This window comes from Gambusia affinis, linkage group LG12 (genome assembly GCF_019740435.1).
Source record: "Gambusia affinis linkage group LG12, SWU_Gaff_1.0, whole genome shotgun sequence".
NCBI classification, from domain to species: domain Eukaryota; kingdom Metazoa; phylum Chordata; class Actinopteri; order Cyprinodontiformes; family Poeciliidae; genus Gambusia; species Gambusia affinis.
The window spans coordinates 4,397,904-4,539,478 of record NC_057879.1 but is presented as its reverse complement, the minus strand read 5'-3'; the positions used below and the strand labels follow the sequence as shown (position 1 = coordinate 4,539,478).

Genomic DNA, 141,575 nt, shown 5'->3' with positions numbered 1-141,575 from the left:
CTGCTAATGGCCAAGTTCCAGGAAAAGCGTTTATCCGCCATCATCTGTGGCCACGCTAACTAGCAGTACTAGCTGTAGTGTAGCAGAGAGCAAGGTGGAGGTTGTGAGCATACACCAGGGTGATTGACTGTGCCAGGACCCTTTCCCCTGGCTCTGATTGGTTGTTAATGATGGAACTATGTATTTTTGTAGACGATTGCAGGACCATGTGGAGAAGTCAAAGGAGCTCAATTTTCTTCCACAGATTATCTGTCTCATATTACACTGTCACAACATAGAGATAGTTTCAGCAAATCTGAAAAAAAAACAACTTTAAAAAAATAAATAAATATATATATAAATATGTTTTTTTATAAACGTTACATACACTACCTTTAAATCTCTCTTTGTAATTACGAATGAACAGGCAGCTTCCTCTAATAGGTCTACTTTGGTGCTCCGTTTGCGATGGGGCCGCTATGTGGCTTGCTCCATAACCACTGGAGCTGTCGGTCCATTTTTCCACTAACTTCGCCCAGCACACAGGCGGAGCCTTTGCATTTTAAACGACATGTAAATGCGCGGGTAGCCCACGAAAACCAAGCCCCTGCACCACAGCCCAGGTCCTGGAACAGTGAAGGTGACATCCTTGGCTCTCCTGAAAGGACCACACTCACCACCTCCGATCGCTGGCCGACAGACGGAGGATGGCCGGCCGCCGCCGCGGTGTGGTCCTCCGAGAGAGGCTGTAGGTTTCTGAGCTGAAAGCCCTTCTTGTCGCCGAGAGGAGCTTCCCGTCTCCAGAGTTTTACCGCAGGGCTCGGAAGACGTTGGGACGGTTCACTGCCAGAAAAAGATCTGCTGTTGTAGCGAATAAATGTGAGAGCAACTCATTACCCCTCCGAAGTGCAGTGGAGAGTCTAACGGCAAAATCAACAGGCAGGATGTGGAAGATGTTTTCTTTAAAAATTTCTACCCTGATGGGCATGGTGAAAAAAAAAAAAAAAAGCAAATCTGTGAAAGTGAGTCCTGCCTCAGAGTTAAGACATTGCCAGAAACCTATACAAGAAAGGACAATTATGTGGAGGGTTTGGAAAAGGCTCACTTTAGAGCCAAGAGGTTCAGTTATCACTGAATATGATGGAGTGCTAGTCATTTATCTGTGAATAAGAGTTTAAGGCAAAGTATTCACATCCTTTGAAGGTTTTTTTTTAACTCTACCTCACAGTCTTTATTGTCTTTTATGGGGATTTTACCTGATAGACCTGCACAAAGTAGTTCACCACGGGGAGGTTTTCACCATGTTGTGTGAATTAAAGTCACACAATCAGATCTAGCCAATACAACACAGAACCAGCCATCACTGCAACTGCAACCGCAGGTCTTTTGAGGCATGTGTCACTCTCTACCAGCTTTGAAAGCTGGTAGAGAGTGACAATGGGCAAAACAATGGGACAGTTTTGGCCATTGTTTTTTTTTTGTTTTGTTTTTTTTTAAAAAGCTCAAGCTTGGTTAGATTGAATGGAAAGCATGTGGAAAAAAACTTTTAAAGTCTCACCACAGATGCATCAACGGTCCACTCTAACAAACAAATATGCTTTGATCCAGCCTGATGTAGCTGTGGCTGGACGGTGGACCTCCACCCCCAGTCTCAAGTCTTCTTCCCATCGACCCTGACCAGCTTCCTTCATTTCTACTGAAGAAAAGTTTGCATTTTGGTCTCGTCTGACCAGATGAGTTTTGTCCATGGTTTTGCTGTGTCCCGGGGCCGTGGAGCGGCTCGTGGCATCCTGTGGCTTTCAATGTCCTCATCTGTTGACGGATTCTCCCACCTAAGTTGTTGATCTCTGCAGCTCCTCAAGAGTTACTACCAGGAACGTCTTTGATATATCTCTGATCATTTATCTTCTTGTCTGATCTGTAAACATATGGCTTGGAGAGATCTAGTAAGTCTTGGTAGGTTTATAGTTGTGTCAAACTACTTGCTACTCTGTGAGATTTTTCAAGCTTGGGAAAATATTGCTTTATAACCTAATTCTTGTGTTAGCTCCTCGCCACTTTATTCTTTATCCTGTTTGAGGCTCTGGTAAAGAAAGTCAAATTTTATTTCCATAACAACTTTCACAGATATATAAATCACAAAGCAAAACAATTAAAACACAAAAAAGACATTAGGCAAAAGCCAACAACATTGGATTCAAAGACATCAGAGTCGTGTGCGAAGCCAGAGAATCCAAAACTATTACTGAAGTCTAAGAGGAGCGAAATGAGATCACAAGTAACCATTGAAAAGATCAATACAATTGTATGTAATAAGCGTAGCATTTTAGGCTATACCCCAAAGGATGTAAATACAATAAAAATAGGAAAGTGCCCAACGCTGAACCTTGAGGTACCTCACAAGACAGCGGTGCACTATGTGAGTAAAACTGGTTCATAAGAACAGACGTGAACCAGCTTAACACAATGTCAGAGATGAAAAACAAATCTCTCAGTCTGTCACTAACTAGGTAACTTTGAAAGTATTTGGTTCCACTAGGTATTATTTGGGGATATCTGATTATTGGGGCGGGGAGACATAATTGCACATTCAACTTTTTCATATTTTCTGAAGTTATTTTCATGGATGTATGCTTTTTGCCAGGATAAGTTAAGTCACCGAGGCTAAAATTAGAGCCCTGCCGTGAGCGTGCTCCCTGCTTGCTCATTAACAGATGTTTTGAGCGGAAACACATCCACTAATGACCCAAGAAGTCAGATGGTTCTCGTTGTTAACGTGCTCGGATCGGCATGGCTGTTTATTCTATACTCCAAACTTGAAACCCTCCACACGATCAAAGGGATCTCCTCTGTCAAGAACTTCGACCTCAAAACACTGTGGAGTCAGCACTTGCCCACTGAAGTGAGAAACCCACAAGCAGTCCACAGTAAGACCATTAACTGTATGTGTTCTGGCTGTATGATCCCACTTATTGTGATGAATGGCGTGAGTCACGGGGCTCTGTTTAAGACTTCATGACCGCCTGTGGATGCAGAGCCAGAGAAGCCATCACCCTGACTACTCGACTGTTTTTGTACCATGGCTAAAACAGAGTAAAAACAAGTGGGCCTCCCAACCAGGCCTAAGCTGCCTGAGAGGGGTACGAACCTTAGGGGCCGTGGAGGACCACGAAGGAACCACAGAAATACTTTACATCCAGTACAGAGGAGCAACGGGATTCCAAATATAGACCACGCTAGAAGAAAAATAGCACTTAATCTCTTTTTAAAGAAGTATATTTTTGCTGCCGCATTCCACATTAGCAGCAGATGAGAATGGCTATTGAGCGGGGCAGGAATGTGGAGTGGTTAGCAAGGGACGTTGTTCAAATATTCCAACAGACAGCTACTTTAATTCCATTAAAATTGCTGACAGATGCTTGGATTTTATGTAGTAGGAAAGCTATGAAATCAGAAAAGAAAAATATCCTCAGGGGACTGAAAAGGCATATTTCCTATTTGATTAAGTTTAGCAGCAAAAACATTGTGGAAGGTGAAAGATTTGGGAAAGTCAAGCATTAAATGCCTTTGCATTCACAGAAGTCAGATTAAGTGTTAATCAGGTTCAGGGAACAGTCGGGAATTATCTCTTTTTGGGAACAGAGAGGCCTCTAAGCATTGTACACCAATGTGTACAATGTGTTTTATTTGTGAGTCCAATGTTTATTTGTGTGCAATTTACATCAGAGTTTTGTGACTAAATCTGGACGTCCTTTCATTGTTATTGCTTTTAGAATGTATTCCACTTGGTATTTTACAACAGTGCGTAGTAGGCAACCAATCAACCAGACATGGTTCTCCTGTCCACTTATGTGTTTTGCATTTCGACAAAACTTGACGACAGAGTACCTTGGGATACTTTAGAAGGTTATCCTTGTTTAATCCAAGCAAGAACTCCAGTACAAAGTCAAACTTGTTCCCAGAGCTCAGAGGAGTTCAGCAGGCCTGCACATTGTCTCTCTCATTCTGGGACTTAAAGTAGAGCTGCCACAGCTGAGGTGGTTCGGACATCTGACCAGGATACTGTCCACACTCTAGAGGAGTGTGGACAGTATCCTGTTACTCCTAGACCCAACTCCCTTGTGATGACATGGATCCATCCACTTATCCTGTACTGGATGAGCAGACGGACCCCACCAACAGGTAGATAGACTCCCACATTTGGGCAAGGATGACTGCCAAACACCCGTGCCAACGGAAAGGAAATACCGCCATCTGGTGGATGAGAAGTTGTATTACAAATGCAAATGTGGTCATCGCACATAGAATTAATTACGATAAAAATTGGAATGCCTCGGAAAATTCCCCGTAAATCATCTTCAATATTTGAATCCATACATTTGTTTATATAAGAATATAATTTTTTAAAATGTATATTCTTATATAATTTTATGTAGATTTCAGTAAAAAGCCTACCTGATTCATGGCAAAAGGATAAGGTTATTTGAAAAATTCTTACTATAATCATCAATCAGTGAAGCGGAATATAGCTATTTGGTTTCATATTTTGGGGGTCAGAAAACAGAAGATAATTACAATATTACATGTTGGGCAGAAATCTTCAGATAATTCAAATATCTCCACAGATTTAAAGGTAGGCCAAATATTTTCTTTTTCTTTTCTGGACACATAGATAATTGTAAGTACGTGTTGTAAGCTTTACAAACCTCTTGATAAATTTCAAACTGTGCTTGTGTTTCCTATTCAACTATTTCTCAATTAAATTCTGTGTAGTAGTTCATTTATTTACTTAACTTTTTATATTTATTTATTTTTATTTACTTGACACTGTAGTGTCATATTCTGCCACAAGATGGAACTAATGATTCGGTAATCCTTCATACTTTTTAAGGCGCAACTGTAAACACCAGTTACTTTCTTTTTCTTCGGAAAACAACTTAAAAAACAAAACAACTGTCACCTATCAGTTGGCTAGTAATTATGTATCGGCTGGAAAATAGGTGGGAGATTAAGATTAAAATCTGATCTTTTTTCTTTCATTTTCGAAAGTATGGCTAAACAGATTTGTACAGTTATTTTGTTGATACTATTTTTAAAAAAGACAACATTCTTTGGAAATCAGTTATACAGTTGACTTTCTGGTTAAACACACCCCGGATTTATTCCATGTTCTCTGCGTACACTGATGATAATAGAACTTTCATTTCTAATAAAGTTTGTAAAAACCTTGGCGTCGCTTGGTGATGACGTATCTTTGACGTTATGGCGGCTCACGCTGGCGAGCTGGAGATTGCGAAGAAGAATTTAACGAATGCCATCGGCGATAACGTGAAGCAGTAAGATGAACAGGCTGCTAATGCATTTCCTCTATGTGGAGGTTGCTTTGCACTCTATTCATATGTCGGAGAAAAACCATGTAGTTAATTTGAGGCATCTCGGCATGTTAGCTCCTGGCTAGCACTTGGCTATTAGCATTAGCTAGCTAATGTTTTTAGCGGTTCACTCCTCACTGAATATCCGTTTGACTTTTTTGAGGATTTTTGTGCCGTCCGTGTAGTGCTAGGAATGATAAACCTCTGCCTTTTCTGTTTTATTTTAGTTTAAATGTGTAATTAACTTGTTTAACGCTAAAAACGTTCATTGTAGCTATTTAAAGTTCTCTCATTCCTAATATGTTTTGTCCTTGCAGTTATTGGGCTAACCTAAAGCTGTGGTTCAAACAGAAGATTAGCAAAGAAGAGTTTGATGTCGAGGCACGTCGCCTGTTGCCTCAAGAGAATGGTTGGTGTGCAGAAGAAGCTGCTTTCCTTTTCTAAAAGCAACGTGGCTTATCAAAGATGTTCTCTTTTCTATCCCAGTCCACTTTCACAACGACTTCCTGTTGGCCATCCTCACACGATGTCAGATTATTGTTTCTACACCAGGTGAGTTGGATGCATCCGGATTCGTGCAAACTTTAGAGCACTTCTTCCAACATGTCTGACAATTTTACTTGCGTGCTTCAAATGAGTATTTATTTACTAATGGGTATTGTAGATAAGGTGCAAATGTGACCTCATATAACTTAATGTAATAATACCTACAGTAGAAACAAGACACATAATACACAGATTTTTCTCTCATTGCCTCAAGTTAAATCTGACGAAATGTCTCTTGTCTTTGGTCAGATACTATTTCCCAAATTATCTCTATGTCCTAAACACCAGAAAACTTAAAAAAATTCCTAGTTTCATAATGTTTGGACAGTCGCTTCCATCAGAAAACTGCCAGAATTGTTCCGAAAATTATTAGGGGTTGTAATAAAGTGATTAGAAATTATCATGAAACATCGGAAAACCTCCGAACACATTAAGAAATTCGCCAGGACACACAATTATAGAAATTTGGGCTGTTATTTAATATTTGTACGGCTACTGTTCAATCATTTACCGACATCATTAATATTGCACACACCAAAAAAAATCTCTTCACTTTTGACACTGTGTGAAACAGAAACAAACGTCTTGGTTGAATGAAAGTAGTTTTACTTTCATTCAGTAGAGGTTTGTGAATAAGTTTGAGCTTAACGGCATGTACACAACACAAACGAAATAAATCAAAGTGCTTAAATTGAGAAACAAATGATTTATATCTGGTTTTTAAAAAAATAAACTTTTTTTGGGATAATCATTTAAGATCAAGTGCTTAGTTTGCTTTTATCATCAGTGTACGCAGAGAACATGGAATAAATCCGGGGTGTGTTTAACCAGAAAATCAACTGCATAACTGATTTCCAAAGGATGTTGTCGTTTTTTAATAGCATCAACAAAATCACTGTACAAATCTTCTTGGCCATGCTTTCTGCTTCTCACAGAAGGAATTAATGTACTTTTTTTTTTTTTTTTTAGATTTTGTTGGCTCTAGTGGCGTTTATTTGAAAGTAGTTTGACAGGAAACAGGGTAACATGAGGGGAAAGACATGCGGCAACTTTTAGTTTTTCGCAGATAATAAAATAATATCCAAGTTCAGTTTAGACTGCAGATGTGCGTCATGACTTGTGTGTCGCCACTACAGTCATAACCCGTTTTAAGAGAGTGTTCTGCCGACTTGTTATTAACGCTTCTTGTGTTTCCTTGTCTGTCCTCTAGAGGGCCCAGGCTCCTTGCAGTGGCAAAGCTGCGCCTCAAAGTCTGACAAGTCAAAAGGAAAGAAGAAGTGTTCCTCCAGGCAGAAATTTGATGTAAATCCTCTTTCTTATTTTATTTTTTTCTAAATTCCCTTCAGAGGAAGTTCCAGTTCAGATAAGCCAATTGTTTGTATCGTGAGCGGTTGTTTTTAATGTCTGGGAGAGGGCAATGAATGATTCACTGCACGTATAGTAGTTGATTCACCGTCTCGTTGCGATGCTGCGTTCGGTGCGCCGCAGCATCGCTTCCAGCCGCAGAACCCTCTGTGCGGCGCGCAGCCGTTCAGCCCGCGGGAGGCGGGCGGCGAGGAGGAGGAGCTGCGGCTGAGCGCCCACACGCTGCTGCTGCCGACCCGGGGCCAGCTGGAGGCCCGCATGATGGTCACCGCCTTCGAGATGGGGCTGGACAACGTCACAGAAGACGCCATCAGCACCGTGGTCTGTGCTGTGGAGGTGGGCCGTCGTCATCCATATGCCTGCTCACAAACATTATATCATAACTGCGTTCTCCATCACATACGGCGGCGAAAATGAGTATCGGACCGAGTTTGTCATATTATTATAGACGGTGGTTTTGATGTAAAATGTTCACTGAAGCGTTGGTAGTTCGTACATAGAAAGAAAGAAACAAAAAAAGAAATGAAAGCAAAGTGTAATAATGTAAAATAATAGAGTATTCAGGTAGTCGTCAACTAGTTTAGTAACCGATTAATCGTTAACCGGAATGTTAAGACTCAACAAATGTCATTTGCTAAAAGAATAACGTATTCATAGCAGTGTTTAAACCAAAATGGTACCAAAAATATTAACATTTAGCATTTAAGATAAAGAAGAACAAAAAAAAAAAACCTGTCTGTAAATTTGTTCTACCCAGATTTTCTCAGTTTTATTGAGACCTGGTTCAAAACCTATAAAAATCTTCTTTTGGTATATAAGTATCAAATCAATCAATCAATCCAAAAAGCAATCAACAGATTAGCTCTGTCAGTGATGTGAAGTCGAGCAGAACGGGCTCACATGTTGACGTTGGAAGGATTCCTCAGTTGCGGATGAATGCGTTGCTACAAATGTGGTTGTTGACTTTAAGGCAATAAAATGTTTTCCTTATCTAAATAAAGGAATTTAATTGGCTATTGTTGTTTTATGTATTTCTAGTATGGAATAAAATAATCTTAAGTGATTCAATGAAAAATCTGCCACATGTGCCAATTTATAATTTTTTTAAATTGGATTTATCGATTAATCACCAGAATAATTGATTACTAAAATATTGGCAGCAGCAGGATGGCTTTCTAACCGGTGTCTTTCCTTTGCGATCCTCCTTCCTCCTCCTGTTCAACGTGTTCAACCCCCCCCCACCCGTATCATGTCACACTGTTATCCATAACTTCAATTCTGAACTTATTTGTTTCGTTGTCTTTCTGTGTACGGACTGCTTGAGTCCTTTACCGGCACCTGTTGAAAATTTCACGTCACCAGCACCTTTGCAAATACGTGTACCACTAAACGTTGGACTTCTTCTGCCAATGTCGCATCCTGTTTCTTCAACAAGCTTGGCGTAAATCGCTGAGCGGAAACCGCTCCCCTCCTGCTCGTGCGTTGACGCCGAACTCTCATTTCAGCACCACTTGAAAGACGTCCTGACCGCCGTGGTCACTCGGAGGAAGGCGTACCGGCTACGCGACGGACACTTCCCTTACGCCTTCGGCACCGACGTCACACCTCGGCCTTTTCTCAAGAACAGCCTGTCTGCGTACCACGGCATCAGCAAAGGGTAGAGAGCGTCAATGTTTTCTAGTTAGCTCAGCACTCATGTCACGCTCATTTTTTTGGTTTTGAGCCACATCAGGATCAGGTGTGCGTTGCTAGGGACAACGCACATTAGTCGATATTTCTGTAAAGGAGCCAGATTTAGCCAAAACGCTACTTTCTATTTGTTGTAATGTTGTATCTTTTTGCACATTGATGCAATTTAGCAGAATACAGACTAAAACTGCTCTGATTTGATGGATAAAAACATGTTTTAACAGCTCTTGATTCCACTGCTTAATGATGATAGAGAACCAGCTGATGGATCACACAAAGCTGTAATAACAAAAGCAGATTTTTCCTTCTTTGTTATGGAATAATTGCATTAATTTCCACAACAAACTGCCATCACCATCCACAGAAGCTCTTTGGAGAATTTGAATTGATATGAGTTACAGCAACATTTTTATTTCCCTTTGGGATCAGTAAAGTATTTTTGAATTGAATTTAAATTTGAACTAATTGTTGATTTTTAGGTTTTAAATTTTCAAGGGTTCTTTCATGTCATTTTCTAAAAATGTCATCAGCCCACAGAACAAAGATGTGTCCTACTTTTGCAAAGTTTTAGGGTCTGTTTTTTTTTAATTATTATTTTAAAACCCAAACATTGAAATAAAGCAGTGTTTCTTTAAAAACGACAACAAAGTTTGTACAGTGGATATTCACCTCATAACATTTGTGCCTCTGAACAAGATGTATTTAACTGGAATAACGGGCAAAATTTGCAGATCCCTTCTCTAGACTTTAGACGGCCACATAAAACCTCCTGGCGGGCCAGATTCGGTCCCCAGGCCTTGAGTTTGACGCATGCTACTTAAGAGAAAACGCATAAATGTTTCTGCAGATCCAGATAAATCTCTACCCCTGCTGTTATTTTATGTGTGTGTGGTTTTTTTTTTTCTTTCTTTCTTATTAAGTCCTCCTCCAAGCGCGTCTCTTGCTGCGTGCCCACCGCCTCAGGTGTCGCCCGACGACGCCGAGCAAAAAGCCGTCCACTTGCTCGCTTGCTCCTCTGACACGCTGCCTGCACCGCTTCCTCCAATCAACATGTTTGACCTCCTGGAAGCGCTAAAGGTACGAAGATCGGCAAAAATGCGTCTGCATGTATTAGCAGAAAGGTTTCTTTTATCTATCTTTACTTAACCAGGGCCGGCCCAAGATAGTATGGGGCCTTGAGTAGAATATGATTTAGGCTCTTGGGGGGGGGGGGGCTGCTTAGTTTGCTTATTTTTTGGGTCGACTCTGAATGTAATCAGTGTTGCACAACTTTTTTCAAGACTAAGACTATAACTGACTACTTAATTGGGATTTACATGAAGTTTAAAAAAAAAGTGTCTTCCAATAACATATAATTATCAGGTCATAGTTTTAATTTCCTGTCCACTTTTAATATTTTTATCACAAAGCATAGTTGGACTATAGTGGCCTGACCTGGCACCCCTACGACGGCCATTTTAAAGTTTTCTGAACCGATTATCATGAATCCCCTCTGCTCTGTCCTCTCACACTGACAGAGTAAACCTAAAGTTTCCTAGAGTGACGAGGAAAGGGCTGTTTTAGCACGCTTTCCGATGCTTTAACGCCTTCGTGTAACGTCTGTGTGGCGCAGGTTCATCGCGGCGTGATGCCCTCCCACACCATGTACGCCCTCAACATGGAGCGCATCCTGGTCCAGCTCTGGCACCCCAGCCACGAGGAACTGGAGCAGGACCGCATACACAGGCAGAGGCTGGCCGGTAAGGAGGGCATGCCTGTCAGCTGAGAGGCTCGATCTGACTCTCTTCTCACCAGACTGTAGGACTGAGCCCGTCTCTGGAAACCAGTCCAGCTCCAGAACAGCCACATGGGGGAGGGAGTGTTTTCCAGGAAGTGAAAGACTTGGATAATACCTGTGGCTTACAGAAGACGGAGCAAGAGGAAAACCAGGAAGACGGAACGCTGTTGTCGTCTGTGTGACGTAAAAACTTTACCTGTCCAGCTTTAATTACATGTTGACTGCACAACAAGTAATTGTTGTAATTTAAACTATAGGAGCGAATGAAACACAACAGTCTAGTTCTGGAAAAACCACAAAGTCTCACCAAATGTTTTTGGTCTAGTTTCTTGTGGAAATATTGTAGTTTTGTCTTATTTCAGGTGCACTAACACACACACACACACACACACACACGAAATGTTTCAGCAAGAAACAGGAGCCTGTTTTAAGTCAATAAAGAGAAAAACGTACTATTTTCAAAAGGCAGATTATCTCACTTATAATATGGGAAAAAAGGTATCGTTATAAATAAAATAATCTGCCTGTGGAACTAATACTTTTGTTTTATTAATATTCATAAATTATTGGCTTGGAACAAGCTCCTTTTCTTGATGAAAAGTTACTTAGGTTTTTATTTTGTCTTATTTCAAGTATTATAAGATATTTGCACCAGAAATTAGACCAAAAATACTTTTATGCTTCTGGTGGATTTCTTGCGGGAATTTCTTCTTCAGGTCTAACCTGCTGCTTTAAGGGATAACCAGTTGCATCCTGGATGTCCAAACAAGGGCCACCACCTTTACGAAGCTGCAAGTAATGTTAATTATTAGAAATTGGATAAAATTACTAAAGAAAAATCTTTAAAACAGATTCAATTTGTCAACTGTACCAGGTTTGATTGTGTACGGTTTTACAGTCGGTACACTATACTTAGTACTTCTTCCTAAATAGCATAAGGTTCCTTTGTTTCCTGTTTTACTTTACAAATTTAAGTAAGTTTTTTTTTTTTTTTAGTACCTAGTAATTGTGAAGTGTGGCAAACACTCCCCCCCCCACCACCTTTACAAATAATTTAATCTCACCTTAAACCGGTGAAACATATTGGCACCATTATACCTCTGTATAATGGTGCCAATTCTGCAGTAAAAAGCTATTCCTCAAAAAATGGACATAGAAGACAAGGGTTTAAGCAAATTTACACCACACTTTTCAGATTTTTAGTTGTAAAAATAAGAGGTCTTCTGTTGACAAATTAGGATTAAATCAGAACTTTCTAGCAAAGTACTATAAGGTTTTAGGTTGCAATGTTGATGTGAAAATTGTTAAATGAATAAACAAAAAAATAAAAAAAATACTTCAGTAAAGTGCTGTATATGAGAAAATGCTTAAATAATTTCAGCATCTGCGATGTTCAGAGTAAATGCTGGAATCTGGTCTGGAGAAGAGCTGAAGTTTACAGTGTGCATTGAACTCATCTTGAAACATAATATCCAGAATGTCTCCTAATATTTACTGGTTTCTAGTGGCAGTGTTGGTGATCCTCAGTGTTTCTACATGTTATATATGGTTACACTTTATATATATATATATTATATATATATATTTCACATAGTTATAAATAAAAGTAATTTTGTTTAAGCTAAATTATACATTGCGTGTTTACTACGCACTTAAGTGTGTAAACAGAGCTGCATTTGCTCCAGTGGTTACTTGTAGGAGTCACCAGCAGCAGAGTAGGGAGAGGGTGCGGGAGGAGGCCAGTGATTCAGCCACGCGCAGCCTTCCCGGTGCGCACTTCGAGTCACCTTCCCATATTTGGGCTCCCTGCGGTTTACTTCCGGAAGTCGGGCTCTGTCCAATGAGCGCTCGCGCCTCACACGCCACAGAATGACTCAGGGTCCCCGTCTGTTCCCGAGTCTGGAATAACAAAAGCCGCTTTTGCTTCTCGCTCCTTGTAAATTAGACAAAAATGCTAGCATGTATGTTCAACTTTTCTTTTATTCATTTAGCCTTATTTACATTTAAGTGCTCAAAAATGCAGCGTACAAATATTACAAAGAGTTATGGGTTTTTTTTAGGGCTAACAAGTTACACACGTATTAAAAAGTCGTATGAAGAAGAGTGTTCTGAAAGTAAGGCAGCTGTCAGTAAGCTACACACACCTACAAGATGATAAGAATAAAAACCGTCTGGAAGGTGCGAAAGCTGTTAGTGTTTCTTTTTTTTTTTCTTTAAATGGTGCGCGAGCTCCAGAGCTAAACTCGAGCTGTCATTGTGTTTCACCGTGTGCAGCTGTGTCACCACGCCACCTCAGTTCCTGTGACGAGGTGCATATTTTCCACACGTGACCTACAAGTTCTTGTAGAAATAATAATAAAAAAAATGCAGTGAAATTCATAAGTGGGCAGACTATAGGAGCAAAAGTTTCACTCAGTTCTGTGCGTCTGCAACATGACAAGTGTTGGCTTCCTTTTACACCGACCAAGCCAAAACAGTTCGTGTCCGTGTGCTGTCGGGAGTGGGGAAAAAGTTGGTGGAAGGTCTCAAGCAGCCATCTGAAGTTGCATTTGGTCCCTTATTGGCTCCGTCAGTCACCGCAGCCTAGTAGGCTTGGAGCTGCTGCGTCAGGATGAGCTGACAGCCGCTGTTGACGTGATCCATGACCTTCTGCTTGAGCAGAGCCAGCTCGTCTCTTAGGACGTTGGCGGAGGAAACCAGCTCCGTGTTCTGGGTTTTCAGGTTCTTGACCCTGTCCTCCAGCCGGGAGATCCTCTCCAACTTCCTTTTCCGGCACTTGGACGCGGCCACTCTGTTCCTCATGCGCTTCCTCTCCGCCTTGATGCGCTCCTGGTTCTCCATGTCGATCGGGGAGAGCGGAGGCGTCTCACCGGACATCTCGGGCACCGTTTGCGGCTCCTCCTTGAGCGCCTGCAACCGCGGGTGCTGCTGCTGTTGCGCCGATGCCGCCAGCTGGTGGTCCGTGTGGTTGTGTGGCGGCTGCGGGGCTCCAGGGTAACTTGTAGGCGGGTGCCTCTCCGCGACAGGTGCGGACGCGGAGCCCACGGTTCGGCTAAAACCGGCCAGGTTGGTGTATTCGGGCGGCTCCGTGCGCACCGTGCAGCTGTAGGGAATCCCGCCGCCTTCGCACGGAGCCGAGCCGGGTGCCACCCCGCTGGTCCCGCCGGTCTGAGCGTCAGGGTGGGCGGCGGGGATCTGCTGGTAGTGGAGCTCAGCAAGGGCCCTCACGAACCCTTCGGCGAAGCCCTCCTGCTCGTCGCTGACGTTCTTGGGGCAGATGAACTGGGTCGGGGTGGGGGTCGTCAGCCCGCTGCAGGACTGGATGATGAGTCTCTCCAACTCCGGCGACGCCAGCTTCAGTAAACCGACGTCAGGCGAAGTGAGAATGTCCAGGGCCTTCGCCCCCAGCTGGGGCTTGAAGTTTTTCGGGTCGTTTAGGTTCAGGGTCATGGTTTGTTTCAGTGTTTTGGGGTTGAACCCGTACACAGCCGCCCCGTCATGCTGGGAGTTGGAGGCATTTACAGCTTCGTCGTAGAACGTCGCTTCCATTTTACGGATTTTTCTAGACATAAACTTTTCTTCTAAATCCCGTCCAAATAGTAGAGTTTGAACAAAGAGTCAGATTTCTATTGTTTTTACGGTATGTTCTGTGACGATCTGTCCACGCGTCCCGAGGCGGATGCTGCCTATTGTTGGGAGTTCAACTCACTTGACAACTTTGCGTCCCGAGAAAAGTTTTCCTTTGTGAACCGTGCGGTCATCGACAAATAAAAACGTTTCTTCCGCCGCCGAGCTTCTGCGCGTCTACCCCCCGTCAAGCCTCCTGTTTTGGATTGTCCTCCCGTTCTAATAACTAAAATGATAATAATAATAACACTCCGAAAACGGGTAATACTTTCAATCACTTCCAACGTGGAGACGAACTTTATCCACCTCTAAGCTGCAGCCCCACTGAAAATAACAATGATGTCATTTCTACGCCCCGTCATTGGCTGGAGACGAGAGAGCGGGCGGGGATCGTCTAATGACATGTGTGTTGCTCCGACAACCGGCCCTGTCCCCGCCTCTCCTCGCGAGGGTTTATGGGATTAGGTAATGCAAGGCGCAGCAGCAATGTACTCTGGGATTACGTAGTGTTTTTGAATATTTAGTTGCCCGCTCAACTTCTATTTGTCCGTCCCGATCACGACACTTTTTATACGATTATTGTCGCCACGACTCGGGTTTTACGGGATCAAATTTAAGTGTCAAAGCGCAAAAGTCTCGGGAGTGAATTTTTCTTTTCTTTTTCTTTGCGTACGGATAGGCATAGAAAGATGAAGCGGTTCAGGAAGTGAGCGGTGCTCGGCCGTGAAAGTCTGTTTAAAGATAGACTACAGATGACGAGCCTGACCCAGATCAAGAGTGCTTTTGTTCTAGGGAAGACGCTCTTAAAGTCGCAGTTTTGCAGATTGTGTCAAACCCGCAGATGGAAATGTTATCCCAAGTCCTGTAGACACTTTGAAGTGCTTTGCATGAAAAGTACATTCAAAAGTACAGTGCGTGCTTAAGAATCAGTGTATCATAGTTTAGGTTTTGCATAAAAAGAAGCTGTAAAATGCAAATAAAAACAAATGAGTATAGACTGATTTATTTATTTTTTTAATTAATGAAAAGCTTATGTGTTTCCAGTCCTGATTTAAAGGAGCCAACACAGCTGAGGGGCTCAGAAACTAAATGATGCCTCCCGCTTAATTAGTTCTGGCTCTGGGAATTCATGGAAAGAGGTCCCTGCTGACCAGAGATCCAGGTGGGTTTTAGCTGGCGAACAACTGAAATAAATTTGGTTCATTTATTGATATTAGAAGATTTTTTTTTTTTAAATCTCTCTTTCTGAGAAAGAGAGAGAGTGCCACAAAGACTGTTGAGGGATGTTTCATTTCCTAATACCGGTCAAAACTTTGGTAGCAACATTTTGGATGAGATGTAATTTCCTTCTTGATATAATTTTAGGCACCTGTAGAAACAACATAATATACTGAAAATAAATCCCTACTGTCTTTTCTTCATTAAATCGTATTTCTTCTACTAACAAAATGTACGCAGACAGTAAAAGTACAGCTGATGGATAAATTGTAGATTTCCACCGAGGGATTTCATAAGATATGTTTCCTATTTTATTAGTATTTGGGTCGGTGACATCACACAAAGTCCAATAATTGAGTTGACCAACTATTGGGGAAAGTGAAGGACTTCTCTCACATTCCCAAAAAAAAAAGACGAAAAAAAAGATTTTGAACCAGTGAAGTTGCATTAATGAAATAAATAGAGTTTGAATAAAAGTGGCACCGGGATGGAGCTTTGAGGAACCTCACATTTAATCTTTGCCCAATCATGTTTACCAAATGATGAAACGTAGTTATGCTCCACCAAGTAAAATCTGAATTAATTTAGCAAAGCAACAGAAAATCCGACATCCTTTTCTTGTCCAATCAATAAATCACGTTTAGATGTCTCAACGACAACAAAAAAAAAACACAAATTTGAGTGTATTGATGTAAACTGGTTTCCCTTAAAAATACTTACAATGGGGTGTACTGTGGTGGCGTAGGGGATAGCACAACCCACATTTTGAGGCCCTGAGTCCTCGATGCAGCCGTCGCGGGTTCGATTCCCGGACCCGGCCGACATTTGCCACATGTCTTCCTCCCTCTCCTTCCCCCCTTCCTGTCAGCCTACTGTCATATAAGGAACACTAGAGCCCTGGGGGGGGGAAAAAAAAATACTTACAACTTATGATTTCAGAAACAATCATTTATATGAACAGCAGGTTGTTTATATAAAATAGATTTAAAAAAAATCTTGTATAGGTTTTTATTTATGGATTTACACAAAATATCGTAGAACAAGCAACTTCAGTACATTTATATAGGATTAATTCACAACAAATTTGATTTAATGGCACTTTACAAAAAAATAAAAACAAGTTCAATCTGTTCATACTGAATTTGATTTTTTGATTTTTTTTTTTTTGTTCGAATGAATTGCTTATCCAGTCAATGTTTTGGCAAGCATGAGTGCGGTGCGTATTCTACGTAGAGGAACTTCTGATATCTTTGTGTTTGTTTTGCAAACAACCAACGGCCTCAATGCTTAGGAAAACGCAGAGTTCGCCCGTACATCCGAGGTATTCAGACTTATAAAAAAAATGTGAAGCATGCCAGTTTTTGTGACTCCCACATGCAAGGCCCTCTGGGTCTGCACTGCTGCCTGAAGCCTCTGTGTAGCTGCAGTCCAGTCCGGCTGGTTTCCCTCACTCTATTATTCAACATGTTCTTCTCCAGCCAACTAAATAAGTCAGCGAGCCCCGATGGGATAACCAGAGGCGCTTCAAGTCAACACTGCTAGTGTTGTCGCAAAACCTGTTGTTTAGAAGTAGTTCAAAACGTTAAAGCTGCAGTATGAAACTTTTATGTTAAAAAAAGTGTTTTCTTTTTTTTACACATTTGTTAGAATTACGAGTTTGTTGTCACAATATAGTGTACAAGACAAATAATCTGTAAAAATCAAAACAAAAACTAACTGCTGAAATACACCACTCAGTCAGAAACAACCAATTAGAGTCATGAGGGGAGGGTCTTAGCGCTGTCCATCACACTTTGTGCTCTCTACTAAGCTATAAAGCTGGCTCATCACAACATAGCCTGCCACGAATGCCGAAGGTAGTTAGCATAGCCACGGATTACGGCGGATAAACTGTTTTCCCGTGACGGTAACTTGTTTTTCCACCTTGAGCAGCGTACCGGAGGTTGATTGGCAGCGCTAAGACTCTCCTTCTGGCTCTGATTGGTTGTCCGACTGGGAGCGGTGCGTTTCTGTAGACTTCTGTAGTAGCACCGGGAGAAGATGGATGTTTGTTTTTCTTCATGACATATTATCTGTCTCGTACCAAAACTGTCATGACATGGTGACAGTTTTAATAAATGTCAAACAACATATTTTTGTAAAAGTTACACTGCAGCTTTAAGGACCCCCCAGTGGTTGTTTCCTCAGAAATGTCTTTTGCCTCCTTTGTAGTAGAAAACACATCCATCTCTGCATTTGTTCTACTCAGACTCTCATGTCTCTTCACAGGTTAGAGATTTCTAAGACACCATGTCTGAATTTGTCTCCGTGCACCTGTGTCAGGTCCAAAGAATACTCATTTCCCATATAAGTACCACACTGGCCCCGGCCATGCTTCCTGTTTCTCTGTTGGCTTTTCCCTCCAGCTGTTTCCTCCGCACAGTTTTCCAGTCGGAAGCTGAAAGCCATCGGCCTCCCGGCAGCGGCGGAATGGTCTGGGATTCCTCCACCCGAGCAAAACACACACACACACAGAGAGAGAGAGAGAGAGAGAGAGAGAGAGAGAGAGGTTATGGTGCGTGTGTTGGATGTATAAACAGAGCAAAGTTTTGCTTACCTTCACGCGTGGACTCGAGAGGAGATCCAACCCGAGGCTCCGAGAGAGAGACAGACGGATGAGATCAAACACTGTCTGCGCTGTTTGTTGAAGAGCAGCTGTTTCTTCCTGCCCTGCTGCTTCGGCTTTCCTCTGTGCCTCCGCGTCTGCTGACCATTAATGGCCCAAACACAGGGCTCTCAGCCCACGCCGCCTCCTTTAGACAGCCGCTTCAAGTAAAGAACACAACTGCAGAGGGAAGAAAGATAAAGTTAGGTAGTTTTAATTGACTGACTATGTTTCTGTCCTTTTCAACAGTCTGTTTTGTTGAAAAGTTGTTTCCTTGTGAACAAAGGCGGAGAAATCAATTCGGCTGAGCGAGGTTATGTTTTTGTAACTCTGAGCGATTCGATAACACACTTTCATACGTTTTGACCTTTCATCCGCACAAGAACTCTGTTTAATACCACTACACGGTTATTTAGAAGAAAAAAAAAGACCGCATGGAGGATTTGAGAAAACTTCATTTGTGTTTGCGTGTGTACGAGAGAAAGCAGAGATTCACGGTCCCTACGCATCACAGCGTGTAACAAATAATCACCGATATTTCCGCGTACTTGCTTTGACATGATTCCCGATCAATATTGTCAATTATTTTACCAAGCCAGTGGCATACAGTTCTGGGCAGACTTTGAAAATTAATAAATTATGTTCATTCATTATCTTCTTTTATTATTATAACACAACAACTCCAATGCTTTATAAATTTATTATTAAAAAAAAAAAAAAAAAAAAACAAGAATTGGATTCAGAAAGATTTTCTTACATAGTCATTACTAAACAACAAACTTAATGTTTGTCTTGTTTTTTACTTCAGTATGGGTGTCAAAATCAAATCAATAAAGAAGTAATATGTAATATTATCAATATCACACTATCTAATGGCTGCAGTCGCAAACATTTGACAGATCTAAAGAAAAGTCTAAAAGAACGTCATGAAACCTGAACGATCAATACTTAGAGACCAGCTTAAAGTTATTACAAGAAGGGAAGCTGAAGCATAATTTGGAGATATTTAAAATAAACGTCCGTATTTCGCTGAATATTTAGTTCTCATGCTGGTTTTGTTGAACCTGTGACGTGGCGTGGACCATAAGGTAAGTGATTATTTTGAATCTTTGCCTCCACTGTCTGAAAAAGCCCAGTCTTCTGAAATGTAATCGTAATAGCTATGTAATCAATGGTCAACGTGTGTTTGTAGAGCTGACATTTTATTTTATCAGTTAGTAAAAATGATATAACAGGGACACCGACATTTGTAAAAGATGTGATACATAAGTAAATAAATAACTTATTATTACGCCAATGTACGTTTTTTTTATTATTATTATTTTTTTAGGTAACCTATCATAAGAATTAAAATGGCTTATTACAATGTTATGGTTTTCTTTATAATCATAACAGCGTGGTTAGGGTCTCCAGGGTTTGTTTTGCTTCGACAAGAAAAATGCGAATGTTATCCTTTTTGGCCGCTTTCGCGTTCCGTCTCATCCTACCGTCTTGTACATATCAAAGTTCATGGTAAGAAACTTGTATGTGATTAAACGTTTTTCTCTCTCTCTACCGTGAAATAAGATTTTCGGGTAAACACTCCGTGTATTTGAGTTTGATAGCAAACGCGATATTGGTTGGGGGAGGTTTTCTGCACGCGGTATTCAAAATACACTCTGCGCTTTTGATTGGTGTAAATCTGCAGCTCTGTTATTCAAACTGAGGACAACAAGTGTCCGTAAGGATAACGGCGTATAAGGCTGCGAGCTACAGTTTTAGTCTTTCTGTATTCATTAATGAATAAAGGAATCAAAATAATAATGAGATGACTCATTCATTCACTCTGGCGTCAACATTTTATTTATTCTTCAACAGTGCACCCAGGTCGATTCTTGACCGGAGGATCCTCGGCGGCTGCTCCACATGGCGGAGGTCTTTTATGTTGGGGTTGATGTGGGTACTGCCAGTGTGAGGGCTGCACTGGTGACCAGAGAGGGGCTCCTGAAGACCACCGCAGAGGAACCCATCACCATCTGGAAGCCCCAGCCGGAGCACTACGTCCAGTCCTCCACAGAGATATGGCAGAAATGCTGCTCAGTGGTCAAGGTAGGAAGATCTCCGTGCAAGAGATGGTAAAATGAAAAACAGAATTGGTATCAAAGGACTCAATCCTACATGAGTTCTTTGATAATCGCTTTATCAAACTGCCCAAATCCCAGAGGTGTACGTAGCATTATAAAAGTAAGTTATTTCAAAACCTTTTCCATCTTTAACGTGACATACATCCTGTACACCTGAAATATAAATATGTCCCTCCTGCTCACATCTGTTATAATTTGCAGAGGTTCCAAAGATTAAAACTTACCCATTGTTTGAAGGTGTCAGTCAGGATAAGGCTGTACAATCCAATTTAACCCATTAGAATGAGGCTCGTTTGTCAGATTAAAAGTACTTTTTGGAAAACAATCTTTTAGCAGATAAGGATATGTTTCATTAAGTCCACATTTTTGTATGTGAAGTGTTATTTTTATTTCAAACCTAAATGTATTCAGGTTTCAGAAATCACAGGCCTCACAGCATGCGTTTAATTAATCTATATGATGGGATTTACTGAATAAATTGGGTTACTGAAATAAATAATCAACAATGCTGTAATTACTTGAAAATAATTTTATATACAGCTGGTAAAGTAAGCATTGAACATGTCTACCTTTTTCTTTTTTCTTTTTTTTAATTTATTTTTCTTTTTTTTCAAAAAGTATATTTCTAATATTTACATTGACAAAACCTTTAGACCAGATGTTGGGGGCGGGGTATAGAGGGACACTCAAGTAAAACACAAAGAAATCAATGAGAATAAGTATCGAACACATGTAGAAACAGATTCGCAAAAAGACAAAGAAAGCCAAGAAACCAGCTGAAATCTGTCTAGAAAACATTCCCACTGCTATGTGTTGTTGTTTTTTTTTTTTTAGCTAACATCATTTGCCTGCTTAGGCATCCTCCTTTACATTTTGCTAAATGTTTCCCTCATTTTATTCTAGTCTTATTTTACTGCTCATGCTTAGGTTGTGTCTTACCAAATTTCCTGTATTAAAAATTCTTCACATGCAGCATTTTTTGTGTGATTTAATCTAACATTTACCTCATTTTAGCTAGCGGTTCAGCTAGCTGAAATGAGGTAAATTAGGTTGTCAATTATTTTTGTCAAAGCAGTTTAGCTACAGCTTATTTGCTTAAATTTATTAGCAATTTAAGCAAGTTTTTACATTTTAATATCTTTATTATGAGACGACACCAGGTGTATAAAGGGAAGACAAGCATCGTGGATCATGTGGTGTAAAATACTGTGTTAGCTAGCTGTACAGATTCTATAGTTAAAATTCACCCGGTTAAGAGTACAAAAATATTATCTGAATATCCTTTAGTGTTGCTAATTGTTTGAGAAATGTAATAGATTATTTTATGGTGGAACATTCTGTGATAATCCAACACTTGATCAAACATTTGTTCCTTACTTTACAGATACACGGTGACCAGTGGTGTGGTTATATGCCGTTTTGGCTCTGTTTTATCGCAGGAAGTGACCAGTGGGGTGCAGAGCGACCAGATCCGGGGCGTCGGCTTCGACGCCACCTGCTCTCTCGTAGTTTTGGACGAAAGCTTCCAGCCTGTGCCAGTCACTCATGAGGGTGAGCGGCGTGTTAGCTAGCTTCCTGTCATCTTCAGCCTTTAGTCTGGTGATTGTCTTGAACGCATTCAGCAACTAAAATTTATGCTTCTTCCCTCCTAGCTGACTTCAGATGAACAAAATGCAGTGTCCGCAAAAACCTAATGCTCTCTCCTGATTTATTTATTTTTCTTTATTTATTTTGGTCCCTGTAATTTAGGCGACCCGCAGAAGAACGTGGTGATGTGGATGGACCATCGCGCTGCGGAGCAGGCGGATCGCATAACAGACACCGAACACAGGGTCCTGAGCAGGGTGGGCGGGATCATGTCGCAGGAGATGCAACCTCCGAAGCTCCTCTGGCTGAAAGAGGTGAGGAAGGTCACCACCTCTTCCTCTGCGCTCTGTGTGTGTGTGTTGTTGTTTTTTTTAACTAGCTGGTTATCTTACATACTTTTGAACAGTCCACCAGCTTCCATCTGTTTGGTGGCGATGTTAAAGTCTGCATGACGCACGCTCATCTACAGTGTGAGTCAGCCGTCAGCAGCTGCTGATTCTCGTTGCCTCTTTGTCAGAATCTAAAGGACAGCTGCTGGGACAAAGCCGCTCACTTTTTTGACCTGCCAGACTTCCTGTCCTGGAAAGCTACAGGCTCCACAACGAGGTCAGCTCCCTCTGCTTTATGTTATACACACACAAACGTACGCAAACCTCTTGAACTTTTGTCACGTTACAGTCACACGTTTTGCTTTGTTTTACTGGGGTTTCACATGAAAAGATCAACAGGAAGTAGTGCGTAATCGAAAAGTGGAAGGCGTTTCATGAGTTTGGCGTTTCTGCCCGTTCTTCTTTGACATTTGTACAGCTTATGTTTAACTTAACCCCTGACCTGTCATGATGACATAGGTGTCCTGATGGACCCGTTTGACCTACATGTAAATATTTTGAGGGCTTTAAAGTCTTTCCACACATTCTCAATTGGTTTCGAGTATTTACTTATTTCTTTCGAGATTCGACGGATAAGTTCTGTCCCCGCTGAAGCAAAGTAGCGCCCACTGCATGATTCTGCCAGGACCGTGCTTCGCTACGTGAGTTTATTGCAAACAGGTCAGGAAGTTCAGATCAGGTCTCATGAGACGAGGGAGCTGTGTCCGCTGCACGGCTGGTGGCAAGCGTTTCTCTGAACGGTTACTTTCAGTCTCGACGCTCCCTGAAGAGGTTCAGATTTGTGGAGTGCTTGAGTAGTAATTCATTTATCCACTGAACTCCAGCCTGTGGATGTCTGCAGTTCCTCCGGTTTGCCCTTTTTCAGAAAATCTGAAGTATTTTTAGTCTAGTTTTAGTGCAAATGTCTTAGTACACTTGGAGTGAGACGGCTGTTCAGCAAGATAAAGGGTTATTTCACTTATAACAAGACATTTTTCTCATAAGTGAAATAATCTGCCAACAGAGGAATTAATTTTTCATCAATATTGAGGAGTAAGTGTATTGTCTTATTTTAAGATGTTTGCACTGGAAACTGGACCACAAAATGGTAAAGAGTTTGAGATTTTGCAGTGAAACTGAAATACACATGGGGCTCGTCGTTATAAAGTAGCAAAATACGCAAAGTTTCAGGAGGAATTAATACTTTCGCTGTTTTTAATCTCCCTGTGTGGATACCAAACTGCGTGTTTTGGTTTTTTGTTTTGGGAACAACGACCTCATTTCTTGGAGTAAAAACAGAGCAGCAGGACAGATTTAAAAAGTTGTCTGTGTTTTTTTTTTGTTGTTGTTGTTGTCAAAATGTTTCGGATCTTGTGTCCTCAGCAGTCGATAACCGGATAGATATCAAAATTCACCCAATGTGTGATGTAATCTGGTGTTATTCTCCCCCGCTGTCCCTCAGGTCTTTATGTACTCTAGTGTGTAAGTGGACATATTGTCCTCCATCTGGCTGGGATCCCAGCTTTTGGATTAGCATTGGACTGGCGGATCTTCTGGAAAATAATTTCTCCAAAATAGGCAAGAACATATAAACAAATCTCATATCTCTCACAAATATTGGCTTCATTTTGGTTGTCGTCTTCCAACGTTGCAATGCTTTTCCATCCAGGCAGTGCGACGTGTTCTCCAGGAAGTCCTCTGGCAGGAGGCCTGACCCCGCAGGCCGCAGCAGATCTGGGTCTGACCCCAGGAACAGCAGTCGGTGCTTCGCTCATTGACGCTCATGCCGGAGGCTTAGGTAGCACACCCACTGGAGACAAAAGGGAAACAAAAGTCGTGTCCAGACTGAAGCCACTTATTTTAACTGTACCAGCTCACTGAGGCGTCTCAAAAAAAACAAAACAAACAAACAAACAAAAAAAAAAAAACCTCATCCTCCACGAAGCAAGAATCCAACTCTGGAAAAATACTTGTTTCTCGTTGTAAACGTCCAGGACAGGTTTCTGCCAGCAGCGTTTGGTTATTATCCGAATCCCTGCAGGAGCAGAAAGTGGGAAAAAACCCCTTTACTGAGGGGCGTTTCTGCAGAGCGAGCGCAAAGAGAACGCAAACAGGAGCGTACGTTGGGACAGGCGTCGTTCAAGCCTCACTGAGCCTCACTGAGACTCACTGAGCCTCACTGAGCCTCACTGAGCTGCAGACATGTTCATGGATTTGCAGCCTCAAAAGTCGTATCAAGTGAAATCAGTGCTTTATCAATCAGTCAATCAAGTTTATTTGTGTAGGACATCTCAGCATCACGGAAATACACAAAACAATCAGAAACAGAGGCGGGTCGAGTACCAGAAATTGTACTCAAGTAAGAGTAGCAGTACTTCGACATATTTTTACTGAAATAAAAGTAAAAGTAGCCGTCCAAGAACTTACTCAAGGAGAGTAAAAGGTATTTGTTAAAATCTGCTCATGTAATGAGTAACTGTCAAATGATTAATTGTTTAATATTTACATTATGTCTTCTATATTTCTAAATCATAAAAAGTAAGTGGAAATTTAGATATTTTAAGGGACAAGAATGACAATAATTTCTATAAGTAACAAAAAAAATAAATCGGGCAAATTAAAAATTTTCCAAAAAGGTTTCTTTCAGTAAAAAAACAAAAAAACCCAAAAAACTTTAACAAAGGCTGCAGGTGAGGTTTTGGTTAAGACTTGTTCGTTTTTCATCCAGCGGGGAGAAAATCCAGACATTTTACGCAAGTAACAGTGGAGATCCTCCATAGTAAAATGACTGAAGTAAAAGCAAAATGTACAACCTTTGGTGTGGGAGGGGGAAGCGCCGGAATCCCAACCATCTGCTTTGGCTCCGCGAGCTACACCCGCTGCTGAACCCTGACCTCTGACCCGCGGTCGGGACCTCTGCCAGCCGCGTATTGTTGCGTCGGTCAGGGGTCGAATCGCTCCGAACCGAAGGTCGCCACGCAGCGAGGACTCTTCCCATAAAACACAAACCAGCTTCTGCAAAACATTATTGCAGCAGCCGGTGTCGTCGCTGAGTCCCACCTGGAGGCTGGGGAGCTGATTTCCTGCTCCACTTCTGCATGTAGTTTGGTGATATTCGTTGATTAAAACTACTGTACGATGGCGTGTTAGGCACGTTCCAGATAGAATTCAAAAGGAGGAGTGAATTTCTGCCAAAAATCTCTAGAAAATGTCTTTTTTTTTTTTCTTTTCTCCCAGTTTCGGAAAAATGAAGAGCCCACTACACCAAACCCTGTTGGAAACCTCCTGGTTATTCCACCAAATGTTGATTTCTGAGCTCTTCCTGAGTTAAAACATTAATGTTGTTGTGTCTAGATGAATATGAACTTGTTTTCTTTGCATTATATGAGGTCTTTTTCAGTATTTTGACCATTTCACATATTCTTCAAATAAAGGTTTGCTTGGAATTTCAGAGGCACGTTGTCCGTAGTTCATAGAAAAAAAAAGAGCAATGTTCATTTTATTAGAAAGGTAAGACCAGAGAAAGTGATCATTTTGCGGTGATCTCTTAAGTTTTTTCCAGAGTTGCATATGTATTCTTGTTTTGTTTTTTATAAATTATATATTTTTTTGTTTGTTCGAAATCAACATTTTCCTATTCAATATTAAATTTGACACGGAAGCCGTGTCACCTGCCACGAACGTCGGAAGCTGCCGCTCCTGAGCCGTGGCAGCTGACACTTTTCCAACTCAGAAATTTTTGTTGTTGAAATTTTCTAACATCAATCTCCAAATTTGAGGTTTTTTACCTAGAAAATTTCCGACTTTTGGAACTCTGAAATTTCCAAGTTTTCTCTAAAACAAAAAAAAAAAAGATTTTCTACTGAAATTTACTCCGTTTATATATATATATATATATATATATATATATAGATATATATATCTATATATATATATATATGTTTCCCATCTAAAATGAGCCCCATACGCCGTCTTACTCCTTCCAGGTGTCATAGGCGCTGATGTGCAAGGCTTCGATTTACCCTGCGAGGGCTGGCCAATCACGTCGCGCATGGCGATGATCTGTGGGACGTCCACTTGTCACATGGCGGTCAGTGGATTTTAGGGATGCATGACTTCCTGTGATCAATTGCTTTGTTTTTTAACTGTCTCTTTTATTTATTTTTTATTTTTTTAAACATAATCACTCATGTATGTGGTTTATGAGCAGATCAGTGAGAAGCCTCGGTTTGTGCCCGGGGTGTGGGGACCCTACCTGTCCGCCATGGTGCCAGACCTGTGGCTTAACGAGGGAGGACAGAGTGCCACAGGAAGCCTGGTCAGACGCCCTGCCATGGTCACCTTTTCACAGATGTGGACATATTCATATATATATATATATATATATAACATCAAATTTAACCATGCTGAGGAGATTGAAACAGTATGGTTCCTGTTTTTGAAACTGAAAAGCAGGCCCTTTCTAGTAGAATTATGCGATATGGCTTAAGAATAAAATCCAGGGTTTCCCTTCAACGTTTTATAGGCCTCGTTGCTTTTGTTTAAAAAAAAACAAAAACATTCATCTTAAATCCAATCCCCTTTCTTGAGGTAAATAACACAATAGCAATTCATATGTTCATGTTTCCCCCGAAAGAATTAAATATATTTCTGAATGTCCGTTGTTTTTCATAGGATGTCCCGACATTCAGTCTTAAGTAGCGACCTAAAACGAAAAGCAAACACCGCAACCTATTGACTTCCTGCACTCATTCACTAGAAAAACCCCCCCATCCTTGTTTGTTGTAACTCATTCATTACTCAGCTAACCTGTTTCTCACGTCCTTGTTATCAGCTGCTCCTCCGTTGTCCCTCTCCTCCCTGCAGATCGACCACATTGTGAAGGGCCACGCTGCTTACGCCCAGCTACAGGAACAGCTTAACCAGAGGTCAGCTCATGGCGAGTCGCTTGGTTTTTCTTGCTTCTGCACACAGCTGACTGAAGGAGGCGCTGTCCTGCTGACTGCTAATGTGGTGCTAATGTTAGCCTGTTAACAGGTTCACCCAGGTGTTGACCTGAGTCCGTCCCTTTCTGCTTCCACAAGTTGTAAGAAGAAAAGTTGGCTGTGTGTCTGCCTCTTTAAAATTTGCCTTTGTTTTTGTTAAAGAGACAAAACAACAGAACAGCTAAGGTGTGCATCTGATATTGGACAAAGAAAGTTATTTTTTTTGCATGTCCTTCAGTTTTTTAATTTAACCATTGGAGCCATTGTTATACAACATATACACAATAAAAGATGCAAATACAAATGTTATCATCACAGTTTAATTCCTTTTTAAATGAACCAAACTGAAATGCAATAACACAACACTCCTTTAGTGAACGATTAGTCATTTGTAGCAGCGATTCATCGATTTTTAGCAGCTAAGAAACACTTCTAACATCAGAACGGATAATCTGAGAATTTATTGAAGTTACAAATTAATAATTGATAGCTTAACATGAGAATTTGAAGCAGGTAAAACTAAAGTTATGCCACTTGAGCCGCTTCTGATTAGATGTTTTACAAGCTGTTATTTTTATCTCGAATTCAGAATGTATACATTTTTGTACAATTTTGGCTTAATAGCTGTTCTGAATGTGTTGCTCTTAAAGCAAATTGCCTCCTTTTATTGTGTATGCTCAAGTTAGCGATTCATTTTTCATTAAATTAGTTAACAATTAGTTCAGTAATCAATTCATTGCGATTAATCGTTTCAGCCCTAACACTTCACACCAAGTGTCAAACATAGTGATATTGTGGACATTAAAGTTTGATCACTTCCATTTGCATGATTGTTTTTCTCACGTCTCTCTACTAAAGTCTGCTGCGTTGGTCTCAACTAGACCCTTTTTTCGAAGGACAATTTTGTTTACAAAGGCTTCAGTTTCCATTTTATTTTCTGTTTGGGTTGTTTATTTTGCACATTTAAAATGTCGTCCAGTTCCAGTGTTAAATATTTGCTAGAAATGAAACTTTATTGACCTACTATGGCATTCTCATCATATTACTTGAAAATGGTCTCAAAACGACAATGTTATCATTTATCGCGATAACTTCTTGTACAGTTTATCGTCCAGCACAATTCATCGTGACAGGCCTGATCAGGAACACTTTCTTTCCCCAGTGAACCATATATCAGGCTGACGTTAAAGTCCAGTAGTTGTCCTAAGAGTACTTTTTATTATTTCTCATTCCAGAGTTCCCTTCACAGGCGGCAACATTTACTCGTATCTGAACAGCCACCTGGCTCAGATGGCCGGCTCGCCGCCTGCTGTGGACCTGCTGGGATCCAGCCTGCACGTGTGGCCGGATTTCCACGGCAACAGGTCGCCGCTCGCTGACCCCACTCTGAAGGGAATGGTGAGGCGCCACATTCTCGGCACATGAAGCTCCTTTTATTCCTCTGAACTTTAGGGATCGATATGTTTTCTTTGAATGTGTCGTAAAACTAAACAAGCGAAATAGTTTATGAAGTAACAAGCTATTTCTCAGATCGGGGTTCAGCTGGTGATTCAGCCCTTCCTCTTCCTGTTCACTCGACTTGTGTTGCAGGTGATTGGTCTGCCTCTTTCCCAAACCGTGGATGACTTGGCCCGGCTGTATTTAGCTACGCTACAAGCTCTCGCTGTAAGCCACGTGTTTGTTATCACTCTCTCAGCGTCTACTGTGTGCAAAACCGAAAGGCTCACGAGGCGACCCTCTTCTTCTTCTTCTTCTTCTTCTTCTTGGGTCTGACTTTCAGCTCGGGACACGTCACATTCTGGACTCCGTGAAAGAAGCAGGATGTGACATCAGAACCCTCTTCCTGTGTGGCGGCTTGAGCAAAAACCTTCTGTTTGTACAGATCCAGGCTAATGCTACAGGTATGTGGTGCGTTCAGGGTGATGTGTTGCATTCAGGTTACCTCGGCAGTGGGAACGCCGAACTTTAAGAAGACGGGATTTCAATATGGTGACGCCCATTAACATTTTTAAGCTTTACCTTCCATAAACAAACACCATTTTTACTTTGTAGAGCTGTGGGCACTACATGTGTGTCTCCTAAAATAAACATGTTTCCACCACATCTGCAGATACAAAGAGCAGCCATATTGAAAGTTGGCCTTAACTTGTGGTAGTCGGAGTTGCTCCCACTTTCCCATTGGGAAATTTTATTTCAGAGGACCTTCCAGTAGATTTTTCCAGCCGGGAAGTTGGAATTTCCCAGTTCAGACCGCAACTGGAACCCAGTTTTACCCTCCTGCTAATCGGAGAATTTTATATTTAGGCCAAAAAAAATGTTAATTTGTAGCCTAATCGGAGCAGAGAACCTTCTCCCACACACTGAAGGCAACTTTCTACATGGCGTATGGGAAACTGCAACTTGGACTTGTTTTGGATTTCTCTGGACAGTATCTGTCTTCCATAAGGGCTCAGATTTGTTCAGAGCATCACTAATTCTTCTTATAGCTTCTGATCCCTGCTGCTTCAAAGTCACAAGCTTTCTTCCAGCAAGGCTCCTTGTTGCTAGGGTTTCTGTTCTCTGTTTTGTTTTGGGGGTTTTTTATTGACAGAATGTGAAACAGTTCGGATGGATTGGCTTTAGCAAGTCAATGTAGCTGACGCCCGCCTCAAAAACGACGCTCTAAGTCATTGTGAAAATTATTAGGAGACGGACCAGACTCTCAGACCTTCTGGCATAAAAGCGTGCACTGAGCAATCGAGTCGAAGTTAAAGTTCTGGATCGGACCCGAACTAGGCATTGCCATTGAACAGATCCCGAGTGAAAGATGAAACCGGAGGGGAGAGGTGTAACTGACCGAGGAACAAAGAGGACTCATCAGGAGAGAACAGGAAACAGCTGAGAGGAAGCAAGAGATGGGGAACAGCTGGGATGAGGAGCAAACTGACAGGCGGGGGAAGCCGAGACATAAACACAGCAGAGACTAATTCAAACTGTAGTTGTGGCATTTAGTAATGACTTTGTTGTGGTCATTTTATGTGTCTATAGTGATTGTGAACAGGGCATGCGTGGACATTGAATGCTGTATGACTTTATATTCTTACAGATTGAAACTCGCTTAATCTAAATCCAATGAAAAGCGTCTTTTGTCCATGTTTTTGGCGTTGTACCCAAACCCGTCACGATAACACATTCTGCTGGACGATAAATTGCCCCAGAACTGATTGCGATAAACGATAGTATTGTCGATTGGAGAACATTTTAGTAATAGTGGCATAAAAACGCAAGCACACATTCTCAAACACCAATAAACTTTAAATTCTAATTAACATTTAAACGCTGGAACTGGAAGAGATTTGGTTGGTCCAAAATAGATTAAAAGAAAAAAACAACAACAAATAAAATAAATTATGAAGTCTCTGTAAACAAAATTAGCTTTCAAAAAATGTATAGTTGAGGCCAAAACACCAGACTGAAGACTTTTATCATTCAGTTTTTGGTAAAAAGAGAGAAAAAAGAGACAATCGATAAATCAAACAAATAAAAATTATTGAGCTTCTTTTAATTTTTCATGCGATTAATTGATTTATTGTTTATTTTGACAGGCCTAGTTGTAGCTGTTAAATAAACCCAAAGAGGAAACCACCCAGAACACAGATGAATGAATTAAAACACAAAGGGATCCCCTAAAATGACAAGATCTGAGTAAATAGAATAATCTAAGTTCAAACAGCAAGAACGTCTGGAAGCAGGAAAGAGCCGTTGCTAAGCGTCGTTTCTCTTCTCAGCACTTCCTGTGGTGCTGCCGGATCAGTCCGAGGCCGTTCTACTGGGCGCAGCGGTTCTGGGCGCCTGTGCATCCCAGGACTATGAAACCATAGAGGTACAGTCACACACACACACACACACACACACACACACACACATCTGTTACACTACTACTCCATTTTGGATTGATTCATGCTCACTGACTAGCAGCAGTGTTTTGGCATTTAATAGACCTGAGCTCAGCTTTTAATCTCTTTAGAACCTGGTAAAGTCCAGTGATTTCATTTGTTATTCTAATTCTTAACGTTTTTTTAAAAATCCACATCATTAGACTTTGTTTGCCCATAAAAGTTGCGTTACAAGACATTTCTTAGTTACACTAACCTGGATTTCAGCAAATATTTAAAAATCAATAGTCTTTTTAGTAAAACATAAAGTGTGTGACTGGAGGAGCTAGATTTCAAATTCCATGCCAATTATCTAAACAGGTTTTACATTTAGTTTGTTAATAATTTAGTGTGAAAATGACTTTCATTTCCTATTGTTGATGGATTTATTTAGCTTTTTTTCCCCCACAATTCTTCAAGTTCCTTGCTTTTATAACTGGGTTACACTGAACAAGAATTAAAGCATGTCATAAAAAGTGTGTCTTTGATGCATGGGTTGGACTACTTGTATAGTTTGATAATCTTTTATCCCAGGGGGTCAATAATTCATACAGGCCTCTTTTCTCAGTAGGACTTAATGTGACACAGAGGTGCATGCTGGGTATTCATGTAAAAGAGCTTAGAAAAGGACCCAGATCTGGAAAGCATGCGTAGCACTCCGTTAAAAGGTATTGTTGAAATGTGACTCAGTGTCGCCACCTGCTGGAGGGAAACCAGCGCATGATACTCCCTCAGTTCTGCTGGCTGTGTCCACGGAGCAGAGAGCCTGTTTGGTGTGCGAGATATGGATTAAGATGTAAGGCTTTAAATCTTTTTTCGGGGCAAAGTTTCACAGCAACCTCAGAGCCACATAGACTAAAAATAAGGCGCTATTATTTGGACCAGGCGGCAGCTGTTAGCTTGTTTTCAGCCATAAATACATGGGGCAGTTGTTGTGTCTGATCCCCCACCTCAGCTCCACGGGCTCCGCTGTCTGGATTTTGTTGGTTTAGGTAGGAGTGAGAGGCCTCCGTGCATTAATCATGAGCCGACGCAATCCAGAACCACCGCAGTCGGATTGTGTTTGGGAGATAAGTAGGTCACAGGCGGACGTGAAATTAAAACGCATGTCTCTGGATGCCCGTTTATGGGGTGCTGTTTGTCTTTTGCAATTTTTGTGCCTCAGGAGGCCATGGAGAAAATGGCTAAAGTCGGGCGAGTCGTTCAGCCAGACCAGGAGCTCAAGAGGTGAGGAAAACGGCTTTCCAAGCAGTACACAACATCAACATCCTGTATTTTCTTGGAAATTTACGTGGTAGTCAAATACAAAGCAGCAGATAAACTGAAGTGGATTTATAAATGATACATTTAACTGTTTTTACAAATACAGCACATCCTTCAACATTACATTCATGCATCTAAAATAAAGGCCTTAAAATGTCTAACTGTGTATAAAAATGTAATTTGTCCCTAAATATGTTATGTTAATATTTGTTTTGTTTGGATTATTTAATATTGTGTGTGTACTTGGTTTTTTTTTTTTCTCGCGAGCAGAAGTTTGAGTCGCTCGCATACATCTCCATTGTATTCTGGCTCGAGGCAATTGAGGCTCGATGTTAACAAACTCTTGCCAACTAGCTAGCTAGCTTTTATGCTTCTTATCAGAAGTGCACATTTATCGCCGGTTGGCTGGACTACATTTGTTTTCGTCACTGTCTCCTTTCTCTTGCCAACCCCATGCGAGGCTACGTGCATTCTACCAACACGTTAAGTTTGACACCGCTTGTATCTTTTAAATATTTTATTCAGTGTGGCATTAAGAAGGTCTGCCAAGTCTTAAATTGACTTCCTGATGTCTGTAGATACTCTTTTACAGCTCCACGTCTCATGTCTTCATGAAACAATCTCAATTGGATTTGGGTCTGGGCTTTGACTGCCATTTTAACAGATGGATATCAGGGGTGACGTTGTGGAGAAGTTTCAACCACCTTTAGGGTCAAAAATGGCATCGGAAGCTAAGAAACATCCCACAGTGAACCATTTCATCCATCATCTGAAAACGAAAAGCTGCCAAGTTATGGCCAGGCAGTGAGCAGCAGCTTGGATTTTGTATCAAGCCATGTAGGGGGTACGCAGACCTACGTGCAAAACACTACTAGTAATCTATGAGTGGCTCAGTCAAAGTCCGATCCAATTAATGAGGCAGTCGTTAAAAAAGATATGTTTACAGATGATTTCCACCCAATCCAAATTTAGTAAACTATTTCCCAAAGAAAAATGGGGTTTCTTTTTACCCCTGTATTTCGGAAGTGCAAAGTTCATAGCAAGTATCATTGTTTCAAAAACATTCAGAAAACTTTATTAATTTTCTTGCCTCTTCATAATCAGTGAGAAAATTTGTGAGTCTGTCAAATAAAATCCCAATCAAAGTTGTAAAAGGTTTTGTGAGGCTCTGCATATATGATACCAAACCTTTATTTCATTATTTATTAGTAACCTACAGTATCTATGCTCATTTAAAACAGATGCACAGTGCTTTCTTTGTTGTTGTTGTTGCTGTTGGCTTTAATAAAGATGTCTTCAGTTTTGTTTTGGTTACAAAAAATCCCAATTGATCAGCAAACAAGATGCAATTTCAACTTCATAACACGGCTTTTTGTTTTCCTTCCACAGTTTCTATGACAGGAAGTACAAGGTGTTCCTGCAGCTGTTCTCCCACCAGAGGGAGTACCAGGCCCTCATGAAGCACCAATGAGACAAACACACTGGGGGAACTGCAGCAGATGTCTTATCCTCGCAGCTCTTATTAATATGAATAATTTCACCTTTTTTTTGTTGTTGTTTTTCTTTCGTTTCGCCTGAAGAAAACCCACGTGCTGAAGGTTTTTGTTCGTCCTGAGCTAGTAGTTATTGTTCAAGTCGGCATCACGTCTTATATTTTGCTTGCTTCATCTTCGCGTGCGTTCCTAATAAATATTGTCGATTTTGAGATACATCTGCGCTTATTTTTCCATTGAAGTCGCAGCTGGGTCACTGGGTTTTGTCCTTCAGTTGGAGAGCGGCGTGTCCCGCTCCAGATTCTCCTTCCTTCCTGTTCGGTTCGCCCCGGCTTGTCCTCGCGCTCCGCTGTCAGGCTGCAGCGCGCGTTCCTAAGATCAAAGCTGATAAGCCGCTCGCTGATGCCGCCGACCGACCCGGTGAGGAGGAGCGCCAAATCCTACACAGCTGACTTAATGCGTCCAGCTTAGTGCTTCGAGTAGTTACTCGACCGGGAAGTTGGCGTCTGATAGGGAATGTGACGGGCATTTCTAAGGCCAAAGTAAGAGGGGGAGGGGGAGTATTTAAAAAATAGGGAGTGGTTAATTGCTTAATTACAGCAGAATTATTCATAATTGTAGACAACAACTATGAAATTTCTGGAGCCTGTGGTATTCAACCTTTTGTCGCTCTGTGTTTGGTTTCACCCGAGTGACGATGACTTCCGTCCGTCACTGTCGTTTGTCGCGGCCCCACGAGCGAGCAAGATTATCTACCGATAACAGCCTTAAACGCCTCACATAACGTCTGAGCAAGACAGTTTTGTTTTTGTTATTGTTTTTTTGCCTGACATAAAATTCTCACTAGAAAAAAACCTACATATACGTGGTTGGTTGTTTCATAATAAAATTTAAGACCCGTGGTTAACGTATTAAATTTGAATAGCACCTTGAATTTCAAAACGAAATGATAATATTTTAAAGCCTTATTTTAGATGTATTAATTTAAAACCCACTTAGTGCTTGACAGTAAACTAGTACAAACGCCAGAAGAGTTCACAATACATTTAAAAAAAACATATATATCTGTTCATAGTTGCCTTTCAGAGGAGACCAGAAAGTCCACCCATCTCAAGTCCGAAGGATGAGTTCCAAAGTCGGGAAGCCACTGGACAAATGGCTTCTTCTATTTTCAACAAATAAAAAGTAGGGCACTACCAGTTTGAGATATAGGAAAGACTCTTTTCAATCACCCCAATGTTTAACTTCTTACACAAATTTTGACATAAGATTAAGGACTCCATAGATAGCCCAATTTAAAAAAAAAAACCCATAGTATTTATTTCCAGATTTAAAAGTTACTTTAAACCTAAATTTGCTAGAGTTATGAATAATTCGGGGATTCTTGTAAATGATTTTCACTGGTTGTTTTATTTTTTAAGGAAAAAAGGGACTTTTGTTGTGCATACAGAAAAGTAGTTCGAACCTCAAGTCGGACAGAGACTCTCTGAAAAGCAGTTTTCAAATCTTGTCACAGATTCTCAATTGAATTCCTGCCAGCTAACGTAAATTAGCCGGTAGGAATGATCTATTATGACTCCCTTGAAAAGTGAACCCCTAAAAACAAAAGCATCAGCTCCAACAGCTGAACTTGCTACTGTGTCCGCTGAAGCTAAGCCAACCTGTTACAGTGACTGAAACCAAACATAATGGATTTTACAGCAAGATCAGCATCACAAAACTTTGTCACTCAGGTTATTAATCAATATCCCCCAAGGAGAAGTGGAAGTGAATCAATGGTTAACATAAGATTAACCATAATGACTGATTAACCCCTAGTGGGTTAATCAGTCATTAACCCAGTTAGCAGTTATAAAATCTTGTCTGTTTCACCATAGAGAGAAATATTTTATTTAATTTAGAGCTGCTAGCCGCCCTTTTTATTGAGCCAACACATCACGGTCAGTTTTCTATTAGTTTGGCTATTTAGTTCTAAATCGGTATTTCATCTTACCTCCTAAAATCAAGCTTCCACAGTGTACAGCAGTTCCTCTGTTGACATCACATAAGGCAGCAAATCAGTTACATTTGGGCTCATCTATTTTTATTATTTATTCAATTACCCCCTTTTGAGGTGTTTATTTGTATCCCACTGCAAAATGTGGGAGTGTAATAGGGATTTAAGGAATGCTTAGCACCAGTAAGACACATGGATGTTGTTTATGAGGAGGACCCAGGTAGAACAGAATGGGCTGATTTTTTATTATTTTCTTATTAGCTCAGACTGGATGCAGCTCCACTGTCCTTTTAACGCACACAACAATGTGTAAGGTGAAAGCAACATTTATTTTCTTTATTTACTTCTGTCACCCCATTACAAACAAGTTATGCAAGAACAACTCTGCTTCTACGGTAAGACGTTTTGTATTCGTCGCATTGACTTGCACAAAAAGCCTGTTTTATGAGAGAGACGTGGGTAATTCGGGTTCAGCCGGTGGCGGTTCACAGCCTTTCCTATCCAGTGGATCTGGAGTGTAGCGCAGGTACTTCCTCCCAGACGGCAGCTCCTTGCTGAAGACGCCGATCGGGAACAAAGCGGCGGCCTCGTCCTCGGGCATGTTCGGAGGCACCATCACGCAGCCTCCGGGCTGGAGGGAAGAAATGCAACGCGTGGAATTAAGGTTTTTCTACTTTTTAATTTATTTACTTTTTCTACCACAACCTTTAAGTTATTTTCAGAGATTTTATGTGACGGAGCAACACAAAGTAGCGCACGCGACTCAAGTGGGAGGAAAATGAAATGGTAAAAAAAACTAAAAAAGTGTGGCATGCTTAGGTGTTTAATTCTTTTTAATCAGATATCTGTGAATAAAAATTGACAGGCGTCTTAAACAAGGTGGTAGCCAACAAGGCACCATATGAAAACAGACATGTCAGATTTTGCCCAAATTGACTATGTTTGTCTACATCACCCTGATGAAACATGCTGTGGGAGTGACCTAGTAGCTTAAAGCTACAGCAGACTCCAAATATCTGCTGTTGTAATCTAATTAAAAGCTGTTTTAAACACCTTCCACAATAAAAAATAAAAAAATAAAAAAAAAGCAGACTGTATCGAGTACAAACGCAGGCCAGATTTTCAGATTTTAACTTTTTTTCTCCTCCCTCTTTCTCGTTAATGCTGTACTTTGGTTTGGGTTATCACATAAAATCCCACTAAAATTCATAAGGTCCATTCTTATTGCTGTAGGTCGGGCTCCTGTTGAGGATTTTTGTCAAAAGGTACCACACACCTTCCACTCGGTGGGCGTGGCCACTCGTTTCTGAGCGGTAAGCTGGAGGCTGTCGAGCACGCGCAGGATCTCGTCGAAGCTGCGTCCCGTGGTGTGTGGATAGAGGATGGACAGTTTCAGCTTTTTGTCAGGCCCAATAATAAAAACCTAGACAAAACAGGGGAAATCAGAGTGGAAGGTTAAGCGGGTCTCAAATCCTCATCTCAGGTCTCAGATTCAGGATTTCCGAAGTGAACCGCAACTTCACTTCGGAAATCCTGACGTGGTTGTGACGCTCACGCAGCGAGCAGTGACCGGCATGCCGTCTTTGTCCTTCTCGACGGGGTCCAGCATGCCCAGAGTGACTGCCAGCTCCCGCTTGCTGTCTGCGATGATGGGATAGGGCAATTCACTGCCCTCAGACTTCTCATAGTTGTAAGCCAGGATGTCCTAGTCAGAGAGGAGACACGCAGGGGCTTGATGAGTTTTTTTAAAACCAAAGCAGCTGCCAAGACGACAGAGCTGACATATCCATTTATAGCCAAAACCAGTAGTAGGCACTGCTAGCTAAAAAGTTAGTTGCACTAACCATAGAGCGCTACTCATAAACATTAGTTCCATTAACACTAATGCACAACACCAAGCGGAAGCTAATGCTAAAGCACCATACCATCACAGTATTTATCGGAAGCTAATGCTAAAACACTACACCATCACAGTATTTATCGGAAGCTAATGCTAAAGCGCTACACCATCACAGTATTTATTGGAAGCTAATGCTAAAGCGCTACACCATCACAGTATTTATAAAAAGCTAATGCTAAAGCGCTACACCATCACAGTATTTATCAAAAGCTAATGCTAAAGCACTACACCATCACAGTATTTATCAAAAGCTAATGCTAAAGCACTACACCATCACAGTATTTATCAGAAGCTAATGCTAAAGCGCTACACCATCACAGTATTTATCGGAAGCTATTGCTAAAGCGCTACACCATCACAGTATTTATCGGAAGCTAATGCTAAAGCGCTACACCATCACAGTATTTCTCGGAAGCTAATGCTAAAGCGCTAACTTCAGTTCACAATCTGTCCTTCAAACTCTTAAGTACTATTTTAAATTTCCTTTGTAATTTACATCTTCTGTAATTCCATTTCAGATGTTTTATTAATGGTTATATTTTGCTCTCTATCGTCTGCGTTTTATTTTGTTCCTTTATGTTTCTTGTTTGAGATGAAGTTATTGGGGGGGAAAAAAAGAAAGAAAGCGAGTAGAGAAAACGGAACTGCTGCTACAAAGTCTCCACACACTTCAATTCTTAGACCAATAACTAAAGTTTCAACAAAGAGGTCAAACTTTATTAACCTGCCAAGTAAATTAGTGCGTTAGACTGTATCTGATAGGCACGCTAAACGTTTTCAGAGTTAGCAAAAGAGCTAAATGAACAATTAGCTCTTCAGTTGATGGAAAACTTTAAAACATGGAGAATACTGTGTACATTTTGTTGTGTTACAACCGGAAACTTTAAGAGTGATGGATCAGTACAAAGTAGGCGGTTTGCACGACCCCAGAAGGAGTTCTTTCTTCTTTGCAAAGTCGCTAAAAGTGAGTCATTTTGAAATAAACTTTGGTCTGGACTTTAACCAGGACCCACTAACAAATGAACATGTCTTGCTCTGAACCAGTGCTTCTCAAACTTTTTCAGGCTGAGAACCATCTAACTCATTTAACAAACACCACGGACCACCTGCCTTGAAGTTGTTTCGAGATCTTTCACGAGGCGCTGCATATCACCTTGCTCCAGCCGTGGTGATCCTCCAGGTTGTCGACGGACAGAGCGATCAGCTTGACGTTGCGCTTGCTGAACTCGCCACTCAGCCTGGCGACTCGACCCAGCTCCGTGGTGCACACAGGGGTGTAGTCTCTGGGATGCGAGAACAAGATACCCCACCTGTAGAGAAGATGGACATTTTAGAGACCAGTAGGGTCGGGGGCTTAAGATGAGTTCTGGAGTAGGTTGAAGTAGGAATGATAACAATCTGACATTTGAACGACAGGATGTGACCTGGTTTTTGCTGCACTGTATATGACCAAGGAGCTACTTTTGTTGAGGTCAGGAACTGATCAATGAGGTCGAGGTTTCATACTTGCTTGGCGTGTTCTTTCGTCTCACTGTTGAGCTAATTTTACATGTTGAGATAAATGATTGCTATTATTTCTGAAACACAGCCTATAATTATTTGTTACTGTCTCCACCAAGGGTCTTCTTGAGCAACCTCCACTCTTTTTGTTTCTGTGATGTTTTAGTTGTCTGCCTAAGGTTTGGCAAGGAGGAGGTGAACAGAGATGTTCAGTCCTCATCGGCCATGCTTCCAAATACTGAGAGAGGAATGTGTAAGACATTTTATTGCTGTCAAAGATTTCTTGGTCCTACTCTCCACTTAGTTTTTTATAAGCTTTATTGAGCTGACACATGAGGTATGTCATCCCAAATGTTAGCCACTAAGTATAAAATCAGACCCAATTGTTGAAAACTTAAGCAGAGCCCGCACCAATCATTTCTCAATAGCCAAAGTTCAAACCCTCTGTACGGAGCCAAACATAGAACGAGGAGCTGGTTCCGAGGCTAAAACTGTACAACCCTCAGTTAGCAGATTGAATAGTTAGTTCACGAGAGAATAGGGAAAGACTAAATAAATGTGTCAATTTTGGAGGGGCTGACATCACGAAGTCTTTTTTATGGAACATGGAAGCCGTAATAATGTTTCTACTGTGACGAGGTGACACCAAAATAGAAACTTTCAGCCACGATGTACATCTGAAATCAACTCTCAATCACAGAGGTGGAAAGGAAATGGCTTCAGTTAGGCTGCCAAAGCATCTGGAAACTTTCCACTCATTGAATTTACATGAACCCCTCGGTATACCCAAAGTTTTCTAGAATTGAAAATGAGGCCATATATCCAACAGATTTGCTTGGTCCAAATTTAGGTCTAGGACGGGTGCTAATCGATATTGCCTCAGAAATTTATAAACCTACGGTCAAAGCAAATGAGGGCAAACCCCAAACATGACACAAGAGACTGATAGGGTTACGCAAAACTGAGCAACTTAGTTGGTGAATGTGAAAGTTCTTTCAAACTTTGAAGAACTCATTGACATAATTCTTTGTAAAGAGGTTCTACCTTCTGTTTTGCTACATAATTGAATGAGAGAGTGTGCTAAATCAAAGCTTTTTGCTGATGGGCTATGTTGCTAACAGAAAAATAACAGGATGTGACCTGGTTTGCAGATAAATTTTTAATCTGATGACACAGGATTTTTCTTTCTTTCCCCGTAAGTCAGCAATGTGATTGTGTGAAGCATCTTTGATATGACTCATATAAACCTGACATATTTTAGCTTATTGTTGCTGTTCATCTGACATACAGGATCCAGTTGTATGTATAGATTTATGTCTCCACTGTTGAACAAGTATACCTCAGACGCACACAAAGCAGAAATCAGAACGCTAACAGGAATCACACACTGTAAAACTCCTCCACCCTTCCTTGTTACACTGACTGAATTATCATCAAATCACCTCAAAGATTTCACACACTCAATAATCTACAGATCTTTACTTACGAATCACCAAAATATTCGTGGAGTTTCACTGTCCCAGCAGTGGTCTCCACCTCGAAATTAGGAAGCTCGTCTCCAAGCAGCAGCCCTGGCATGTTGGATGTGGTCGTGGGTTGGCCTGCGAGAGACAGCTTTAAACAGAAAGAAGGCGGAAAGTTTTCTCTGAAACAGCGCGAACAGCGAGGGGGTGGCTGGAGGCGGTAGGACGATGTGACCACAATGATGTGTTCAAGTCACCAGAAACCACAAGCTGTTCAAAACACACTTAGTCTTGAACAGCTTAGTCTTTCTATCACTCTAAGAAACATTGAGTCTAACCAGGGCTTCATGCTGAAAAGTGAGATAACAATAAAGAACAAGATAAGCAAACTGAGCAAAGGGGATGAGGAGAGGTATTGTTCGGTTTTATAGGACGCCATTTTGAACTACCTACTACAATCTGGCCAAGTCAAGTTGTACAGCACATCTCAGCAACAAGGCAGTTCAAAGTGCTTTGCGCCATAAAACCCGGTACAATAACTAATTATGAAACAAGCATTACATTGCGTCAAATGCCATTATCAATATTATCAAACGACATTTACAACAAATATTTTGATCAATGTTCCATTTACTGGGGTGCTGTGGTGGCGCAGGGATTAAACACAACCCAGATATGGAGGCCTTACTCCTCGACGCGGCCATCGCAGGTTTGATACCCGGCCTGGTGATTTTTGCTGCATGTCCACAGCAGCAGATCATTAATGTGTTGTGGTGCTAAACCAGTCAGTGTTTTATAAACTAACGGTCTATATCCTCAGAGCTACAAGGAGCCAGTGGAAGGACTTTAGAAACGGTGTGAGGTGCTCTATCTTCCTGGTTTTAGTGAGAACAAGAGCAGCAGCATTCTGAGTCAGCTGCAGCTGTCTGACTTTTTAAGCACACCTGTGAAAACACTGTTGCGGCAATCAATGCAACAAAAGATAAACCCAGGGATGAGTTTCTCTAGATCTCACTAATCTTAGAAATGTTCTTCAGGTAATAAAAGGCTGATTTTGTAACTGTCTTTAAGTGTCTCTGGATGTTCAGGTCTGAATTCATCAACCAGATTTCAGACCTGATCACTAATTTCTGAGCTGTAATAACTGGAGCTGTGCATTGACTCTAGATCGTTCCTCTTTAGGTCCAAAAGATAATGTCGGCTAACCAGACTCTGTGGTGGCATAGTTACCTTGAAAAAGTAACTTGATTTCTGACTAATCCCTGAAAAAGCAGTTACTGTACTGATTACTTGGTTGTACAAGTAAGGAAGTTAGGCTACTCTAATAGTTACTTTCAGCAGCTCCGCTCCTTCAAAATAAACCTGATCGCCATGCTTAAGGGCAGCATTTCTTCAACTATACACTCTCTGACCAACTTCTTCAACTCTTCCCCCCACTGTTTGGTGGTTGGACTTCCTGCATTTGTCACAGCTGGTGGGACTTTCTCTTTCAGATTGACTGTGCCATGGTGCTGCGACTCCCAGTGGTTTGAGGCTTCTGGCCTGAACAAACTTGTGATTTAAAAATGCGTTTCTTATCTAGTGGAAACACCGTGATTGCAGAATTGTTTTTTCGACAAAGTTTTGCATGCATTTGTAATGGAAACACACACCGACATTAACCCATTCTTCAAGTGGTGAGGTGGGACATCTAACTTTGTGATGGATTGGTCTGTAGCTGCGTTTCCATTGACCATATTGTTATGCAACTTGTAATTACCAAAATAATTTTGCGTAATAGAAAAACTCTTCACGTCTAAAAAAAAACCCCCCCAAAAAAACGTTTTTTCGCTAGGATGAAATGGCTTTTCGGCCTCATTGAAGTTCGCAAAACTGCAATGGAAGCACTTTTTTTTTTTAGCATTGTAGTTGTGGATCAACAACCGAATGTTACTACTGGTGGAAAATGCAAAAAAACAAAACAAAAAACAAAACAAAAAGATGGCAGGAAGTGGTAAGTGGATGATGAGAATGTTTTTAATGATTCACCACATGAAGAAACTTATTCGGTTGTGATTTTTAATTGTTTCTTATTTAATGGAAACACATCAATTGCGAAATTGTGGGGTTTTTTTCTACATTAGCGGAATATTGATAATGTTTCGCACACATTTGTAATGGAAACGCAGCTCATGTTTGACCCTACACAGAGTTGGCAAAATAAAATAATGTTTTCATTTTGATAGTTTGATGTGTGGCAGAAGATAATTTAATCTGGTTTCTTTTATGAAAATCTGAACCATGGTTTTCTCAGAGTACCCTTAACTCCAATTTTTTTTTACATTTATTTATGCTTTTTTGCAGAGTTTGAGAAATCTCAAGGAAAATAAATAAAGACAAATTGTTCCCCAGACGGTTTGTAAGTAAGAACTTAGCAGTGTTGCGAGCCCACGTGATCGGAGGAGGTGGGTCCGGTTCTAAACTGGTGCCAGATTAACCAGTGTTTGGATTGGACCCGTTTGCAGGATGGTTTGCGTCTGAGCGCAGCGGGACTCAGAGAGCCGCGCGAATCAGTGCCCCACACTCTGTCAGAGGAAGCGATGTCCTCCCCAGGGAGCAGACGGAACAGCTGCCGAGGAGCCGCGGCTGGAAGCAGAGCATCGTCGGACTCGGTCCCCCCAGGGCGCCGCCGGGCCTCCTCCAGCTGCCCGTACTTCTCCCCCGGCGCGCAGGCCGAGGACTTCTCCGTCAGTCTGAGCCAGCCCATGTTCTCCATAACGCTGCGGTTCCTGCTGGCGGTGGACCTGTGGCTGTCCAAGAAGCTCGGGGTGTGCGCGTGCGAGGAGTCGCCGTGGGGAGGCATCCGGCCCCTGGTGCGACTGGTGGAGTTCTCCGGGCACGTCGTCCCGTGGCTCGTCGGCGCCGTGTACACTCTGCTCCGGGGGGGAAGCGTGGCGGAGCAGGAGCTCATGCTGAATTTGACCCTGGGTGAGGAAAGTGTTTGGAGTGGAAAAGTGTTGGTCTACGTCTGGGTTGGAATAATTCCGACCAATTTTTCTATTTCGAAACAAATAATTTGAACTCAATTCCTCACTGAGCCATTTTAGCACCTCTAACCTTTCTGTTTGATTCAACAGCTTCGTTTTACTGACCTATCTTTGTTTGTCTTTGTCACCAAATTTGACGGCGGACACTGTTACGCACAAACTTACCAATAACTCGACAAGACCTTTGGCAGTCATTGTCGCGCTCTGCTGTTGTCTGGCCTAAGCTGTGCAATGATAAAGGCTGTTGAAATAGCGCAACGAGCTAAATCAGTCTCCCCATCGGTCACCTAATGTACAGTACAAAGGGGAAAGTGGCCCCCCGACCAACAAACAAGAGGTGGGCTTCAGTTGGAACACCAGTTTCTGAGAGCCACTTTCACGTGTGTTTTTTTATTTATTGATTGATTGCTTTAAACCCTTTAACAATTGTTTTTGCGCTTTAATGAAATACCACAGCTATTCTTGGAACACATGTATGACATGTTTTATTGTTAATGTCAGACGGCAGGCATACATCAGTGGCCTGTGCACTAATAATAATAAAAACAACTCCAGGCCATAAATAGCAGTAAACACAGTAACATGAACGAGTTCCAGGTTTAGGTGAATGTTGAAAAGACAAAATATTTGTTTCAATGTACTTTAGCTAATCCCAGGTAGGTAGTCTAATGCAGCTTTTTATGTTCAGCCTTGACATTGTAAACAATAATAATAAATAATTGACCTACTGTTTGTCAAAATAAGTTAATAGCTATAAAACACATAGTTTTTTGAAATTCAAAAGTATATTTGAAATTATTTTCTGGCCCAAATTAAATTTGTAATATTTAATTTTTGTAATAGAAAGAAAAAAAATCTATATTAATCCAAAAAGTACTTAGCAAAATTATATCCAAAGTAGAAAAGAAATGATGATAATAATAATAATTAAAAAAACACTTACTTTCTCCCCACGTTCAATATTTCTCAGCTTACACCAAATGGCTTTGGTTGCCCTCTCCCTGTTAAACCCTTCAGCCAGTTACCGCCACAGCAACACCAGTTTCCTGTTGTGATGCGACACCTTACACATTTAACACAATTTTTAAACAACTGAATATGTCTTGCTTCAGCCGCTGTTATACACATAACATTACTGTAACCTTTTTTCTAAAGGCTTATTAAATGTCTCTTGATATTTCCCTCGAGTCTTACTAAAACTATTTTAGACATCCTGTTAAAATCACAAGAAATAAAGGCTTGAAATATTTCACTATGTGTAACAAATCAATGTAATGAGTGTGAAATATATTGTACTTTTTCACAATATTCATTTTTTGTTTTTAGATGCATTTTCTTCTTCCTCTGCTCCGGATCTAATTTGTGTTTATGTTTATGGGCTCTGTGTACGATGCCTTCTGATTGAGGGTTGCATGGCCGCTGCTGGCATGCACAGTCCATGCATGGGTGAAATCGGTGACTCATCTGGCTGATCTCTCTGCTGATTCTTCTCACTAAACGTCCCAAGGTCATTACATAGCCCTTCAAGGCCAGACAAATTGGTTTGTTTACCAGAAGTGGTAAGAACAATATGCATTTTTCTTTTTAAAGAACATCTCGTACTTGACAAGAACTTAATTGTAGAACTCTTGCTAAACCCACTTAATAAATATCCTATTGGATGGTTTGTATGTTGTGGTTCTGAGATGTCGCGCCAGAAAAAAAGTTCTTTCCGGATGATGTGTCAAGAACAATCCACGAGATCCCCAACCAAGAAGAGAATACATTTCTCTGTTCTTGTGTAGTAGAAAGAACAGAGTCCTCCATGGTTGTGTTGAGTTGCCAATGTTTCCGTAAAGTCATCTTTGTTTCCTTTGAGTTCTTTGTATTTTGATTTAGTCCTCCACGTTTCTGTCAAGTCCTCTTAGATTCTGTTGAGTCCTCCATGGTTCTGCCGAGTCCTTCTTGTTTCCACTGAATCAGTTGTATTTCTGTTGAGTCCGTCACATTTCTGTTGTGTCCTCTTTGTTTCCATTGAGTCCTTTGTGTTTTTGTTAAGTTCACCATATTTTCTGTTGAGTTCTCAGTGGCTCTCTTGAGTCTTCTGTTCTTCTTAAGAGTCTATGTTTCTGGTGCATCTACTAACTTGAGTAAGTAGAGAGTCAAGACTCAACAGAAGCTCCTGTGTCTACAGTTTCCAGTGAGTCCGCTTCCTCTTTGTGATTCTACTAGTTTACCTTGTGCACTTAATGTAGAAGCAGCCAAAGTTTGGACTCGTATGACTTGGGTCAGACATTCTGTACAAAGATTTGAATCACTATCCCTTACTAGTGATGTCCAAAATATCTGTGACAGGCTCACCTGTCTGGTCATAGCCTATAGTTTCAATGCAGGAAGGTGATGCGAAAGTCCTTGTTTCCTGACATGTCTACTTACACTATTGAAATGAAGAGCAGGCGCACAGTATTGGACTTTATGTAGACCTAAAAGTAATGGAAAGACTTTATGAATATCTTTCAAGTGTAATCCAAAGTTTTTTTTATGCCTCTCTCCATCTTCACAGCTCTAATTTTGGACCTGCTGCTTGTCAGAGCCGTGAAGACGCTGGTGAGACGACGAACACCCATCCAGAACCGCTCTGACATCCTCTCAGCCTTCTTCATGGAGCGCTACTCCTTTCCCTCGGGCCACGCCTCGAGGGCCACCATGTGCGCCCGCTTCTTCCTCGCCCAGGTTGCAGACACGGCCTCCATGAGGGTCCTGGTGGTGAGCTGGGCGGTCCTGGTGAGCTTATCTCGGCTGCTGCTCGCCAGGCACTATGTGACGGATGTGGGCTTTGGCTTGGCCATGGGTTACTGCCAGTACAGCGTGGTGGAGAGGTTGTGGGTGACTTGGGACTCTCTGCAGGAATTGATTTTCATTCGACTGAGGGAAAGCCTGGACAGGGCTTATGAGGGACTGTGGATGATAGAGTGGAAACATTAAGTCATATATGCGGATGTGTGTGTGTGCGCGAGTGTATGTATGTGTGTGTGTGTCCGGGTCAGCCTTTGTGTTGTGAAAATGTGTAGCCTGTTTGTATTTAAAACCAAAAATCCATGCTGAATTTTAGTTATTTTTCAATTAAAGTCACGTATGTGCTGTTCTGATCTGGTGTTCTGTTTTCTTTTCTGGTTTGAGAACCTCTAACCCACACATACTTAAAATGTTTGAAAATCATGTGTCTAAAATTAAGGCCTTAAAATATCTTCAATTCATTTAAAAATATGACTTGGCCTTAAATATATTAATCATAGGACTTAACATTTCTGTCAGGCAAAGTTTTGGCAGACATCTTTATTCCGTCTTGTGACTGGAGATGGACCAAGCTACCACTAATTAGCTGCTAATAGACCCGTTCCAGCTAGCTAGCTTTCTTGGGTCTGACATGGGTAAGTGTAAATTTATGGCCAGTTGGCTGGATGATGTACGTCTCCACTGGCTCAGTTCTAGATGCCAACCCATAGGCGGGTAGGTGGATCCTCTTGGGAGGGGAACTTTAGTTTCACTCTAGAGTTTAAGGCTGTAGAGTCAGTGTAAGAGGCACAAGGCCAAACACACACCCAAAACATCAAAGTTTTTTCTACTACAGAATCACCCAATCATCCTCTATATTTATAGTCTTTGGGTCTCAAAAAGTGTTAAATGTCACAAAGTCTTTTCTTTCACACTGAAATCCCGTCAAAATCTAGCTGCGTTTTTATCTCTGTGTGCAACACATGCACGTGCTTCCTGACAAGGTTTGTTTGTGTTTCAACGTGAGCTGTCAGATTTCACAGTGCAAACTATATTTATGTGATCCCTGCTGGCGGGGAAAGTCAGCTCCCACTCTCCCAAGTTTCCATCAGCTGCTACCGAGTCTCTTGACTGTGATTATACTGTGCGACACTTCTCTCGTGTTTCAATGTCGATGAACTGAGCCGCCTTTTAACGCGCCATCACCGAACCAAACAAAACCCCGCGTCTAATGTCACGACTTCATTCTAAGGAGGTTAAGGTGCGTCCTTAATGGCGCCGGGGATAAACTGAAACATTATAAGCATTATAAACGTCAGAGCTGTGATTTAAATGCAGTTTCCCTTTTGTCCCCCAGGGGGCGGCATGTAATACCTGCTCATCTTTTAGATATTTCTTAGAAATAATTAGTTTATATCGCAAGACGATTTTATTTTGAGGTGACCGTTTCTAAGTATAATGTTGAATTTCAAGTAATTTTCATGTATAATAACAGGGGTTGTTATTAAGGTTGACATAACAGAAAAATTGAATATATATCTTTTTTTCCCTCCATAAAATGTTCAGATATGGAATTTGTAGTGGACTGGGAAAAGTTGTAGAGGAAAAAAATTATCAAATAATGATATTTGGGGGCGGTATCCCAATTTGATACATGCACATGGCCAATTATCCCCTCCTATTTCTATGAAGTGCCTGTAAATAAACTACTTTTCTTTATAGCAAAGAATTCTCCTGAATTTATTTGCACAAATACATGTAAAATATTCATACATTATTGGAAAACCCACACACTCTGTTCCCATTTGCTTTGAGACTGGTCCGTGTTTGAGACAACGCAGGTGTTGCGAGCAAATTTTCACTGCGCAAAGTTTCAAGTGTAAATTTTCATTTGGTACAGTAAAAAAAAAGGCCTTATTGTGAAAGCTGTACTTTGACAGTTAATTGTTTGATCCACATTTTGTTTTGTCCTTGTTATTCTTTGGACTCATCATACCCTGCAAATGTATTCACACAGTTTAACTGTAAATTGTAAAGTATTTAACCATAAATCGAAGAGATAAACCAACACAAGGTATTAGTAAAAGTAATTGTGAAGTGTTTTCATCCATATATAAATATTTTATTTGGGGTTGACAGAGTCAAGAGATCTGAAGACAAATGCGAGAGAAAAAAAAAATCAGCAATTTAATAAGAGAGGCAAAATCTTTATTGAACAGTTAAAAACAGAGCACAGAAGATCCACTATGTGCCTCACAGCTCTTATTAAGACACATTAATTACAAGGGGAAAAAAACATTGAGAGAAACTCTTAAGTCTGCAGTATCTAACTTTTACAAAAATATGTTCTTTCATTTATTTACTTGTTAAAACTCTTTCTTGGGACAGCATAATACGACACCGATAATGTGTGAGAAAATCAAGCTTCTCCTACTCCATCCAGTGGTCCTATTGCCATCTGCAGAAGTGCACCGCTTCTGGCCAGAAATGACCAATCAGAGCCAGGAGGAGGTTTTCGTGTACACTTTTTCCAGGAAAACAGTTCATCCAGTATCCTCTGTGGCCATGCTAACTAGCCTTAGCGCTCATGACAGACTTCATTATCTGGAAGAAGCTGTAGTGTAGCAGAGAGCAAGGGAAAGATGTGAGCAGCGTGTACATGTGGGTGATCAACAGTGTTAAGACCCTGCTCCCGGTTCTCATTGGTTGTTTCTGACCGAGTGCTGTATTTCTGCAGATGACACAAAATGGAGTCAGTTTTAACAAACGTGGAAACAAAGACAAACAAAAAGACAGTTTTTTAAAATAAGATACATAATGCAGTTTTTATTTCTCTTTTTAAAAAAAGTGTCAAAGCTTTACAAAAATCATGCCCAATGAAACCAGTTGTATGTAGGTATGTTCTGAACACGAGTCTCTTTAAGTCCCATTTAGCTTCTTCCTTGACCAACCCATCCCAGTCTCACATCGTAGGTGACCATGTGGAAGTTGTCCCAGGCGTACAGCTTCCTCTGGGCATGGTTGTAGTCCACCATGCTGTTGTAGCGGTACTTGTTCACGAAGGGCACGGCGACGGCCTGGCCCTCACCAGTGGCGGTGTCGAACATGTAATTGATGGTGGTGTTGGGTGTCGTGTAGCTGGCCACCGTGTACAAGCGTCCACACACCATGAAGGCATTGCCAACCGCGTTCTTCCTGATCTTGGTCTCCCAGCTCCTCCTCACTTCCAGGCTCGCGGGATCCAGCTGGGAAATAACAATCGCCCCCTTCGCTTCACCTGTGCTGTAGATGACCCACAGCCCCTGCTCGTCCGCCGCCAGGTCGATGTCCGTGTAGCCGCCCCAGGAGTACGGGTGCTGTCCGTGAAAGCCGGCACGAGGCAAGTCCAGACGGGATGCAAGACTCTCTGAGGTGAGGTTGTAGCGAAGCAGGGTCCGGCTGCGTCTGCGCTGGTAGTACAGGGAACCTTGGTACACGGTGGCCCCTGTGCTTTCCACTGGCTCCGGAAGAACCAGGACCTTCATGGGAAAGCCTTTGGAAAACTGATCCATATCTTCATACACAAAGAGCTGGCGGATTTCTTTACCAACCGAATCGATTCGCCACACCGTCTTGTTGTTATAATAGGGCCCCTGAGGGTCTGGATCCTGAAGCCACACTCCATACTTCCCTGTGATGGCATCAGCTTTTCTGTGTAGCACAGGGTCTCCCACAGACAACAACTCTCCGCATTCTGAGGAAATGTTGGAACTCATCTTTGGACTACTTGCTCGTTGGTTTCCCTCAGGAAGGAGGTGGGATGCAGGGACCTCTCTCACCTCAGCCTTCATTTCCTGATAGGAGGTATTTTCAAAGTGATATCCACGGTCTGGGAAAAAAAAAAAACAGAATGAAAAACAATCAGTTTTTATTATGTCAAAGAAATAGTTTTATCTTGCGCAAGATGAAACTGTGAAACTTCTAAAGTTGTTTTCTGACAAAGCCTGAGGCCTGGAAACCTGGAATCTTCATTGCCACCACAAAAACATTACCGTAAATCTCTAATTCTAGAAACAACATACCTCTGAGAGGTCTGTTTTCATGCAGGGTTCCACCTGAGGTGTGCGTCTGCTCGCAGGATCTCTGCCGGAGCCTCTCCGTCTCCCGGTTTAGCTCGGCCACTGTGCCCTGCAGCTTCTGGACTTGTGCGTTCAGACGCTCCTGGTCCAGTTGCAGCTGGTTTCTTTCTCTTGTTACCTGGGCGTAAGCCTCCCGAAGATTCTCCTCGCTGCGCCTCAGCCCGCCAGAGGCGGTTCCCTGCTCCCCTCTTGCTGTCAGCTGACTGACCAGAGCTTCAAGCAAGGTGAGTCTGGTCAGGACTTCATCCATCTCTGATTTGGCACTTCCTCCGGGGCAACTGGACTCCTGCGGACTCACTACAGCGAAGGAGTAGACACAACGTCCGTTGGGATCATTGGAGCGGCTGAGAGAGGCTTGACCTTGGCTTTGAGAGAACACAGCAAAGCAGGATAAAGAGAGGAAAGACAAGAGGTGAAGCATTTTGGAAGTCTTGATTGCAGCTTTATCTGTTTCTGTCGTCTCTGTTTTCTGCCTGTCTGTCCCCGTCAGTGCAGCTTGATGCCTGAATCCCAGCAGAACTTTGAGTATTTATGCAGAAAAGACGAGGGGACGGACCAACCAGGGGGTGTGGAGTGTTTCTGTAAGTGCTCTGTGTGTTTCTTGTTTTGTTTTTTTCTGATGGTGAAAGGGGTGTGCCGAGACGAACAAACAACATGAAAACCAGAGTTAGGTAGTTACGTTTACTTGAGTAAATTTTGGAAGAAAAAGGAATGGTTTTATAAAGGATTGCTACTCTTACTCACTTACTGGATAGGTCACTTACTGTATAAGTAAGTGACCTATCCAGTAAGTGACGTTTCTGCATACAGTAAAAAAATAAACATATTTTAACCAGAAATTTCCTAATCTCAGTTTCACTTCCATTAGTATCTGCTGAGTATTGTGTCATTTAGAGATAAGATGAATAATGTTGTAAACACCATATTGCCTCTGGAAGCACGTTACCCTTTACCAAATGTAAGTTTTAATTTCAAATTTTATATTGAAGAAATTATTTTGGGGGGAAAAAAATAATTATTCTGCTGTTATCAAATTTCAGCATAACTTCATATTTTTGTCTGACGTTATTTTAAATGTTAAAATAATATTAAATACTTTAGTTTTTTTCTGGGTATTCAAGTTTTTACTCTAACTTGAATACCTTGAACTGCTACTTTTTACTTGAGTCAATTTGTGATGAAGTAGGGCTACTGTTACTTGAGTTCAGCTCTTGTGAACTCAACCCACCTCTGCTGAAAACCTACGAGCGGAAGAATAAACCTTTTTTTTCCCCCCTCCGTTGCTGAATTCCTGCTTTGTGCCTCAGCGTTTGGTATGCCTCTACAGGTTGTTTTGACCGGACAATCTCTTTTTCTTTTTATGTGTCTAGCCGCCGTCACCGGCAGGTAGTTTTTTGTTTACTTCCTCAACAACTAATAGTTTCCCCATTAAACCACTGCATGATTAACCGTAATGAATCCAGTTTGCGGCCACAACACAAGGGTGAAGTTACGACCGGAGGGGGAAAAGGTGGAGAAGGAATGTGTCGGCAGCGACTCCGGGGCAAGGCGGCGCTTCAGATGGCCGGAGAATGGAGCTCTACAGCCGAGCCGCATCACAGCTGGGCAGGATGTCTGGCACAGGAGGCAAGCTAAGCTAAAAGCTGATGCAACGTGACTGTTCCCTGTTTTCGTCTGGGGCTGGAGGGGAGACCTTGAAATTCAAATAAGAGAATCATTTATGCCGCTATGTGTGCATATTCGTGGAGCTTTACTGTGTAAAATGAACAATTTCAACAGAAAAATAATCCCTTTTGGCCCTCAGCAGTGTGAGACAAATGTTTTTGTTTTCCAACTCTTAAGTGGAGATGATAAGCATACGCAACAGGCATTAGCATATAAATGTGAAGTGGAAGGACTTCACATTTGGTGCATTATTATTTTACAAAGAAATATCTGAAAAGAGTGACGTATACCGGAGGCGGGTTGATCGATCCAAAAACCATCGGTAATACCAATATTAATTCTGTATCACTTTTGATTAGATACCAGCATGCTAGGATCAATACTTTAGTTTCACATTCCATCTGGAATTTTTATTTTATTTTTGTGTTTTAGTTTTTCTACTCTAGATTAAAAAAATGTTTTAGTTTTGCTCCCAAATTATATTTTGCACTTTGCTTCATTGCTAAAAATGCACATAAATCCTCTTATAATGTTATTAATGTATTTTGTTGACACTTTTAAAATGTGTCTAAATTCTGTCTTTTGTTTGAACCAAACAATTCAAAGGAAGACCACAAAAACACATAGAGGTCAGAAGTCTGATGATATGAAAATATCCATTATTTACATTAAGTAAAAGTTATCAGTATCGGCGATACTGGCCCTGTATTTATTTGGTATTGGATTGATACCAAAATATGCAGGATCGCACACCTCTGTGAAATATCTACTGCAAATAAATTTAATCCATTTCATAAATCTGGACTTAATGGTAGACTGGCAACATATTGTTGGGTTATTCTTGTGTGACCATGACCCAGTCAAAGTCTTTCCATCAGTACCTGCTTATCCTTGCAGGGTCACGAGGAGGCTGGTGCTTAAGGTGGTAAAATGTTGAAGAAGAAAAAAAAAGAAGCACTTTGTCACCTCATCTCGCTCTGCTTCTAAGAGTTACTCTCTATTTCTCGTTCGTCTTCCATGTGAACACAAAATATTTACCTCAACATACACACAAGAAATGGAGGAAAATGCCGAGGTGCTCATCTGTGTTTCCATGAGATCAGTCCGCTGCTTAATTAATCTGTCTAGTCTCCAGCCCACGGAAAGTCTCCGGGTTCCACAGTGTTTTTGCCATGGAGGTGTGTTTTTCTTGAGCAACGTAGTGTTTCAGGAATTCTGGTAAAGCCTCTGCCCCAGAGTTAAACCAGAGGGGATCATGGCGGGAAACTGGAAGCTCTTCCATAAGCTCCCCCAGAAGGCAGAGCCCAGCCGAGCTGTCCATCATGCTCGTCCTTTGTTATGAACAGAGTCGTTGGAGAAAGGTTTGATTTCACTATTTGTCACATAGAATGGTTGCTGATTTTTAGCCCTCTTCTGTTCGAGCAAGACGGCTCGTATCTCCATTTTCATGGATTTCCAGTCAGAACTTTAGAAGCACACAGTAATTTATTTTTGTTAAAAGTTTGTATTATTGTTTTTCTAAGATGGGATAATTACACAACAATTTCAGTGATTTCGGGGGGTTTTTACGAGAACTTCAGACACTTTTCTGTTGGAATGCCATCCATCCATCCATTTTCTGTTCACCCTTGTCCCTAGTGGGGTCGGGAGGGTTGCTGGTTCCAATCTCCAGCTACGTTCCGGACGAGAGGCGGGGTTCACCTGGACAGGTCGCCAGTCTGTCGCAGTCTGTTGGAATGTTTGACAATTTAATTTATTTCCTTTATGGTTGGGGTTAGCATAGCCACTGCACACAATTCCACTTTAGTTATGAACTAATCTCGCTCAACAGCTTTCGCCCATTTACTCTGATTTGTCCGGCTCAATTTCTGCCGAGCCAATCAGCAAACAGAAGGAGAAATGGTGAACTATGACGTCGAAGCCCTTCAGTCCGTGTTGGCCACGCCTCCAAATGTTGAATTAACACTAACAGCCGCCTCTTTCGGCTCTGCACTTTTCTCTCGGCAGTGGAGCGTGGTTGTTTACAGTGCAGGAAATTTCCGGTATGCCCCACAGCGTCAAACTGACGCATTACATACGTCACCGCCAAACGTTAGCTGTTGGGTAACATTTAGAACAGAGTCCAAGTAGGAAACTGTCGTTTCTCAATAGCCGAGGGTCCAGACCAGAATATGGGTCAATTAATTGGATTCCAAAAGCAGATATTTATCTGTTTTGGGGATTATTGTCCCATTGGAACGATCTCTTGTGTCTATTTTTTTCCCCCGATAGCCTAGATTAGAAGTGGGGAGATCTGGTGTTTTCCTGATTAATGACTACGTCATTGGCTGGTTCCAGTCAAACCTGGTCACAAATGGACATGAGTTGCCTGAAATGACCAGATGCGTCAGAGTACCAAGAGCTCCCGAGAACTAGAACTGCGACCTCCACTTGAGAGTTTGATCGGTTGTTTGTGTGTGCTCGACTTTGCTTTACTCCTTCAAACATCCTCCTTGTCATTGCCAACCTTTTTTTTCGTCTCTCCGACGTTTCTCCAGAACTCGTTTAGCGTGTCCATGTGGGCAGCTGAAAATTTCAGGGAATGACATAACATTTTCAACAATGTATTGTGAATGTTAACAATGCCACTGGAGTAACCTGTTTGATCTTCTGATGTAAATTATGGCATGAACAATTTACAAAAGGAGCATAGACCAACATTCTCAGATGGAGAAACAATAAATGGTTACCTTGGCAGTTCTCTCAGAAGCCCTCTGAGTTTGTCGGCAGCACATTTTTTTTCCAGGATTATTTCCAAAGGGCCATTTGTCTGAAGGTGAATTTCATAACACCGTACAACAGGGAGAAAGAGACCGGGGGCTGTATGTGGAATTCACCATCAAAGCAACCGTTGAAAATCTAGATCGCCTCCTCAGAGGTCTGCAGAAAGAGTTTGATTATTGATTTCCTGTGATGGAAAGCAGGCCCAGAGTCAAATAATACCTCAGTTCTCTCAGATATTTATGCAAATAGTGGCTGCAACATATTCCATGCTCTCAGTGAAGTAACGCTCATGGACGACAGTCATTTGCTCACCAGACTTGCTTTTACAGGCACAGGTTGTTGCGTAACATGTCTGCACCGGGGCTCATTTGACTTGTTGATGTGAAAAATTAGAATTTCAAGCCATATGAGGACTTGGAGCTAGAACACCTCCTCTGGAAAGGTCAATGGTCTGATTTTGATGATGCGCCTCAGTACTTTGGCTGAAATGGTTTTGCTACTCGGAGCTTTCTGTGAGCTTTAGAATGTCTAAACCTTCTGACCCGAGAGTGACGAAATATGAAGAAGTCCAGTGGCTTGTATAGACTGGAAGACGTCACTGGATGTCAAAGCTGAACAATGTGCATGATTCTCTCACCAGGGAATGTGTATCAAAGTGTTTCAACTGAAAAAACAACTTGTAAATCTCTGAAAACATGGCGCTAACTTGTCAGCCCAGTCCTAATATTTATGTCTCTTCTGGCATCTAAATATCTACCTGTACACTGTAATTCTAACAACTAGCCTACCTTCTTGCAGACCGTAGCCTCTCCACCATGTTGCTTGGAAGTCAAGCTCCCAGGATTCCTGGCACGCTGCCTGCATTGAAAGTCTTTTTTTTTTTTTTTTTTTTTTGCTAATTGCAGTAGCAGCTCTCGTTCCATCTGCGCTCAGACTGGATGTGTGTAAGCCGCGCGGCGCATCGCTAAGGGTGAAACGTGTTTTCTCTGGTTTTCCTCTCTCTTGCAGATGACAGAGTAAGCAAGTTTGTATTACTACTGCTGTGAAGTCAGGCAGAGAGTTAACGACAAAGCTCCAAACACAAACCTTTTCAACCACATGTGTGTCCTCATCAACACATTAACAGTTGGTTTATTTGGCGATCGGAAACATTGAAATGTGACGTGAAAGTGGAAAACAGAAGGAATGTGTTAGGGAGCACTGTTCACGAGCAGGAAAGACAAGAATATGATCAGACACCAATAAGCTACAGAGTAGTAATAATGAAAAAAACAAAAAGAATTTCATTGCATGGTCTTAACTTGTGTTTTTACTTGCAGTGCAACAATTGCAGTTTTCTGGCTGAAACCTAACCCTAGCCCAGTTCGGATTTTGGCCGATGTCGATTGTTATTTGTCTAAAAAGTTCCAAAATATATCGACAAACTCGATACGTTGGTAACAGTGGGGTGACTGTTGTTAGCCACTGGTGTGCAGACTTCACCCGGTCTACCAGAACAACGTTTTTCACAACAGAGCAAAATGGGACAGTAGCTGATTTTCAAACCATTGCAGGAGTAGATAAGATCGGTGAACATGATCGATTTCTCATGCAAGCATCAGCCAATCGCAATCACTCAAAATTAAGGAAATCAAGGCCAGTTTACTTTTTTCCTGTGTACACTGCTCAGCCATAATATTGTAGTCTCCTTCATTTGGTCTCCACAAACTGTGTAATCTGACACCTGTCTCTCAGAACCATCTGCAATTTGAGCAGCAGTATCAGATCATTATTTGCTCCCAGCATGAATAACTAGTTCACTGCTTTCTTTTGACCACTTTACATACTGACCACTGCAGACTGGGAGCATCTCACAAGAGAGGTGCAGTTTTAGAGATGCTCTGACCCAGTTGTGTGGTCGTCACTGTCCAAATCCTCTGGACATTCCCAGTTTGAGGAGACGATGTTAATGGGCAACTTATTCATAAACTCCTGAGAGTTTATGAAAACAAACGTCTTGGATGTGGAATAACTACAATTGGCTATTGTGGATAGGAGAAAAGTGGAGTCATTTTTTGCTGAAGAACTCAGAAATGTTCAGGTTAATCTCAGAAATTTCCTTGAAAAACACATGAAACTCATAAAAGTGAGTTTTGGAAGTCAAATGTTTTTTTTTAGTTTTTTTTTTACTTTTGAAACAATTTTTTTTCTAGAAAATTCTTGGCTTTTCAAACTCTGAGATTTTCTAGATTTTTCTGGACAATTTTTGAGAATAATCTAAAAAAAAATTTCTAGAAAGTTTTTATCTGTGAAATTTATCTGAATTTCCCTTGTTTTTTGTTGTTCATTTGTTTTTTTATTTTAGAAAATTTCTGAACTCATGCTTTAAATTTCTGAGTTTTGTTCTAGAAAATTTTTGACTTTTCAAACTCAGAAATGTCCAAGATTTTTCTTGAAAATTTCTGAGATTAACCTTTGGATTTTTTTCTCACAAATCTTCGATTTTTGGTGCTCATAAATTTCCTTATATTTCTAGAAAATTTCTAAGATCATTCTCAAAATTTCAGAGTTTATTTATTTATTTATTTTTTTACGCAAATTTACGCCGTCCTATATAACCAATAAGGTCGTTCGTGGCGGAGACAAACGGTAGAGTAGATCATTACCGCCATCTAGCGTTCACCACATCATGTTGCGTCGACTCCAGAGGCCTGTCCATGATGACAAGGGCAAATTCAACACTAATGACATTTTGTGGCCTAGAAATGAATGAGCGACCCTAATAGCTTTGCTTTATCTGCCCTCGGTGCATTTCAAGTCTGCTTTCAACATCACAGCCAGAAGGCCTTTAGGAGCGAATTAGACCTCTCCTTCAGATCAATGACGGATCTCATCTGTAGCCAAGAGAAGGCTGCCTCCAGCAGCGGGCGCAGATGTTGGCCTGCGAGAGGTTAAGACAGCATACATTCCGCATGACCGCCTCCACCAGCAGGAGTCTCGGACACTAGTGGCAGTCTGGGCCCAAATGTCATTCTTGTTCTATCTTGAATCTGTCGTGAATCCCGCCTGCCCTTGCGAGGCCATGTTTTCCACTTCTTTCCCAAATCTTTCTTAATTTTAAATTTTTTGCAATGTGCATAAAACAAAGCGATATGAAACGGTATATACCAGTGAATGTTTTTTTTTTAACAACTGGTACTTTCTGCACCCACTGCGGGGATCTGAAGAGGCGCATCCTCCTGTGTGTGTTGCAGCGATGCGCAGCCGTGCCGCATGACTCACGACGGGGGCAGGAGCGGCGAAGGGGATGTAAACAGGAGGCCGGCTGCGCGAGGCCTAACCTGTACCCGCTCGACCAATGGGAAGCCGCGCTCCGCCGCATCGCTCGCCGATCCCTCTTCTCTCATTGGTCCTCCGTCGCGTCGGTTGCAGCTTCTCAGTCACACCGCAGAGAAGCTGGGAGAAAGAGACGAAGGAGGTAGACATAGAGAGGGGGAGATAGGGAAAAATAATATGATTAATCTGTCAAAGGCGAATTTCTGCTCGCGCTGACGTTCGACCACAGGTGCGCGGTTTATTTTGTGGACTGTGAGCCGACGGTGTAGTGGAAGTAGGAGCGCGTGGCGCTTGTGTAACCTCGCGGAGTGTCGACGCTCGTCTTCCGCCGCCTGGTCGTTTCAGCACCGGACAGCGACACACCGGCGAGCCGAGACGCGTAGAACCAGGAGGGGGGAATCTTGAGGTTGAGCGAGCCTCCTCCTTCCGCCACCCCCACCAACGAACGACACAGCAACACAGGTGAGCTTCACGCTAATATTGTCACGCGTTCATCTGACGCTATCTTTTTAATTCATTAAATGTCGCGCGACGTTTGCGCGTGCAGAAGGGCAGGTGGCTCGGTGTTTCTTTATTTGATTTTTGCATGTTCCGGTTGGTGAATGTCCTTGACAGCAAAAAGCTTTTCTGGACGTATGTGTGTTTGTGTTGGAGAGCGAGAAAGAAAGGAAAGAGAGAGAGAGAGAGAGAGAGAGAGAAAACAAAACAAAAAAACAGGTTGTGCTCCTGCGCAGTTCGTCTCTGTCCTTTTTCTGACTCTCCCTGTCTTGTTTCTGTCTCAACAGCCCGTCCGACCCTCGCTTGGCTCGAGGGTTGGGGGGGCGGCAATGCGCGGCTAGATGACTCCGCCACATCAACAAGCGCCACGGTAGTCCTGGACTAATAATACAGCAGCGCCACGTCCTCTCCTCTTCTTCCTCCTCCTCCCCCCCCTCATCTCCCTTCTGTCTCCATTCGCTGATTCCAAGTCCTCCTGACTAAAGGCACCATGGGAAATCGTGGCATGGAGGATCTGATCCCGCTGGTCAACCGGTTGCAGGATGCCTTCAGCTCCATCGGCCAGGCCTGCAACCTGGACCTGCCGCAGATCGCGGTGGTCGGCGGGCAGAGCGCAGGCAAGAGCTCCGTGCTGGAGAACTTCGTCGGCAGGTAAAAACTGACCACCGGAAATAGGATAATCCCCTTCTCCCGTTTAACCTTGAGGATGACGTAAGAAGCCACGCAGTGAGCGAGGCTGTCTGCAGACCATCATTATTTGCCACTCAGTCAAGTCCCGTCCTTCAGTTTTTCCAAACCAGCCGCACTGGGTCACACACAGCCACGACTTTATGTGGGTTACAGCAACACCTTTGGGGATTCTGGCCCAATAAGCATCCAGAGCCCGGTGTTGCGTGGCACCAATTCCAGTTCAAACACTGGGGAAAAAAAAACAACTTAAAAAAGATTGAGTTTGTTAAACTTCATCTATGTTTGTTTAACATGTCATCTTAATAAGTTTAGTATATTTACTTTGATAAAATTAAGTTGATTACTCGTAGCAATAAAAAAAAAACAAAAAAACTTGGATAACCTGTTTTATTTTTTCCTGTTAGGGATTGTAGTTCATTATGAAGCAAGTATTTCCATAAATCAGTGTAACCAATTACTCTGTAAGGACGGCAGCATTGGCTACATCATAAGTCACCAAGTCAGGTCATGGCTTTTGTGCTTTACATAATAAAAAAATATCATACAGTCACTAATTGTGAAACAGGCAATAAACATTTGTTTATTCAAATATTTGGGTATGTTTAAAGACATCAAGAAACAGTCAGTAATATCGTATTACGTTGGATTTGAGTTCACATTCAGAGACACATAAATATAATTACAAAATCAGCCTTTTATCACCTGAAGAACATTTCTAGGATTAAAGGACTAATGTCGCAGCTAGATCTAGAGAACTTGACTCTGACACCCATCGCTTTTTTGCACAAAGCCACAGTTTTATGCATACAAAGCCGGTTGCAGAAATACTCTGTTGGGTGGAACCTTTTTAAAACACCACCCACTTGCAGCATCTCTCACTCCGGAAAGCACAAATGAATATTCATGGTGTTGCTCTGGAATTTTGAGTTTAAACAAATAGGGGTAAATCAGGTGAACGGACGAAGTCACGCTTTAGCCCTTAACACTTATATTCATATACATAACTCAGTCTTTCAAAATTTGTAATAGCATTGTTTCTTGTTAGCTCTCAACAAAAACCCAACTCTAACCCACAGTAATGTGGTTCTACATGCCCAAATATTTCAGTGCACTGATTCAGTTGGGTGCGTTGATTTAGTCCTCCTCCAGCCGTTCAGTGAGCGCCGCCGTGCTGAGTAATGGCCCGTCTGTCCAGCTCTGGCTCTGCACTCTGCTGAATGGACTCACGGAGGCCTCATCATTTTTTCAAGGCTCGTCCTGTTTACGCCGTCCCCCTCAGGGAGTATTTGTTGATAAGGTTTCCCGCAGCAAGCCTTTAGCCTCATAGGTATAGACTTTTAGCTTCAGATTATGTACGCGCACACACACATACACAAGCGTATTCATCACCTGTGTGGATAGCCCTCCAGAAAACGTCAAAGTCATCGTTTTTGCAAATGAGCGAGCGCCCCTGTCAGCTCTTCATCCGGACCTGCCTTTCATCGGGTCGGAATGTTCTGCCCACTCGGTCAGACAGACACCAGCTGAAAGCTGCAGGCTCGGTTTTGAAATGGCTTCTGGTTTGAGCCGTTTCAAGCTCGCTAACAAAATTCTTTTTTTTTTTCCATTAAAGAAACCGCAAGGAAAACTCTGCTGCATCTGGCGTGTTGTTAGAAAACAAGCAGCACAGTCCACAAACAGTTAGCATGGGAATAAAATGAGTGGCTCGTCACTGTGAGTTCACAATAAAAGTGGCTTTAAAAGGATTTTTTTGATTTGTTTTTCCTCTTTAGGGACTTTCTGCCCCGTGGTTCTGGTATCGTCACCCGCAGGCCTCTGGTTCTGCAGCTCATCAGTGCAACCGCTGGTGGGTTCCACACACATTTCACACACCCACACCAAATAACAGACACATTTTGTCCACTCACTCACACATCAACACACACAAACGCGCACACACACAAAATCCTCCTTTCTTTCTAAATGGTGCTGCTTTTTATTCCCTCCTCCGTCGGCATTTTGTTCCACTCAGTGGAGCCATTACTAATCTTTGGTGCATGTTTTTCTGTTTTTTCTTTTTCCTTTCTTTTTTTCCCTTCCCCACAGAATGGGCTGAATTCCTCCACTGCAAGGGGAAAAAGTTCACCGACTTCGACGAGGTGCGCCAAGAGATTGAGGGCGAGACGGATCGGGTCACAGGGGCCAACAAAGGCATATCTCCTGTCCCCATCAACCTGCGGGTTTACTCCCCTCACGGTACGGATGAGCTCGCTCCCCGTCTCTTCTTCTTAATGTTAGTGACAGACCGGTGAAACTCTTCTGGATCTAAACAGGGTGTGACAGGATGTGAGTCATGGCAAATTGCCGGCAGATGAAGGTTATTAAAGCTGTGTCACTGGAAACAAAGACAAGGATGTTCTGTAATATGGTGTAAATTACATTTATAATCTGTAGGAATAATAAAACAAATCACCTAAGGAGGTAGAACTACTTCAGATTCCATATATTGGTAATGATGTTGTGCTGTAGGGATTTGATCAGACCGATCAACTTTCCGATCAGGTAGCAGCTAAATTGCTAATTAGAATACAGCACATAGCTGGTATGTAGCTATGTATTTGGCATGCAGATTAGCAATAGGAATAATATGCCATTACTGAATGCCAGATGGAGAGAAAGGGATTCCAAAATAATAGTAAATCAGCATTAGTGAGATAAATATTACACTTTGGCTGCATCGCTAACAGATGGGGTTTGGGGGAAATTTACAGGAACAGCATAAAAGGGGCTAAAGTGTTCTTCCTCCTGTGATATACTCTTTAAATGTTGTGTAAAATGTAATTTACACAGTATTGAAAATATTTTTCACAAAACATAAACTTTTATTTACCTTGATGTTTGTTATGAGATTTCCATACCATCGAATCACTAATGTCTATTTAAACTAGCTATCAAAACTAGCATGCTAGCTTGTAAAGATAGTTTTATGTTAAAGAGAAGAGAGGCTGTTTAACTTTGAACACAGTATATGTATTATTACACTACTTCTTTAAAATGCTATAAGAAAATCAGACCAACATGTATTTCTTATGGTGAAATACATGAGTTGTTTGTAAAGTTACACAGTAGAAAATTAGCAGCAATAATTTGGTTTATGTAGCTTGTCATATAAAAAAAGTGTGGGTGTTCATTATTCAAATTCATATTCTCACCATGTTTTTCCTACATTTATAAATGTTACAGTTCCAAACTAAAAACTGATTTTCCATGAGTAATACCATTTAATCTGAGTTATTCAGTGTTAATATATATACAAATATGTAATGTTTTATTCTTTTTATTTTTTGTCATTTCACGCTAGTGTGGTGCTGTGGGGGTCCCCCTGGTGGCGCGGAGGCCCCAAGCAACCACTTATCTCGCATATCCCTTGGTCCGGCTCTGGAAAACGTCTCATTTATTGCATTCCTGTGACTCTGCAGTGCTGAATCTGACCCTCATCGACCTGCCGGGAATCACCAAGGTGCCAGTTGGAGACCAGCCTGTGGACATCGAGCAGCAGATCAGGGACATGATCATGCAGTTCATCAGCAGAGAGAGCTGCCTGATCCTGGCCGTCACCCCGGCAAACACCGACCTGGCCAATTCTGACGCCCTCAAACTGGCGAAGGACGTCGACCCCCAGGGTAAGGCAAGGAGGCTGCAGCGTTAGACGCCGAAAGAAATCAAAGCTGAAAGACGTGACCTTGTGTTTGATGGCTCGGGTTAAAGCTCAACAGGGGATCTCTGTTAGCTGAGAGAGGCTGTCCGCTGATTTTTGTGCTTTGACCTCTCTAAACGTGGCGGCGACAACCTCCCTGCAGGGATCAGATTATTATTAGAAACTGGAGTGTTGAGAGAGGAGAGACATAAAAGATTAAGAATTAAGTGTAAAAAAGAAAAAAAAAGAAAAGCAGAATCAAAACAATAATAATCAAAAATGGAAATGAATGAAAACAGGAACCAAAGGAGAATCAGGGTGAAAATATATATTTGATGGCCCCCAAATGTAAGAATATAGCGCTGGGAATAAAAGCCCTATAAAAGCCTCTAAGATCCATTAAACGCAACCTGAGACTGTAGTAAACAGGCAGGAGGTCTTCTATTAGCCTAACAGTGAAATACTGTCAGATTTTTATTGGCTGCTCAGATCACCAGACATGGGCTTATTGGCCAGATTACTCCATGTTTAGCTTGCTGTTACAGAAAAACAGATATCAGGTTCTATAAGCCAAAAGACAGCCGTTCAGTTTTTTCTTCTTCTTCTTTTTTTTTTTTTTTAAATCAAAACAATCAATATCCATGTTTTTATACAATAGATGTAGATGTACATGTTGGATTTTATTTTATTTATTTTTTTTTTTAGAATACTTTTATTTTTATTTTTCAAGAACAATATAATAATTATTAACTGACAAGACAAAAATCAGCTCAGGAACAAAACCAGTAACAATAACACCGGAGTATTCTTTATGTGTTTTTGTTTAAAAAAAAAAAAACCCAGAAAGGATTTTGGAGAGGGTAATCATTAATAATTAATTAAAATATATAGTATATTTTGGATTTTAAATGAGACAGAAACTGGATGGGATGTTAAATTATTAAATTGTTGGGAAAAAAAATACATCGTTTTCAAATAAAATCTGAAAAGTGTGGCTTGCCTTTGTATTTAGCCTGACTGAGTCAGTACTTTGTCGAACCACCTCAATGATCAGTGAGTCAACACATCAAAAAACTGGATTTTTTTTGCTCATTGTTGTTTGCAGTCAAATGTAGTAAATGACTCTGAAGATTAGTTTTCAAGTCTTGCTCAACATTTTCCATTCTCTTTAGGTCCAGACTTTGAAAGTTCCCGTTCCATCGGCAGATTATTTTTCTCATTTCTCTCTTAACCAGACATTTTTTTCCATGTTAGAAGTGAAATAATCTGCCAGGGAAACTTTACTAAACTTTTACTTTTTCATCAATATTGAGGAATTATTGATTTAAGCTCCTGTATTTCGCTAAAAAGTGACTTGTAAGCCAGTTTTATATTATTTCAAGCGTACTAAGATATTTTCACTAAAAACTAGACCAAAATTACTTGATAGGTTTTTGTGTTTTTACAGTGTATCCGAATCAAGGGACTGAACACCAATGCAAGCCACACATTTTTGTTTTGTGAAGGATTTTTAAATCCACATATCCTTTTGTTTCCTTGACAAAATGATGCACTACTTTGTGCTAGACTGTCACAATAAATACCAGTTCAACAAAGTCTATAGTTGGAATTTGGTAAAATATACTGTTTGTATTATTCTTTATATTTTTCCTCGTTTCACTCCTTTTGCTTTATCAAGGCTTAAGGACCATTGGAGTGATCACCAAACTGGACCTGATGGATGAGGGAACAGATGCCCGAGACGTTCTGGAGAACAAACTGCTGCCACTACGAAGAGGTGCGTGTTTTTATCCAGAATAAGACATTTTCTGCTACAGATGCTCTGATTTGATATTAATATCTGTATCGATTACAATATTGATGAAAATTATAGATCGGATATCGGTGGCAATGTTCCCAATCCGTAAACTCAGATCGATTCAGTCTAATTCTATGCTTTGTGCTCTGAGTTTTCTGAACCATTTGAAAGAAGGTTTACTGCTGTTTATTTTTTCTCAGCATCAGTTTTGTCTTATTTATTTTACATCGGTTGTTCTACTGTGATTCCATTGACTGTACAAATTAATGTTTGTGAAGCTTGTGAAGATACTGGTGCAGGGGCGCCGTACAGGGGCCCTTGGAAAAGTTATGAATTCCAAGGGCCCCTGACCGACAGGGGGCCCTCCGCAATTTATTTGTTAATTTATTTTTTAGAGAAAAAAAAAACATTGGGGTCCTGTCAATTACAAAATTAATCATATTGTGTTTTTCTAAAATAGTTTTTAGCAGTAAAAATCAAACGTTACCCCTCCCAAACCAAAATATTTGCCCTGAACTCCCCCTGGATGTGCATGAAATGGTTCGTTCCTGCTCGGATCTTGAGGTGACGATGTTCAACAGCTGTCAGTAGAAAACAAGAACGACTGTGGCTGTTACTTTGCTGCTAAGAAAAATAATAAAGTCAGGATTTCCAAAAAATAGAGAAACAGAGAAAGAAGAAAACAAGAGTGTCATTTTATAACCCAGTTTTTCTCCAAGAGAGGTGGGTGGACTGTGTGCGATTATCAGCCATTTAGCATAATTAGCTTAGCTACAGACTGTTTGCCTCCATTTCACTAACATTTAATGAATAAAGGAAAAAATGACCAAGATATTCATATATTTAACTTGTCCCTGTACCTTTTACCACTTAACAACAGATGAGTCAATCAGCAGCAGCTCTAGGCCCTCCTGACCCGTCCTCTCCTGAGTGAAATTAAAGCTGTAGTACGTAACTAATATACAAATATATATTTTTTACATATTTGTTAAAACTGTCATTATGTTGTGAGAGTATGTCATGAGAAATAATTTGTGAAAAATCTAGTTCCTCTGCTTTCTCAAAGTACTAGGAACAACCAGTCAGTGGCCGGAGAGTTTTATTGCTGTCAATCACAATCTCATCTAGTGCTGCTCATCCTTCCTCCCCTTGCTCTGTGTTATGCTGCAGCTAGCGTAGCCTGTTGTAAATGCTCAGTCTAGTTAGCAAAGCCACCAGTGACGGCAGATAATGATTTTCCTGTAATGGTATATTGTTTCTCCACCATTAGCACATTTAGCAGTGAGTGAATGAGGTTGATTGACAGCACTAAGATCCTCCTCCTGGTTCTGATTGGTTGTATTACTTTAGCCAATAATAGCAGCTCAGGGAGCAGGTGGAGGAGATTGATTGTTTTCACAGATTATCTGTCTCATAACAAACTGACTTTAACAAATATGGAGAAAACATATTTTTTTTTATTAAAGTTATATATTGATGCTTGAATAAAAAGCAACTATATAAAATTTTTTGAGAAGTCTGGATTGCTTCATGTACATTTTGCATGTTGCCTATGACTGTTGCTCATGGGGAGAGACATTTCAGTAATATAAAACTAATAGAAAAAAATTAAGCAGCCTACTTGCAAACTGTATGCAGACTGTTTTGAACCAAAGAAAGCAAGTTGCAATCCTTTGAAATTGTGACGCTTTTGAAAGGTCCGATAAACTAAACAAATTGTAACAGCATCTGCGTGGGGGGCCCCAATAAAAATTTTGTCATGGGCCCAAGATTCCTGGCGGCGCCCCTGTACTGGTGTATTTAAGTGTGTTCAATTATCAAATAAATTTGTAATTCAGTCCCTTTTGAAAAACAGAAACACTTCAAGTCAATTCAGATGATAGTAAACCTCACATATAGGCATCGGAAATGAAAAAATGGATTGGTGCGTCCCTCCTTTCTACTGTCATGGTTTAATTCGTTTATCAGGTTGCATTCATTAGAATATTCCTCTCACATATTCCAGGGTACATTGGCGTGGTGAACCGCAGTCAGAAGGACATTGATGGCAAGAAGGACATTAAGGCGGCTTTGGAGGCTGAGAGGAAGTTCTTCCTGTCCCACCCGAGTTACAGGCACATGGCCGACAAAATGGGCACCCCTCGCCTGCAGCAAGTGCTCAACCAGGTGATGATGGATTTACCCTCTCTGCTCTCCCATGGTGCTCTTTACATAATTAATAAGAGGGTGGCCTACTTTTTTTTTTTTGTCTGTGTTCTTTTTGCTTCCATCACTCACCACCTTCCATCCTGCCCAGCTCTAAATAATTTATAATTTCACAGAATTCCAGATTTTCTCTGGATTGCTTTTGGATGAATATCAGAATCTTATTTCATCACAGTGAATTACGTGATACGATACGATAAAAAAGATTCCAGGTAGTCAAAATGCAAATGTCATTTTATTCTGCATTTGATTTTAACTCACATCTTGTTGGATTTGTGTCTCCTTAGCAACTGACCAACCACATTCGGGACACCCTGCCAGCTTTCCGCAGCAAGTTGCAGGCCCAGCTGTTGGCTCTAGACAAGGAGGCGGAGGAATACCGCGGATACCGTCCCGATGACCCGTCTCGCAAAACCAAGCAGCTGTTGCAGTCAGTACCGCTTCTTTTCCCACAACCGAAGCAACATGAGACATTGTTGACTAAAGACCATGTGAAAGGAATTTCTCTCCTCCTTTTGTTTTCTGTTTTTTGTTAGTTCTCATTTTTTAAGTTGTCAGAAATCAGAGCTTGCTGTAATTAGCTGATATGTGGTTGTTGTTATTGTTTTGGTTTTTTTTTTGCACATTTGTTGTGTTTCAGGATGGTGCAACAGTTCTCTGTTGATTTTGAGAAGAGGATTGAAGGCTCGGGGGATCAGGTGGACACGGTGGAGCTGTCTGGTGGAGCGAAAATCAATCGCATCTTTCATGAGCGCTTCCCTTTTGAACTCGTCAAGGTGAACTACTGTGTATTAAATCTGAAAAGTCGGGAAAAAAATGGGATAAACACAGTTGTTTGCAACCCTGGTAAAGGTGGGCAAAAAGCTTCAAAATACACTAAATGAAACTTTAATTGCAGCAGTATGATATCACTATTATAAAACAGGATCTGTATTGAAGAAATAAAGTTGGACGATCCATATTAAATTTTTCATCACATGCAGTAGCTGAGTTTCAGTTACAAATGTTTGCCAAACTTTGTCGATGTGCTGCTAATGTAGAAAAAACACATTTTTGTGATTGCTGATTCCATTGAATAAGTTTGTTCATGCGGTAACTCATTAAATAGCGCACCAGGAAGTGGTCATCCTCCTACCACGTCCTGCCGTTTCCTTCATCGTTTTCGGCAGTAGAAACTTCTTGTTGTTGATCACTGGACTCGTGTGATACTGAAAAAAGTGTTTTCGTCGCAGTTTTGTGAAAAATCCTAATTTTGATACAACTGGAAAAACTGCCTCATCCTACCGCAAAAACTTTGTATCAAAAAACGTGAGTTCTCTTTTCTTTTCTTTTTTTTAATTTGGCGTCTTTCTGTTGAGTAAAAGTTTATTTTCAGAATTCCAGTTTGCTCAATTATATGGTGAGTGGAAACGCAGAAAGGGAAACGAGAGGGAGAAAATGGCAAAGCTCACCATTAGGGGATTGCAACAGAGACTGGTATCTTGGGGTAAGCAAGTCTCCATGACAACCATGAGATCTTGTCTACATGACAAATAGTGATCCATCCATCCAGCTCCTGGAAGTGATCAGGGCAGCACCACTGATAAATATGGTGAACATCACTTAACATGGGATTTATCTCCCACTCAATAAAATGACTCAAACTAAAGGTAAGATTTAAAACATCTGGATTTGTGTTACAGCAATAAAAATATTGATGTATTTTTAAAAAATACTTCAAAGAAAGCATGTTTAAAACATCTGAAGTTATGTTCCTTTAAAAAAATTACTCAATGATTCAGAAATCGTTTACAGATTCATTTTTCTTTGCAAATCTAAGATAGATACTTTTAAAACATCTGAAATAACGTTACTGCAATAAAAGATGTTTTTGTATTTTAAGGCCTTTTAACACATCTTTACCAGAGTGCAAGGAAATGTGGAGGACGCTGCATATAATCGCAAAGTTTGAGCCTCTAAAGATTCACTTTCTTTAAAAATAGACAAGTTAGTGTGACTCAGTTCCTAGGGCTAACTCTGTTTTTTTTGTTTTTAGAAAACAAAGAAAAAATGTTCTACAAAATTGTTTTCTATTCTGTAGCTAAGTATAAAATATTTAAGTGTATAAACCAACAAGTACTCTGTGTTCAGTTATTGAGCTAATCCCTTCGTTAGCTGAACATGTAAACTATTTTAAAGGAAGTGTGTGGTTTTTTTAAACTCTTGTTTTCCGCTTCAGATGGAGTGTGATGACAAGGAGATGCGGCGTGAGATCAGCTATGCCATCAAGAACATTCATGGTATCAGGTAGGGGTTTCTGTATTTTATTTATTTCCTTTAATTATCTCCCATAATAATTCTGCTTGTTAGCAACACAAAATGATTAAAAAAAAATCTTTGCTGTAAAAGTTTCCACCCACCCTGTGTGGCGTAATTCATACGCTAATGCTAAACTGAACAACAACCAGTCCGATCATTTCTTTTCTTTCTCCAGAACTGGGCTTTTCACCCCTGATATGGCGTTTGAGGCTATAGTGAAGAAGCAAATTGTGAAGCTGAAGGAGCCATGCATCAAATGTGTGGACATGGTCATCCAAGAGCTGATCAACACCGTGCGCCAGTGCTCCAACAAGGTATCCCCCCCCCCCACTGCCCTCCCCGCAACTCATGGCGATTGTGGGGCTGCTAAATGACAAGCTAACTTTAGTCAATCGTAAAGCAGCGTCTGAAAATACCAGCTTCCATAACAACGTTTGACGTTTCCCATCTGTGGATGCGCTGATATGCTGCGTGTTTTGTTTTGTTTCCAGCTGGAATGCTTCCCGACGCTCCGCGAGGAAACCGAGAGGATCGTCACCTCTCACATCCGGGACAGGGAGAGTCGCTCCAAGGACCAGGTAAAGACCGCTCTGTGTTCAGGCTATACTTATCACATTAGTTACTAATAACTATTACAAAGGAAATTCAGATCTGTAGTTCTCCTTTTACTTCTTAAAAACAAAACTCACGCAAAGGTACAGCAAGAGGTTAATATCTGACCAATTAATTTTAGGTGAGGTTATTTTAGGTTAGCTTAGCTTAGCACAAAATATCCCCTGTAGTAGAACGAAAGTCTCACAGTTAATTATGAGAAAATTTAAAAAAATGTATTACAATATGGTTTATTGCTATTTTTAAATGGAAAAATGTATCTAATGTATGGATTATTTCAGGTGTTTATTTGATTTTAAGCACATTTTTGTCTTCTAAAACGTTTTAAAGATCAGTTAAAATTTTAGCACAGTATTAGCTAAAACAATTAATTGTTTTAAAAGTCTTATTGATTTTTAGATAAACCTGTGGTGTCCAACTAATTGAATAAATGTGGCTAAATACAGCAAGCCTTTTTCAAGAAATTGTGACCTAAATCCTGATTTTGTTGATTAGAGCTGACTGAATTGTTTTCAGTCTTTTTTTCCAACTGATACCAAGAAAATTATCAAAATTATGTAAAATAAGGCAACCTTGCAGAACCGTTTTTTAATCACGGTGCTACTCTACGCTCTTGTTCCGTCTTCATCCAGTCGTTTCTCATAATAAATATCTTGTGTGTCCTTTCAGGTTCTGCTGCTGATTGATCTGCAGCTCTCTTACATAAACACCAACCATGAGGATTTTATTGGCTTTGCTAGGTAAACACGAAACCATCTCACCTCAATTCAACACGGCAACTTTTTGTATTTTTAACAAGGTTTGCTGTCACTCTTCCCCACCTACTTTCTTCTTATTTTTCTGATGTTCCATCTCTGCGTCCATGTTGCTGTTGCCATGGCGCAGCGCTCAGCAGAGGAGCAGTCAGACTAACAAGAGCCAGAGTTCAGCAGGAAATCAGGTGAGCGTATTCTCCGTTTCGTGTCAAAATACAAATGGTGGCACACGAGGTCGAAACTGTTGATCGCATCGACACGAATCAGAGACGGCACAGAAAAATGGAAACCACCGAGCTGAAACGCTTTAACTAAACCCTCTACTTGGTTTAAGTTAATCTTTTGCATAGGATGAAATTTAGGATTTATTCACTTCACTGCTATATTTTCTACAGTAAAATATCATTCATATTTATAATTATTTATCCCCCCATGCTTTTATTTAACAGCCAAGAGCGGACGTTTCCCACAGATTTTCTTTCCCCATGTTTTCTCAAGAGAGATTTACTTGGTATCTTAAGAAAATCGTTGAGATATTAATTAATTATCTCGAGAAAATTGTTGGAAAATGAATTTATTATCTCAAGAAAACCACCGGGAAAAAGTGGAAAACGTTCATTCTCGGTTTCTGCGCTTCAGTGTTTCAGATAGTTACCAATTTTGAAACAGTAGCGATGCACCGAGAAATCAGCTTCTGATTTTAGTCATTTTATCTGGGCTTTACAACAACAGTGAATTCCTGTTGAACTGTAGAGCTGTGTAATGCATACTGCTCTCTCTTCCTCTCTGCTGATGTAGATAGACGTTGGTCAAAAGCCTCTTACACCCCCAGTTATAGTAAATGAAAGAATAAAACAATTTTTTTCTCTCCCATATTTTAGATTTTTCTTCTGAGAAAAGGTCTGAAAACCTGGTTATGGGTTTGTTTTCAGGTGTGTGAAAGAGTAAAGAAATCCTGCATTTTGTTTGAGTTAGTTTTTAGTTATATATGTTGCACAACCTGGAGGATTTAACTGAACTTGTACATTTTCTATGATACAGGAGGGCAGCGCCGTACATTTTTGAAAAACAATTGTTTTATTCTAACATTTCATTGTTAAATCAGTTAAATTTATCCACAATATATATAAATATATATATTTATATATATATATATATATATATATATATTATATATGTAAAATGTTAGTTCTTGAAAGAGATGAACTATAATCATGACTGGCAGGTCAAAGTTTACAAAAATAAATCAAAGTGGATTCTGTGATCGGTGCATCTCTACTGAAAAGTGCTTTTTTTTTTTTTTTTTTCTTTGTTTAGTATCACTTTTTCCCCCACCATCACGCCTGGTGTTGTTGAAACGTTTCCCTTTGTTTGAACCCTCCCTGTGTCGTAAAGGTGCCACCTTGCATTTCATCCCCACCCCTTAGTGAGAATCTCAGCTGCCCTCTCGAGGGTGTCTGTCGGTGAGTATCGCTCATCCGTGGGTCGTGGTTTGCAATGTCGTCTGTACCTGCTGCAGTTCTGCTTCTCGCCAGTGTGTGGTGCTCTCCAGCACCGCTTCCATTTTCCTCCAGTGACGCTCCATAGGGATGCTAACTGATCGGTGTGGGGCTGAGACTTTTTCTCTACTAAAAAAGTTGCTGCTCTAGTTTTTTCTTACTTTTTCCCCCCTCCTAACACCAGTTCCACCTCTATTTTCATCTCTTCCTGATGATCTTCAGCACTTGAGAAAGAGATTTTATAAAGATGTAGGTAACCTCTTTAGTCAGTCTTAGGCGGTGCAGGTCTGACAGTAATCTAACCCAGTAATCCCTTGGCACCAGACCTGTATGGTTCCGTTTGTGTCGGGGTTAATACACTCAACACTGACGACACACACACACACACACACACGCACGCACGCTTTATCTCTGGTAGAAGATAAAGCCTCTAACCGGCATCTATCTGTGAGTGCGGCTGCACTGAGTGAGTCACAATCACACACCTCAGCTAACCTTCGCGCACGTTTCGTCTCACTGCCTTTGCTCAGATCACATGATCAAAATGTAACCAGTTTGCTGTTTCCGACTAACATAAAGCTCCTACGGTGAGAATCTTTTTGCCGCTCACGCCTCGGCTGCACCCTCTCCCCTCAGGTCATCCGTAAAGGCTGGCTGACCATCAACAACATCAGCATCATTAAGGGAGGAGCCAAGGAGTACTGGTTTGTGCTCACTGCCGAGAGTCTCTCCTGGTTCAAGGACGATGAGGTGAGCGTGATTCAGCTACCTTCAGTTTTATTACATAACAATATCTAATATTGTTATGTGGAAAGGGGTAGAAGTGAGGCTCTATTGAAAGGCATAAGCAGTGGATAACTCTCATTGGGTCTTCATTTGTATATTGGTCGGTGACTTTAAGTGCCAGGAAAGGCTCCTTCAAATAAAATGTTTTATTTGTGTAGTACTTTTCTAAAAATACCTCAGATGCTTTACAGGAATTAAGCAAAATTGCAGAAAAGATCACTTAAACACATCAAACAAGTTAATTAAAGGAAAAAATACACATTATTCATTCAGTACAAAGCTAAATGAGTTCAGAGGATGAAGCTAATGCTAACCTTCCCTTTAATGGCCCATTTCAACAGCTTAAAGTCCACAAAGGCTCATCATTAGGGCTAGACAATAAATCAATAACATATAGCGATAGTTTTGCTTTAGCTGCTCGACCTCCCATGGCCAGCTAAGCAAAATAGGCGACATCAACTCACTCACTCTTTGGTTATGTAGCAACAACCTGCTGAATTTTCGCCACCATGCCTTTCAAAATGAAAAACAACAGTGTGGCATTAAAACTGTGTTTAAAACTGGAGAAGTCACGCCACCAGTTTGGCAGGATTTTAGATATTTAAAACAAAGAATGAATCAATAATTCTTAATATCGACCGAATATGAAAGGCATATGTCGTGATACGTTTTTCAGCCATATCGTCCATTGCTGCTCCTAATCAGACTTCCAGCTGGAAAGCACCAGAGTTAGGCACAGGAAGTACTCTTTGTGTTGCACTTTTAAATATATATATATATATATATATATTTTCCCACCAGGGGGTCTTTTTGTGGGCTCTAGTGTCCCTTATATGACAGTAGGCTGACAGGAAAGAGGGAAGGAGAAGGGGTAAGACATGCGGCAAATGTCGGCCGGGTCCGGGAATCGAACCTGCGGCAGCCGCGTCGAGGACTCAAGGCCTCCAAATGTGGGTTGCGCTATCCCCCACGCCACCACAGCACGCCGCTGTGTTGCACTTTTAAGTTAAGGAAGTAATAATAAACAAAAACCTACTCAAACCATCAAAATAGTGGGTAAATGACTACTTGAAAGCAGTATTTTATTATTTTAAGAACGACCAATGACAGGAAATGTCTTTAGCATCTATAGCCCACCACCATTTGCATCCACAGGCCAGCATCGACAGGATGCAGCATTTGGTCAGATGCCGGCCTCTGCTTGGCAGGCTGACGTCTCCCTGCCTGTCTGTGCCTGCTGTACAGGTTGGAGGACATTCTGCACAGCAAGTGTAGATAGGCAGACACACAGCAGCTCCTCCAGCCAGCCCATTCTGATGCTGCGTTGTTGCCCAGGAGACCCGATTGAGTTGCTTGCCATCAAGAGTTTTCAGGAAATTGTCCTCTGGAATGAGTTCTTGAACGACAAAAAGCTGTATCCGCAGTTTGTGATTTTCAAATTAAATGATTTTTTTTTCTCCAGTACATCCTCACTTGTGCTTTCCATGCACCTTCTATTCTGCGTTGCTTCGCTCCCCACCTCCTTCCGCTGAGACTTCAGCCATTCACTCCTTCTTCTTCTTCTTCACTAAATTTGGAGCAGCCTCAATCCCAACCAAATGCTCGCTCTCTCAGCCACACAAAAATATGCGGCCGCCCGCTCGGAACCTCAGACGGCGCAGTGTGGCGCACGCGGGGGCCGTGCAGATTGCCATTCGAGACGCTAACGCGGCAATGCCGGTAATTACAGACTCCGCTAGCTTCTCCTCATGTATTTCTGTTTTACACCCTCTTGAACTTTTCTACGGTCGTGCAGACGTCTGCCCCCTCCCTTGTATTAATGCGGCTGGCAGTTCCTTTGGAACTTCTTGCATTCTTGGCAGGAACGCTTTCAATCCGAACATCATCATCTGGCCTTTTCTTTGCAGAAGAGAAGACCTATTAGATGTCAGTACCCTTCACTCCGCCGTCCTCCAGCTCTCCGCAGAGCAGAGGCGTTGCTTTGATCGTCTAAACTTTCTCTGCTACTTGTGAACAGTGCAAGTTCTCAGCTGAAAATCTGATTAGTTAGATTTACTGCTTTGTGTGTGTGTTTGTGGTTTTTGTAGTCTTTTTTTTCTGCATTTGCTACTACTTAATCATACATCGGTGCCCTGTGCTTGCTTAGGCCACCCACAGAAATACCTTCGCTTGGGGTGTCTCAATGTACCCTCAAACCCCAATTGATTGATCGGTCCGCAGCCCTTCTGGATCAATGCTTTGCAGCCATACTTGCTCCTCATCTCCTCTCACTCCCCCCTCACTCCCCTCCCTTTCCAGAGTGACCGCATCTTCCTCAGCAGCCTGCATGCTCGCTCATTCATGCAGTGATTTATGTGAACTTGCTTTTTCTTCTAAAGCTCAAAGAGCGTTGATTTGAAACCGAGGTATGCCCTTCAAGCACACGCAGCCAGATCTGAAGTTAGTGGTGAGGAAACTGGTGACCCAAGTTTATTCCACAAACCAGCAAGCGAGCGGGGAAAGCGAGCCGAGCCTTGCGAGCGCTCTTTTTGACAAAGTCTAGAAAAAAATGAGGTGGAGACCTCGGACGTATAGTGAGGAAGGGCGAGACACACAGAGAGACAGACGGACAGAAGAGGGTCCGTGCCCAGTCTAACCAATGTGCAGACTACTGTACACCAGTATGACAATGAACAGGTAGTCTGAACACTGGGTGGACGGAGCCGGAGTGGAGAGCCAGGCCTTGTGTGCCGCCGGTCCCGACGCTGGTGGGACAGCTCTGCCGTCGGCGCCCTTTCCCCTCTCGCCGCTCCTGCAGCAAAAAAAACCAACTTTCCCCCAAATTCGAAGTGCAGCGGTACGCCTCATCCATGTCGGTGGGGTGTGGGGGTTTTCTGGAAGAGCACCCCACCGGCCCCCTCCCCCTCCTGTTTATTTGTTTAGGTCGGGCGTCCCGGACCGGTCCAGCTCTCAGGTCACGCCGGCCGTGAAGAGTATCCAGCCTTGACGTGGCACATTCGCTCAGACGACTAGGACACACTGGTTGCGCGTTCTGGGAGGGGATATTACAAAAAAGAGGGAAAGAGAGACGCTCACGAGGGAGGGGTGGGGGGTAAGAGAGGGAGAGGAAGAAGGAGGTGTCCCGGTTGACCATATAAGGGCGACGGTGACCCCTTGGGGAATCCAACCCTAGAGTCTCTATAGAGGTAGAGCTCTTCCTCCGTGTCCACCAAGTCTTACCTGTGTCAACCACAACTTTCCAAACCGAAGGGCTGTCTTTTCTGAATCTTCATCTGAATCGACTTTCTTCTTCTTCTTGTCCTTTTTGGCTTCTTCTCCTCCTCCACCCCGCCGTCTTTAACTTCTCCCTCCTTTCCCTGCATCTCTGTGCTAAGCACTACCAGATGTTGAGTTTTAACGCCAGGCTGTCATTTAATCTCTCTCGCTCTCTCGCTCCCTCGAACAAAAAAAAAAAAGGAAAAAAAAAAAGACAGGAAGTGGGCCCCTCTGGAATGGAAAGAGAAAATATAGAGAAAATATTGAGTGGCTGAGATAAAAGAAAACAGAAAGGCCGAGTTAAGACGCGTAGGCTGGGACTGAAGTGTAAAGTGAACGGTACGGATCTCCGCTCTTTATCTCGTTGAGCCCGGGGTTCTCAGTGGCGTCGGCCCCCCGAGTTTGAGTTTGAGTCGGGGCTTTTACCTATCAGCGACCTGCCCCTTCCACCCACCAAGCCCCCCGCACCGCCCTTAACCTCGACCAGACTCTCCTCAGGGTTCTCTGCCAGCGCTTCTCTGTGTAAAAACGCACCGTGAAGAACGACTGCATCACGACCCAAACCCTAATGACTTCCACATGTGCTCATTCGCCCTTTTCTTCTCCCTTTCTCTGCTCCTGCCTTTACCTCCCACTCTCATTTCTCCCCCATTCCTCCTCCCTTTGACATCACCTCCTCTCTCTTTCTGCCTTCCCCACTTCTGTCTCTCTCTGCGTTCACCTTTTTCTTTACCCAGTGCAGTTGGTTGGTTGCCTGACAGATGCCGAACACACCAAAAGCAAAATAACTCATTTAGCTTTTCTTTTGTTTGTGTGTACGCTCATCACCGTTTTCCTCTTTCTCCTCCACCAGGAGAAGGAGAAGAAGTACATGCTCCCCCTGGACAACCTGAAGGTCCGCGATGTGGAGAAAAGTTTCATGTCCAGCAAACACATATTCTCCATCTTCAACACAGAATCCAGGTCGGCTGCTCAGGACTTTGGCTTGGAGATTAATCTATGCAGACGATATTAAATATAAACTAGGACTAAAGAGGGGAAATATGTTTTAGTTAGGAACGACCAGAGGTGCGCTGGGTACACAAAAATTGTACTCAAGAAAGAGTAGCAGTACTTCAACATATTGTTACTCAAGTATAAATGAAATGTCAAAGAAATGTCTGAAATAGGAGTGAAAAAGTATTTGGTAAAAAGGCGACTCGGGTACTGAGTAACTCTTCAAAACATAAATCATTTCATATTTAAAGATTACGTCATCAGAGGGACCAAAATATAAAGTTGTGCGGAAATCATTGGCATTTTAAAGGTCAAAATTAAAATAATTCTTAGAAATAATGTAATTATAAAATAATGTAACAAAAGAAATTTTTTTCCAAATTAATTTCTTTGGATAAATAACTTACCAAACTTTTGACAAAACCCGAAGCTGCGTGCGTCTGTGTCTGGTCAATTTTTGGCATTCAGAAATTTTACTCAAGGAAGAGTTGCAATACTTCATAACTAGAAAATTCCTGAAGAAATTTAACTGGGGCCTGCCAAAGTGTGCCCGTCGGTTTGGACCCAGCATTCTGATGCTAAGAATTAGCATCGATGCTAAAGAAAGCTGCAATGTAATCAATAGCATGTGGAGAATCACAAGAATGTTACGTAAGCTGGACATGCAATATTCAGTATGATAAAGCAAGTGTATTAGCTAAAATGAGCAAATATGCTAATGTAAGCATAAATACTTTCAGTAGCATGTGGGGTATCATTAGAATGTTTACTGTCATTTACTTACTCCATTAAGTATACTAAACATGGCTAATAAGTCTGAAAAATAGAAAATAGCTTGTTTAAGCTAAAAGGCTAATGCTAATGAACTGCCTTGCTGCGCAAGGCAGTTCCCTAACCTCGGATAAACAGATAATGCAGAATGATATCATTGCATTCCGCGGTGCACTGTCCAGAGGGGCATTTTGAGGCTTTTATTTTGAAATTTGCAGTAAGCTTCATATTAAATGCCCACATTAATCCAATGTGTAAGAGTGCTTTGGATAAACCAGTCACATAAAGCCAAAAAGAGCAATTACATGATGTAAAAATTGCCAAAGCTTTTATTTTGAAATTTTTGTTAAGCTTCATTTGAAAGGGTCAAAGTCATCCCATGTGTAACAGTCATTGAATTAAATCAGTCATATAACGCTCAAAAAGCAATGACCTGATGTAAAATTTTCAAGGGCTTTTATTTTGAAATTTTCAGTAAGCTTCATTTCAAAGGGCTAGACTCATCCCATGTGTAACAGTGACTGGGTTAATGAGTTATATACAGCCCATAGCAGCAAGTTGTTCTAAAGGCCAGCTCAGTCCTCCTCTGTTTTAACTGAACTACTAGTTAACTACAGTGATGCGATTTGTAGTCCCAGCAGCTCTCCTGCTCTGGGTTCCGCTGCCATGGTAAATAATCCTCTGCCAGCTGTGAGTGAGACATCCAGGGGGAGACAATTCTCTGTTTGAGCCAGCCAGTTTGACTAAAAAAGCATTGCAAAAACTGTTTCCTGCTCGGGAACCGTAATACATATTCAAAACCGCTTGAAGCATATGAGAGGCTATTTGTCGCCTCACATAGTCCCGCCATTCATATCTCTACCTCACTCACAGTATTAACAGCGATGAGATAAAAAAGTGTGTGCCAAGGTCTGAAATTTTTCAGAAATACATGGAAGTGAATCAGTGAGATCTGTCTGCTACCCTGGCGCATGACTTTGCTCTGAAGCACCTGGAGAGAAAACTGTGGCGCTTAGATAATTTTTGAAAACATTTGACCGGAGCAGGCACGCGATCAATGTCATGACCAAGTTTGATACCAATCATGCAATATTTGTGAGCGTGAGGGCGAGTTAAAAATGATTTGGGGTCAAAATGTCGCTCTGACTCTCACTCTAGCGGAGCGCCTTCACACTCTGATTTTTCCAAAATCAAAAACTTTGGGTCGCTTAGAAAGAAGTTGTGGACAAACCGTAATACATATTGACGTGCTGTCTTCACTTTAAAAGAGATCACGGACGTATCTACAAAATGAAGTTTGAATGGCGTTTCTACATAAAGTTATGATTTACACAGAAAATCCTCAAAAATAGGGTATTTTCAGGATTTACTGGTTGCCTGCCCCTTGACGAGAGACTTGCACCTGGTGAGCTCGTTAGTGATTTTGGGGTCGTTTTTTTCTTTTTACGTCGCCATGGTAACTCCAAATCCCACCAAAAGTAATAGCTCCCCTCCCGGGATCGAGCCGCACGTTTTGATACCACTTTTGTGGGTGGGCTCGCAGCGGTACGAGCCGCATTAACGGTGGCGGAAGAAAAATAAATAAACTAGAAAATTCCTGAAGAAATTTAACTGGGGCCTGCCAAAGTGTGCCCGTCGGTTTGGACCCAGCGTTCTGATGCTAAGAATTTGCATCAATGCTAAAGAAAGCTGCAATGTAATCAATAGCATGTGGAGAATCACAAGAATGTTAAGTAAGCTGGACATGCAACATTCAGTATGATAAAGCAAGTGTATTAGCTAAAATGAGCAAATATGCTAATGTAAGCATAAATACTTTCAGTAGCATGTGGGGTATCATTAGAATGTTTACTGTCATTTACTTACTCCATTAAGTATACTAAACATGGCTAATAAGTCTGAAAAATAGAAAATAGCTTATTTAAGCTAAAAGGCTAATGCTAATGAACTGCCTTGCTGCGCAAGGCAGTTCCCTAACCTCGGATAAACAGATAATGCAGAATGATATCATTGCACCGCCTGCGGCGGTGCACTGTCCAGAGGGGCATATTGAGGCTTTTATTTTGAAATTTGCAGTAAGCTTCATATTAAATGCCCACACTAATCCAATGTGTAAGAGTGCTTTGGATAAACCAGTCACATAAAGCCAAAAAGAGCAATTACATGATGTAAAAATTGCCAAGGCTTTTATTTTGAAATTTTTGTTAAGCTTCATTTGAAAGGGTCAAAGTCATCCCATGTGTAACAGTCATTGGATTAAATCAGTCATATAACGCTCAAAAAAGCAATGACCTGATGTAAAAATTTTCAAGGGCTTTTATTTTGAAATTTTCAGTAAGCTTCATTTCAAAGGGCTAGACTCATCCCATGTGTAACAGTGACAGGGTTAAATTAGTTATATACAGCCCATAGCAGCAAGTTTTTCTAAAGGCCAGCTCAGTCCTCCTCTGTTTTAACTGAACTAGTAGTTAGAACTACAGTGATGCGTATTTGTAGTCCTCAGCAGCTCTCCCTGCTCTGGGTTCCGTTGCCATGGTAAATAATCCTCTCTGCCAGCTGTGAGTGAGACATCCAGGGGGAGACAATTCTCTGTTTGAGCCAGCCAGTTTGACTAAAAAAAGCATTGCAAACAACTGTTTCCCGTTCGGGAACCGTAATACATATTCGAAAACCGTTTGAAGCATATGAGAGGGCTATTTGTCGTCTCACATAGTCCCGCCATTCATATCTCTACCTCACTCACAGTATTAACAGCGATGAGATAAAAAAAGTGTGTGCCAAGGTCTGAAATTTTTCAGAAATACATGGAAGTGAATCAGTGAGATCTGTCTGCTACCCTGGCGCATGACTTTGCTCTGAAGCACCTGGAGAGAAAACTGTAAGCGCTAGATAATTTTTGAAAACATTTGACCGGAGCAGGCACGCGTATCAATGTCATGACCAAGTTTGATACCAATCATGCAATATTTGTGAGCGTGAGGGCGAGTTAAAAAATGATTTGGGGTCAAAATGTCGCTCTGACTCTCACTCTAAGCGGAGCGGCCTTCACCCTCTGATTTTTCCAAAAATCAAAAACTTTGGGTCGCTTAGAAAGAAGTTGTGGACAAACCATAATACATATTGACGTGCTGTCTTCACTTTAAAAGAGATCACGGACGTATCTACAAAATGAAGTTTGAATGGCGTTTCTACATAAAGTTATGACGACACAGAAAATCCTCAAAAATAGGGTATTTTCAGGATTTACTGGTTGCCTCGTCCCCTTGACGACGAGAGATGCACCTGGTGAGCTCGTTAGTGATTTTGGGGTCGTTTTTTGCTTTTTACGTCGCCATGGAAACTCCAAATCCCACCATAAGTAATAGCACACCTCCCGGGATCGAGCCGCACGTTTTGATACCACTTTTGTGGGTGGGCTCGCAGCGGTACGAGCCGCATTCCGGGTGACGGAAGAATAATAAATAACTAGAAAATTCCTGAAGAAATTTAACTGGGGCCTGCCAAAGTGTGCCCGTCGGTTTGGACCCAGCGTTCTGATGCTAACAATTTGCATCAATGCTAAAGAAAGCTGCAATGTAATCAATAGCATGTGGAGAATCACAAGAATGTTAAGTAAGCTGGACATGCAACATTCAGTATGATAAAGCAAGTGCATTAGCTAAAATGAGCAAATATGCTAATATAAGCATAAATACTTTCAGTAGCATGTGGGGTATCATTAGAATGTTTACTGTCATTTACTTACTCCATTAAGTATACTAAACATGGCTAATAAGTCTGAAAAATAGAAAATAGCTTATTTAAGCTAAAAGGCTAATGCTAATGAACTGCCTTGCTGCGCAAGGCAGTTCCCTAACCTCGGATAAACAGATAATGCAGAATGATATCACTGCACCGCCTCGTGATGCACTATCAGAAGGGGCATTTTGAGGCTTTTATTTTGAAATTTGCAGTAAGCTTCATATTAAATGCCCACACTAATCCAATGTGTAAGAGTGCTTTGGATAAACCAGTCACATAAAGCCAAAAAGAGCAATTACATGATGTAAAAATTCCCAAGGCTTTTATTTTGAAATTTTTGTTAAGCTTCATTTGAAAGGGTCAAAGTCATCCCATGTGTAACAGTCATTGGATTAAATCAGTCATATAACGCTCAAAATAGCAATGACCTGATGTAAAAATTTTCAAGGGCTTTTATTTTGAAATTTTCAGTAAGCTTCATTTCAAAGGGCTAGACTCATCCCATGTGTAACAGTGACAGGGTTAAATTAGTTATATACAGCCCATAGCAGCAAGTTTTTCTAAAGGCCAGCTCAGTCCTCCTCTGTTTTAACTGAACTAGTAGTTCAACTACAGTGATGCGTATTTGAAGTCCTCAGCAGCTCTCCCTGCTCTGGGTTCCGTTGCCATGGTAAATAATCCTCTCTGCCAGCTGTGAGTGAGACATCCAGGGGGAGACAATTCTCTGTTTGAGCCAGCCAGTTTGACTAAAAAAAGCATGGCAAAAAACTGTTTCCCGTTCGGGAACCGTAATACATATTCGAAAACCGTTTGAAGCATATGAGAGGGCTATTTGTCGTCTCACATAGTCCCGCCATTCATATCTCTACCTCACTCACAGTATTAACAGCGATGAGATAAAAAAAGTGTGTGCCAAGGTCTGAAATTTTTCAGAAATACATGGAAGTGAATCAGTGAGATCTGTCTGCTACCCTGGCGCATGACTTTGCTCTGAAGCACCTGGAGAGAAAACTGTAAGCGCTAGATAATTTTTGAAAACATTTGACCGGAGCAGGCACGCGTATCAATGTCATGACCAAGTTTGATACCAATCATGCAATATTTGTGAGCGTGAGGGCGAGTTAAAAAATGATTTGGGGTCGAAATTTCACTCTGACTCTCACTCTAGCGGAGCGGCCTTCACACTCTGATTTTTCCAAAAATCAAAAACTTTGGGTCGCTTAGAAAGAAGTTGTGGACAAACCATAATACATATTGACGTGCTGTCTTCACTTTAAAAGAGATCACGGACGTATCTACAAAATGAAGTTTGAATGGCGTTTCTACATGAAGTTATGACGACACAGAAAATCCTCAAAAATAGGGTATTTTCAGGATTTACTGGTTGCCTCGTCCCCTTAATGACAGAGACTTGCACCTGGTGAGCTCGTTAGTGATTTTGGGGTCGTTTTTTGCTTTTTACGTCGCCATGGTAACTCCAAATCCCACCAAAAGTAATAGCTCCCTTCCCGGGAACGAGCCGCACGTTTTGATACCACTTTTGTGGGTGGGCTCGCAGCGGTACGAGCCGCATTAACGGTAACGGAAGAATAATAAATAATACGTATTAAAGAAACATTCTAGTGGGTGTAGAACAATAGGTGCCTGCCATGCAATGCATGGAGGCAGTGACTGACTTAGCTTGCCAAGTCAGTCACTGCTCTCCTTATGCATTGCTATGGGCAGGCCCCAACTAGAAAATTCCTGAAGAAATTTAACTGGGGCCTGCCAAAGTGTGCCCGTCGGTTTGGACCCAGCGTTCTGATGCTAAGAATTAGCATCAATGCTAAAGAAAGCTGCAATGTAATCAATAGAATCACAAGAATGTTAAGTAAGCTGGACATGCAACATTCAGTATGATAAAGCAAGTGCATTAGCTAAAATGAGCAAATATGCTAATGTAAGCATAAATACTTTCAGTAGCATGTGGGGTATCATTAGAATGTTTACTGTCATTTACTTACTCCATTAAGTATACTAAACATGGCTAATAAGTCTGAAAAATAGAAAATAGCTTATTTAAGCTAAAAGGCTAATGCTAATGAACTGCCTTGCTGCAAGGCAGTTCCCTAACTCTCGGATAAACAGATAATGCAGAATGATATCACTGCACCGCCTCGATGATCACACTATCAAGGGCATATTGCTTTTATTTTGAAATTTGCAGTAAGCTTCATATTAAATGCCCACACTAATCCAATGTGTAAGAGTGCTTTGGATAAACCAGTCACATAAAGCCAAAAAACAATTACATGATGTAAAAATTCCCAAGGCTTTTATTTTGAAATTTTGTTAAGCTTCATTTGAAAGGGTCAAAGTCATCCCATGTGTAACAGTCATTGGATTAAATCAGTCATATAACGCTCAAAAAGCAATGACCTGATGTAAAAATTTTCAAGGGCTTTTATTTTGAAATTTTCAGTAAGCTTCATTTCAAAGGGCCAAACTCATCCCATGTGTAACAGTGACAGGGTTAAATTAGTTATATACAGCCCATAGCAGCAAGTTTTCTAAAGGCCAGCTCAGTCCTCCTCTGTTTTAACTGAACTAGTAGTTCAACTACAGTGATGCGTGTTTGTAGTCCTCAGCAGCTCTCCCTGCTCTGGGTTCCGTTGCCATGGTAAATAATCCTCTCTGCCAGCTGTGAGTGAGACATCCAGGGAGACAATTCTCTGTTTGAGCCAGCCAGTTTGACTAAAAAAGCATTGCAAAAACTGTTTCCCGTTCGGGAACCGTAATACATATTCGAAAACCGTTTGAAGCATATGAGAGGGCTATTTGTCGTCTCTCATAGTCCCGCCATTCATATCTCTACCTCACTCACAGTATTAACAGCGATGAGATAAAAAAAGTGTGTGCCAAGGTCTGAAATTTTCAGAAATACATGGAAGTGAATCAGTGAGATCTGTCTGCTACCCTGGCGCATGACTTTGCTCTGAAGCACCTGGAGAGAAAACTGTAAGCGCTAGATAATTTTTGAAAACATTTGACCGGAGCAGGCACGCAGCGTATCAATGTCATGAGCAAGTTTGTTACCAATCATGCTATTTTTGTGAGCGTGAGGGCGTGTTAAGAAATGTTTTGGGGTCAAAATGTCGCTCTGACTCTCACTCTAGCGGATGCCTTCACACTCTGATTTTTCCAAAATCAAAAACTTTGGGTCGCTTAGAAAGAAGTTGTGGACAAACCATAATACATATTGACGTGCTGTCTTCACTTTAAAGAGATCAGACGTATCTACAAAATGAAGTTTGAATGGCGTTTCTACATGAAGTTATGACGACACAGAAAATCCTCAAAAATAGGGTATTTTTAAGATTTAGAGGTTGCTTCGTCCCTTAATGACGAGATTTCACCTGGTGAGCTCGTTAGTGATTTTGGGGTCGTTTTTTGCTTTTTACGCCATGGTAACTCCAAATCCCACCAGAAGTAATAGCACACCTCCGGGATCGAGCCGCGTTTGATACCACTTTTGTGGGTGGGCTCATGGCGGCACGAGCCGCATTCCGGGTGACGGAAGAATAATAAATAATAATACTTAAAGAGACATTCTATTGGGTGTAGAACAATAGGTGCCTGCCATGCAATGCATGGAGGCAGTGACTGACTTGCTTCGCAAGTCAGTCACTGCTCTCCTTATGCATTGCTATGGGCAGGCCCCAATAAAGATATAAAGAGACGTTCTATTGGGTGTAGAACAATAGGTGCCTGCCATGCAATGCATGGAGGCAGTGACTGACTTGCTTCGCAAGTCAGCCACTGCTCTCCTTATGCATTGCTATGGGCAGGCCCCAATAAAGTCATTCAAGTAGAAATAAAGATACAGAGCGCTCCTAAAAGTTTTTTTTTTTTTTTTCAAAAAACGTTGAGTGAATTTAAGTGGTTATTACTCAACTCTGAAATTGACCCAGTCAGGGTTTACCATTACATGTAAGATTTGACAAACTCTCTCACTCTCATTGATTCTCCAGCTTCTTTTATCCACATTACTTGATGATATCATAAATATTCAGTATTGAGTGGAGTTTCTGCAGGTCACCATCAATATGCTGCTCCAACAGTTGTTCACTCAGCAGGTCACCTAAAAGGCACATAGCTATATCATCCGTTTCTAACGATGTGCCAGACTGGACACGTACCGCAAGTACGGTACTAGCTAATTTATCGATGATGTTAGCTAACCTTAGCATGTTTAATCTCCTGTTTTCATGCCAGGTAATTTTGCTTTTTAATTTGATGCAGTTCCAGTTCATCATTTAGAGAAAACAAACTTTAATTAAAAAAAATTGCTAGTTAGTGATAAACTTAGCACTTTGATTTGAATGTCTTAAAATTTGTGGAGTAATGTTTCAGCTGCTTTCTGAGCAACTCGTTCAGAACAGAATCAGAGCAGGTCATGTTAAAAAGACACACAATCAATGCAGTCCCTCTTTTACTTCCAGCATCATTTACAAAGAGTTGCAATATTGAACCTTGATAACAGAGCAACAAAATTACACAGGTTTAGAGATGGGAACATGAACACAGGCTGGAATTTAGAGGAAAAACAAAAACATTCGGGGGAGACATGCAAAAGACAGCTGCGATTCTTACTAGGTCGTGTGACTGACAGAGGCACAGACTGTCGATCAACAACAGGTAGCGGGAGTTGAGTTTTGCTTGGCGCTTCGGGACGCATCGTCGTAAAACGCCTTGACTTTAAAAACGCACCTGGGATTTGACCTCTAGTTTTAGCTTTTTCCACAAACCCAATTTGATTAAACAGGAATCTGTTGCACAGATAGAAAGTTTTCATTAGGGGCTGGTAGTAGTCAAGCAGCTAAACAAGCAGATGGTCTTTAAAAAGTCTGAATCAGCGTCAAAAAGGTTTTGTCTCATGCCTGATCTTTCTCTAATTGTTACAGCACGTCCTGTGAAAGTTTCCTCTTGGACATGCTTGGCTTGGCAGCCAACAGGAAACTATTCCACATGGAAGAGGCAATCGTCTGACACACACTTGACGTTCTAAACAAATGATTCTGTGTAGGAACGTCTACAAGGACAATCGCACTCTGGAGTTGGCCTGTGACTCCCAGGATGACGTGGACAGCTGGAAGTCGTCCCTCCTCCGTGCCGGGGTCTACCCTGACAAGACCACCACGGTGAGACAATCCACTCCAACATGAGAGTCACTCAAAATCAGAGCGGCTGCTTAATCGGATCCTAACACCATCGCTGATCTCATGCCTGGGTTTTTAGGCAACGTTACGCGTCAGGAAATATACCAAATATTACTAATAAAATAAAATAAATAAAATCACTGGAATAAAGTAATAAATTTACGGGAATAAAGTCGTATAACAATAAAGTTGAAATAATGAGAATAAAGTCATACTACAAGTTTATTCTTGAAATATTATGACTTTATTGTCACATTATTACAATAAAGTGACAATAAAGTCGTGCAATTCTTGCATGACTTTAATATTGCTGTGACTTTATTATCAAAGTTTTATGACTATGTTCTTGGAATATTATGACTTTATTTTTCTAATACTGTGACATTATTCTCATATTATTTTGCTTTTCAGCATGTAATCAGCTTGTTCGATTCATACAAACCAGACAGAAACAACCTTTATGGATCATTAGACAGAAATACTGAGTGTTGATGGTTTGTTTTTTAAAATAAGTAAAGATTAAACTGTACAGTATTTATGTAGTAGAGTTTAATTACTAGTGATTTAAACACGTATAAGAGTTATTTTGATGTGTGCTCGTATGTGGGAGTGGCAAAAATGTCAGTACAATAATTTTGTCAAAACATGTCAGATTTTTATTTTTTATTTTTTATTTATTTTTTTTACTTTTAACCCTTTGTGGAATCATTGGGGTGAACTTTTTCTCCCCCTGCAGGTTGAGAGCGAGACGACCACCACCACCGATAACTTCTCCATGGACCCTCAGCTGGAGCGCAAAGTGGAAACCATCCGCAACCTGGTGGATTCCTACATGGCTATTGTCAGCAAGTGCATCCGGGATCTCATCCCAAAGACCATCATGCATCTGATGATCAACAATGTAAGTAAAGAAAAACAAAACATCTACGAACACACATTTCCAGCAGAGCTGATGACTAATGGTGAAATGCAAGAAAAATAAGTAGCATGATTACTTTGCCATTCATTTTAGTAAGTCCAGGAAAAAATTGTTTCTGTTGTTCTTGCAGTTTTTTATTTCAAAGTTATAAACAACATTTTGAAACAATATATCAAAAGGTAGATTTGGTACCGTTTCTTTTGCTCTTTTACAGCCCATTATTTTTAGAAACATAAAGAGCAGACTATTTTAGATGGCAGCAGAACACCTGACAAGACGTCCTTATTTATGTGTTTAAATAGAAGAGAATGTAGCCTAACCATTTCCCAGCTAATTCAAGCTAATTATCAACGTTCAGGTAGAATGTTTTCTTAAATTTGTGAGAAATGTCCAACATTTTTGTTAGAAAATACAGTTTATATCCTGATATATATACTGCTTACGGCAGTAGTACACATTGGCCTGAGCTAACATGTGTTTGTGTTAGCTGCTTTCCTAAAAATGTTTTTAAAAATTATCATCTGAAAAATAAAGGAAAGATATTTTTGGCTTGTAGGAATACAGCTGACTAGATTTTCTTACTTCTCGTGTTGGTGAAGTCAAATGGCTCGGCTTCAGAGAATGTAGCAGCATGTTTTCATTTAAGCTGATTAGCAACTTAGATGCTGTTTTCTTAAATTTGTGAGAACTGTCAAACATTTATTTTTGTTTTTTTTTAGAAAATACTGTTCATATCCAGATGAATGCTGCCCACAGCGGCGAATAGTGTGGTTCATTTTAATTTCAGCATTTTGGCTTACGTGGCAAGCTTAAGGTGAATAGTGTTTCCATTTTGCTTTCCTATTTGTTGCTACTTCATCTTGAAGCCGTTTTCAGCTCAGCTCTATTTTAATTCTTTGCAGACAAAACTCACAAAATAACGTCGTGCTCCTGCTTCAGAAACCTAGCAGTTTGTCTTTACAGTTGTAAAACTTAATGACTTGTGCTCAGGCTGCGCCAAGCTGCAGTTGTGGCTGACATGATTACAGACTGTACCAACAACAAGTACTGGAAATTGAGTTTAGTCAGAAACTCTCAGTACAGATAATTTAGAAAGGCCCTTATAAAGCTTATCCATGGTAAAGTTAAAGGGACACTGGTAGTTAACTTACAGTTTGACCCCTCTAATTCTTTCTGCTTTACTGTTTGGTCTTGTCAAAAGGTGAAGGACTTCATCAATGCGGAGCTGCTGGCGTGCCTGTACTCTGCAGGTGACCAGAATGCCCTGATGGATGAGTCCCAGGAACAGGCCCAGAGGAGGGATGAGGTGCTGAGGACCCACCAGGCCCTGAAGGAGGCCCTGGCCATCATAGGTGACATCTCTACATCCACCATCACAACCCCCATGCCTCCGCCTGTTGACAGCTCCTGGGTGGGAGGATCCACCGGCGGTCGCAGGCAAGATGGAAATGAACTTAAACAAGAAAAGGAAGAGTCAAGGCCTGGAAGCCTTGACGTTTGCTGTTTTTTTTTCTTTTTCATCACGTCCTTTCTGCTGTCCAGGTCTCCTCCTCCGAGTCCCACGGCCCCCAGAAGGATGTCTTCGGGCCAGCGGCCGGCGCCCAGAGGGGCCCCACTGCCACCAAACCGTCCAGGACCTTTGGGACCCTTCAACAACAGTGCTGATAGCCCCCAGGCCCCCAGCCGCCCCAACAGGGCCCCCCCTAGTATCCCCAGGTAAACGCAGTCATAACCTTTAATGCTTTGTGTTATTTAATTCAAAAGATTTTATTCTGTTTCTAAAGAATTACCAGGTTACTGAAGGTAAAATGTATTTATTTATGTAATTAAAGCCTAACGAGGAAAGTGCATTGCTGAATGTACAAACATGTAATTTAAAAAAATGACTGAGCTAAAGTAGATGTAACTTGCAAATTTACAAGCAACAGTCACAAACTTTGGAAACTAGCTGAGCACATAAACAGTTTATTCACAACATTAAATTGGGTTTAATGTGAAAAGGAGGAGCTTTAAAGGACTAGTTCAGAGTGTTTTAGGTAAGATTTTACAGTTTACAGTTACAGTACATTAATATATAGTCTTACAGATGAGCGGTCATGAACTGATGCATGGTAGGTTTTATACGTCCCCTGGCCAACGGTTCCACATTGTTTCCAAGAAATCGACTTCAACGTCATAATAGTCAAATATTTGAATATTGCTTAAATTAATAGAAATACCAAAAATATGAATACAACACGCCTAATATGAAGTACAATGTTGCAAAACCTCCATTCCTTCAAAAAAGGACAGAAAAGAAAAGAAAGATCTTTTCTGGGCTACCGCTACCTCGCTGCTCATACAGTGACCTTATTTTTTAAAAAAACCTATACATTTTTATAGTACTTACTGTTTCTGTTCAAAGTTAACACACTCAAAGATTCATGCAGGCATGAAGCTCACTAAGCATGTGTTATCTGCCTGAATCACTCCTCCAGAGTGTGAGGCTGATCAATCCTATAGTCAGCAGCACGTTAATGTGCGCAGACATAATGTATTAGTTACTGTTTCACAACCACAGGATGGGTTGTCCTGCATAATGAGTTATTATGCATCAGTGAGGATGACTTACGGAGGTGAAACACATTTTCTATACCAATAGCGTTCCAAAGATGACCACCGACCTTTAAGTGAAAGGACAGCTTTACATGCGCAGGCAGAGGCAGCCACTTCACGGTTTTATCATTTATTCTTGCACATGCTGCTCATTGTAATCTTGACAGCGACTTCTCAGCAACGTTTCTCATTCTCCACCTACGCTCTTTGCTGTAGAGGCAAGCTGGAGTGCCCAGCAGTTTCTATGGTAACGAGGAAGCTTTGCATTCACACATCCTCTAATCTTTTTATGTCATTCTTTCATACTAATAGTATTTGAGCAGCTGGGGATGGATTAAGAGACTCTGAAGAGTGAAAATCAGTTAACCAATAAATATAGGGGATATACTGTGAGCTTTCATGGTGGCTGTAAATTGCTAACAGGCTAGCTTCAGTATAAACGTTGTCATCTGTAAAGAGGTGAAGGCAGGTTTAGCTTTTAAAGTGAATCTCATTTCTGGACCTGTCTCATGTTAAATTAAAGCGAGCTCCACAATTTCCATCTGCTGGATTTGTTGTTTTCCTCTTTTCTTTCTACCACACACTGGATGATAAAAGTCTTCAGTGAGGTTCATTGGTCTCAACTAGACCATTTTTGAAGGACAGTTTTCTTTACAATGACTTCATAATTCATTTTATTTCATTTTGTCTGTCGCTTTGTTTATTTACTTTTGGATATTTAAAATGTCTTCCAGTTCCAGTGTTGAATGTTCATTAGAAATACTTGAATTTACTTGAAAACGGTCTCAAGACGACAATATTGTCATTTATCGCGATAACTTCTGGGACAATTTATCGCCCAGCAAAACTTGTTACCGTGACAGGCCTGCTCATTTTTGTATATGACTCCCAAATTTCACTGACGTTCATTGTGGTTTTGGCAGCGACTCTTGTTAGATGCAATGTGATACTTGCCTCATTGTGGAACGAAAAATACCATGTGCATCTACTTTCTTATGAAATAAATGACAATCTGTTCCTCTTCCTCTGCTCTTCGATGCATCACCGATCTCCAGCCGGCGACCACCGCCATCTCCTACAAGACAAGCCCCGCCATAATCACTCTACCGGCGTGATTTCCCCTCATCCGCTCCCCTTCTGTCTCCCACCCCTCTCTCTTAGCCGTGGCTCTGCTGTCCTCGTCTCTCCTTAGCGAAGACGCCCGCCGAAGTCTTTGCTTCAACCTCAGTTTCCCGCCAGGTGAAGACGTCCATATATTTATGTACAGTACAGTACTCGTCTTGTGGTGTATGTGTACGTGCGCTTGTTGCTCGCCTGTGATCCAGGTTCGCTTAGCAGGTCCACTACCCTGAAACCCCCGTCCTCCCTTCCCCTCTCCTACCTACATCCCCTACGGTTCAACCAGCACCCTCAGTCGCTGCTTCTACATTGAAAAATGAAAAACAAATAAAAGATAGGCTCAGCAGTCATACTGCCCTACTCATTCAAAAACGCAGCATGCCACATAAGCTGCTTTTATTGCATGGGAGTGTATGCGTGCGTGTGTGTGTGTTTTTGGGGGAGGGATTAATTTGCCTATATGTAGGCTGAGTTTGATTTAGTATTGTATTAATTTATTGTATAATGCCCCGCCCCTTCTCCCCCACCGAGTGTTGATCTTCTCTTAGGAACAGAAGTTGTATCTTAGTATAAGTGCGTATAAACGTGTTTTTGTTGTTGTTGTTGTTGTTGTTTCTTTCTGTGTGAATAATACATTGTACATGTGAATGGGTGTGTGAATGTGTGTGTGTGTGAAGACACGTGTGCATGTGCCGTCTCTGCACGTTTGTTGGCGTTTCAGTTCTGTTTGTTTTCACTGTCAAAGCTGTTAATGATGAATCACATAAATATATATATATATATATATATATATAAATATATATATATAAAGACAACAACCCTGCGGGGGGGAACATTCAGTGTTTGACTTTTGTGAGTTGTTCCTGTGTTGTAGTAGCAGCCATACACGCATAGCAAGGCTGAGGAGCACCTTCGATATTCTCTATCTGGACAAACAGCCTCGACAACACGTTTAACCTCGTCATAGGTGTCCACCTGTGCTGTATCCATGGTCAGATTGTGACCCCCGAACCGAAGGGCCTCAAGCTCCCATTCAGATGCTGACTGGAAGTGAAGCTTTGGTTGAAACTAACAATTAAACAAAAACACAAAGGCAGAACAACTTATTCGACACGAGACGCTCCATTCAGCTACACTCTTGAAACTGCTGTGTTCAAATGGACCCAATTGAGGTTGTTAACCGAGTCCTGCATCAACGAGTTGATTTAACGCAACAACGGTTGGTTATGGGTTTGTACCAGCATGTTAAAAGTAGTGCTGTCAATCGATTTAAAAAAAATGGAATCGAATGGATTGTACTCTTGCGCTTCGATTAGTCACGATTTAAATGTAAAAATGCACGTCATCATAAAAAATAAAATCTATTATTGTCTGGAACCAAAACGTTTCAGTTTTCCAGGTTTTTATATTCAGGATTTTGTTTCAAACGTAATTTAAAAACGTTAGATGTGAACTGGTTGTGCTTCGGTGGAAGGATAACAAATCATTGCAATAAGTACATACTACCTTAGTTTAATCCAAAACTCCATTGTGTTGTTTTCAGCTTTTAACTCTTTTCAACTTTTAAGTTGCGACTCTTTGCTGAGCGCAGTACAAGACCACGCTGTTGTCAAGTAGGTAAGTCTCCACAGAGGAGAGGCTTTTAGGTTTAAATAGGTAATGTGATTAATCTGCGTTGTGAAATACTAGCAATTTCTGTAAATTGATAAAGATAAAGAATAAATCGCTCCAACACCTGGATTATTAAACAAGTAGCATTTTTAATTAAAATGAATAAACTAATATATTTTTTTCATTTTTACTTTAAATTCTGACTGATCATAAATTCTGAAGTGAATTATTATTTAATAAAACTATTTACTGTATGGTTAAATGTTATTGACAAGCACTTTAACTTGAGCAAGACTCATCCCCAGCATAAAAAACAAAACAAAACTGTAGGCCTTTATAATAAATATCATTTTTGGTCCCATTAGTGCATCTGTGGTTAATTTTCTTATTAAATAAATACAACTTCAACTAATAGTATTGAACTATAATTGCAAGGATAGGTGAAGTAGAAATAAATACAGCTTTCTAGCCCATCTATATTGGCTTTATTGTTAAAAATGGTGATAACTTCTTAGCAGCTAAAAAGTTAATGAGCTTATTTCTTTTAACTCAACAGAGTGACAATATATTAATGCGGCATAACGTAACCATTTATTTTAGCGTTAAATCTGGTCAGACTGCTGTTAAGTTCAAAGTCTGTGAAAAGTGATGAGGCTCTTGGTTGCTTAACCCAACAATCTTGGTCTTGATGCTGTGCCCGGTGTTTGGTTAAAACTACCCAATTTTTATGTCGCAACAGCATAAACGCAACATTTCTGCTTAAGAAATTACCCGGCTGTTTTCAGAGTGGATCCATAGAGGATTACTGGAGGAGGATTAGAGTCTATTCCCAATCTCATTGGGTTCCCTTCTGTTAGCCTTTTTCTCAGGTTTCAACCAAACGTTTATACCCATCGCAAACTTCCCCTCCTGTTTTAGTCCACTCGTTGTTTCCGCTCTAAAGCCAGACCCCGCTCCGTCAGCATTTGTATCAGAGCTTAAGGTCGTATCGTCAACGTTCAAGTGCTTCTCTGTCACTTTGTTATTGTGTATGTAAGCCTAAGCTGTATTCTGATGTATATAGGTAATGATAAGAACATAGTGTACTAGTGGACTCTACAGACCTCGTCAAGAATCCTAGCGCTTTAATTGTTCTCTTTGTCTGTATTCACTATATTCTCTCCTCTCTCTATTTTAGACTGCCTTAATGGCAGTCTAAATAAAGGATTATAAGTCTTTATTGCCAAAGTTATACACAGAAGGAGAATTATGAAGTGAAAACAAAATTGAAAAGAAATTAAGCTAAAGATTCCAGTTGATCTGAAATTGGCTAAAATTGTTTAGCAGAGAAAGTATTGTTCAATATGAAAATGCACAAGTTGTTAATTTTCTGTGTCTGTATCGCTCTTCAATAAACTTCTTCCTCATATTGTCATTCCTTGTCAACAGAGTGATTCTTGTGTAAGAATTTGGATTTGAAGCCTATGCGACAGAACACAAATTAATACACGTTATCTATGGTGGCTGGTTTTTTGAGTTGCATTTGAGTAACAAGGCATTAAGCTTTACATGTCTGAGCCAGAGTTTGACTGATGATTCCCCTTAGGCGTAATATGTGTTTTAGTCGGTGTGGTGACCTTTTTTGGACAAAACGAGGTGTGTGATGCAACACTAACCGGTGCAGTAAACACCGGTTAGTAAATCATCTCAATGGATCGCATCAACCAGGCTATAAAATTTTAACAGTATGACACACACAGCTTTCCATTGGGCTTTACCCTGACCAAATTTCCCAGAAATCCTTGCTGTGTTTTCATTTAGAGCGCAAACGTTTTGCTGCAGGGATACAGAATTCAAGTAGACAAGTTTGAAGGAGGAAGTAGATTAAGACACAAGAATAAAAAGATAAAATGGAAATGATTGTACCAAGAAGGACTCTGCAACCTCCCTCGTTCATTTGGGGATATCTGTGTGGAGTTTTATTTTAGGTGGGGCTTTTTGACTTTTATGAAATCACAAATTATAAAACGGTAGCAAAACAATTGTTCTTTAGATAACAAACTATATATAAAGTAAGAGCGACTGATTTTTTTTGTTTGTTTGTTTGTTTTTGAAAAGGCTGACTAGTATTTTACGACCGGAGCCAGCTTGTCTTCCAGGTTATTAACAAACGAGATGAAGCTTTGAAAATGTCTCAAAGGTGAGTAAGCAGCGCCCTCTAGTGGCCGTGAAAAATAATGTCGGAAAAGTTTTGTGAGGAAAAAAATAACACCACATAATAAGTTGTATTTGACCGGCTTAGCTAAGCATTAGGGCCTGAAACCCCTTTACATAATTTCGGGTAACTTTTGGTTTCTGATACGCCTAAACAGTCCCCGTAACTGCAATTCTCGCGATACTTTATCTTAAGAAGCCCTTCATTGAAAATCGTCTTCTTAAACCCGTCTTTACGATGTTCTCGTTGTTTTTCCAAGGTTACAGTATTTTCATTCACTTGTCGAAACGACCTACTTGAACATGTCACTTGATGGTCATGTTTTTAACGATGATGCCTTCACCTATACTCGTGCATCAGTATTTGAAGAACTCTGAAGTTATTTGTTTTTCTTTTTCATCCTCCTAGATCTTATTCAGGTCTTCATAAATAACATCATTAACTATTTTAAAGTCATATTCGTTTAAGTAATAAATATGATATATCTAGTTATTTCTGTTAGATACATTTTGGCATTAGTGGCCCTTATTAAGAGCTGCCAGACATGAAATGGGCAGGGGAAAGATAGACATGCAAATAGTCTCGGTAATCGAACTCGCGTCGAATACATCGCCTATGTTCATGTGGCGCCCACTCTGCTGATACACGCAACTCCCCCTACTGGTCACTTTTATGAAATGCTACAACAGGAAACAGTTACTGTTGTAATTTGCTGTCAGAAAATTCCAGCGCGCTCCTACTTTTTAAATGTTTGGCTACAAAAATAACCAACTAAACAATCAAAAAATATTATAATATATAATATTATATTTATTTTCCCTTTTTTACTTGTTTTTATTTATAATAGATCATTTTTATATTTAATCAACTGACTTATTGCAATATAGAGAATCTGATGTACCAATCAGTTCACTGAGAGCGCTATGGCTCGATAGCAACGCAAAAACATTAGAGAGTGGGATTGGGTTCGATACAAAACAATCACAACAAATATGATGGAGAGACTTAATTCTCACAACTGTATTAGCGGCTTGAGGACCAGACATAACAATGAGTGAAGGTGCCTCCGCATATCCGGCCAGCGAGCGTGTCAAAAACAAGCGCTCCCGGCGTTTGAACTACGCAACGGGCGTCGCTGCGTTTTCATTGGTCTGTTGGACGTCGAGTCGCACTGGCTGTCAAGAGGAGGTTGTGTTTGGGAAAACTGCGGCTAGCATCACAGTTAACCAGTGCGACTGTTACATGTCAGGGACGTAAACCGAGCATATCGGGTGATTTTATATTTTACGCTGCTGAAGAAGCCACAGACTAAAAGGATAAACGTTTCTTTGTGTGCGGCGACGATGTCTGTCCCAGCAGGACAGGGATGAAGATGACACAACTGTTGTGGCGAAGTGTGTCAGTGTGGCTATGTATAGCTGTACTCTTTTGGTGAGTTTTTTTAATTAGTTTTTTAACCACCTGTCATATTTAAAAAAACATTTTTTTGCTGGTATTTGACCGTGTAGAAGAAGACTTACAAACTAATTGACTGCTAATATGCCGTGTTCAAACCGTAATACACTCGTATAGCAGCAGCTAATTAGCTAGCTAGCTATCCCTGACGTTATGTTGTGATGTGGCACCTGGCTGACTTCTGACCTGTTGGGATGAGGTAGCTTTAGCCGCTGACTGAGGTTGAATTAGTAATACTCTATCAACAAGTAGCCATAGGAATATGTTGTACAGTCGCTACTTTTTTGGTACGTTTATAAATTATTCCAATTTAAAATCCATTTGAGGACTACAAGAGTAGCTTTCTTAACAAACCCTACAGTCTTCTCTTGCATGAGTAATGACAGGTTCCTAATACTGACTATCCCAGACCTTTTATCAGCCTATCAGAGGCAGATTTGGTTCACCAGCTGACCGGTTAGTGGCTCTTTTCTTTTGTCCCTCGTGTCAAAAAGATTAAAAAGCCTGAGGTTGTTGGGAATATGAACCTCTGACAGAACTCATTATGTCAACAGAGATGATATATGTGTGATAAGAACCTGTCCCACCCATGATATTAACATGGGTTATATCATGGGTAGTTACAGCATATCAACCACTGACTGCTGTTAGTCAAAAAGCGGGAAGGATGACGCAATATTTTACTTGTATAAGCATTTCTGTAGAAATCGTTGTGGACATGACTGTTTTGGATATTTTTAGTTCAATTTTGTTTCTCGGTTTAAAGAAATAGCAGTTCTAGTTTATGTTGTCTGTAAATATCTGGTGCTCCCTTAGTCACCATATTATGTATTAATAAACTAATGTGACTTATTTACTTATTATTTGTTGGCGTTAACAATAGTTAATTTATCAATTTGCACCAAACGCTGGCTTATACGTTTTTTTTAATTATTATTATTTTTACATTTATTGTTTTATTTGTTGCTCTGTTTAGAAACCAGCAGCAGAAGTAGTTTTCCACTTTTTGCTGTTGTGTTTGAGTAGACCACTTTATGAATATTCCATGTCCAGACGTAGTGTTGTTATTCTTATTATTATTTTTATTGCTCCAATAGAAGTAAGAATGGTTGTACGCTTCCGCATTGCGGCCTAGTCCAACATATTATTAGACTGTGAACAAAGAATTATAATATTAAAGTTTATTGTCTTTGAGGGCAAACTTGTATGACTATGTCATTATCAATATATTACCTTAAAATGATATCAAAATGACAATAGTATCGTTTATTATGAGAATTATTAGGACACACAAAGATTAGCTTCAGTCGTGGACAAGCTGGTTATTATTTCAAAGCTTGTTGATATTTTAGACGTCTCATCAGTCTCCAGGGTCCATTAAAGTTTTATCTCCTGTCAAAACTCCTAAAACTAAAAATCTTATCTCCATTCTTAATAAGACGGACGGAGATGACTCGCTAGTGCAAGGCGATGGCACTAACAGCTGGACCACCCAGAAGCCCATATAAGAATACAGATAATAGTAAAAAGATTCATTTGGACAGTTTGGTAGTGAAGTCTTTCTGTTTCCTGGGTTGTGTCTTCCAACTGTTGTCATTTTACTGATGATATCAGTTTAGTTTTCCAAATACCTGAGCTTTTATACAGTTTTATCAGTGCATTATGTTGTGACTCGGTATCATTATTGCACTGATTCTCTTCTACTGCAGCAGGTGCGTTAGTTGCTACGCGGGATCCACGGAGCCACAGCCAGAGGCTCAGAATCATGCGTCCTCCCAGGACTTCCAGTCGACGGAGGACTCAGGGGATCCAGACCCAAATGAGAAGGTAACGGTCTATAATAGTGTGATGTCGAAATAATCTAAAACATTATAAACGTTCTGATGAAATTAGGGCTGCAGGTAATGATTATTTAAGGAATTGATTATTCTGACGATTAATTGTTAAATCTGAATGGATTTTTTTAAATGCCTAATTTTATAGATTTATTTTATTCTTTTTTTCCCTTTTACCATTCAAGACTTTTTAAAACAATATTGGACATACACTAAAAGATGCAAATAAATAAATAATTCAATTCCTTTTTTAAAAATAAGAAAATAAACATTTTCTATTTCTTTAGTAAATCTGAACCAGGTATTTACAGACAAAATTCTCTTTTCTTTTTGTATCTTAAATGCAAAGTGTGTACAATGTTTGCTCAGTTTTGGCTTAGTTACTGCTCTGAATATGCTGGAGGTTTTTTTCAGAAAGTTGCCTTTTTTGAGTCTGTTTAATCGATTACTCAATTAGTTGGCGATTATTTTTGATGATCGATTAATCGTGATTAATTGTTTCAGCCCGAGCAGAAACACCTGAAACATTGAATATTTTTTAAGTTGATTTGATAATGTTTTGTGTGTTTGACACATTGGTAAAGTAATTGATCCTGTCTCAGGCTCTCCTATTTAAACAGCATCACTTTGTTTTTTTGTCAAATGCTTATATCTGTGTGTGTTTCAAAGTGAATGTGTGTTTCTTTCTTTCTATCGTTTTAGAATGAAGACGTCTGGAGTTTACCTGAAAACGGGAAGCTGTCTGGAGATCATCAGCATAACGGAGAACAGCTGACACAAGAAGTGGAACATGCTGAGGTAGGAGAAACGGACAAAAAATAATAAAAAATACTTTAAGCTGATGAGGATATCTGAAGTATTTGATTTTTTTTTTAGCAGGAATATTTAAGAGTATTAGAAAATAATGTGTGATAATAGTGTAACTTATTACTGAACTCTCTTTGTGACCATTTGGTTCATTTATTTAGTACATATGTTGTTTTTCCTATTTAACCATTCTTAATTTCTTTATCTGATTTGTTTATATCACAATAACACAATCTATAATTTGTACCATGAAGTTACCTAAAAAAAAAAGTAATAAATGTTTTTTTATACAACAACCTTTTTTTAAAATAAAAAAAACAGCTGTTTTTTCAGCAAAGGTTCATTTTACAAGTTGTTGATCAAAGGATGGTACAAATGTCAGATTTTTAATTGTAAAAACTATGTATATTTCCCCCCCCCCTGCTTTACAGACATAAACTACGTTGTGTTGCTTTCACATCAAATCCCCTCGAAACACATTCAGGGGGTTGTAGCCTGACAAAGTGTTCAAATGTAGGAATAGTTTTACAAAGTGATGTAAATGCAACGATGGCGTATTAGGGTCATTGTAGATAGAAAAGAAAAGGAGTAAATTTCCACCAAAAGAATCTCAGAAATTTTCTTGAAAAAACAAAAAAAAAGGACATTTCCAAGTCTGTGAAGTCAAAAATTTGCTAGAAAAAATAAACATTGAAATTTTGAGATTAATCTCAGAAATTTTCTAGAAAAACTTGGAAATTTCTGAGTGTCAAAAGTCAAAAATTTAGACTTTTGAAACTCAGAAATTTCCGAGTTGTTTTTCTAGCAACTTTCCAGGTTTCTTTCCTAGAAAATTTCTGAGATTAATCCTAAAATATCAGAAGTTTTTGACAAAAATGTACTTTGTATTTTTTTCTATCTACAACGGCCCTGACATGCCGTATTAAGACGCAGACCTAAAAACAACAGAAAGGCCAATAAATCCTCACTGCTTCTAAACACCAAGATGGCGCCTGTAAGCAAACCTGTCTTTGTGTGTGTTGAACGTTCCTGGAACATTCAGCGCTCTCTCTCTCTCTCATAAATCAGTCTCTCAGCTGCGGTTAACGGATCCAGGGTCACACCCGAGTGTCTCCCGTCTTTCCATTAGGCCGTTGGATCAGAGGAGACGACTGAAGAAGCAGAGCCGGAGGAAGACGGGAGGCTTTCGCAACCCGAGCGGAACCCTGAACGTCAACAAGCAGAAACATCTGGATCCGAAGAGCCGGATTCTGAACCGCCACCGCTTCCCACGAACTCCCTGTCTGTTATTTCTGCTCCATACAAAGATGATCCCAACGTAAACAGCGTCCACATGGTCACCACAAACAGGCAGGCTGCCGCCGTCGCCGCGCTCCACGCAAACATTTGCCTTTGTTTGCGTTTGATGTTTCCTGCTTAAGGTGTAAAAATGTTTTCTTTAATTGCTTTAAGTGATGGATCTGAAGCAGCTGCACCTGAGGTCACCGACTTCGACCTGCTTCCAGTCGACTGTGAAGAAGAAGAAGAGGAGGACAACCCATACGATGGCAGGTTGGTTCAGTTATATAGAGCTAACAAATGCTTATTAAAAGTTGTGATTAGAGATGCAAGTCGATTAATGAGTTAATCTAAAGTTGGTTGGCAAAACCAATCAACTAATGATTAGTTGAGTGGCTGTTTTCTCTCTTGTATCGTCGTCTTTCTGTGATATGAACAGCTACGTTTTTTCTGATATTCTGACTTTCAAAAAATAAATAAGTGAACACAAATAACAATTTGTTTTGGGTCAGCTGCATTAAATGCTGACCAAATAAACAGAAAAAAGCCAAAAAGAAGGTTGTTATTTGTAAATCAACTGGGACTCCTTTTACTCCAGTAAGTCATTACTCTGATACTTGCATCCCTGGCTGTGACAAACCACGAGGGATTACTATTATTATTTGTCTTTTAAGGAGTGATAAACGCTGGTTTTGGTTCCCTCAGCAGCCCTCCAGTAGTGCTGGAGAACACCTCCAATGCGCACACCACAGGTACTAAAGCCGAAGTGGCCCCCCCTCTGAGTCCTCCCAGCAGTAAGCATCTGGAAGCCAACGCGTCGCACATGCTGAAAGAGCAGGTGAGGCGATCAGACGAACTGTTGTTTTCTTTCTTCCTTTCTTTTTTTCCCCCCTTCTGTCGGAGGAGGTATCCCAGCTCTCGTTTCCCTCATTATCTGTGACAGGACTTGAGCTCCCCTGTCAGCGCCGACACGGACTCCACTGCGAGCGGCAAAGACCCCGAGGACATCCCCACTTTTGACGAGTGGAAGCGGAAGATGATGGAAGTGGAGAAAGAGAAGAGTACGATCAACACTTTTAAGTGGTTCGCTTCAAATTGGGAGATTTTTCAGATTAAATCTGCTTTTTTTTTTCTTCTTCTTTTTTTTTTCCTCCCCTCAATAGCTCTGTCCACTCACACCTCTAACAACGGAGGGTCTCATACGGTGAAAAAAGTCCAGAAGAACTTCCATAACTACGCCTCGGTAGAGTGCGGGGCCAAGTTACTCGGTGCTAACCCAGAGGCGAAGGTACTTTGTCAATTTTTTCTTGCTTTCCGCACAGATGTCAACAGATTCCACTTTCTTTCACTTTAAAGAAGGCAAATCAATCTGATGTCTGCTAACGTTTTCCACAGAGCACTTCGGCCATCTTGAAGGAGAACATGGACTTGTACATGTTAAACCCCTGCAGCACTAAAATCTGGTTTGTTGCTCTGCCTTCAGTTACTACGTGTATTTTCATTCTCCACCTGAATATTATTCTAAATGTGTTTTTTTTATTCTTATTATCTCTGTTGCTCAGGTTCATTATTGAGCTCTGTGAGCCCATCCAGTTGAAGCAGTTGGACATTGCTAATTTTGAGCTTTTCTCCTCCACCCCTAAAGACTTTCTCGTCTCTATCAGCGATCGGTAATATAATAATAATAATAATAATAATAATAATAATAGTAATAATAATAATATCCTTAGATTTTCATGTTTTCTTGCTTTCCAACCCCAATGTTGAGCCAAATCAAATTCTTGGTCTTTAAAAACTGAATTTTTGGAATATCTCTATTTTTTTTTCTTCACCATTGCACTACTTGGATTTTCATAGTTCACAGTGATATATTCTTTTTTTTGTTTTTACATTTTTCCATTTATTTGGACTGTGAATTCAGGTCAATAGAGTAGACCAGGCTAAGATTGTTAAAGGAATTAAGTCATAATGTTACAACAGTACAGTCCCAACATTAGGCGTGTGAAGTACTAATTTTATGAGAACACAAAAAAAACAAAAACAAAATTGAAATGAGGAATGTTGAGCATCTTGCAAAGTTACACTTTGGTTGAGGTGAAACAAATACTAAATAATGTTTTACCACATCAGCATCAAATTGTTATCGGTAGCAGGACTGTGAAACGATCGTCCAAACGCTTGTGTGTTAGGAGGAAAGAACCACGCGGACAGAGGTGGTCGTGTCTGTTTTTTCACACTAAAACAACTTTATTCTCGGAATTTTAAAACATTTATTTTTTAAAACTAAAGAGCAGGGAACTTTTCTTCTTTTTTTGTTGCAATCTGAAAATGTGATGTGCATTTGCAGTAAATCGTCTTTAGTCTTGATTCTCTTTAAATTAAAACTTTTGCATTCTCTATTCAAAATTGGTAAAGCTAAAAATCAGATAGGAACTTTATTACTGCCTCGTTTTTCGTTATTGTAAAAGCCCATGGGCACGTTTGGACATCATCGGATTTTAAATCCTTACATATTTTCAGTCACTGTAACACCAGATTGTGCCTGTTGACCTTCAGACGTGTGTATCGTTGGAGCAACTTGTGTCATACGAATGGACGTTTGCAGGTACCCGACAAATAAGTGGTCAAAGCTGGGAACCTTTCACGCCAGGGACGAACGCACGGTTCAGAGCTTCCCATTGGACGAGCATCTTTACGCTAAATACATGAAGGTGAGCAGAACCGCTGTAAAAGTTTGTTGTGTTTTTGTTGACGTAAAGCACAGTAAGAAAAAAAAAAAAAAGAAAAAGCTAATTCTTTATTATTTGTAAAAATTCATGTTAATCTCTTTAAATGGCCACGTTTGAATTTTCTATAATACTTATATTTTTTGCTCCTGGTGAGCAGTTATGCGTCTCTACGTGTTGCTTGCATTGCATATTTTTCTAAAAGCATGTTTTGTGGCTTGGTCTCCTGCGGTGAAATGGTGGCACCACCTCACCTGCTGTTATCCGTTAGAGCTGAGCTCTTTATGTCATCCTGTTTGTAAGCATGCCTACATATCCTAAATCTCTTTCTCTTTGTTTTTTTCCCCTTCTCTTTTCTCTCGCCTCAGATGTTCACCAAGTACATAAAGGTTAGCCTGTTCTTCTTGTAGCGCACGCTGTCCGCATCATCGACGGGATGATTGTCTGACTTCCATCCTAGTAAACGAATCATTTACTAGAATGAAATCTTGACGAGTATTTCCTAAAGCCATTCTAGCCAAACACGTCATCCTTCATGTCTTCTGAATTATTCACTCCAGTCAGTTTGTTCACTGCAATTCCTTTGATTTCTCAGCCAAGCTAAATCAGCTGCTGGCATTTCTGATTTGTTCAGGGCGTCTCTACCAGATAATCTGAAGGATAACCTGCGTTTTTGGGTTTTTTTTCAGGTGGAGCTGGTCTCTCACTTCGGTTCGGAACATTTCTGTCCCCTGAGTCTCATAAGGTATGTTCGCTTTCAGATTAGTGTTGGCAGGAAGGATAAGGAAGAAAAACACAAACCTTGGAAGTAGGTTTGAAATGATTAATCGTGATGAATTGATTATTCAAATAATCGTCAACTAATTTAGCAATAGATCAATTGTTAACCAGAGTGTACAGACTCGAAAAAGGTGTCCAGATGTATTTTTAGAACGCAGAATAAAGTAAAAACATTGGAAGTTAGGCTGAAACGATTACTGGTGATTAATTGATTAGTAAATTAGCTGATCACTATTTGCATAATCGATGAATCGTTAACCGTATACAGACTCAGAAAAAGACCATTTGCTGAAAGAACAACACATTCACAGCTGCAGCACACAATATACTCAGAGTCGTATTTAAGCCAAAACTACACAAAGAAGTATGAACAATTTGAATTAAAGATAAAAAAAAAACTGTAAATATGTTCTACAATTTCCTGTTAAGCATCACCTCCATTCCAATTACTGATCACTTAATCCAAAAAAACAATCAACAGATCAGCCCTGTCCTGTATTGATAAGTCGAGTAGAAAGGACTGAACTTTTCACATGTTGATGCTAGAAATGAAAAATCTGCAGAATTTGCCTCTTTTTTTTTTTGGACAGATTAATCATGAATCAGCAGAATAATCGATTACTAAAATAATCAGTAGTCATAGCCCTAATTGGATGCTTTAAAAAAAAAAAAGACAGTTATAAAAACACACACGTATTAGAAGTTGTATAGCTGAAGTTTCCTCTCTGTTTGATATTGTACACATTTACAAATCCCTCTATTTAGGATTAACTTGTTTCTAACTAATAGACTTGCAAATTGCATACCGAATAACCTGAACTCAATTCACAGATAGTTTATCACACCTTTGGTTACCGTGGTTTTCTATTAATATATGGCTGTACTTCATTTCCCACGTTTTGAATGTGTGAACATAAATCCACCTTGAAGTGCAGTAGCACAGGGGAGGTTTGGAGTAAATATTGATAATAATAGTTCACAGGAAGGAAGTAGATTGTTGTTTCTCATGTGTTTGTTGGTATATTTACAGTCAAGCTAAACTTTAGTAAAAGCACCTTCTTTTATTACATGCTTACTGGAGGCCGCGTCCTTTCTTGCATTAGAAATGTTGCGATTTGCTTTTTTTGTTTTTGTCAGGGTGTTCGGAACAAGCATGGTGGAAGAGTATGAGATCGCTGATCCTCCAGAGAGACCAGAAGATCAGGACGATGATCTAGGTGGGATCATACTGTCCACACAATGCGTTGGGAACTTCTTCTTTTTTTTGTCTTAAATTAAAATAAAAATTAACAAACAATTCTATGCATACTCAAACATTTACTGTACAGTAGAGATGCACAGATCTGATATTAACATCAGTATCTACAGAGGCAGATCTATTCATCTATTAATTCATGTGTGACCAAAGTAGTCAACCTCTTGTTTTTTCCAGTTTTTTTATTTATTTTACTTTACATCGGCTGTTTTACTCCTAAGTGCACTGACTGCACAAATTAAAGTTCTGTTGTTTTTCATGTTTGACCACCTAATGGTGTACTGGTCCATCAAATAAATTTGTAATTCATTACACTTATGTCTGTGGGGGAAAAAAAAAAATGTTTTAAGTCAGTTCAGCGATGTTTTTCTGTATTGGATCGGTATCGGCCGATACTTGTATCGGAAGTGGTTTGGTTTAGTAAAATGTTTTATTAAATAAATTATTTATTTATTTATTTTAAATCTCATTGAGCTTTGAATCCTCATTTCAGATTATCCTCCTGGGAGTGTACCTGGAGAAGACAAGTCCAAGAATCTGATTGGATCAGCGAAAGGTCTTGAATCAACTCAATAGTTGTATATTGAGTTGTGAGCTTATACGTAAGCTCACAGCTTCGTGCTGCAGCATCTTTTAACCGTAGTGTTTGGGTTTTTCGTTTCCTCAGATGCCATTTTCAACATGGTGAAGGACTTTGCTGTTGTCCTTGGAGGTAATCAGGAGACGACAGGTATAAACACGATCTCTACTGACTTTATCCGTTCTGCTTTCTCTCTAACTAAAACGGATATCTATGATGTTCAGCACACTATGAAGCTTCTTGCTGTATGTCAATAAGTGACGTCATGGTGACAGCTGGTTATTCTTTAACGCCTCTCTTGTTTTTCCAAGGCAACCTTTCATCTCAAGATGTGAACATAAGTGAACAATCACAACAACCTGAAACTGCCACGGAAACTTCGACCGCTGACCTTGAGTCTGTGTAAGAACCTGCCACAGTCCTAGAATACGGAGCAACATCGTGGTAGAATGGCCCAGTCAAAGTCTAGACTTCTGGTGTTTTCACACCTGTCAGTCCAGTAGGCTGTACTATTGGGAACCAAAATCAAATGATCAGCGACGCCACAAGTGAGGGAGGAGAAACAAGATTTTCGAAGGATTTGATTCGTTTGACAGCTGAAAATGTAGCAAATGTTGCGATTTTGGTCCTCAATAGCACCAAGTGTAGTGGACTATCAAGTAATCTGATTGACTAAGATATTTAATAACTTCACAAATGTGCAATAAAATGTGGTAATTTATGACGTGGTTCCCAATAGAAAATGTCAAAGAATGTAATTAATAAAAATGTTTAAGGTGGATAAAAAGTTTTATTATTGCTTGCCTTTAAATTACAAAGACAGTTCCGTGGTATACTCTATTGATATTTCTTAGATGATTGTAAAGTATTTTTATCATTGAAGTGCTCTACCCTGTGCCCTCATGTTGCTGTGTCTAATACAGACCTTGTTTTCCTCTTCATGATGCGTTTCCAGTCCAAACGCTGCAGACATGCAGGGTTTAACAGACTCTTCTGCTCCAGACACATCAACTACTGAGAACTGTGAAGAAAAGCTCCCCCTAGTGGAGGACAAAATTGTCATTCCATTGGGAAAAGAAGAGGAAGAATCGATCACCTCGACAATCATTCTCCTTGACAAGGAGGAGGAGCTGGAAGACGACAAGAAGGATAATCAGAAACGGGATGGAGAAAACATGGAATACTGCGCTGTGCGTTCTTCCTCTTGTTCCTGCACGACTTCTTTCCAGGAGTTTCTCCGGCAGCAGTGTTCAGCTTCCCTGTCCAAAAAGAGGACTTGCCAAACAGTGGACATAGTTGAAACAATTCCCTCCGTCGTGACGCCCTCTGCCCCGCCCTCCTCCTCTGCCCAACCCGAGCCTCAGCCTCATCCCGGCGAGGCGGATCAGTCCGATGAGACAGACGCAGCCTCTGAGCTGCAGCCAGATCGAGACGAGACAGACGCGGAGGCGGCACCGCCTTCAGAGAACCCAGAGGGATCCGTGTCCGAGCACAACGATCTGGAGCCCAGTCAGATCCCGATCCTCCCCGCGCCCAGCGCCACCGAGTCTTCATCTGCCAAAGCCACGCCTGTCGTAGAAACGCCGGACGTCTCCTCTGAGGAACCAAAGCAGCAGTCGGGGCCTGAAAAGAGCCAGGACATGTCGGCAGAGGAGAAACTCGTCGAGCCTTCGCTCTCTCTGAGCGGCAGCTCTGCGGAGGTGAAACCCAGCGTCTCAGCAGATAACGATCCAACGGAGGAAAAGCCCAATGTCGTCCCCGCACAGGAGGAAACCAGTGCCTCCAATGAAACTCAGGATAACCTCAATCTGACTCCAGTTTCCTCATCCGCTTCTTCAAAGAACCAGGTTGAGCTGCCGGAGAGTCTCCCCACCTTGTCTGAGGTTCCTCCTATGGTGGCAGACATGACCGCAGAACCCGAACCCGCCCCCAGTCCCATCACTGACGCCAAAACGGACGTTCCGGCGGAAGAATTCCCAGTTCCATCGGGCGGCCAAGACCAGCTGTTTCGTCCTTCTGTTCCGACCAGCACTTCTCCTACCTCACCGTCTCTTTTAGACATTTACGCAGAGCCCTTTAACGGTACGGAGCAAAATGGAAACCAGGTGCACGGTTCCAGCCAGAAGGAGTCGGTCTTCATGAGACTTAACAACCGAATCAAGGCGCTAGAGGTGAACATGTCCCTTAGCGGGCGCTACCTGGAGCAGCTTAGCCAGAGGTGACTCTACAAGAGGCTGTTCTACAATTCTCAACTCTAAAGTTTCAGAGGGGATTTTAAAACTTCATTTTTTGTATTTTTCTATTCAAGGTATCGGAAGCAGATGGAGGAGATGCAAAGAGCTTTCAACAAAACCATCGTTAAGCTCCAAAACACATCCAGAATAGCAGAGGAGCAGGTAAGCAATGGCTAGCAAAGACCAGCTGGCCTGACAGAGACGGAGTGAGATGGTTTTAGACCTGGGCTATGACAAAGTTGTACCAAACTGAACTGCTGCAAGTAATATGAAAATTCAACTGCTTAGACACCAATCAATCAGAGGCCAGCAGCAAAACGGTTATAGATAGTAAGCAAATTTAGGTGCAAATGTCAAAATTTGCACAGAAAAACACAGAACCCTAAATAACCTGTTTCAACAGTTTATCAGCAAAAAAAAAAAAAAAAGTTGATGTGGGAGTTAGTTCCACTTTAAAACTTTAGGATCTGATCTTACCTGATAAAATGGTGGTTTGTCAGGAGTAGTTTATGTTCCTCAGGGCTGCATCCTAGGGCCACTGCTTCTCAATCTGTACCGTTTCTGTTTTCTGTCACTCACTTTTTGGAAAACATCATTTTCCTTCCCTTTTTGTACAGATGACATGCAGGTTCAAGTGCATTTTAAACAGTACAGTACTTATTGTCACTGCTGTCAGGAATCTCTAGGTTTATAGTTGACGGTTCCTTTACCTACCAGTGACTAGCTGCTAATATACTCTTGCTACCCAGCTTTTTATGCATCTGTCATGGGTGGACGACATTTATCATTGACTTACTTCTGTTAAACAACCCATATGAAGCTAGGTGCTTTCTGTGCGAAAAAGCTTGGCACTGCAAGAGAAGACGATGTGATTTTCTTCTGTAGGTTTCTGTTGTGATACAGCAGGTCTTAAATTTTATTCATAACGGTCTTAAAAAGGACTTAAAATATGTTCAATTTGAATCGGTGACCCCTGCAGAAACCCTGCTGTAAGGTTCTTTCTGTAGGTCTGTTTGCAGTAGGTTAGGGTTGTCGTAGGGTTAGGGGTTAGCGGCACTTCTTTTCACCAAGTCTGAAAAGCACATAGACACCATTTCTGGCGTCCTCTCTGCCTTTCTTATAGATTGATTTGAAATGTGCATATTGCTGGTTATGATTCCAAGCTGTTTGTTTTCTTGTTTTTTGTAATGGTCTTGTTGTAGGACCTGCGTCAGACTGAATCCATTCAGTTGCTGCAGGGCCAGCTGGAGAACGTGACTCAGCTGGTTCTCAACCTGTCTGTCCGAGTCAGCCAGCTGCAGAATGAGGTAGACTCAGCGCCGCCGGCACTAAGCCTTCATCTGCTTTATCACAGCTTTATTAACCTGATACAACTGAGGACAGTTAGTCAGTTTAATTTGCCAGGTTGGGCTGTAGAAAGACAGATTTTTCAGATATTGCGTGCCAGACAAGTTCACTGACATCTAACACATTTTCTCCGTGTTCGTAAAGTGCGTTACTGCTTTCTTTTTGCGACCGATTTGCTTTTCGTCGGTGTCTTCCAGGTGTCCGACAGGCAGAATTACCTGCTGCTCTCTCTCGTGTTGTGTGTGTGTCTCGGCATTTTGCTGTGCGTCAACCACGTCCGCATCGCCGTTCGTCCCACCGCAGATCCAGAACCACCCAGCACCAAAAGTCCCACCTACTGCAGTCCCGAAAGGTACAACGTCGATTATGAGCCCAGCACGCGATTCTCATTTGAAGGCATCAATAAGTGATTTAAATAGGCCGAGGATGCTTGTGCTTATTTCATTTCAAAGTGCCGTGGATTTTTATTACACTTCGAAAGCGTAGTGTTGCGAGGTTGAATGCAAAACTCTGTTCTAAGGTGATGAGCTTTACTGTATGCTTCTATCTCAACCATGACTTCTCTGTCTGCACAACAGGAAGTATCCTCCCTGCGATGAGATGGGATTAAAAAGGAGGGCATCTTATCCACTCGTAAACTCTGAGACATTTCAGTTGGCCAACGCTGAAGGTGAGATTATCAAGGTGATCATGCACACTAAAAAGGTTTAAATTCATGTATCTAAAACTAAGGTCTTATAATGTCTTAAATTCCTAAGTAATTTGGCTTTAAATACATTAATTACATATTCTGCCAATTGTCTTGGCAGCACTATTTAATCTCGTATATGTTCTATATGTAATTTCTTTTCTCACAGGGCTTTTGAGGCTACTGGTAAGTCACTGCTAGCACACCCTCGCTAGCTAGTCAGCTAGCTTTTTAGTGTCTGTAATGGATAAGTGCAAATGTAATGCCAGTTGGCTGGGCGAAGTTCATACATCTTTTTGGAGAAAAAGGTTTTAAATTCAGTTTGTGGTTTTTAAAAAAAAAGGTCTTCAAAAGTCTTAATTTTAAGACTTTTGAAGTCTTAAAAGTAAGTTTAAGGCCAACTTACTTTTAAAAATGTAAGTTGGCCTTAAATATGTTAATCACAGGTCAGAACTTTTGTCTTGGCAGAACTATTTAATCTCATACGTTCTACGTGTAATTTTTTTTTCTCACAGGGCTTTTGAGACTGCTGGTAAGTCACTGCTAGCATACCATTGCTAGCTAGCTAGCCTCTTAGTGTCCATGACGGATAGATGCAAATTCATTGCCAGTTGGCTGGATGAAGTTCATACCTTTTTTAGGATGAAAAGGTCTTAAATTCCATTTGTGGTTTTCAAAAACATCTTGAGTCTTAAATTTGAGTCGGTGAAACTTTTATTATATCATATTATGCAACCAGGAGAATGTATTAATTTGCAAGATTATAAAAAGAGCTTTCTTATTTTATTAAAAGGAATGCTGCACGCCGAGGAAAACAGCAGTCTTTGTCCAGCGAACAGAAAGGTGTGTGAAAATCGATTCCGTTGCTACATAAAAATTGAATTGAAGAGCAAACACCAATCTTCTTCTTCTCTCCTTGCCTCACACAGAGGCGGCGACGTAAGCTGAAACCTCCAGACCGGGTGGAGACGCTGAAGCCCTATTTTCAGTCCGCTCCCGAACTGTGCAACGGAGCCGTCGGACGTAGCCGCGGAGACGTGACCGCGCACGCCGCGCCGCTCATAAAACATTTGCTCCAGCCCGTGTTCAGGGACTCGCCGTCGGAGGGAAGCTCCGAAGGGTCCTCTCAGTCCGACGACCCGTCTTTCTGCGGCATCACGTCGGCCTGCTCCAGGATCTGCGACGGGCTCCCTCCGGTGAAAACCCGAGCAGAAAAACGGGCGCTAAGACGCAGGCGTCTGAAGCCCGCCTGCGCCGTGGTGGACTTGCTTCACGCTCCTCGGAGGGACGGTAACGAGCCGGCGCCCGTCACTTTGCAGGACATCATCGTCAACAAAAAGACGGAGCACAACTCCGGTCCGTTGGTTGCGATCCCAGGTCCTGTCTGACTCTGCAAGAGTCCTGAACTTGAATGTTAAGCTGGTTGTTTGACTTCAGTAGCTAAAGGCAGCTCCAAAAAATAATAACAATGTTGAGTTCATATCCTCTGTTCAACTTTTGTCAAAGTTTCTATTTGGTACTGTTGAACTACGGTACCAAATAGTAGCTGGAAGTACTACTGTACTTCAAGCGCTCCATTAAAGCATTTTAGTTTTTTGAAAATCAGTCTACTTTTTAACTGAATTAAAATAGGATAGTAGAGGTTCTACTTCATTACAATAGCTTTAGTATAAAACCAAATCCCTGAAGCACTTTAAAAACAATCAACAAACCCTTTGTTCTCAGTAGTTCCTGTCCAGCTCCTCTCACCTCAGGGGTTCCTCAGGGCTCCATCCTCGGTCCACTTCTTTTCAATCCGTACTGTATGTCTTTTCTTTGACTATGTTTAGAAAACATTTATTTATGTCACTTTCTTTCCCCTCTAAAGTCCCACTATGAATGTCAACACAAAATGCAAGTTAATTTTTAACACCAAATTTGGTCAAACTATCCCCTATAGTTATACTTTTTTTTTTTTGTCTTAAATTTCATTCATGGTGGCATTAAAAATGTCTCAGTCTTAAATTTGACTTGTTAGACCCTGCAGATACTTTGTAGATATGTAGAGCTACAAATGTGCAGCCACAAATTAAACCACTGCCTTTTTTTTGATGACTAAGGTCTTTTTAAGGAAGGGTTAAACAAATATAGGTATATTTCTTTAACCCTTCACAGAAAATCTACAATAAATCAAAATGTTTGAAACTCAACTCCTGTTTTCAAGCATCCTTGCATCCTTGTCATCCCGATTAGAAGTGAAAATTAACCTTTGACCTGAACTGTACACACAGAAGCCCATCAGCAGCTTTTTTGTGTTCCATCTCGCAGTGTAAAGTATTTCTTCAGAGAATTTCTCTCTCTCTGTTCGAATGGAGAATGCGCCCCGGTTAGGAGGCGTGTGCAGGGCAATGTGCTGAAATGTCGACTGGAGTGGAAAATGTTTGCTTTCGGGAAAGCGCCACAGGTAATGTGGCTTGTAAAATGTTATTCTGCCGTCTGCAAATGACTCGACTGGAGACGAGTGTGAAGGAAATAAAAAACAACTTCTCTTCACGCTGCTTCAAAACGCACTCTGGTGTAAAATATCTGCGTTTCTAAGCTTGGAAGACAGATTTTTATGTTGTAAATGAAATGTGGGGGAGTCTTGGTTTTGAATATAGAAAAGCAAAAGTTGCTGCTTTTTTTGTTTTCCATCATTTAATTATAGGAATCAGAAAATCAGGCTTTTTTTTTTCTCTCCCAGGTTTCTTTACTTGCATGGTTGGATTTTACTTCTGGAGTGTCTGAAAAGTGGCAGAGACATTTTTATTTTTTAGCATAGGATTCATGGAGAAATGTCACTTTTTGCTGTTTTCTGCATTGTTCATCAGACGTCGACTTTCTGAATGACATTTGTACGACAGCCACTACTTCTTTTGTTCCAGGTGATGCTGCGTATAAAAGTGACACTGATGTCCCAAAGACGATCTCTTCTAGGATTCATATTTTAAATACTCGTACCATTTATAAACCCGATGGGTTTACAACCAACCAACTTGGCGTCAGAATTAACATAAAACCATGTTACATTTGTTTGGTTACATGGAGCATTTCAGTCTGACTTGTGCATTATGGATACAAATCACTTAAAAAGGCAGTATTTTGTAAAATTGTCTCTTTGTTTAGCTTTAAATCATGTTATGATTGTATCAAAACATACCTGTAGTGTTGCTTTGATTCTTTCATGCGTGTTTGAGAAATCCTCTAGTCTCCCGTGGCAACCATTCAGCTGTGGAAAATGCCTGGATGGACCTAGGAACTCCTCAGAGCTGCAGTTTCCAAGCTTCCACCTCAGCCACACCGCCCCCACACAGCTCCTTCAGACTAGCCAGCAGCAATTAGCAAACACCTAGCTACTACTATGCTAACTACTTCTCAATGAAAGGCTGGTTAGAAAAAAACAAAAACAAAACTTTTTTAAAGGGTTAAAAGAGGAGCCATGTTGTGATGACTTCCTGGAGGCAAAGATGCAGAAAGAGCAGGAGTTTTTAAAGAGACAGAGGCCCTTTTTCCAAGGCGCTACATCACAAACTCCAATTTCTTTTAAGTCATATTGGGTACATACAGGCTCTTTATGACAACTGTAGGTAACAGTTATTTGATGGTGCTATAAAATGGCAAGATGTGCCTGGAAAGCGAATGATAAATTCACCTTTAATTACAGTAGCAGGATCTCACTCCTTCATTGGGAGGGTAAACATAGATTTGACTAAATCTGCTGGAACTATGACTGGAGGTTTTGTGGTTTTTCAGCAAATTGACATTAAACAGCCTGATGACTGATCTGTCATGCTGTGTGCCTGTTCAGCTTTCAGAGATGATGGCATCATAAACTTTTTAAAATCCTCTCAGGAGTCTCTCCTTTTTACCCTCTAAAGTTAACGACAAAACTGTCCACTTCCATTTAAATGCTTTCTAAGCGTAACGGATTGATATTTTTTATGGCTGCTTTCCTGCGCAGTTCTGTAGTAAACTGAACTTTCTCTATTCGCTCCAACAATGATCAAAGGGTTAACAGCAGTGATACTCATGCCTACTTTCTTTTCAGCTTGAGATGATCCCATTACAGTGAAATGAAGCATTTTAAGATTTTTGTCGCACATCTTTTCTACAGAAACCTTGTTTCTGTGTGTAATTCTCCACTCTGTCCAGCAGGGGTCAGTACAAACTACCGAAAGTTGCCTGTTCTTTTTTTCCCTTTTTTCTCTCTCTTGCTGTACTGCCGCCATCATTTCTCCATGTGATGAGTCATGACTCCCGCTCAAACGCAGCACATTATCGTTTGCTTTTCCACCGGCTTTTCAGTCCAGAAACGTAGTTATTGAAAACTGAGTGAAAATGGAGCACATTTTGGGTCACGATGCCCCAACAATATTCATTCGAGCATATAGATTCAGATGCCTTTTTTTTTTCTTCATTATGTTACTGCATTATTTTCCAGGTCGGAATACTGGATTACTGTCACCGCCTCATAGCGTCTCCCGACGGTCACGCAGGGGTAGAGAGCGCATGTGTTTGAGAGAAATTAGGTTAAAACCTCTTTATTCATCTGACCTGGTTGGGTAGTGAGAGTCTTTCAGAGTTAAGCTTCGATGATGCTCTTTTTCTCTCTCTCTCTCTCTCTCTCCGACCCCCCACCTCTTTCTCCTTCATTTTGTTAACAGAACTCCTACTTTTCTCTTCGCCCTGGCTCGTTCAGAAGATTATCTGCACAAATGCGGCGCCGCAATCCTCTTTTCCCCTCCACTCTGTTTTCGTCCCAGGTCTGGGTGGAAAATTCTCACTGTGCCGCTGCTGCTGCTGCTGCTGTCAACAGGAGGCGAGGCGTCTTTAGCGTACAGGTGTCTGTTCCGGTCGAACAGGCGTTCCTGCTGCAAAGAGAGATGATGCGGGCCAATGAATAGTGTGACAAAAAAAAAAAGACAAAAAAAAAGATGAAAGGACAGCAGCATCAGCCGCCGGTTTCAAGTTCTTCAGGTGAATTTTTAGTGTTCAATATTCACAAACTCATCCGCAGAACTAAATGGTCTGCGAAATAAAACATCGAACACGAGGAGACTCAAAAGGTTACTTTAAAGAAAGCAAACAAGACAATATTTAAAAAAAAGAGAGAGAAAACCTCCATTTGGTTGTACCCAGTGATGAAATCAGTGACGTCACCCACCTAATTAAACAGGAAGTGCAGGGCCGGCCAATCCTATACACCTGCTGGGCCAAACAACGGTGAGTTCCAAAAAAAGGAAAGCAAGTTACCAGAAATTTACTTTGGAACAAAAGAAACATCCATATGAATCTAATAGTGTGAAAACGTTTAGCTTTAAATATAACATATAAATGTCGGCTGCAACATAAATGGCACTCACTACGAAGGCCATTGATGGGGATGAGACGGAGGAAATTTCCCCCAAAACACTCGGAAATGTTGAGATTAATCTCGGAAATATTCTAGAAAAACTTGAAAGTTTCGAAAGTTTTTATTTTATTTTATTTTATTTTTGAAATTCAAAGATGTTCAAGTTTTTTGCAGAATTTTGGGGATTAATCTCAAAGTTTCTTGAGTTTTTTCGAAAAGAAATGTGAATTTTCATGTTTTCTACAGAAAGTTTGAGATTATTCTCAAAATGTGAGATTTTGGGGAGAAATATATATATATATATATATATATATATATATATATATATATACACATATATATACCCTAATACGCCGCAGCTACCGCTGTTGCTGCGTCCTCTTTCCGACTCCAGTCCTGTTATCTCCGTTGCTCTCCTGTCTTCCGAGCACATCAAATAAATAACAGCCGATTTATGAAGCCTAGGAACAAGAAGTGGATCTTTATTTTTTCATCGAGTTGAAATAATAAACCCATCCTTACTTTAACTTGCATCATCCTGCGTGAATATACATCTGACTGAGCGCTCTTGCTTCATGCGAATGCCGAAAATGCACATGCGAAAACACAGTCACCTTTAGATTAGATTTATTTTAGAATCCACATTCAGGCGGCCTGTCCAAAAATGGAGGTGAACCATTAAGCCTGGACAGTGAATTTCTTTTAAGATATTCCTTTTCCACATCAGTACATCTTAGCATTTATCTTCTCAGCTTTATTTTTTCCTCAACACTCTCCATAATGTAGTGATGAGGCTTACATTACTATACAAACCTGTATGTTTATATATGTCACATTATTAACAGCTTTGAAATAAATTCATCTTTCATTGCAGTACTAGCAAAAGGAAAATGCTATTAAACAAAAATAACCAGAAGCACGGTTATTTCAGCCAGCAACCATTTGAATTATTTCTCTTTACATTTTGCGAAGAAGGAAGTTGCGGTCAAGTCTTGTTCAGAGGTTTTCGTGTCGTTTCCTTCAGTGGTTCTTGGCGCAGCGCCCCCACAGGCGAGGGAGGGAACATGTTTTTCAAGGGTTTGGCTAGTTTGGCACAACACGGTGAGAAAGCGAGCAGCGTCGGCTGAATAGGATCAGTGTTGCCGTTTTGGTCCCCAATCGAACCGAGTCTTCTGGACTATCAGGTTTTAATGTGGCCACATTCAAAAGCCCCCATTTCCTCCCATTTATTTGTATGCGTAGTTTAAGAACATAAGCTGCTACCATGTTATTAGCAGAGTTGTTTTTGCTAACTTGGAATTGAATCAGTGCATCTAATAACGTAATCTGTGAGTTAATAACTCTAGTCTTTTTTTAAATTCTTCTCCTGACTGATATTTTTACAAACATTCTGCAAATTTTGACTTAATTGTCAAATGATTAAAAAAGTAAGTAATAAAACAAAACTTTTCTAATACATCTGCGTCACAAGAAGCTAATGTGCTAACAGAAGTATTCAAACTTTTTACATCCTCTATTCCAGAGTTTCCCAAACCAGATGTTTTCCTGCTTTGACACACCCGACTCCGATGATTGCAGTTCAGCAAAAATCTAATTAATCACCCGTTAATTGAAATCGGGCGTGCTGCTGCAGGGACAAGCCTGAAGCATGCTGGTTAGTGCATATTTTTTAGGACCAAAGTTGGGGAGCTGCTGCTCCAGACACATTCGACTCATCTTTCTGTCAGGTTTTATGTTTCTCGTTTTAAGATTCAGCGACATCCAGTTAATTTTTAGTGTCTTGATATTTAAAGTTTCATTACCCGAACGAGGAGGCTTTCGCTTTCGACCAGGACCTGCAGGTGGTTTTATTTGGCAGCGGCCCATTGAGCGACGTTCGCGCCTCGGATTAGCGTGACCGCATCTGAATCCAGATCGGGTTCGGATAAGGATACAGGCCCGTTAATGCGAGGCGCAAATGGAGCAGAAAGCAGCAGGACTGGAGACGGATGAATCTGCCAGACCTCTTGCAGCGCTGCTCCCACTGTAATCAAATCTCAGCCAAGTGCAATAGCAGGGGGGAAAAAACTAAATAGAAAATGAAAAGGACCCACCCGACAAATTTCAAATATCAAACGGAGCTGCTCGCTATGTGACATTTACAGGATGTTTCATGTAGCTCGAACAGGCATTAAAGCTACAGTACGGAATATTTCAGATTTTAATACGACTAAGCAGGTCGCAGACGAATGTGCGGCTGACTTTTCCTTTAAGCCCTAATTTATGTTTCCCTTTGAAAGAGTGAAACGTTTAAACATTCACTGGCTGCTGTGCAGGTTTTTCAACTCCAAACTCAGTAGAGCTTTCGGTCTACTTTTGACAAATTTCTTAAAGTATGTTGATAAAAGTTTGCCATAAATCTCTTGTGGATGCGCTGCTGAAAACAGACATGTGATATGACTACAATGTTTGATATAAAATATAATCGTTTGTTCTTAAATCATTAAATCATGCTAAACGTTTTACTGGTTTACATCAGTTGGGATCACTGACGAAGATGGTCAACATAAGACGGCGTCTGTAAATGTCTGCTTTCAATGGCATATTGAAAGATAGAATTACTGATTTCAGGAAGGAAGGAGATAAATGACAGATGGTAGGAAGGCAAGATGGAAGATTAACAGAGGGAATAAAATGGTTGAAGGAAGGCAGTAAAGATGGAGTAATGGTTGGAATGGAATATTTCCATAGGTCAGTGTTAGTTGGTGTGCTATATTATGGTTTTCCGTATACAGGAGAGATTTTCTGTTGTCAGTTGGACTATCACTGGGTAGACGGGGTTAAACCAAAAACCCTAGCTCAAGACGGACTTGTTTTTATCTTGTTGTCTCTTGATTGTCTCCAGCAGTGACGTTTTTCTGTCCTCCGATCGATGGACTGTGTTGGGTGACCCCTGTAACTCCATCCTAACCGTACCGTAGCATTGTCCGGAAGGCCCTACAACTAAAGGAGGCCCAGGGATGGTGCTGTACGGGTTGGTTGTATGGACCAGTGTTACAGTGGAGACATACTCAGTAGTGCTGAGTCAAACCAACCCTTGACATATCAGCCAGACGGAACAATATTGCAAGAACAAAGTTCTTCTGGTCAGTACATCTAGAACTGATGTGCAGAATCCTTTTTTCTGTACCTCTTGCATATGATCTTAGGAAAACACACAACAGAAACACATCTGTTGCCCATCTGCTCAGATGATACACAAACAAGAACTCCCCAAGTAGGGCTTCAAGAACAGAAAGATCTCCTTTTGTTCTGACAGCACCAGAACAGAGAGAACAACGTTTTCTGTTCTTGTGGAGTTTGTGTACGCACAGAAAACATGCCAATCAAATTCCACTCTCTACCAAGAGATGGAACGTTGTTTCTACATCTTGGTTCCCCCTAAACTCTGGTTTCTCAGCGCTCTCTCCAACCTTTTCCACAACCTTTCCTCCCTTACTACTCCTCCCTCTCACCATCTCTCCCTCTGTGTGTGTGTGTGCGTGTGTGTGTGTGTGTGTGGATGAAGCGGGTGGGGGAGTGTCTGTGTTAGTGAGGACTAGAGGAATGCATCAGATGCGATTGGAGGAGTATAATCCTTTGAGTCCTTTGCTTTCTTAGATTTTTTATTTTTTCCCCCATTTGACAGTGGAGTAGAGAGGAAGGGGTTAGGGGGGTGGTGGGGATTCTTTGATGCTCTGCGGATACCATTTGAGACCGAAGCATTAAATCCGGATTTACAGTTTCTGTCACAGAGTCTCCCCCTTCTCTCCCCTGACTGTTTGTTCCATCCTCATTTCCCTTCTTTCTCATCAAAATCCACTAAAGTGGTGGCGGATTTTGATTTCCAGTCTTGGGAACAACCAGGGCTTTCCATGTAGTCGCGAAAAGGGGAAAAAAAAGAAGCTAAATTTACTTCACGAAGAGACGCAACGGCGTTGAGCAAAAGGCCGATAAGCCGTCGCCAGCGCCTTGAAATCAATGCAGCCATGCCTCACCCTCGGCGAGCGCGCCATCACTGAGGTTCCAGTCTAATGTGCTTCCCATTAAGCCTGCTACACATGGCAGAAGTGGCCATTGAAGACGCCACAGTAGACTTGCCACATTTGATAAGTCTTTGGATGGAGATGGATATATATGAATAACACTCCTCCCGGGAAGCTTCTGTTTAATGTTTTATGGGCTTATTTCCTCTGTTCCTCTCTGTCATCTGAGATTTGCCGCTGCCCGATGCAGCTCAAAGAAACATGAAGGGCTCCATGTGATCGCGGGTCGTCTGACACAGAGACCCGCGCGAGTGTGTGTGTTGGGGCAGGGGAAAGTATGGCACATATACTTTGATGTACATGTGAAGAACTCAGTTTTTTTGGGGTTTTTTTCTGCAGGCGAGATTGCAAACGTGAACTCTCAGTCAACATTCACCGGGTCGCAGCGCGTTTCTCACGCCGAACTCACACGGCTTGAGCCACAGCTGAGACGCACTCTCACACAGATGAGATATGACATGTTGAGCAAATAGTGCGGTGGATGCACACCGTTCAGCCCGGAGTGAAGAACGATCATGCGTGACGTGCCGCCTCACAGGAGCATGTAGCCTAACCTTTCCTCTGCTGCTGATGAATGAGTCACAACCCACATGCCAACGGTGACCTTCCGCCATGTTTGAGCCTCTGATGGGGAAACTGCCCGTCTACGGACAGTAGAAGGTATTTGGGATTTTTTATTCTTACTCTAAGCCTTTTTTGTTGGACACATTTTCAACAAATTGTTATGTTTTTCACACAAAAAAACACACACACATAGAGCTAGCAAGTAGCATGCAGAAGGATATTCACCAATAGTCTATCTTAATGTGTTATGAGCCAAAATATTCAGCACTTCCTGCATCTCTTGATGACAAGGTAGCAAGAGGCCCATCCATCCATCCATCCATCCATCCATCCATCCATCCATCCATCCGTCCATCCGTCCACTATACTTGTTTATCCATGGGTGGGTTTCTGGGGAGTTGGTGTCTGTCTCCAGTTATTTTGTGATTGGGTGAGAGGCGCGTAGACCCTGTACAGTCACTAGGTTACTTTCTCGCTCTATCTCGCAAAAATCTATACTTTATGAAGATCACTAATCATTACTCAGGTGCAATATAAGCTGGCAAGAACTCCCCCAGAGCGCCTTCTTTCTCTCCTGATAGTGGGAGTTTTACTGGCGCCTGTTAAGTAATGCAGCTGCATGATGAATGTAGAATCCAAGTTTTCTGTTTATTGTCTTGACCTCATTTGAAAAGCCCTCTAATGGTCTTAAAACATGAAATGAAGGACAGGAGCAACATCAATGGTAACCCCCCACCTACCAGAAAATAGGTGTTCTTCAGTTGGAGCTCCTTTGTTTACATTCACATGAACATCATTTCCTGTCTGAAACTACGGAAACCTGAAAGGTTGGCAAAGACACACAAGTATGGTATAAAATATTAGTCTTTCCTGTCACTTAGTAACAAGCAATCTATATATTTAACTAGGTCAAAAACAAAAACGCAGCAGTTTTTACTTTCCGGTGTTTGCTAAACGGGAACAAGACAAGAAATGAGGAGCACGATGAATCGCTTGTTGGTTCAACAAATGAAACTGAAATGTTTCTTCTGTTAAATCTTCTAACTACTTTTTCATTGACTCATTGACCCGAGAACAAATCAACAACAAAAAACTCTGCATATGAGTAATGTTCACAGTTGGCATAAGCCAAACAGTCTCTGTGAGGTTTCGTATCATATTCTGAACGTATATTGTGTGTTACTGCGCCGTTGTCAGACCAGAACACAACGATTTCCATTGATCACAGTTGAAAGAATCCCTATAAAGCCAGAAGAGTGTCATAGCATTAGGGAATATCAAAAAGCGATGAAATTTTATTACATCCGCTGAGTTTCTGCGGAGTTTGTCATGCACCAGTAGTGTAGGGAATGAAATGGCGTGCCTCTGTAATGTGTTAATCTGCATTCAAATTAATGACTCTGTTGTGTGTCTCTCTCCAGTTGTGGCTGTGATTCATGGCAGACCAAACATCTCATAAAGAAACAGCTGAGGGAAAATCAACAGCAAGCAGCTCTTCCGTTTGGTGTGTAGAGAAAGTGCTTGTGCTGAGAAAATTTGTTTTGACCATAAAACGCAGTTTGTTTGCAATCTTGGTTTTATGATTTAAGGTACACAAGCTGTGGGCAGGATTAGAAGTTGGAGGGTGGGAAAGAATTGTAAATTCAAAGCAAAGTAATAGTCACTGTGCACCATAAGAAGTGTAGTCTTCTTTTTATTAGACCTTACCTTCTTTTTTTTTTTGTAGTGGTAGATGCAATTTCATGATATGCCCCTTTTTTTCTCCCCCAACGACCCAAACACTCCATCAACCATTAGGACCGCTCTATTTATGACGGCTGTCGGGGGTCCAGCAAATGAAGATGGGATGATTATGATGATGGTGCTGGCTGTCGTAGCTTTCCCCAGGCTTTCACATCAGGCTCACCATCTCAGGCTCATGACCTCTGTCACCTCCCCGCAGGGGGTCAGCCTCTTGCCAGGTGAGACAAACACAACAGAGAGTAGTTTGGCTGTATGTTTGCTCCCCGCAGCAAGGTTACATTCGGCTAATACGGCCGCCCTACTTTCCTACATACATACATGCTGGGGTTGAACAATGACCAACTGCGGGTAAAAGCAGGAGAATTTGTTGAAATCATTTCACCTTTGTTGTTCAGGAAATATGTTTGGTATAATTTGTGGTTACAGTGCTCTATGTGCTATTTTGATTTGATATTTGGATTCATAAAACTTTAAACTAGTGAATTTACAGAAGGATACAGAGTGGTAACCTTCATCATTAAACAGTATCATGTGAGCATGAAGCATTTCGTTGGTTTAATCTGGATTGTTCTGCGTGTGGGTGTCTTACTCTTTTCAACAGAGAACATAGTTGCAGTGTTTTCTCATATCTTCTAAGAATATGATTCATTTTTTTTTCCCACAAAAATTTTATTGTATTTTGTTTTACATATACACCTGCCATATAACCAGTACAGTAAACAGGATCTACGAACACCCCCTTAGAAACATATCTGCATATACTCCTTTAAGCATACATGAGAAATTAGTCCACTGTTGAGGCTTCTTTGTTGCTCATTGTGTTTTGACTTTAAACTTGTCTTTAACCGGCGTCGTCATTGTGAGATATGTCCACTCCTTCAACAAAATTCCGGAAGGGTCTCCAAATGTCTTCAAATAAATCACCTTTCCCTTTCTGGAGATATGTTATGCGTTCCAAAGGCAAAGTCTTTAGCTAAAGAATATGATTCATTTTGATATTTAAAATAGCCACACAATGTCTTTTCTAAACCTTTATAGCGGTGAAACGGAGCCAGTGCTTCGTGGCTGGCTGAGAGGTTGCTATGTCTTCAAGTGGCCACCAGGTGTCTCTATTCTTAACATCGAAGATATGAATCTTTTCAGGCACAAGTAGAAGGCAGAGCCTCAGACGGTCACGTCGTGACAGTTTTTGGTAAGATTTTTCAGTTTTTATGGATTTTTATCAGTAAAGAAGTCGTGCTAATTATAAAATAATCTCGTGGACTGAATTGTTGATAGCAGTTGGCAGCTAGCTAACACGCTATTCTTATACAAGACGTTCTTTCTTTCTTTTTTTATTTATTTATTTTTTCTTTTTTTACGTTCGTTTAAAAACAGAAACCGTGCCGTGGTGGCGTAGGGGATAGCGCAACCCATGTTTGGAGGACTCGGCTGTCGCGGGCTCGTCTCCCGAACCGACGATACTTGCTTAAGGTGACCAGATTTCTAAGACTAAATCTGGGGACATTTCTCACTCGGCGATAAAGAAGAAACCAATTTAAAATGACCAAACTGGGACAGATATGTTTACATATTTATTAACATTTAAACATTAAAAGTCAAATATAAAATCAGGAATGTGTCTCTCCACACAGTGGTAATATTACTATTATTAATAATAAAAGTAATAGCAGCGATAGAAAATTAAAACTGGAAATATGGGGGGAAATTGTGTACATAGTTTATAAGTTACCATGCAAATACATGAATAACATTGTTGGTATCTTTGTTAATGAACAAAAAGCCCACAATGGTAACTAAAGTAACTTGAAACTGACAAAAGTAGTGAAAAATTGTTTACTGACAAACTGATGAAAGTCAGACTTCTTTTAAATTGTGGCTCAATAAAATTATGGTAGCTAAAACTTTATAGCATGTTTTTGTGTCTGTGACCAAAGAGCTGATGCACTTGTTGTCTCATTTCTCTCATAACCTGTCTGGTAAATTCAGCCTCACTTTTTTATGATTTGCTATGATTTCCTCCTTGGTCATTTCACATCAAGTCCACCTTGACCTTGGAGTTCACCTTTACTTTCTGGACTTGGTTGTTCTGGACTTTTAGTAACCATTCATATCATAATTCTCTTGAATTGGTCAATTTTCTTCCTGCAGCCACAGCCAGAGAGATTGGCTCCAGTCCTGTGGACCTTAACCTTCAGAATAATCTAAAATAATTGTTTTAATGTTGTAGTCATCTTGGTCTATCACTTTCTATCATTCTGTTGAACCTCAATTAAAAACAATGTCTGATTTATATTGGTTACTTTTCAGTAAATTTTCATTTATTACTTTTGTTAGTTTCTGGTTGTTTCAGTGACCACTGTGGGTTTTTCAGTCATTAACAGAAGATACCAACAACTTCGTCCTCCTGTGAATGTTGTGCATGAATGGACACATAACTGTCCATAAATACATGAGGTGTGTGTGTGTAAAGTAATGTAACTGATATGTAAGGACACTGTGTGTGTTTGAGATGAGTGAACTCTGGTCAGGAAGTCCACCAACATGAGCTCATCTCTGGATCTGCAAACCCTCCTTGGTCTGAAGAGCCATCTTTTCTGCTCTTATTCTATTCAGACCTCTATGATCATGTGATCATAGAGGTCTGACTAGAATAAGATCACATGATCATAGAGGTCTGTGATCAGACCTATCTATATATAGATAGATAGATAGATAGACCTATCTATCAATATATATATAGTTAGATAGATCTATCTATCTAACTACAGATAGATAGATCTATCTATAGATCTATAGATCCATCTATAGATCTATAAATCTAAGAGAGACACTTAAATAATAATATGTTTATATTTTATATTTATCTCCAGCTTTGTCAGTTTTTCTGTTTTCCTCATTCATTCAGTTCTGTCAGAATATTTTTCTCCTGTCTCATCTGGACTGAACAACATCTGTTGTTGCGCGCAACACGCTCACTCAGTCCATAGGAAGCAGTTTTTTCTCATTTATAAAACGCTAAAATTGGGTACGGCTTCACCCGGGGACAAGCCATCTAAAACGGGGACGTCTGGTCACCCTACTGCACGAAAGTCACGGCCTCTTGCCTTATCACTAAACTCATGCCCTCTTACCTTATCACTAAACTCACGCCCTCTTACCTTATCACTAAAGTCACGGCCTCTTGCCGTACTATTTAACTCACTGCCTCTTGTCATATCATTAAACTCACGGCCTCTTGCCGTACTATTTAACTCACTGCCTCTTGTCATATCATTAAACTCTCGGCCTCTTGCCGTACTAGGAGTTGACCTCCTGGAATAATTGACCTCAACATCTGCTCCAATTCAGACAAACTGTTAGTCAAATTGTTTGTTCCTTATCTGTCCAAACAGAGGTTCTTCAGCCGGGTTCCTTTACAGACGAGCAGGGAAAAGGTCGGGTGCCAGAACTTTCTTGCACAACAGCTTAAAACTAACATCTTTCCTCTCTTAAGTGATTATTATTCCACATCTTTTCACGTCTTTGGTGCGAACCAACCAAACAACATAATTTTTAACTATTAAAGTAATTATATTCCTCTACAATTTAAGTCTTGGATATAGAGGCCCAGAAACGTTTAAAGAGGTTGGGTTTTTTGGCTGGTTTTACCATTTTCTCTTTGCAAATGGAAATTAAAGCCTCATCTACCGGTGAACTCTTTGAACCCAACAGCAGGAGAAGAATATCTTTTTTTGAGCAGCCTAATTTTCTGGAGACTGCTCTCAGTATCTCCATGCTGAGACTGTTGAGACTACTTTGAATGTCCTGTAGATCTTCTCCCTTGACCTCGGCACAGATTTTCTCAGACAACCTACGTATGATGGCTTGAAGGTGACTGTATGTGCATGTGATCTTTGAATTTGTAATGGCCCTTATAAGCACTGCATTAACAAGCAGCAGGATGGATGACTGCTGGTCCTCCTTCTCTGCAACTGGCAGCGGTTCAGCAATCTCTGTGGTAACCACTGACTCCTGGGTCGATTTCTCTGAAATGACGTTTTCCGCTGATGGAACTGTCATTTCTTCATCCTCTGGTGGCGGTGAATCTCTATTGCAGTGTTCTTCGCTGTATATTTGAAGGTCCTTGTTCATTTTGACTCCAGCTGCTTTGTTCTTTTGGTGTTCAATGGGAAGAGGAGCAGCTTGGTTGTCAATTGGTGGAAGGTCATCTAATGAATTACCTGGGCTCTCTAAATGGTGTTGGTCAGACATTTCCAGATATGACTCTTTTTCCTTCAACATAAGTTCAGTTCCCTTTGTCAAATCTGAAAACTCCGAAATAAATTCCTCCACTATCTTTATATCTGGTTCCCTGTCATTTGAGATTAAATCTTTCACACTAGTGGTCTTCGAAAGCTCCTCCAAAATGAATGCATCAACCATCTTCAAGTCCGATTCCTCGTTCTCAGAAGCAGGACTGCTGTCTTCTGTCTCATCTGTTGCCTCCTCAGAGTCTAATTTCTGTAGGATGTTTTTTCTCTGTTGATGGTCTTCAGCAGCTTTTTGTTCCATCTCACGATGTTCTTTACAGCGACATACCAACAGTTCCTCAATCAACCTTAGTGCATGGGGAAGGATCGAATCTATTGCGTCCGACCAAGATATGTAGCAGTCCACAGAAGTTTCTGTATCATGCGTGGAGCACACAGATCTCAACGATTTCTTAACATATTTTAGGAATAACTCATTGAAAAAGTCAAAGCTCTGGGGATGAACTTTCCCTGTGATCTGAAGGGTGTCTGTAAATGCTGTTAGCAGCACATTCCCCAAGATGGTGTCCACCTCTTCAGATCTGATGCCCTGCTTAGGGATATTGCAAAGAATGAAGGTACAACATTCATCGATTAAGTTTAACAGGAGCTCCTTCAAGCTGGTCTTGGTGTCACAATCAGGTTTCCCCATGGCCAAATCCAGGGTCTGTTCCAATGAAATGGACCAAAAGAACTTGTCAATCACCGGCGCGATCATGTCCCCGGAAAAAACCGGGAATGCATGAGTCTCTTGATTCTTTTTGTTGCTCATATTTCTTGGATGTGCAATGTATAGTACAGCAAACTCTAAGACAATCAAATAACTATTTCGTTTAAACCGCAAACTACCTCAATCTCTCACCAAACTGTCTCTTTCAAAGAAAGTAGCAGAATGAAAGAATTGTTGCCTGAAATCCAAGTAAAACTCTGTGATGTCATAACAGACCAGATTCCATCTATGAGTCATAGATGGAATCTATGATCATAGATAATCTATCATAGATCATAGATTATATGATCATCTATGATCATATAATCATAGATGGAGTCATAGAGTCAGCTTAGCAACCGTTGCTAGGTGTGAAGAGACATCAGCTACATGATCATAGAGGTCTGGATAGAATAAGATCAGAAAAGATTATCTGAAAAACTTAGAAAGACCACAGGTGGATAGTAAAGAGAAACACTTAAAATGCAACATTATGAGACACAATTAAATAATAATATGTTTATATTTCATATTTCTCTCCAGCTTGGTCAGTTTTTCTGTTTTCCTCATTCATTCAGTTCTATCCTGTCTCATCTTTTATCAGTCTGCCAGTATTCTAAAACAGAGACATAATATCATCTCAATCTCCCCCAAAAACATTAGAATGTACAGATCACATACTGAAAATTTACAATTTAAGAAATAAAATTAGATTTGCTTTCTTTGGTTTGGATTTTGGTTATTTTGAGATGAGGAGCTGGATTCTTCCTAGTAAAATCTTAGTATAAATATTAACCTTTTTCATCAGCTGATGAAACGTTAAAAATTCCATATTTGGCAATAAATAAATAAAATAATCTCCATCCTCATCAGTTTCAGTTCAGGCTCAGTTTTCCTGTCACTGAGTGACTCTGTTTTTTGTGAGAAACTTTAATATGCCCAAACTCATATCTAGCTTTGAAAATACAACTCACTGATCACCAGTTAACTCCAAAACGTCTTTCTTCACAATGACTTTATTTTAACCATCCTGTCACTATTTCTCTCTCATTCTGGCTAATTCCTTAGCTGTTCATTGTGCTCTCGTCTTGTGTTTGTTAAGAAAAGCTTCGTTTTATTTTCTGCTGCTGTTCTTCTCTGTAACGTTAACAGCAGCGCGAGTAGCTACTGTAACAGCTGTTGTTGCGCACAACACGCTCACTCGGGCTTTCTACTCCCTGGAGTCTCCAGCTATCGTAATAACAATCTATAGGAAGCTTTTTTTTTCTCATTTATAAAACGCTAAAATCAGGGACGGCTTCACCCGGGGACAGGCCATCTGAAACGGGGACCGTCCCCGGAAATCGGGAACATCTAGTCACCCTATACTTGCCGCTTGTCTTCTCTCCTTCCCCCCTTCCGGTAAGCCTACTTTCATATAAGGGACACTAGAGCCCCCAAAAGACGCCCTGGAGGGGTAAAAAAAAACCCCAAAATTTAACCCAAAGTGTTCATAACGCTGGCAGATTAAGAATTCTTTCTTTTATGAAAAGGGCCTTTCTTAATAAATAGGATTATGTAGAAGAGAGGATTTCCCTTTAAAATCCTCTCTGTTTTTATAATAATATTATACTTATGTTTAAAAACTTTTTATACCTGAACAAAGTTAGCATGTCAGAATTATTTATAATGTTCTTAATAATTAATAGGAAAACTTATATCAGTATCAGAGCCATCTAACACTTGCCATAAGTGCTGAAAAAAATGCTTTTCGGATATTTTTACTGGTATTTTTGGCAATTCAAATTTGGTGACAATGTTGAAAGTCCTTCAGCATATAGATTCAAATAATAACTTTGTCTGGGTCACTCCAAAAACAAAACAAAAAAAGCCAAAAAATTACTTCCTGTCAGAAGAAGTTACATCATTCAAAGACGAGAAGATTATGTCATATCTAAATCTGCCGTGGTTCTGAATAATTTGGGACTTTGTGGACTCACGATGTACTCCACATAACCTCACTTAAAAAGTAACAAAAAAAAAAGCTTTTATTTTAAAAGATATTACCAAATATTTCCAAGTCAAGCTAGAAGGAAACTGGCGCCCTCCCTAATTGCTTCCACGCCGTGCTTCATTTAACTTGCCTCGGGAGTCACCTTGGAATATTGATGCTTCTCTTCCCTTTCTGGCAGCTCATCTCATCATATCAACCACTCCAAATTTTCCCTACATTGCTATTACAGCTTTAGCCCTTTTTCTTTTTTTTGCCCTCATGACTGCAATGCTCATTATCACAAGTGACAAGTGAAATATTTTTTCCAAACAGAGCAGACTTCATAAAGGAGTCTCGACCCATAGAGGCACTTCATTTGATTTGTACCTAAAGTCAACAGACGTCTGTGAGAGCCGGCTCTCTTATCCATACTTACTTTAGGCTTTCAGAGGAGGAAGATGTTAGTCAAGTTCTCAAGTCGGTCGTCTTATGCTGGCTCATGTTAATGCAACGTGGGCTCATACATAGTGTAATGAAGGATGATCATTTGGCTTAAGGGGGCGTCAAGATGGCGTTTGAGGAGAATACGTCCCTCCAGGGTTTCCCTAATGTGCAAAGGCGCGCCATGTTTTGCTCTCTTATGCAATTGCACAGCAGCTCTCGACTTAAATGCGTGCGATAAGAGAGGCAGAGATGTTCCGTCGTGGCGTTCTGCTCGCTCGCTGCGATTAGTTTAACTCCACGTTCATGCCACCCATCACGGAGGACTTGCTCCAGTCTCGTGCACCGTTGCTCAGCAGATCTGAAGCACCATGACGTTTGGAGGAGAAAATTAAAATCTATCTCGGAAAAAAACAAAAAAAGCCTGAATTTTCTTGTTTCAGATACAGATGACATTTCCGTCAACCGCCAGATGTCTGTTCTGATACAGAAAAGGGAAACATTTTTTTTATTTCAACTCGACCAAACGTTGACGAATCCCTTCTGAGTCCCGACGTATAAATGATCAACATAGCCGACCCAAGAACACATAAAATAGTCTTTTGGCCCCAATTCACCTGATTTATCATATACATAGCAGTAAATGACTTTGGGGGTGTAAGTAGTTCATGGGACTGACTCATTTGGTCCAAAAAAGAGCATTTCAATACAAACCCAGTAGGAGTCAGGAAGGGAAGTGACTCCTACTGTAATCTTGAAGGTCAAGTTAGTTTTATTTTCTGTACAGTGTCACATCACAATAAAATGTCGCCTTTCCTAATAAACTGGTTTATACTTTTATTGAACAAACTAAATGTATTATGCTATATATAATCTTCATAACATCTCATTTGTCTCTTGTAACAATATGGTGACAGTTTTTACTAACGTAAGAAAACCCATATTTTTTTTAAATAAAAGTTACATACTTTTCTTTTAAGACTCCAAAGAAAGAGTAGGTTGGATTATTTTTTTTGCTATGTGGAGCAAAGCTCTATGGCAAGCAATATTGATATTTAATAGCCAGTGGAATATTTGAAACAAATATTCTCAAATAAATTTTTCTGGTTAAGAAGACACATTTTTGAAAGAACCTAATATTTAAGGCAAATTCAAATGTATCTCGCTGATGGCAGCAGTGGTAAAACTGAACCACTGAATAGTTCTCTACAGAAAACTCAAATCTGTAAACTGTACTGCTCCATAAGTTTATCCCTATGCATCAAAATGAACATAAGACTGAATAAATGTCATAGACGTTATTTAAAACTGGAATGCTAATCAATGTAATACTTTTTGTGTTTCTGTTTTACATAAATTTTACTTCATGGTAGCAGACCAGGCCATCAGGAACAACGAAGCTCCACACAGTTTACTATTGCAGTTGTATTGCCACCTAGTGTGGAAAACACAAGCGGAAGAACTGAGCAGCTTAGCATTAAATTATGTCGACATCACATGCAAACTGCAGATATCCTACACTGTGTAGGTACGACCACTGTGTTTGTTAGAAAATCTTTAATGGATTTCATAAATTCCAGTTTTGACAACACATTTACCTCTGAGCAGAGCTCTCTAGTTCCTATGAACAAAGGCCATTTCCAGAGCTAAAGATTCGTAACAATAATGGCTTCATCAATCAGTCGGAGCGTCAGCGTTCAGTCATTAGGACCTTGGTCACTTTCTGCGTTAATGTTCCTAATGCCTCATTCAGACATGTCTGTGAAAGTGACGGACTGAGTGCAATATTTGCCCTTCGCGCGAGAATGGACAATAAATCGAGTGTGGTCTATTATTTGGAAGTACAGCTTATCCTGGCCGTCACTGGGTGAAAAGTAGGGTACACCGTGGACAGACCGCCACCTCGTCACAGGCCAGGGACATTATATATGCTTGATACAGTCCAACATACGAAACAGCAGAAAAATAGCTGAACAACCAGGACAAAAAGAAAATTCACTATTGCCAAGTGTGCAAAAATGCACATTAAAGGGCGTCTTTGTTTTCCAGCAACGTAGTATCATTTTATAGCACAATCAAGTAACTATGTTGCCTTAAGTTGGTATTAAAAATGCTGTACATATCAAACATGACTTAAAAGAAATTTGACTTAGCAACTTAATGTCTTGAAATTGGACCTCTGTTTTTTTAAGAAGGACCTGCTTTTTCTGAAACTCAGTGTTCGGGCAGTCATCACATCAACATTCTCTATTAAGATTGTAGAAACGTTCGTCGGGTCACTGGACTGAGTAAATAGTTTACATAACAAGCTGGTGTTGGCTAATTGATTCTGGCTAGTCCGAAGGAGCCGAGGTGAGAAGGTCAGCTCTGTGAGCCAGAAGCTCGGCTTGAAAGCCACAGCTCTGAGTTTGAGCTGCGTTGCAAGCGGCACCGAGTCTAACAAAGTGCAGCCCAGAATAGTTGCCACGAGAGATTCAAGGATTTCTCAAACATGCAAGAAAGAATCAAAGCAACTCTCCAGGAACGACTTTGATGAAGGAATAACATTACAACATGATATAAAGCTAAAAACTGTTTATTTTAAAAGATACATAATTTATTGTTTTAAATTAAATTAAAGTGGCCTTGATTTGATACTGAATTGACAGGAAATCGACTTGTAAGAGAAACCAGAAACACAGAGTAAATACCTTGTGAAAGACTCATGACCTTCTTAATCCAATCGTCTAAAATTAAATCAGATGAAACCTTTTTGCTGTTTTAGGTCAGTCAGGATTACCAAAATTATTTCTATTTGTCTTAATTTCTTTTTGGGTTTTTTTTTGGGTGGGGTCTTAGTCACAAATTCTCCATGGGAATAAGTTTAGGACTTTGTGGTATCCCTTCAAAACATTGACTCTGTTGTCCTTAAGATACTGTGTATCTTTATCCCTTTTTTAGCCCAAAATACAACTTTTCATATAATCGTTCTGTTTCCTCCCTCTAGTGCAGGCGTCTCAAACTCCAGTCCTCGAGGGCCGCAGTCCTGCAACTTTTAGATGTGCTTCTGCTGCACCACACCTGAATAGAATAATTAAGGCTCTGGAGAACTGATCTACACAAGGTGGAGGTAATTAAGTCATTTCATTCCAGTGTTTTGTAGCTGTGGCACATCTAAAAACTACCGGACTGCGGCCCTCGAGGCCTGGAGTTTGAGACCCCTGATCTAGCGGCAACAAGAACCCATAGCATGATGGCGCCACCCCCGTACTTCACTGTTGGAATTGGAATGGGGTTCTCAGGCCTGCAAGCTTCCCCCCCTTTTTTCCTTTAAATATGTTTTGTTGCATATTGTAAACACTTCAGTTATATTTTCATCCGACCACAGGACATGTCTCTAAAATTTTAAGTCCGTGACCCTAAGCAGCCTGGGAAAACCTTTTCTAGATACACATTTTATTTTCTACCCCAACCATGAAATATTAGTTATATTTTCCATACTGGTAGTGTTAGTAGAGGAAGGTTTCCTCACACTAACAGACCCCAGGCTTGCATGCTGACATACCCCACATTCAAGTTAAATCCTTCAGAGTTACGCTGCACTATAGGGCCATCAACTTGAGAGCCTTGACATCGTTAATCCATTAAACTTTAAATTCAAGAGGATTTTTTTTTTTTAGCTCCCACTGCTCCCAGATTAGCAGTTCAGTGCGTTTCTGTGTCAGCTCACTGAGTTGAAATTAATTTCTCCACTAATTTAGTAATTGCATGCCAAAGCTTTTTATCTGCGTGCAGAATAAGCCGCATCAAACCCGCTGCTTCTGCTGCTGCTGCAGGCAGGTTAGGTGTTTGGGGGTTGGGGGGAAAACAACCAAAAGAAAAAAAAAGTCTAGCTTAGTTATCCGATTCTCCTCTTAAATACTCCACGAGCTCGCTCATTAAATCTCACGCACGCGCTGACAATTGAGTGAAAAATGAGCCGCTTTCCTGTTCAGCATGTGAAACTTCGACTGCAGCACGGCGGGACCTGTCACCGAGACAAAGCCGTCATCAGAAAGTAGACACTGAAACATGATAATTTGTACGAGCTTTTAACCACTTTCTGTAAATGTCTGCTCTCACCGTGAGGGCTGCTTTCTAGAGGATTGCCGCTCTGGGTAAGTGCTTGATTCACTGTATCGGCCATTGTGAGTAAGCTGCTTTGACACACTTGAAGTAGACGCTACTTTATTCATATGCCAGCCCGAGGTTGTGTGCGCGCAGGCTACGTGGGTGGCATTGGTCGTGACGATGGAAGGGCACGATGGGGGCACATGCGTCACCATGAGTGGCTCTCAATCCCCCTCGGAGTGAATACCACCCCCACTTTATTCTCAGACCGACATGCACTGATTACTGTTCTTGCGCTGCTGTTGCGGGACGTGTGGACTCTGTCCCCGCCGATAACCAACAGGCGGCTTGACATCTCCGCCTCTGACAGTGACTCAAGGTCACGCAGGGGTTGTGGAGCCCGACGTTAGGGGCGCCTCGCGCGAATGCACGGTGTCTCGTCAGACGTGAATGCAGCGAGTCCCTCAGCGCGCCGAGAAACATGACAGCTCTGGAAATGCGCATTGGCTCTGTTGTGACACTGACTGAAATTACAGTAAATTGCCACTTTGTGGGGATTTGTATTAGTGGCGGGACTCGTCACTGCTCCCGTGACGCTGGTTGTGCCTGCATGGGTTGGTGTAGGCTGGCAGAGCCTATTTTTAGGCAGTAGTGGCCTTTATTTGATAGTAATTCAACAGGAAGAATGAAAGACATGCGGATACGGGGACGGGAGTCGGACTCGGGACAGTGTATGGGGTGCCGTTTGTAAAGTTAAAAAAAATTTATAAAAGCAATTGTTTAGTTTATTTAGCCTGGTATAAAGAAAAAAAAAGTGTAGGCATTAAATTTTAAGTAATATTTTCACCATGTTATTCATATTATAAACGTCAGAGTTTCAAACTAAATATTTCATTCACTAACTAAATATTTAATTTGCAATAAAACAAAAATATTTAGTTGTAAGCTAAATACTTAGTTTTCTTGCTAAATATTTAACTAGCTACCAAAATATTTAGTTTAGGCAGTGCAGTGCTGTGCCTCGCCTCTGGTGGCGCTGTGTCACACATGGAGAATGAAGCAGGCAATTGGCCCCAACATGTCCTACATACGCTGATGTTCCACGTTCTGTCTTATATATTTAATGAATGCGAGTGACCTATTTATTTCCATAAATTATTGGACATAAATGTGCAGGGTGAAGCGGAAAGTACTGCGCCTCACTGATAGAGGGCAGTGCTGAGCCCATAGACACAACATACAACAGGTGCTCTTCTTCTACATATCAAAAAGACTGAAAACAATCAGAAAAATAGAAAGAAAAACAAAACATTTGGAACACAACAGTTTGACGTCATTCCCCAGATTTTCAAAAATGAAAGGAAAATAGGATAGAAACAAAGACATTTTTTTTTCAATAGAGTGACAGAGATATTTATGGAGGAGAATATAACTTCTTATATTAAAAGTAAGATTGTATATTATTTCTAATTTAAATCTGAATAGAGGGAGGTCAGCCAAAATAAATATTTAAATTTTAAGAAATCAAATATGACCTTATATTAAATATTCTATTGTTCTCACTACCATAAAAATCAAAGAACTTTTTTTATACCATTATGTGGATCTGGTTACAATGAGGTGAGTGAGCTTTCTGGCCAGACAGAGAACTTGCATCGACACAATAAATGCAAAAAACAGGATTCAAAATGGCCAGGTGCTCAATACTTTAAAATATCAAAAATTACATAAACGGCAAAAGAATAATAATAGAAACAAACAGACTCAAGTACATCATCCTCACTAGGACAAGATTTAAAAAATCAGATTAATAATATGGAAGATCAAATTTTGCAATCTTATGGTTTTATACCACTTAGTTTTACATTTTGAATCGTCTGGATTTGATTAAAGCATAATTAAAAGCTTTAATCATTTAACGTCAGAACTAAAACATAAGCTTCAATACCGTATTTTGGATTTGTACATCTTGACTCCAGAGCAGTCGATGCCTCACCGGTCACGAACCTCGCCGCATGTCAACTGTTCTCAAGGTGCAACATGCACGCGCGGCGCACTGTTTTTGCAGATTCTTGCCGGAGGTGTGAGAGTCGCGATAATGGCACGTCTTGCACACCCAGTCATCTCGTCCTGACAGTCGGGGCGCTCGCCTCCTCCGCTCCCACACACGGGCATCCACCCACCCGCAGTCACCGGCGTGTGATTGCTGTCACCAAGGTAAGATGAGCAGAAAGGGAAGTGCTGATGGCTTGTGATGTGGAAACCATGCTGTCTTCTCGCGCAAGACACAAACCTCTGTGGCAACTCAGACGTTCTGGGAGTGGATCTTGCAGGATCATTTAAAACACAAAGGTCCTCTTGGAGAACATCCTCGCTTTACGGTGTGTTGATAATGGATGATCTCAGGTGTTGGAGTGGCTTTCCAAGCTGCCCGTTGTGGCGGCTCAGTTGGGTGGAACTGCGTTTTCTCTGCCATCATCCCTAATCCGGTGACTGCAGCTGTACACACAATGGGTAATCCCATCATGACTCAATTGTGCGTCGAAATAAAGACTCATGTTGGATGTGAAGGGGAGAGTTATTTGTCAGAGCTCAAAAAGGGGCGGCAGGGCCTGTTGTGCATTCACTGGGGAACAGGGAATGGTATTAAATGTTCACCTGCCAGCGCAGCTCTGCTTGGAGGAGGTCCAACAAAGCTGCTGCTGCTGCTGCTCCCACCGCATCCGGAAATCAAGTCCGACCTGGACAAAACAGTTGCAGTTTTTAAAGACTTGGCTAGTACCGAATGATGCTTTGGGTGTTCTTTTCCATTTTACAATCACAAAGAGGAAGGAGAAAACAATCTTCAAATGAAAAGTGTGGGCTGCACTTTTTTACAGACCTTCTGCGTCAGTGTTTTGTAGAGTCACCTCTGGCTACAAGTCTTCTGGTGGGTGTCTCCATCAACCCTGCACATTCAGAGCGGACGGACTATGAACAGAAATGTTTAAATCTTACACACTGCTTTCTTGTTAAGAAAATTGTGGAGATGTCCACGTCTGGTTCATCTTGGAAATAATCTCCATTTACTTGAAGGTGCTCCACTCATCCGTTCAAACAATTATACTAAAGTGTAAACGACAGGAATGTGGAGCCAACATACTGCTCAGGAAGGAGACGGGTTCTGCGACGATGAACAAGTTTTGGTCCAAAATGTGCAGATCAACCCCAGAACAAAAAGCCCAGGACCTTCTGAAGATGCTGGCTGGAGCTGGTAAAACGGTGGTATCCACAGTGAAACGTGTCCTGTTCATGGGCTGAAAGGCCGCTCAGTGAGGAAGAAGACATTACTCCAAAAAGCCAGATGCGCACTGGGACAAACACCTGATGAAACGACAATGGAACCGTTGGGTCATAATGAGTATTGTTACATGTTCCAACATATTCCAAACTGTGAATATGTTGTCCCCAGTGATTTTTTTATTTTTTTTAGCATCCCTGTTGTGGAGCTGTTTTGTCAAAGGAGGAACTGGTGCACTTCATGAAATGGGTGGCATCATGAGGAAACAACATTATGTGGAAATACTGAACCAACTAGATATTGCAATGGACTATGAGCATACAATCCAACAACATGACTAAAGGACAACAAAGTCAATATTTTGGCATGGTCTTCACAAAGTCCTGATCTCTGTCCTGTAGAAAATTAGCGGGGCAGCCCACAAACCTGACTTGGTTCCCTCGGTTCTTTCAGGAGGAATGGACCAGAACTCCAAACTATCGTGGGAAGATTGTAGAAGGAAACCCGAAACGTTTGACCAAGGTCATACAGTTCAAAGGCAACGCTACCAAATACTGACGAATTCATTTAAACTTGATTTTGAAGACATTAATAAATAAATCTCCACGGCTGACATATTCTTTCTCTCATTATTGTTGTATTCAGCAAGTAGAAATGAGTTTAGTAATTCTGGCGTAAAACAAGAGAACTTTGGTCTGATTTAAGTTCAGATAGTGCAAAACAAAGTTTTTATTCAGTGAATGAATATTTCTAGTTTCAATTGTGTTTTTGCATCAGTTTTCATATGTTTTTTTTTTTTGTGTTGGTTTAATGTAGTTTGTGGTTGTAACGTGACATAATGTGACTCCTCCACGGTATGTGAGGCTTTTTGCAAAGCACTGAACACGCCACACAGCAAATCATGGATTTCCAGAGGGGAGAAGAGCGTTTTACTCCTGTTTAGTCCTTGTGAAAAATGCATAATTCAAACTACAGACACAAGCGAGTTATGGAGCATTGTTGCCAGGAGGTCAGGAGTCCAAACTGGAACCAGTAGTTGCAGAGCCGTAGTTGACATTTTCACCGTGGGACTTCTTGTCACGCAAAGCGTGGAGGCCCGGCAGGACCACGGGCTGTCCGTGTGAATGCCGGTTGATGCAGCGCAGAACAAGTGACCATGCTTTAGTGTGTCAGTCTGCTGCTGTCGCCGTTCCTCTCCCTGCTTCATTTACTCTGGTGCGCTGGGTCAGATAATGAACAGTGTGGCCCAAGAGGGACAATTAGCTTCTTAATATGAGTGATCTGATAGATGTCTGCTGCGGTGAGGGGAGAACAGGCCGCAGTCTACGAGAAGGATAACTCAAAGGAAGCCCTTTATGCACGTGGGACTCGCCGTCTGAACACTTTGGTGCAGTTCTTTCCCACATGTTCCGGCAATCGCCTCAAGCAGCCGAATCCGCTGCCATCATCCGGAACCCCCTACTTAGGCAAAGAGACGGCAAAAAGGCTGGGAATTTTTAATGAAAAAGAGAATAATACATTTGTGCTGTGTGAAAATGTGCCTCTCAAACAAAATGCCCCCCAACCTTCTTTGATATGGAAAACACTACCAAGCACACTCCCTTCTCCTTCATGACTGAAATTATTCTTCCTGTCTGTACACTCGGGTTGCTTGAGGGCAATATGACCCTCATTACATGATGGGAGGGAAGCCTTAGTGTTTGTTTCTTTTTCTTTCTGCTTACTTCTCCTGATTTTCTACGCTACACAGACGGTGTGGAGTGCAGCGCTAACATGGTGCTAAATGGGTTTTTCAGGGTCTGCGGGTGGTTTATAAAAGTAACATCTGAGTGTAATTAATTACTGCATAGTTCCATGCTGTATTGAGCTTCAACGCCTACAGTGAAACAAACTGAGTGAGACTCGCTCTAACAGTGTTTCCCAGAATGTCTGAAATTAGTTTTTAAAAACTAATTTAAAGATTGGGTTACCAGGTCTTGTGAATTTGCTCAATTGTGTTATAATTAGAGATATGTAAATGTGCTTTATGCATGCAGGTTGTTCTCACACCTCTGATGTCTTTCTGATCAGTTGATGAGTCAAAGGGTTTTAAAGCGCCACCAGGTTGTGCTAACAGCAACACTCTTCAGTGTAGAAGTTTCTTTGACGAAGACACAGAGTTTGCTATTTTTTTTTAGCATCACTGAGGTTGAAGTCAGAGGAAGCACAAAATCTGTAAAAAGATTTAAGAGTAAACAATTTTTCTATTTTGTGTGTCTTAAAGAGAGAAGACTTTTAGCAGACAACAAGAAGGTTGAAGGTGTCACGATAAAGTTGCTCCGTTTAATGTTGAGCGTTAATTGCTTATGTGTTGGTGTACCTTTTTTTTTTTTTTTTCTGCATCTGTTCTTGCTGGAAAAACTTGATCCTACTGTTTTTCCCCCCCCTTTAATTACATAACAGCCAATAACTTTAGTCATTATTTTCTGTCTTCCAGTTCTCAGACACAACTGCAATCCTGTTTATTTTCTAAAACTTTTATTTTACATGACGCTTTGCCTCGCATAAAAGGCTTTATTTTGCAAGTGTTTTTGCTTTGCAAGGCCTATTGTCTTCATTAATATAAACTTTATTTATTTACTCTAAACTGCCTGTCTCTAGAGTTTTGGCCTACTTTTGGTTCCGTATAAATTCTTCAGTTGTATCTGTGGAGTCTGTGGAAGCTCTTGTGGATCTCGAAGTGTAGCAAAAGAGAGCGATGCTGAATGATATTTATGCATCAAAAACAATTTTTGTTAATATAGTATTTGTGTACAATGTGGGTTTTTTTCCTTATCAAAGATTTCTCTCTGTAGAGTGAAAACTGGATGGACGATGAGATATTTAAAGTCCGATTACCTTCTTTACTGTAAGAGTCTTACATGGACTCTTACAGTAGAGTCCATACTGTAAGGACTCTTCATGTTTTACAAAAACATGAAATGTTTTCGTAAAAATGTCTAGCAAGGGCTTCAGTTCAGGTAAAATGCACTGAAGTTTTTAGCTAAAGAATAACTTTAAAAATCGAGTGTTTTTTGTGTGAACTATTTCTGATGTTTTCCTCTCCTGAGAGGATAACGTCTGTGTTCAGGGGGCTTGTGTGTGAGCCAGCCTCTCCTCATGTTCTTAATCCCACCTTTAAATTAAAGGTGACTGCTGCTTGTGCCACCAGGTTCCCTCTGGGCTCCCCACAAAGAGGCCAGGCTGGGTTTTATCAGGACTACTTCCTGTTCTTTTTACTTCCACCAAGTGTTTCATTTTCTGCTCTTAAAATCAAGCTTTCTGTAGTTGTAGATTGCTGTCATTTATGGTTACTTTCACGTTTCCTGGGTTGAAATAAAAGGAAAGTCTGGTGGGGGGGAACAATGATAAAGCAGAGGGAATATATTCTTATATACACATTTTATTTTCTATCCTTCTTTCTAATCATTCCAAGATCCAGTGGCTTTAAGGTTTTCGTAGAGCAGAAGGACGTTTTGTGTTTTAGTCTGTGTGAAGTTTTCAGGTTGTGACACAGTGAAGTTAGGGGAGTATATGGCAAACTGTCAACCTGTTTAGTTGGCCCGTTAATTGGCCCCAACTATAAACAAAAACAGAAAAATAATAAACCAAACAATAAAATCAAGAGGCAGGAAACTTGAGGAATTTTATCATGTTTGTATAAATAAATAACTCAAAATGGAATCTAAAAAAATAATTATAGAATGAATACAAAACTGAAAGAGTTGACTGTTCTAGCGTTCAGCACACAATATTTTGTTCTACGTTGCTCTTCCTGGAACGGAAAACAATTTGAAATCAGGTACAAAAATTGAATTTAGTGGTCAATTCTTTACATTAAACTGTGAGCTGCTAATACTGATATTAGCCTAGCTTTGTTTCTCTTTAAACACTGTTCTACAGAAAGATACAAAAACAGAAGAACTGAAAATACTTTTATCTTGTCATGCTCTGGTCAGTGGCCATTAATTGTCTACATAAGGAGCCCCACAATGTCACACCATGTGTGAGAGAGAGCAGTCACCTAACACAAAGGCTTTTACTAACATGTCAAAAACAAATAGTTTTTCTCAAATATGTGATCATTAACTCTGTGTGTGTGTGGCATTGATTAAGTCTGTATGTGTGTGTTTGCTTGTGTAGTGTAACTAGGAAGCAGCTTGTAAAGTCATATTTAATATTTTATTATTTTACATCCATTCTTATAACCTGTCAGATACAAATTAGCTTATGCTACAATTTGGTACAGTTCATCAAATGGTGACTTTTATGCGGTATCCCTTTTTACATAAAGTTTATTTTTAAATGTACATCTTAGACATATTAGCCATTAGCATGACTAGCACAGCTGGGTTTACTCACTCTGACTCAGCCTGGATCA

The 141,575-nt window shown here is 40.9% G+C and overlaps 8 protein-coding genes and 1 long non-coding RNA gene across 17 annotated transcripts; 6 read left to right on the top strand and 3 right to left on the bottom strand.

Moving 5' to 3' along the window:
* Nucleotides 1–5,219: 5,219 nt before the first annotated feature.
* On the top strand, nt 5,220–11,262 carry tada1 (transcriptional adaptor 1). Its single transcript, XM_044134727.1, has 8 exons — nt 5,220–5,315; nt 5,669–5,760; nt 5,838–5,903; nt 7,108–7,199; nt 7,386–7,598; nt 8,768–8,919; nt 9,872–10,028; nt 10,564–11,262. Exons 1-8 carry the CDS (start codon nt 5,242–5,244, stop codon nt 10,714–10,716), a joined length of 999 nt encoding a protein of 332 aa, XP_043990662.1. The 5' UTR covers nt 5,220–5,241; the 3' UTR covers nt 10,717–11,262.
* Nucleotides 11,263–12,690: 1,428 nt separating this feature from the next.
* On the bottom strand, nt 12,691–14,733 carry LOC122841430 (transcription factor AP-1-like). Its single transcript, XM_044134726.1, has one exon. The coding sequence runs from the start codon at nt 14,296–14,298 to the stop codon at nt 13,312–13,314; it is 987 nt and encodes a 328-aa protein (XP_043990661.1). The 5' UTR covers nt 14,299–14,733; the 3' UTR covers nt 12,691–13,311.
* A 4,928-nt stretch (nt 14,734–19,661) lies between these two features.
* On the top strand, nt 19,662–34,166 carry fggy (FGGY carbohydrate kinase domain containing). 3 transcript variants are annotated; one of them, XM_044134723.1, is made up of 16 exons: nt 19,662–19,729; nt 20,075–20,305; nt 21,780–21,891; nt 22,090–22,241; nt 22,445–22,533; nt 23,758–23,873; nt 23,965–24,093; nt 26,282–26,385; nt 26,506–26,613; nt 27,162–27,223; nt 28,516–28,678; nt 28,871–28,945; nt 29,061–29,181; nt 31,048–31,142; nt 32,360–32,421; nt 33,847–34,166. In XM_044134723.1, exons 2-16 carry the CDS (start codon nt 20,123–20,125, stop codon nt 33,926–33,928), a joined length of 1,653 nt encoding a protein of 550 aa, XP_043990658.1. In that variant the 5' UTR covers nt 19,662–19,729; nt 20,075–20,122; the 3' UTR covers nt 33,929–34,166. The 3 variants fall into 3 exon arrangements, with proteins under 3 accessions (XP_043990658.1, XP_043990659.1, XP_043990660.1); XM_044134724.1 differs by lacking the exon at nt 19,662–19,729 and adding an exon at nt 19,744–19,791; XM_044134725.1 differs by lacking the exon at nt 19,662–19,729 and having other exon boundaries at nt 20,172–20,305; nt 21,725–21,891.
* Nucleotides 34,167–36,220: 2,054 nt separating this feature from the next.
* LOC122841428 (peroxiredoxin-6-like) lies at nt 36,221–47,770 on the bottom strand. Of its 2 annotated transcripts, XM_044134720.1 has the most exons (6): nt 47,687–47,770; nt 40,833–40,947; nt 39,000–39,156; nt 37,502–37,651; nt 37,223–37,369; nt 36,225–36,577 (listed from the first exon to the last, which is right to left on the bottom strand). In XM_044134720.1, the coding sequence occupies exons 2-6, from the start codon at nt 40,922–40,924 to the stop codon at nt 36,389–36,391; spliced, it is 735 nt and encodes a 244-aa protein (XP_043990655.1). In that variant the 5' UTR covers nt 40,925–40,947; nt 47,687–47,770; the 3' UTR covers nt 36,225–36,388. The 2 variants fall into 2 exon arrangements, with proteins under 2 accessions (XP_043990656.1, XP_043990655.1); XM_044134721.1 differs by lacking the exon at nt 47,687–47,770 and having other exon boundaries at nt 36,221–36,577; nt 37,517–37,651; nt 40,833–42,601.
* On the top strand, nt 42,973–46,906 carry LOC122841427 (phospholipid phosphatase 6-like). Its single transcript, XM_044134719.1, has 2 exons — nt 42,973–43,776; nt 46,378–46,906. The coding sequence occupies exons 1-2, from the start codon at nt 43,389–43,391 to the stop codon at nt 46,797–46,799; spliced, it is 810 nt and encodes a 269-aa protein (XP_043990654.1). The 5' UTR covers nt 42,973–43,388; the 3' UTR covers nt 46,800–46,906.
* A 1,024-nt stretch (nt 47,771–48,794) lies between the features above and the next one.
* LOC122841342 (myocilin-like) lies at nt 48,795–51,236 on the bottom strand (the record flags this gene model as incomplete). The annotated part of the gene is made up of 2 exons (XM_044134598.1): nt 48,795–50,457; nt 50,651–51,236. Coding segments are annotated over 2 exons (1,524 nt in total), but the record flags the coding sequence as incomplete, so codon positions are not given.
* Nucleotides 51,237–57,720: 6,484 nt separating this feature from the next.
* dnm3b (dynamin 3b) lies at nt 57,721–94,886 on the top strand. The gene is made up of 21 exons (XM_044134787.1): nt 57,721–58,912; nt 59,236–59,599; nt 61,411–61,484; nt 61,724–61,873; nt 63,097–63,300; nt 64,993–65,091; nt 67,118–67,278; nt 67,605–67,747; nt 67,958–68,093; nt 69,536–69,603; nt 69,791–69,929; nt 70,107–70,193; nt 70,897–70,967; nt 71,113–71,167; nt 73,118–73,231; nt 77,376–77,485; nt 87,096–87,210; nt 87,965–88,129; nt 89,349–89,584; nt 89,690–89,863; nt 91,798–94,886. The coding sequence occupies exons 2-21, from the start codon at nt 59,439–59,441 to the stop codon at nt 91,838–91,840; spliced, it is 2,505 nt and encodes an 834-aa protein (XP_043990722.1). The 5' UTR covers nt 57,721–58,912; nt 59,236–59,438; the 3' UTR covers nt 91,841–94,886.
* Nucleotides 94,887–96,796: 1,910 nt separating this feature from the next.
* Nucleotides 96,797–112,840, top strand: LOC122841469 (SUN domain-containing ossification factor-like). Of its 6 annotated transcripts, none has more exons than XM_044134780.1 (24): nt 96,797–97,097; nt 98,834–98,948; nt 99,659–99,754; nt 100,893–101,113; nt 101,216–101,314; nt 101,747–101,879; nt 101,985–102,102; nt 102,205–102,329; nt 102,437–102,504; nt 102,604–102,711; nt 103,647–103,752; nt 104,136–104,156; nt 104,457–104,512; nt 105,685–105,764; nt 106,296–106,358; nt 106,470–106,532; nt 106,694–106,784; nt 107,338–108,600; nt 108,691–108,778; nt 109,819–109,923; nt 110,161–110,315; nt 110,542–110,633; nt 111,445–111,494; nt 111,581–112,840. In XM_044134780.1, the coding sequence occupies exons 1-24, from the start codon at nt 97,033–97,035 to the stop codon at nt 112,037–112,039; spliced, it is 3,840 nt and encodes a 1,279-aa protein (XP_043990715.1). In that variant the 5' UTR covers nt 96,797–97,032; the 3' UTR covers nt 112,040–112,840. The 6 variants fall into 6 exon arrangements, with proteins under 6 accessions (XP_043990715.1, XP_043990716.1, XP_043990714.1 ...); XM_044134781.1 differs by having other exon boundaries at nt 98,831–98,948; nt 101,750–101,879; XM_044134779.1 differs by having other exon boundaries at nt 98,831–98,948.
* Nucleotides 112,841–120,430: 7,590 nt separating this feature from the next.
* LOC122841471 lies at nt 120,431–122,671 on the top strand. The gene is made up of 3 exons (XR_006372391.1): nt 120,431–120,746; nt 122,072–122,154; nt 122,448–122,671. It is a non-coding gene; the product is annotated as an uncharacterized LOC122841471 (long non-coding RNA).
* Nucleotides 122,672–141,575: the final 18,904 nt, after the last annotated feature.

Excerpts from the sequence above, each read along its gene's own strand:
- tada1 (XM_044134727.1), top strand. The coding sequence starts at position 5,242 with ATGGCGGCTCACGCTGGCGAGCTGGAGATTGCGAAGAAGAATTTAACG. Across the intron at positions 5,904-7,107 it reads GATTATTGTTTCTACACCAG|AGGGCCCAGGCTCCTTGCAG; the intron begins GTGAGTTGGATG and ends TCTGTCCTCTAG. Across the intron at positions 8,920-9,871 it reads TACCACGGCATCAGCAAAGG|TCCTCCTCCAAGCGCGTCTC; the intron begins GTAGAGAGCGTC and ends TTTCTTATTAAG.
- LOC122841430 (XM_044134726.1), bottom strand. The coding sequence starts at position 14,298 with ATGTCTAGAAAAATCCGTAAAATGGAAGCGACGTTCTACGACGAAGCT.
- fggy (XM_044134723.1), top strand. The coding sequence starts at position 20,123 with ATGGCGGAGGTCTTTTATGTTGGGGTTGATGTGGGTACTGCCAGTGTG. Across the intron at positions 26,614-27,161 it reads AGAGTGCCACAGGAAGCCTG|ATCGACCACATTGTGAAGGG; the intron begins GTCAGACGCCCT and ends TCCTCCCTGCAG. Across the intron at positions 28,679-28,870 it reads ACCCCACTCTGAAGGGAATG|GTGATTGGTCTGCCTCTTTC; the intron begins GTGAGGCGCCAC and ends CTTGTGTTGCAG.
- LOC122841428 (XM_044134720.1), bottom strand. The coding sequence starts at position 40,924 with ATGCCAGGGCTGCTGCTTGGAGACGAGCTTCCTAATTTCGAGGTGGAG. Across the intron at positions 37,652-38,999 it reads ATCACCACGGCTGGAGCAAG|GACATCCTGGCTTACAACTA; the intron begins GTGATATGCAGC and ends CTCTCTGACTAG. Across the intron at positions 37,370-37,501 it reads TGCCGGTCACTGCTCGCTGC|GTTTTTATTATTGGGCCTGA; the intron begins GTGAGCGTCACA and ends TGTTTTGTCTAG.
- LOC122841427 (XM_044134719.1), top strand. The coding sequence starts at position 43,389 with ATGTCCTCCCCAGGGAGCAGACGGAACAGCTGCCGAGGAGCCGCGGCT. Across the intron at positions 43,777-46,377 it reads CATGCTGAATTTGACCCTGG|CTCTAATTTTGGACCTGCTG; the intron begins GTGAGGAAAGTG and ends CCATCTTCACAG.
- dnm3b (XM_044134787.1), top strand. The coding sequence starts at position 59,439 with ATGGGAAATCGTGGCATGGAGGATCTGATCCCGCTGGTCAACCGGTTG. Across the intron at positions 71,168-73,117 it reads AGAGTTCAGCAGGAAATCAG|GTCATCCGTAAAGGCTGGCT; the intron begins GTGAGCGTATTC and ends CTCTCCCCTCAG. Across the intron at positions 88,130-89,348 it reads TGCATCTGATGATCAACAAT|GTGAAGGACTTCATCAATGC; the intron begins GTAAGTAAAGAA and ends TCTTGTCAAAAG.
- LOC122841469 (XM_044134779.1), top strand. The coding sequence starts at position 97,033 with ATGAAGATGACACAACTGTTGTGGCGAAGTGTGTCAGTGTGGCTATGT. Across the intron at positions 101,880-101,984 it reads CGCACATGCTGAAAGAGCAG|GACTTGAGCTCCCCTGTCAG; the intron begins GTGAGGCGATCA and ends TATCTGTGACAG. Across the intron at positions 106,785-107,337 it reads ACCGCTGACCTTGAGTCTGT|TCCAAACGCTGCAGACATGC; the intron begins GTAAGAACCTGC and ends ATGCGTTTCCAG.